This window comes from Cenococcum geophilum (genome assembly GCF_001692895.1).
Source record: "Cenococcum geophilum 1.58 unplaced genomic scaffold K441scaffold_7, whole genome shotgun sequence".
Taxonomy (NCBI): domain Eukaryota; kingdom Fungi; phylum Ascomycota; class Dothideomycetes; order Gloniales; family Gloniaceae; genus Cenococcum; species Cenococcum geophilum.
Genome location: NW_027137565.1, coordinates 3,190,835 through 3,325,881, shown reverse-complemented (window position 1 = coordinate 3,325,881; position 135,047 = coordinate 3,190,835). Strand labels below are relative to the sequence as shown.

Here is a 135,047-nt window from a genome sequence, read left to right as displayed (position 1 = left end):
AACTTCTTCTCTTTGTCTAAATATACCTTTATTAGATTCGTAACTTCTTATAGTAAAGGCTCGCCGGTTAGCTGGGATAGAGGAGTTAGAGGTAGTAGAGGAGGTAGAGGAAAAGCACCTCTAGGTAAAAGGGCACCTTTTAGTGGGAGAGCACCTCTAGGTAGGGGATTAGCGTTCTAAGGGTTTTAATATAAATTAAAGTTGCCTTTTAAAGAATATAGGTTAGTTTTAGGTTTCCGTAGTTAACGTATAATCTTAGCTTCTGTCTATACTGGTTCTTCTATACTAATAATAACGGCCTAAATATTACTAGCAATTAGGTTACTGTTCTTAGTAACGTATACCCTATTTCTATAGAGGAAGTCTTAAAAATTCTAAATAATATTAATGTTACTAAGTGCCTAGGTATCAGCAGTCCATCCTATAAAATCCTTCCTAAAATACTCCTATAGTTATAAATCGGCGTAGTATCTATTTCGGTAGAATATAATATAGTGTAGGAGAAAGCCGTTAACCCGTTTTGCGGTATAAGTTATTATATTAAAGGCGAATTTGTCCTAATCTTTATTAATAAGTTTTGCGTATTTAGCTACCTATAGTAATAAAGAGTCTTTTTGGTTATTTAGAGTAGCTATGTTTTTAGAGGAAGGGATATATTATCGGTATAGGGATTATTGTTTAGTACGCGTTTGTGACAAGAATCTATAATTATAGGGCTTAGGACTAGTTCTGGCCTTAAATTATAAGGACTTATAAAGCGTATTATTCTGCGTAATAGACGCAAGAATCTATAATCTGGGAAAGGCTTAGGACTAGTTCTAGCCTTTTAGATCCTTAGATTTGTAGAAGAGTTCTATTTAAGGTTTAGGACTAGTTCTAACCTTAAAAGACAGCTTCCTTTAGCACGAGTAGTACTGGTATAGTGGCTTGTCTCTTTTTAGTGGAATACCTAGCTATTCTGTGGTATAACAGTGAAGTTAACTACTAATTAGTGTTAGTTTCATAAGGTGATATTATATAGCTATGGTTCGTAGATAGTATAATAATTATTGTTCTTATCTCTTTATAAGGGAGGGCGAGGAGCTTAAGGCTCCTCGCCACGCTAGTGCCGCGGCGATACGTGACGGCAACTTGCCGCACGTAACGGCAACTTGCTATACGTGACGGCAATATGCCTTATATGGTGACTACTTACCTTTATTCCCAATAAGAACCCTCTCTAATATTATATAATCTCCTTAAAGAAATAGAGTTACTTTATAGAAAGACTAAAGGAAATTATAAATCATATAAAGATATATTTATTTACTTATTAAAAGGAGATTATCTTTTAAGAAATCGTCCTTATAGTACTTTATGTAGAGTAGCCTAGCCTTTACCTTATCCTCTAAAGCTATATATAGCATAAGAAACTAGCTATTCCACTTTATATAATTATTAAAAGGAATTATTTTACTAGCGTATTTAATAAACTATATTATATAGTTATAAAGCTTCTCCATTGGCCCTATAATATTTTTTTTAAAATATTTTTTACCTCTTTTATACTTTTTATCTAATACTAGCTCTAATTCTTTATCCTTCTTTTTTCTCTTATCTTTTATTTTAACTAGCTATAGTGCTTATTATATAACTTCTTCCTCTTCCTCTTCTTCTTTTTTATTCTATTCTTTATCCTCTTTATTATATAAGTTTATAACCCACTTATCCTTCTTTAAACTAAATAGAAAGGCCTAAATAATAAGATTAATAACATGTCCTTAATAGCGAATTCTTTAATATATTATAATCTAGTTAATTTTATACTTAAGGATAAGCTATTAGCTAATTATATAATAAAGAATATTGTTTAATCTAGCATTATTACTAATAATAGCTCTAATATTTGTTTTAATGCTATACTTAATAAGTACCAGACGAAGCGCCTCCTATTAATCTATACTATTTTAGCTAAATATTATATAAAGGGCGATTAAGGGATTCTAGTATTTATTTTAGATATTAATAAAGCTAGTACAGATTTTAAGAAGAAAGGTATAATATAGAGAGGTCTAGATGTCTACGGCAAGGTAAATATTTATCTTTATAGATTAAAGTACTCTTTATATAATATCTTAACTTTTAGTAAAGTGTTTAAAAATCTAGGCTATAATCGTTAAGTAGTATATAGGGATAATTAAGGGTGCTTCTTAATTTAATACTTTTATAAAAGCATAAAACTCTAGCCATTCTATATATAATAATTAGATCTAGAAGTACTTGCTTTATAGTATTTTAATATACTATACGCTTTAGAACCTTACCCTTAAGATCTTAAACTTCTTCTTTTATTAAAAGCTTTTAATATAGTTCTAAAAGAGATCTCTCTCCCTAATATTTTACTATTATGCGCTCCTAATTCTCTACTTAGCTCTATTTAATATTATATTTTTTAAGATAGTCTTATTGTCGGTATCACCCGGGGGGGTACTGCAATTGCAATATAAGGTAACAGGTTCTTTAATTCATTCGTGTCTATTGCAGAGGATCATAAGGATCGCGGTGCCTAAATAGGGGGCTGATAAGTCACCGTAAGGATAACTAATCAGAGACATAACCACGTAACCTCTACTTATACAGACACTAGCGACATTTATAAAAAGGAAAGAAGGTATAAAAGTATAAAGGAGAAGTATATAGGTCAACAGGTGCTCAGGGCAGTAATCGCGAATATCTCAGGTATTGCGAATATTACGGATATTGCAGACGTTGCGGATATTGTTACGGATATTGCGGATATCGCTACGGATATTGCGAATATCGCTACGGATATTGCGGATATTGCGGATATCGTAAACATTCGGATATTGCGGTAGAGACAGGTAGACGCGTATAAGGTGTTACCGGGGTGTCCATAGGGGAAAACAGGTGGAAGGGCTGATAACCAAGCATTGTATATCGTTGTTCCTCCTCCTCCTAGGTCTAGTTGCTGTTGTCGGGTAAATTACAATAGGGTATACTGCTATCGGCTAGGTTACCAAGGGTCGTACTACTACTGCTGGGCAGGCTGTTAGGATACAAATGCAACAGGTGTTTAAGGTATTACAGGGGTATTTATAGAGGGAGCTATAACATTTATGGAGGGAACCGTGACGTTTGCAGAGGGAGCCGTAACGTTTATAGAAGTAGCTGTAACATTCGTAGGCAAGTGGAGCTCGGTTATAGGAGGAAGGTCATTTAAGACAGCTGTAACGTTTATAGGCAGGGGGAGCTCGGCCGTAGGAGGAAGGTCATTTAAGACAGCTGGGGCTAAGTTATACTGTCGCTGGGCAGGTTACGGAGGTTCGTATAAGCTTGGCTGCTGTAGATCCTTAGCTTTAGTTAAGGGAGAGGGTAAAGCTAGCGGAGCTTGCACGGGCGGAGCTTGCGCGGATAGGGCTTATATAGATAGGGCTTGCGTAGGCGGAGCTTGCGTAGACAGAGATTACACGGACGAAGCTTGTTTGGACGGAGCTTGCGCGGGCGGAGCTTATGTGGACGGAGCTTGCGTGGACGGAGCTTGTGCGGGCAGAGCTTGTGCGGATAGAGCAGCTTGCTTGGACAGAGCTTGCGCGGACAAGGCTTATGTGGGCGGAGCTTACTGGGGTATAGATGCAACAGGTGGTTGAGGTATCCTAGGGGTGGTGGCAAGTGGGCGTAATTTGAGACGATAGTTGATAGCATACGAATTAAAGGGTCCTTCGTTGTCGATATATAGCTTAATTTCTGCATCTAACCATTCCGTACGGTCGTCCTCGTAAGCAACGTCATACAGTGCTTGTGGTACTGACTTGCTCTTTTTATTAAAGACCCATACTCCATTACATCGGAGCAGTTGTTTAAGTCTTTTGATTACAGACCTATCAGCTTCCTTAAATATTTATACCTCAAAATTATCAAAGTCCTCTTGGTATGAATCCCATAGGGTTTTATCCTTAAAGTTATAGCTAGTATACTTATTAATTTTGAAGTAAATGTAATTGGTAATATCCTCTGCAGTAGTCTCGCTGGTTAGGGTGATTCCGTTGGCCCAGTTCGGACGTTGGGTTCTTATGTCGAACATAATTGGCTAGCGTAGGTCGTAGTTTAGGTCGTAGTGTAGGTCGTGGTGTAGGTAGGGGTGTAGGTAGGGGTGCTGCTGACGCTGCTGGGTGTACTGGCGCTCAGTAAAGAGGTCGTACTGGGTATTGATTTGCGTGGTGGACGCGAACCGAACGAAGCCTTGGTAGGAGTCGGTTCTTCTTAGCAAACGCGACGTGATCGACGGGCCTTAGTAGGAGCGATCGCGTGTTGGTCTCTCGTGGTAGATTTTGCGTGATGGACCGCGAACCGAACGAAGCCTTGGAGGAGTCGGTTCTTTGAGTTCCTAGGGCCTATACAGGAAGGGTTCTCCTTAGCAAACACAACGTGGTCGACGGGCCTTGGTAGGAGCGATCGCGTGGTGCCTCTCTTCGTAATAACACCTGGCTGATCTGTGATATCAACTGATCAGTGTCGGTATCACCCGGGGGGGTACTGCAATTGCAATATAAGGTAATAGGTTCTTTGATTCATTCGTGTCTATTGCAGAGGATCGTAAGGATCGCGGTGCCTAAATAGGGGGCTGATGAGTCACCGTAAGGATGACTAATCAGAGACATGACCACGTAACCTCTACTCGTACAGACACTTATAATCTAATGGTTAAGAAATAGTATCCTTTTAGGTCTTAAGGAGGATAGTATTTATAAAAGTAGCGTTTCTTTATATAAGCTTTTTCTTCCTTTATTACCATATAAGTATATTTATAAATTAAGGAGACTTATCTTAAGGTCTATATTATATAAGTAGTTAGAATTTAACCAGTATTAGCTTCGGTTTTAACGCCGCTTAAAAAAGTAAAAAGTGTATTAACTTTAAAGGAATTATTATTATTAAAGTTTTTAGAGTAAATTTTACTAGTACTAACTATATTTATAGCGTTATATAATAGTAACAAAATATTTAGTTTTAGAGTTAAAATTCTGTGGATGCTAAGCCTTATTTAGATATTATCCAATATCCGGGCTATCCTTGGATAGGATTATTATCCGCCCGACTAGATAGGATAATTTATCCTCCGCAAGCCTATATAGTAGCTCCACGTCATATATAGGCCACCCCACTCAAATTTCACAATTTTAAATGCTAATACTACTTATAAAAAAATTATAACTTAACCAATATAGATCCAATCGAGCTCGCGTTTTGGGACGTAAAGCTTATAGATTCTCTAGATATTTCTACCGCCGCTAGGAACCGTAGGTGCAACGGAAGTACTTTATCTTACCGCTAGAATAAAAAACGGGTACTAAGGAAGATGCCGCGATTAATAAACGTCTACTTACTCCCGGGTAAAAGCGTATGCTTATTAACTATATAAATAAGCTAACCCTTTATGGGCTTCCTTTTACGAATATAATAGTGCGAAATTTGGCTTCTAGCTTGTTAAAAAGATACCTAGAAGAGTACTAGGTAAGGCGTTTTATTAAACTGTATAAGAATATAATTAAATTAAGTTATCTACTACTACTTAATAAGGCACGGAAACATGCTAATTGGGCCTTATATTACAGCCTTTACTTTAAGCTTTTTGGCTAGAAAATAAAGCATTATAATATTCTACTTAAGAATATATATAATATAGATAAAAAGGACTTCCTTATACGCAAACTTAATAAAGGCCGAAGAATCTATATATAACGTATATTTAAGTTAGGAAGAATACTATTTAATATAGAATATAAATAGAGAGTGGGTTACTATAGTAGTAACTATCTATATAGATAGAACGGCACTTCCTTCTAGACTTATTTATTAGGCTTATAATAAAGCCTTATAGAAAATACTACGGTAAACTTATTAATAGGCTGGGTATATATATATAACTAGCAGAGTAAGTTGCCTAATAGATTAACTCTAATTATATTCTAAGATTTACTATAAAGAAGAGAACTATTTAGGTAGGGACTATAGTCCTTTAAATATAGGGAAGCGGTAGAGGGACACCCCCTAATTAATATGCTGACACCCCCCAATTAATATACGGACACCCCCCATTAATTAAGTTTAGTTCCTTCCTAATTAAGTTAGAATATCACGTAAATTTAAGTTATTTGCATCTACATCAGTTGCGACCATCGCGCGCCTATACCTAAAACATTACCTCGCATTTGCCCTACCTCTACTGTAACCGACTATCGGACCTTGCATATTACCCTGTTTTACCTACGTCAGCACTACCCTTATATGTCTCGGATACGTTTAATATAAGTCATGGGCTCCGGAGTTAGGGGTCTACTTTTATGTATTTATACCACTTAATTTCTATAGATTTACAATTAAGTTACTTGTTTAATTCCTATATACTGCAAAGCTTATAGTTATAAGCCCGGCCTACCTACCATACTGCATCTAATCTGTATATTTAGCGCTTACTAAGCAATTAATTGCTACCTCATTTAAGAAGTTACTACTTCTTCCACCTTTATAAGTGTTTTAAGCTTCTTCTAGGTACCTCTCTTATACTTATAATTACCTTTATTTACTAAACGGACGGACGATCGAATATTAATTATATTAAATATCGATTAAACCAAACCGAATCTAACCGTACGAACCCGACCGTACGAGCCTAACCTCCTTTAACCCAGATATACAACTATTTAACAGAGTCAACCTATCTACTACAGTGTAATGACCTTATATGGCGTCCAAGTAAGAGCCTAGCTAGCGTAATAGCCCGAGTATAGAGCTAGAGCGAGATGCTAGAGTATAGAGCTAGAGTAAGATACCAGAGCACTATAACGGAGCCTTATAGCAAGAACTACGGTGGACTCGTTAATGGGCTAGGTATGTAGGTATTGCAAGTAAGTTAATAACATAATAATAACTGGTAGAGTAGTTGCCTAATAGATTAACTCTAATTGTATTCTAAGAATTACTATAAGGAAGAAACTATCTAGGTAGGGACTAAGGGTCCTTAAATATATAACCGTACTTCTATAAAATCCTCCTTATACGTAATATACGTGTTATACGTATTATATATAGGCGTATACCGCATATACTATATATACTGCGTATAACATTATATAACTCGCTTACTATTTCTTATTATATGGTTTTATGGGTTCTATCCTAAACCGTACCTATATTAACTAACTAGCTTCTTCTAACTCTTCTCTAAGTAGTTATAATATTGTACTTAAAGCGTCCGTAATACTATCTCCCTCCTCTCTATCTTTATCCTTAAAGATACCTAGTATCTCTAAGTTGTTTACTAGAGGTATAATATCTATCTAATTAATTTAGTTAATATCGTTACTTATAATGCCTAAAGCCTCTTCTTTCTTATAAGTGTAACGTCGTGCCCGTACTGTTGCTGTAATACTATTACTTAGTAAAATAATGCCATCTCTATATTCTCGTTGTTTAAAGGCGGGGTTGGTGTATATCGCGATGGCGAATCCTTTGTTTTAATAACCCTCTTTTTATTTAGAGTGCACTAAAGCAAACGTTTAATTGTCCTGCGATGTTTGTTCTACTTCTAACGCTAAATATACGCGTTCTATAACTCTTAATAGTCTCTAAGTTTCTTAAGTAATTTATTATAGGGTCTCGTGTTTAATTTGCTGCTATAAAACTTAATAGTAAACTGTCCATCGCCTTGGCGGAACTTCGTCGTTTATGTGATGCTAAGAAGGAGGCTGCTAACGCTTAGTAACGGGCTCTTAATTCTCGTCTTACTGCGTCTACTTAGTTAATTTATCTTAAGAAAGTTCGCGAGAAGGTTTATTCTAAGGAGTGGAAACTTATAAAATAAGGTTTATAGGAACTTAGTAATAAAAAAACGGATTCCCTTTTAATAGAGAAGGAAATAACTCTAAGTAGTTCAGCAGTCGCTCTTCCTAGGTTCCCCTTAGGTGACTTATTCTTTGGTGATTCCCCTTTATTAATATTGCCTAACCTTTTCTCTTTTAATACTCCTGTACCTTTTCTATAGCGTTCTTTAGGTTCTCTAGTAGCTCCTAGGTAGTCTTATTATAGCCTATCTACCTTACTTTATACTATATTTTATCGTCTATGTCCTTATAACTAATAATCTTTAAAACTTACTATTTGTTTTCCTCTTGTCCTCTATATATATCTACTTTATAAACCGGTAGCTTAATATTCCCGTATACTAGCTCTAGTATTATAATATACTATATAGGGTAGATCTTTATTCTAGCTAGTAGATTTAACTTAAATGTAATTAATAAAATTCTTTATATAATTTCGAAAGGTCCTAGTCTAATATAGTCTAACTTCTTGCTTAGTCGTTAACTCTTAAAATTTTTATATAGTAGCTATACTTTATCTCCCTCTTTAAGATCTGGTCCCTTAGATCTCTTAGTATTATAGTACCTTTTTATCCTTTACTATACCACCTTAGCTATTTCCGTAAGGTCTATATAAAGATTTATTAAACTCTTTATTCTTTACTTAGCTGTGCTACTTGTCTTTTTTACTTATTATAGCGATAATAAGGTCCTTAGCTTATATCTATAATTTGCCTTAAATAGTAACGTGCCCATTCCTTCTTATGGTGTTATATTATATATAAACTATATAACTAGTAATAGTAATACCCAATTGTTCTATATATAATTAATATAATACCTTAGATACTATTCTAGTGTCTAATTTAATCTTTCTGTTTAACCGTCTGTTTATAGATAATATACGGTAAAAGTTGCTACTTAAACTCCTTACTCTGCTAAAAACACTTTCTAAAATACTACTATAAATCTTGGATCTCTATCTAATATAATCTTACTTAGTGCTCTATATCTTATAAACACTTCCTTAATATAGATTCTAGCAATATCTTCCGCTAATATTTCCTCTAAATATGCTATAAAGTATCCCTACTTTATAAGCTTATTTACTATTACTAAGATTATGTTATAATCTTATCTAATAATAGGATCTCTTAACTTTGGTAACTTAATAATAAAGTCCTATAATATAACTTTCTATGGTCTTTCTGGTATTTTAATAGGTTGTAGCTCTCTATATAGCCTATACCTTATTAGTTTATTCCTTTAGTAATTTAGATATTCTTTTATAACTTGCCTAGCTAGTCCCTAGATTCTATTAATAATATACTCCTCTTAAAGTCTTAACACTAAGCCTGTAGCTCTGTTGTGTCCTTAAGTTGGTCCTCTATAAAATAACTTAATAAACTCCTTTATAATAGATCTTGGTATATACGTTGCTTTTTAATTTTTATACTGCTCTAAGTCTAGATTCTCTATTTATATATCTAGGATCTTTTATATCTAATTACTCTCTAGTAATTTATAGATCTCCTCTTCTTATATTACTATAATCTTTAGATAATTATACCTAATTAATCTATCTATATCCTTTTGCAATAAAGCCCCTAATAGCTTTTTATTATTTTATAGTTTAGCCTTTCTACTTAGAGTATCCACTTGTGTATTTTTTATACCCTTAGTATGCTAAATCTTAAAATAGTATTTTGTAAGTATCTCCGCCTATCTAACCTATCTATAATTAAGTTTTTTTGTTATTAGGAACCCTATAAGGTTTTTATAATCTGTCTTAACTATAAAGAGTTTCTTTATACCTTATAAGAACGATCTCTATTCCTTTAGTACTGTAACTATACCTAATAACTCTTTATTATAGATGTTATAGTTTAGTTCCGGTAGTATTATCTTTCGACTATAGTATGCTATTAGGTGCCATCTATCCTTATATTTCTATAGAAAGCACGCTTTTAGTGTATAGTTTGATGCATCTGTTTTAACCACTATCTCTAACTATAGCTAATAGATTTTAAGAACTGGCTCCTAGGTAAATAACTGTTTAATTTTTTTAAATAGTCCCTTTTATTTCTCTCCCTATGCCTATAGTTCTTCCTTCTTTATTAATCTTATAAATAGCTTAATGTCCTTTAACTATTAAGCTATAACCCTTTTGCAGTAGTTGCAGAACCCTAGAAATAACCTTAACTATATTATATTTTCCAGTTCTTGCCAATTCACTATAGCTTTAATCTTCTTTAGATCTATACTAAGTTAGCCTAGTTTAATAATAAATTTAATAAAATCTGTCTTCCTAGTGAAGAATTCGCATTTTTTAATTACTACTAGCATCTATTCTTCTTATAGTCTCTTTAAGACCTATTTAATATATTTTCTATATTCTTCCTTACTTATTAAGTAGATAATATTATTATTAAGGTATACTAACAAATTCATCTAAGTGCTCTCTTAATATATTATTAATACGCTTCTAAAATATTGCTAGTACGTTTATAAGCCCGAATTGTATAACTAGTAGTTTGTATAGTCCTTCCTTTAACCTAAAGGCTGCCTTCTATTTATTACTTTCCTTAATTCTGATTTAATGGTACGCCTATCTTAAATCTATCTTTATAAAGATTTGCGCGTTATTAATCCTATCTTAGATTTTGCTAATTAAGGGTAAAGGATACCTATCCTTCCTAATAATGCTGTTTAACTATTTGTAGTTAATATATAGCCTAAGTTTTCTATTCTTCTTTAGTACGAATAGTACTAGATATCCTGCTAATAACTATAATAGTCTAATATATCCCTTTTAAAGGTTTTCTTAGATAAACTCTTTAAGTGCCTATAACTCCTTTTCTATTAACTTATAGGTTAGGTAGAACCTTAAACTCATTCCTAGTTCTAACTCTATCTTATAGTCCCATACTATATAATCTAATAGCTTTTTACTTTCTAGTAACTATAGCCTCTTACTATACTTATGGTATCTCTTTAGTATATAACTTAATCCTTAATTAGTCTCCTTATATATTGCTCTAACTTAGTACTATACTAACTTGGTTTATTATTATATCTTACGTCATTATATATCTCTAATATTAACTTAACCTATAACCCAATTAATCCTTAAATTATATTCCTATAACTAAGGCATTTCTAATACTGCCTTATTATTCCCTAATAGTAATATATTAAAAGACATCTTAACTTATCTCCCCTTAATAGTTATCTAAATTAGTCCTATTTTAAGATTAATAATGCCTCCTCTATAGGCTATTAGATCTCCTAAAATTATTACTAATAAATAAGGGTGCTCCTTTTGCCTATATGGTAGCCCTATCCTTTTAACTACTATTAGTGAGATGTGGTTTTATATTACTTTACTATCTACTAATGCTTTAAACTGTTAATCTTGCCAATTAATTCTTAGATTTAGGTATCGCCCTTAAATTCCCTTAAGGGTCTAAGGCTCTACTACTAGCTCCCTCTGGTCCTATAGGCCTCTACTTTTCCCAACTATTAGCTATTTAATTCTTATATACTTAACTTACTCTTTAGCCAATACTTAGTCCGTTTTTTATCTTTAATATACTATAAACAGGTATTCTCTAGATATTCCTACTATCGTTATCTATTTAGGCATTCTTCTATAAGGAATCTTCCTGGTTAAAGTATTAAGTCCCCTAACTCCTAAACTTCTACTAGATGCCAGCTATATATATACTTAGCATTTTTATACTATCGCTTATCTGGCGCCCAATATATCCTTATAGGGTATTTCCAGTTTTTCTCTTTTAGATTTTTGTGCATTTTATATATATCGTCTATATATGCAATTTATAATAGCGCATAGTATACTACGTGCTTTGGGTCAACTCTTAACTTATCTTCGTCCTTAAGTTTAAACCTTTGTCGTATTAATCTGAACGTCGCAACTTTATTTATAGGTACTAAGACGCGCTTCTTACTTCTCTAGTCCTCTAATTGTTCCTCTAGATCCTTTAATATTATAATTAAGGCTCCCTTAATATAATTTATTACTTTTTCCGTAATTAGGTGGTCTTAGATAACTCTTTTATTTAACTATATATAGAAATCTTCCTACTTATTATTATGTCTTTGCCTATACTACTTTTAATATAGCTGCTAAAGTGTATACAGTTTGTCCGTAAGGAAGTATCTTCTTATTACTGCGTTATAACAGCCTTTTGTATATCATTCCTCGAACCTAGTTAGAATCCCTAGATCCTCTTTATTTTCCAGTTTAGTAAGCCACTTGGCTCTCAGTATGCCCGTTTTTAGCCTATTAGTAATTCTTTATATAGGTGCTCTGTCCCTTATATAACCTAGTATACTAGATCCTATATCTAGTTTCTTTTCTTGCTATATAAGGATTCTTACTCTAAACTCATCTATGGTTTCTTATTATTTACGTCTTATAATTAAATCCTTAAAGTTCTCTTACTTTTTAATCGCTATATTAACTTTTCAATCTTTAGGTTAAACACTATGTTTACCTAGTAAGTCTTCTAGGTCTATATATCTGTCTCCTAATCTAACTACTGTTTATACTGTAGATTCCCTAATCTATAGCGAAGTCCCTTACTTCTTTCTTATGGGTATCCTTATTTGTACTCCAAATCCTTAACCCCTTGGATTCTTTAACCCTAAGCTTACTTCTTTCTTAAGCTGCGCTCTAGCCTTAGTCTAACTAGGCTTTACTAGTGTCCTTATCTCGTCTTAAGAGTTCTAGATCTCACTTGTCTTGTTTTAAAAGTCTTATACTTTTAGGAAACTTTGTCCTAAGCTTATTTATATATTACTAAACTAAGCTATTACTCTATTCTATCGGTTTTTATCCGTTATAGGTCCTTAAGTATACCTCATCTTATCTTAAGAATCTTAGTTATCTCTTATCTCGTCTTAAGAGTCTTAAGCCTTTAGCCTTTTACCTTTATTAAGTAGTAAGCTAGTACTAGCAGTTATCTGCTTGCTTAATCGTCTCTAGATATTACTCCTTCCGTCTTATAAAGCAATAGATGCCGTATTTAACGGTATTATAATACCCGTTACTAAACCTTACTTTATAGCAATCTTAGTCTCTGCTTCTATTACATTATTAAGGTTTAGATACCCCCAGTTAGTTCCTTTACTGTCCTTATTGCTGTTAATTAATAAGTACTCCGACTCCATTATTATTATTACTAATCTTTATCTACACGTTGCTGTAATATCTTAATCTAGCTTATAGAGTCGATCTTATTCTTTATCTAACTCTTTAGTTCCTTTAAGTCCTTTTAACTCTAGCTCTTATAGCTAATAGCTTACACTATACTTAGCGTCTTTATAAATTTAGTATATGTTATTATAACAAAACGCAAAACTTCTAATTAAATATTCTTTTGTTCCTTGCAGTATACTATTATCCCTCTATATATATGTATTATATACTGCTAGTCTAATTCCCTTTACTATATGGTAACTCTAACTACTTCTACAGTCCCTAATAAAATAACCCTGTTTTCCGTAATTTATATAAGCTCTATCTTTAAACCATTACTTTTATTATAAAGTCCGCTTAAACATCTTCTACTACTAAGATCCTTGGTTTAGCCTATACTCCCTAGTCCTATAATTACTTAATCCTTAACCTCTAAGTTTCTATAGTTTCTTACTCTATCTCTTATAGGTTTCTTTAGTACTACTTAGGTCTATTAGCTCTACGCCATACTATATTTTTTAATTTAGCTTAGGTTGTTACGTACTCTATATTTTATACAACTATAAAACTCTATCCTAGCCCTTCTTAGCCTATTCCCTTTAGTAGATCCTATTATTAATCTTTATTGCTTAATCTATTAGTTCCCTTAAGGTATCCGCATCTTCTATTAGGATAATTACGTCCTAGACTTTAGCCTTAAGTCCCTATTTATACTATACTATAAGCGCCCTATTATTCCACTTAACTTATATTACTAGCGTTTAGAACTGCGTTATATACTTAATTACTAAAGTTTATTACGTAATATCTTAGAGTTTTCTTTCCGCTATAGTCGTTGCCTCTAGGTCTCTAAACATCTACGTAAGTCGCTCTACAAATCCGCCCTAGCTTAAGAATATAAACCGTACCTCTTAGTTTGTAGTCGTTATTCTATTTACTTATATCTCTATAAGGTAAGGCTTAAACTACTTAAGTACCCTTCCTAATAAGAACAATCCTATATACGCTACTTAATCCATAGGTGTTAGTAGCTTAGCTCCCTCTTATAAAACCTTAAAGTGCATTTACGTAAGAAATCCTTTAAACTTTAATCTTTTAATTAATAGTAGCTTAATCTTCGCTGCTCCTATCCCATTAATCCTATTTTTAAGTATCGCATTATTTTCCGTTAGTTAGTCAACTATCTCTTATAACTGTCCTACTATTACAGGTTATTATAAGTTAGTGTTTGCTATACTAGTATCGTTACCTAATTTTAAAGTAGTTGCCGCCGTTAATAGCGTTATAGTAGCTGCTTTTAGTGGCATGTTATTTAACTTATTAAAACTATAACCGTGGTAGTAATTATATAACGGAGCCTTATAGCAGGAACTATAGTAGACTTATTAATGGGCTAGGTATATAGGTATTATAAGTAAGTTAACAACGTAATAACAACTAGTGGAGTAGTTACCCAACAGATTAACTCTAATTATATTCTAAGAATCACTATAAGGAAGGAACTATCTAGGTAGGGACCAAGGGTCCTTAAATACACAACCGTACTCCTATAAAATCCTCCTTGTACGTAATATACGTATTATACATATTATACGTGGGCGTACACCGCGTACACTGCGTATACTGCGTATAACATTATATGACTCACTTACCATTCCTCGTCATATGGTTCCACGGGTTCCATCCTGGACCGTGCCTATATTAACTAACTAGCTTCTTCCAACTCTTCTCCAAGTAGTTATAACATTGTATTTAAAGCGTCCGTAATAAGCACGGAGCTAGAGTAGAAGCTAGCTTAGATATACTAATAGTAAGAGACAAAGATACTGGGTAGATATAAGGAAGGCACTAGACCAACGGCAGCTAGAGAACTGTCGCTAAAACTAGACAACCGTTTAAACGACCAGCTAGCGAACACCAGAGCCTTAATATAGGCCTATTACCAAATCAAATTAAGGCCTCCTATAGAGACACTAACACTATAACCAGTTGCAGCTATTACGCTATAGACGCCCTTCCGAAACGCTAGCCTATATTAGCACCAGCCTTATCGGCACCAGTTACGACGACCATAACGTTACCAAATTTAACGTCTTAACGTTACTAGAGTTACCAAGTAACTACCTTAAGATCTACCTTAATTACAGATTAAATGACTACCTCAAATGCAGATTAAATTACTATACCTCTTTAAATACAGTCTCCTAAGAGGCTAGGAAGGATACCTTTTTGAATATAGTCTCTTAAGAGGCTAGAGAGGACATATCTTTAAACATAGTCTCCTAAGAGGCTAAGGAGGATATCTCTTTAAATATAGCTCTATATCTAGAGATATAAAGCTAAGGAGATATATTCTAAAACGACCCTTCTTTTTTTACTCCTATTTAATACAGTTTCTACCTTTATTTTTCTTTCTATAGCTTTAACTACACCGTCAAATCTAGGGGGATGTGTAACCGACTACCGGACCTTATATATTACCCTATTTCACCTGCGTTAGTACTACCCTCATATGTCTTGGATACGTTTGATATAAGTCATAGGCTCCGGAGTTAGGGGTCTACTTTTATATATTTATACCACTTGATTTCCATAGATTTACAATCAAGTTGCTTGTTTAATTCCCATACACTGCAAAGCTTACATCTACCATAGCTTTTAACCCACCCCCCTAGAAGGTATACGACTTTCCGGAGCTTGTAATTAACGATATTAATAAGTTTATAAAAGGCCAAGGCTATACAGTTGCGACTTTCCGATCTAAAACTGACAAGTAGACACCACCGACTGTGCGAAAGATATGGCTTTGGTGTACCAAAGGCCGCACCTATGCCGACACCTCCAGAACGCGCTTTACTGGCTCTCGCATAACAGAATGTCCCTTTAAAGCTACACTAACGCGTACACCAATTGGCTGGGGCTTAGAAGTTAAAGATCCTGCTTATAATCACGCAGCAGCTGTTAATCCAATTGCTCTACCGCAACACCGTTAGCGTACTTATAATATAAACAAAACGATTGCTAATATATCGAGCAGTAGTATTAGGGCTGGTAAAATACTTACAAATCTGCTAAAGAAGGATATTACAATAAGCATTTAGGATATCTATAACGAACGGAAGGTGCACAAGAAAAGAGCTCTTAGAGGCCTTACCTCTATTCAAGCGTTAATTAAAGCTCTTAGTAACTATGGTGGCGATAACCCTAAATCAAAATACTACTTCGCGCATAAGGAGGACGATAGCAATCGCGTTAAGTACTTATTCTTTACTCATCTAAAATTAATTAAGTTCTTCTAAAAGAATCCTAACATTTTACTACTTAACTATACCTACAAAACGAACAAGTTTAAGATGCCCTTCCTACATATAGTAGGGGTTAGTAATACTAAGCAGACCTTTAAGCTTGCTTACTACTTTCTACTGGGCAAAACGGAGGTTAATTACGGCTTCGCAATTTAACAACTTTATCTCCTCTACCACCGTTATAGTTTAAAGCCCAAAGTCATAATTACGGATAAGGAACAGGCGCTCAAAAATACACTGCGTAAGTACTTCCCTAGGGTCCCTCAGCTCCTCTGCCTATAGCACATTGCTAAGAACGTCCTTACGCATATATAAAGTAACTGGGTAATATAAGGAGACTTATCTAATAAGGAGAAGGAAGGGATTCAAGAGCATCGCGATAACTTTATAAAGCGCTAGGTAGATTACTACAGCCAAAATATATTAGAGAAATTCACTATAGCCTAGGACCAGCTTATAGAGGACTATAATAATCAGAAATAACTCATTAACTACTTTAAAAATAAGTAGTGGCCATATAGGAGAGAGTTCGCCACCTGCTACACGGATCTGTTTATACATTTCGGAAATCGGTAAGTTAAAAAGTGGTACTATATAGGGTATCTAGACCACCGGCTAACTAAAAGCACTTAGTATTACATTATAACTTAAGGGCGCGCACGCCAAATTAAAGCTATTCCTTTAAGTTTCCACCGGCGATCTATTTAACATTATCTTAAATATTAGGAACTTTATTAAAAACGACGTAAACAAGCATAGAGTAACCCTAGCTTACTACTAAGACAGCCCACCGTATAACGTTCGCGAGCCGGAGTTTAATAATATCCTATCAAAGTAACGCCTTAGTGCCTCCGTTACCTTAAGGCCCAACTAAAGCTTACAAAGTCTCCTAATTACCAGCCAATTTGCAGCGGCGTATAGACTGCGGTATACGGCCTCCCCTACTGCCACATAATCTACCGGTAGCTGCACCGAAGCGCTACCTTAGTGCTAAAGATTCAGCTTACCAAAATTGATATACACTAGTGGTTTAATCGTCCTCAGTTAAATCTACCTCCCGGCCCACCTATTAATCCTCTACTTCTTATCCAACAGCCTCTAACTGTTAAGCGCCGCCGCGGTCACCCAGCTGGCTTTATTCGCGTTAATACATCGACCCGTTACGAGCCATTAGCATTTAAACAGAACAACGAGTATACTACGCGTGGGCGTAGGCGCGGGCGCGGGCGCGGGCGCGGGCGCGGGCGTGGGCGTGGGCGTGGGCGCGGGCGTGCTCGCAAAGGCAGTTCGTAGACATTAAGCAGAGGTAGCAGCACCCAAATAAGTTTGCGCGGCGCCTTATAGGAGACTACGTAATCCAATTAATTAACTCGGGGGTAGGTATGGGGGGTTACAGGTAGTGTAAATAATGGTAGAACTTAAGATACTATTGGAGGTGCCTCGCCCGATATTGGCGGTGATATTTAGCAGGCTTTTAGAGGCCTAGGAGCTCTGCCCTTTTATAAAAACTTTGCTAAGGGCTCCCTTAGTACATTCTAACTTTAATTTAAACTCTATTAGTTATACTATAGTTAAAATTAAGACTTAATTAAGGTACTACAGTCATAAAAGTTATATTTTAACAATTTAATTTTCGCAATACAGATGCAAACAACTTAAACCCACGTGATATTCTAACTTAATCAGGAAGGAACTAAACTTAATTAGTGGGGGGTGTCCGTATATCAATTAGGGGGTGTCCGCATATTAATTAGGGGGTGTCCCTTTACCATTTCCCTAAATATATAATACTGCGCCTAAGAAATATACTAAATACGTTAGTACGTTAGTATGTCAATACGTTATATTCCTATATTCCTATATTTCTACATTCTAAACTTATAACGTAACTAGCCTTATAACTTAGCTACCCCTTATCCTATAGCTTAATTAATTTTAGCGCCTCCTGTACTATCTTAACTAACCTATTTATATCTCTTCTTGTTGTACTACTATTAATATAAGGTCCGTAATAAGGCTCTTTTTAAAGGCATATAAGATAAATATATATTAACGACTATAACCTATAAGAACATACTAATTGCTTATTTGCTATATTACTAAACAACTAGATAAGTAACGAGCTAGCTTATTTACGGCTAATAAAGATATTTACTCGATATGTAAAGCTAAAGGTAAAGGATATTACCCCTAGAAAGGACCACTAACTTTTAATTATTAATGGGTACGGTTCTTATATTAATATAAAGTTTATTAACTACTACCACCATTCCCGTATACTACTATGTATTTTTCCACCTTATTTAACGCATAGATTATAGCCCCTTAATATATCTATCTTTTTACCACTCTTAATATACTATTTTTGTCACGATGACAATATATTATATACGAACGCTAGATAAACAGGCATTAGATTTGAAGAATTAATAGCTATATATAGCTGTCGTAAAGACTTAAGAGGATTGCTAAAGAGCTTAATAGGAATGTAGCCGCGGCTAAATCTATATAGGTATATCGGGGCAGATAAACTATCTGCTAAATAATACTAAATAAAGAAAGAAAACGAAGGAAGGAATCCTATAACGCTAGCTACGCGTACGGCGTAGCGCATAGAACGGTAGTCCCGTAATAATTTTTAAAAACTCGCCGACTTTCTTATAAAATTATAAGGTTTTATGCGCTTTATAAAGAGAGACTTCTTCCGTATATTCTAGGCTGCAAATAAGAAGGCTATATTACCTAAAAATATAACCAATAAATAGAGAAAAACCAACATTTACCCATAGGATCCCAGCGTAGTTTTAAAGCTATTTAGTACCCTAAAGACCAAGTAGCTATTATCTAGTAAATCTATAAGGTTAATTCTATCTACTGGATACTGGCGGCGTATAGAAAATTAGCTAAGGAAGGTAGTAATAGACTTCTATAATACTAAGGTAAAGGAATTAGTAGAAGATATATAGGAGCTCTATACCACGAAGGCCCTTCTTAAGAATAAGATTAAGGGGTTATAAGAGTCTCTTAAGATAGAGCAGAACAAGGAGAAGCGGCAGAAGCCTATATTTTAATAATTACAGTCTATAAGTAAAGGAAAAGCTTAGTTCTAGTCTCCTTTAAAGGTAGAAGCGGTAAGGGAGATACATAAAGAAAAAGAAGATGCTTTAGCATATAATATCGCCGCTAAAGCAAAGGAGAAGATCTAGAGGTAACTAGTAAAGGAAGAGAAGGAGAGACAGAGGGAAATAAATAAGAAAATTAGATAGGATAATAAGATTCTTAGGGAGAACGCGGAGTAGGAAAGAAAGCGTTAAGTTTAGGAGGCATATAAGGCTAAGCAAGAGGAAAAATAGCTCTAAATAGACTTAAAGGCTGCACGGCAGAGGAAGGGCAGTAACTATGTTATATTTGACGTTCCTAACGAGCCTTCTATTAAGGCTACTCGTACTATAGAAGAGGGAGTGGTAAAATTATTAAGTGGGCGCCCTGAGCGTTAAAGGAGGCCTCCTAAGAAGTTTGATAATTCTGAGATTTACATAGAATGAAAGCGCGAACTTTAAATATGGATCTACTGGCTCAACGTCTGTATAGAAATTCGTATACGTTGAGTAGCCTCATTTACCTCAGCGAGCTCAGACGTGAATTTGATTGGAGCGGATGTTCCTTCGGCCCGTTAATAAGTTGACTAACATCCACCAAAATCACGTAAGAGCGTTTGGCGAGTTTTGTTAAAAGCATAAGTAAAAATCTTAGTTTTAGCAATTTTATAAGGGGATTTCCTCCACAATATAATAAAATAAAGTCTCTAAAAGTTAATATATAAATTTTAGGGGGCTACTTTATATATTAAAGTGCTTTAAATTGTATTATCCCCTCCCAAATCTAAGATTAATTTCTTTAAAGTTGAAATTCCTGTTATTAAAAGTATAAGCACTTTTTATATAGGCCCGTACGGGCCTATATAAAAATATAAAAAGCCTAAAATCTTATAATCTATAGAGCTTAATCTCCTGAGTAATTTAATATAATTTTTACCTTAAAATATGTTGTGGGGATGTTGATTAATTTTGTTGGGGTTTGTGAGTATTCCTTACTAAAAAAGCTTCTGTTTCCATACAAATCTCGCCAAAGTGCCTCAGACCAAGAAATCGATCAAATATCCGAAGGAGATTAGCGCGCCAGCGCAATCGATTTCTTAGTCTGAGCTTCTGAGGTAATAGCCTCATTTGAAAATACACTGTTTAGTAAGGGAGATCCGTGCACGACGTAGCGGTGCGCACGGTCTGACGACAACTTCTATTTTCAACCTTCCAGATTGAGTATGACAAAATCTTCTGTGTAGTGACAGCATTTTTCTAGAACCTCGCTCAGCTTTTCAATTCAGCTTCAGCCTTGTCGTTTTGTGATACGATCGGTGGTATACCTTTTCGTGTTGCGTAAGCTTCCTACCACGTAAGGAGTTCCTATTTTCGGAACACGAAACTGAAAGACTCTCCTTCCACAGTGGCTTACGATTTACGGACCTTTGCTTACCAGATTTAAACTACCAAGGCGTGGAGCGCTCGTGACCTTTCGGCCTGAATAGATATATCATGTCAGAAATGGCGGTGGGGAAGTTCGGGGTGTGCAGCATGCTGATCCTTGATCCTTGTCCGTTGACCGCCGCACCTTCGTATCTTATGTAGGCCTAAGACTAGGCTGACACCACGCACGTTCATTCTTGCTAAACCTATTATCTAGAAGAAGTTTATACATTCTACGCTAGGAAAGTTAAGAGCGTGCATTACTGTGTGAGCCGGGACGGAGTTCGGATCCCCTTTTCCCTCTGCCGAGCATATACGTCGACCTAGAATGCTATGGCAAGTGGCGGAGCAAAACGTTATTTAAGGCCAGCAATGTGAGTCCTATTTGCATAGATTCATTGTAGGCCTTGAACTGAACAGTGTATTTCCCGACAAAGGGAGCGCCAGGTTTAATTCGATGGGGAACGATCCGTGAGCGGCCCTCGATGTATCCGATACTAAGCTCGCCAGTAGTCCAAGTATTAACATAATTCGCCAAGTAATGCGAGTACGGACTTGAGATTTAACCCGAATAGCCTTTATTATTTATTTGCGTGTTATATAAGCTAGACTAATAAGTCTATCTAAAGCTACATCATTTCAGGGTCAAACGTAGACGAAGGCGAAGACTGAGTAAGACTGAGTGGTACTTCTGCGCTCTCAAAAAACGTGGCCGCTCACCCTCCAAGAATAAGAACTCAAGAGAATAAGACAAGTATCAAGGAGGTGGTCTCTCTCCACGAACTTACAACTCACTCCGGGCAAGTATTGGTGCTGGTCATAGGCGGAGAAGATTAGCAATGGAGGCCTTTATCAAGTAATTTTGACGAAGCTTATCTCTGTGGCTACTCAGATGGTGCAGGACATCACTCCTTCAAGCTGCTGAAGCGCATCAATTAGATATCTAGATATTGTGCAACGATCAACCTCAAGGTCTGGAGAAGCGGAACCGGCTTCTTGTTCCGTATGGATTTTCTCTTCATGGGCCGCTGCTGTCCAGTGATACGCGTTGCTGTTTACACGCTTGTCCCCGCTGCGCGGCAAGCCTGAAGACTCGCAGTGCAATTGCAGCATTCATTTTCCAAGGTATATTCATCGTAGAAAGTGAAGAGCTTCTTGACTGTATTTGGTAGAGACGGTAGTGTGTGAAGGCTGAATGCGAATGCGGTGACGCCAATGAAAGATGGGGATCTACCCTGGGGCAGTCTTAAAATGCTCATGGAGCAGGGAGTCGCTGACAAAAGCAATTGTTGTGCCAGTCGTTAGGAATTCTTCACATAAAGGTACACATATTTCGGATAATGTGTCGTCCTTTAAGCAGCTCCTTGAACAGGAGCAAATAATGCAAAAATTAGGCAGAGATGAAGTAGCCGCAGCAATACTGTTCGGATTATTACGTGCCTTCCATAAAACAGTATTTGTCCTTTCCTATGGCCCAGGATGACCCAAGGATTTTAGCAGGTACCAGTCTAATGTGAAGAGAATGGATCGATGGGATCTGGGCTTGGATGGCCAAAGAGACGTACAGACACTTCGGAACTGTTTTTCTAAGCTCCTAGGAGCAAGACACCGAAGGAGCCTTTCCGACTCGAGCGTACTGCGTCCCATTGACACTGTTGTTTATTTGTACTAAGTATTATGCTGGTATAACGATAGATTGATGGTAATAGGCTACCGTTTCCCGGATATATGCTGAACGTCTCTCATGGCTATACTTATTTGTAAGTGTTTTATAGAGCTCTGCACCTCTGAAGAGTTTAGCTGTCAGAAACTAGTTAGGAATTAACGTCTGAATGGTAAGTTGCACGTAGTAGATTTGAGAAAAGAGAAAGTGACCAAAAGTTGTGCACGCTGCATATCTATACCCGAATGGACCATATGAACCATGAAGATATTACAATTGAGTAAACATGGCTTATGAACTCGAAAAAGCGGTCCGACAGTCACAATAATTATTAGCAGCAAACACCATCGACGCCTCATCAAACTCCACTCTGATGCTCACATGTATAGCCTATTATGTCAGCCGCAACCCGAAACCCTCTCCTAAACTTCTGGTGGTAATAGAACCAACGTTACCGCCCCTCTAGCCTCAGCCGATCCAGCGTCCTGCCCTCATCCCTTCGCGCAAGCAAGAACCACGCGCTCGAGACCCAGCACAGCGCAATCCCGACCCAGCTGTGCACAGGCATCTTGAAGTGGCTCAGCATGACAAGCTGGAATGCGCCACGGGGGATAGTCAAGAAGGTAGCCGTCAGCGGGCTCGTGGCCTTGATGAGTAGCAGGGCTGATGTGAAGACGGCCCAGCTGCCGATGCCGCCGCACCACGTCAGGAGCCAGAAGAACGGCACATCGAGGAAGTAGCAGTTGTGGAAGATATTGCCAACCTCGCCGGACGCGAGCAGGATCGGAGTCAAGATTAGGATAGATAGGAGCGAGGTGTAGTGCAGAGTTCGCCAGTAGGCACGCGTCTCTTCGCGGTTGCCGGCCGACTCATCGTTAGATGTAGATGGGTAACCAGTCAGGACATCGCCCTGTGGGACAAGGCCGGAGACCAAGGTGCGGTAGGTTCGAAGGAGGAGTATGGGGTATAGTGCTACGAAAACAGAGGAGAAAACGCCAGCGACAATGCTCTCCCAGGTGACACGGACACCTGGGCGAATGCTTGCAAGGAGAAGATTGAGGGTTGCGACAAGCGATGATGAAAGTGTAGAAACGGAGTGGTTTTCCCTCTGGAGATAGGACGATATGATCAGAGACAACGGAACGACGCCAATCCTCGCAAGTTGATACATAGGTAGTACAGCATATCTATGATCCTCAGTTTTAGCAAGATCCAACCCAGTTCAAGAATCCTAGAGACAGCCTTACGCGAATGAGAGATTGCTCAGCACAACTTTTCCGACATAAACTAATGCCAAGGGCAGAACTTGTCGAGCAACTTTGCTGTCGAATTCGAATATGCCTCCTCCCGCAATTCCACCAGTGCCGTTAGAGAGCCATTTCCCAAACTGCAGTATAGGTATTCGATTCTTGCCAGCTGCTCTGAATCCCCCAGGTGGGCTGGCTGGTAGGGACGGTGCGACCGCCGCTCCGAATCCAAGTCTGCGAAGAGGACGGGCAATGCCTCGCGTCAGACTAGCGGAGCCAAGAAGAAGTATGTGAGTGATTATAAGTTGTATGTATGTTGCGGCTAGTGGGTACAGAAATCTGTCATGGTCAACGCTGGAATCGAAGAGGGAAGGCGGTGCTCAGTGCGCACTTATACACTCCAGCTAAAAGCCCACGGTTAGCAGCGGCCTTAAACTAACTGAGAAGAGCGTGAAAGCCATACTCTGTAATATAAACCTGTTCATCAAGAGCAGACCAAACCCGCACCCACCCACCCAGAATACCAATAAGCCCACGTACATTTGCCAGCCCATCCAGGTCCCAAAGAAGAAGTTTCCAAGTCCTCCACTCCTAAAAACCCTCTTCCATGTGCTCCCTCCACCCCCAATATCCGAGGACACCAGTGGCCGTATTGAAGATGCCGGCTCAAAGTCATCATCCTCATCTTCCGATTGTGCTGCGCTTCGGGATCGAGGATAGGGGGAAGGAGTCCGCGAGATGTCGATTAATGGAACGCCGGGTTGTAGTTCCGAAAAACTGTTTTTCGAGCTATGGCTGGCTCTCGAGGTAGGACCCTCCATGTCTGCGGCGCGGTGTTCAACGTCGTCCAGATCGTCGAGCGGGCTCTCGCGGCGATGGAGGTTCACAGATGGATCAGGTCATAGGCTACGAGCTAACGTAAGGTATTGAAAAGCTGATTTAAAAGGATTGCCGGACTTTGTGAAAGGGCGCATGGGGTTCATTGGGGTTGATAAAACATCATGGTGGAATCAGAAAATATTGCGGACGGAGATTTGGACAGCCACGCGGCTGATGTGGCTTGGCGCGGGCAGAGTATACTGTATGCAAGTGCCTACGGAGGTCGCTGTCATAAGTTCTTGCACCTTCCTAATTAGGAAATTAAGCGACTGCGCACGCGCAATCACGGGTGCGCAGCTATCAGCCTACCCCACGTAAATTTAGGCACGATCCCGCTACAAATGCGTAATTTTTAGCACTGCTACATAAGCTGTAATACCGGCTGCGTAAATTACAGCACTAATAAATTTTAATAAATTTTAAGTTATAATAACTACCTTAATACTATTAATCATACTATAGATTTAACTTAGAATTTATATAAAAATATAAAAATACTTTTTTAATAACATACTAAGAGAGTTAGTAACTTAACTTCCTAATTAGGAAGGTGCAAAACTTATGACAGAGACCTCCGTAATACAAACACAAATGTACAAACTCATATTAATCACAAAATGAGACAAATCGATTCAAGCAATTAAGAAACAAATTGCAATATTCATTGCAGCCGTCTAACGCAGCATTTCCTATACCGAAAAAAAAAACAATTAACACCAAAAATATTATACAACTAAGGCTGGGAGTGCATCCACCTGCACAATGACATAGCTAACCGCAGTAATGCTCGCCGTCGTTCCCATACCATCCCGCCCATGAAACCATGATTATAACATTAACAATAGAGATCGAAATGTCAGGGTATACATTAAACCAAGCTTCCGCATCTAGATAGTACTCTACACACCAGAGTCATGGACCTCGATGCCGTTGGCTGTGGCATAGTCGTCCCAGGTAGAGCATGTGTTCTGAAGGGCACACGAATCGGCGACGGTACCAAGGATCTTGGACTTCTGCTCCACGATTTGCAGAGCGAAACCCATGGACGTATGCCAACCGACGTGGCAATGCATCAACCAGACACCCGGGTTGTCCGTCAGGAAAGCAAGCACAATGAAACCGGCTGCGGGAAGGAGTGCTGTATCACGGCGAGCAGGATTCTGCAGATTCAACGCAACGGTAGAATCGTAGGAACCAGCACCCGCAGCGAGGATATTGAAATCGTGACCGTGAAGATGGATGGGATGTGGGACAGGAATGCCACTTTCGACAATGATGTAGACCCATTGTTTAGCTTCAGGTATATCAAGTATGAGGTTACCACTGTACGTTGGGGCAGTACCATTCTCAACGAGATGGAACAAAGTTGGATCACCATATTGAGACTCGAATGTAGTTCCCGACAGATACCACTTGAAGAGATTGGCGCTGTTTGGCGCAACAGTAACACCATAAGTGAACTCAGTGTCATCGTCGGCAGCATTGAGAGCAACAATAGGAACCAAGCTCTCAATGGGCTCATCGACACATCCACCAGTGTAGTTGTATCCAGTAGTTGTTGGGGTAGCTCCTGGACTACCAACGTAGCGAACAATACCCTTGATATCAAGAGCCTGGATGGTAGCAGCACAGGCATTCTGGTTATCAGAACGCATCCAGTAGTCTCCAATTGGCTGATCAGCTTTGACAATGACATTATAACGTTGACCTGAGCTCGTTAATAAAGATTAATTTACTTTCATTAAATGATGCTTACCAATGTTAATGTTAAGAATCTTAGTCTCATAAGGAGTGATCGGGACAAAATCATTAGAAATGACAGTCATACTGTGTCCATCGATGTAGAACTTGTAAGTAGATTGGATAGCGGTGTTAACAATACGCAACAGATATGATTGGCCAGATATGAACTGAGTGTCGAGCACGAAGCGAGAACCAGTCGAGCTGGTACCATTGCCCCATGTATTTTGACCGTTAATAAGACCGTTGTCCATCTTACGAGGGCCACCGGCGACGGCATCTTGCGCGGCATCGTACATAGAGTCAACCGTAGCATGAGACCAATCCTGAAGTACGATCATACCAGCGTCAACATCATACGATTGACTGGTAGGACCGTGAATGATCATGGGTCCCTGAACACCCATCCAAGCTTGAATGGCGAAATGGGAATGGTACCAGGAAGTTCCGTAGTTGGTGGCAACCCACGTATAGGTCATAGACTCTCCAGGCGCTATAGGGCACTGAGTGATTGACGGAACACCATCATATTCACTGGTAAGATTCTGGCGAATACCGTGGAAATGGATGCTGGTACCGTTATTTGTAAGCTTGTTGTTGACAGTCACAACAATAGTGTCACCCCAGTTAGCTTCGATGGCCGGACCAGGCATTTGGCCGTTGACAAGAAGTGCCACCCTCTCAATACCATCAGGCGAAATCGTAGTATTCGTGATATCGAAGGTATAGGTAACAGTTTTGCAAGTCTTGGGGACATTTTCATAGTAATCGGTATTGATATCAAAACCACAGAAATTGTTGGGATCAACTCCAGGTTGGCCTTCACAAGGGATGCACAGGGCAGTAGATGTTGGCTTAGTTGTGCAAGAGAATACGCTTGTCGAGTTGGACGATGTAGTTGTGGTTGCGTTAACGGATGTAGTGCTCACAGAAGTAAAATTCGCACTGGATGTAATTGTTGACGACGAGGCGGATGTGGTCAAATTCGCACTGGATGTGATTGAGACGGAAGATGTACTTTCAGCACTTGAGCTAGCAGTGGAAGAGGCCGACGTAATGGTAGCAGACACGCTGGCAGATGAGCTGACCGAGGTGCTGGTTAAAGATACTGAAGAACTCGAAACGCTGGCAGATGAGCTAACCGAGATGCTAGTTAGAGATACTGAGGAACTCGAAGCACTAGCAGAGCCGGAAACCTTGGTCGTCGTGCTGGAGACGGTACTCGAGGCTGTCGTGCAATTTGCGATGAGTATTGCGCCATGCACATTAGATACGGAGACAGCCTTTCCAACTGATTTCTTCAAGTAGCAGGGACCCTGTGGAGTACCTGCGACCCAAGAGACATCAACGCATCCAGGAGTCGCCGCACAGGAAGCCGCGCAAGCTTCAACGTTTGGAACGTAGAAGCCTCCACCGGGGAGATCACCACCAGCGTGGTCAGTAGAGCACTCAATGAGAAATGCTGCACCACACGAACTAGTATAGACGGTGTTGTTGATTGAAGGACAAGTGGTTGATGTTGGGGTTGGTTGCGCATATGATGTGGCTGTGCCAGTCGTGACTGGGTAAACCCTGATAGCACCCCAAACATTACCGGCGGACACTGGTGAACCGACTTTCGATTTCAAATAACACGGGCCTTGGGGACTTCCTGGTACCCAGGAAACATCAACACATCCAGTTCTCGCTTCGCAGGCGGCAATACAGCCAGCTAAACCAGAGGTATAGACTGGATTACCGGACATATCTCCATTAACATGATCGAGAAAACACTCGACTTGGTAGGCATCTCCGCTTGTCGCCGTGAAAATTGTTCCGTTTGAAGATGGACATGAGAGAGCAGTTGCGGTAGCCGTTGGCGAGGCAGTAGAGCTGGATACGCCACGCTTTTGTTTGCTATCGCACCATCCGTTATCTTCCTGACAACCTGAACCGCAGTGCGCTTTCGTAGAACCGCAGGCGCCGCTGGAGCTGCAGCAGTCGCCAAATATCGAACCCCAGCACGACACTCCGTTGCCGCACTTTCCATCTTTGCTTGTGTCTTTTCCGGCAATTGCTGGCAGAGCGCCAGCAAGGCACAATGCGAGAGACCAGTTGACGACCCTCATAATTAAGTTTCCCCTGATTTGCTTAGGGGCAGGAATAAATGACGAAAAGAGAATTAGATAGATCGGTATCTATAAATGAGGAACAATAATATAAAAAGTCGAACGAACGATGCTGAACGAATGAAGCTTCGTCGAACGAAAAGGAAAGCTATCCAAACCCGTCCAACTTGCACACTGATGGAGGACTAGCAGATGTGGGAGCAGTTACGAGGTATATAAAGATCTCGGGCTCTAGCCCAGGAGCCGCTTGCTCGTGTGCTCTTGGCTTGATAGGGTTTAGGGCCCCCAATGCCAGGCCATCATCACATTGGGATGACATGTTGGAAGCTCGTGGCCCGAGGCGCTGCTTGGTCCTGAGCGGGTGGAGAATACAGCAGATGCAGTAGGCAGAACGGCCAGACTTGCATGAGGCGTTTTCTTTTGGGTGTGCTGCCTTGAGGAGCAGAGCCAGGATTCGTCGATTCGACCAGTGGCATGGTTCCTGGGTGGAGGCGAAGCTCGGGTACGAATCTGGAAATTGGAAGGGATGAGGGTTGGAGTTGAGGTCAAGACGGCGATGTGCGCCATGCGCGTATCCAACGCTTGGCGTGCATCTAGCCTGTGCGCTTGGCTTTTGCTGAGGGGTGTGCTGAGGCTAAGGTTTCCGCCGGGTCCCCGCCGGCATACTAATAAAGATTTATGAAAAGAGGCGTCTTAGGCGCGCATCAGCCCTGAACAAATGACCGTCCTATTCCTTTAGAAGCTAACGCAGGAACTAGTTTGTTGTCAAGCCTCAACTTTGTCTTGACAATACTTTTCGTCGCCAAAGAATGTACACTCTGAGGGCAGATTTATGAGCGACAAGCTGTATGTAGTCAACTGGACGGCCATATAGCCATATCGTTTGTTTTCAGACTCTGCCAGACTGGCAGACTTGCTCAGATAATAGCGGCGAACTCCATCGGTCAATCAATAGCGTCACTACGCATTTGGCGTCATCGCTCGAAATTTGACAGTTCTGATAGGCAATGAGGCTGAGACTCATCTTTCGCGATGTAATAACGATCTGCTCAAACATGCAGATGATCAGTTGCTGATTCAGTCAACGCCTCGTGGGCTGACTATAGGGGTAAGAAGTCGCAGTAAGGCGGGCTGGCGTGAACGAAGGATTGGGCGCCGTGGCGGTGATGCTGTATGGGGGTCGTGCTTTGACCGCTGAGATGAGCAAGCGTGGGTCCGCGATTTAGAGCCCGTTAGCCTGCTATCTTGATGACCATCAGGCCCACCGCCGTGCCGAACTGGCCGCAGAAGGTTTTTTTTATATCAAATTCTCCCGAGTTCCGAGTCTCTTTGTTACGTGCTTTGTTTTCTTAGGAAACATCGGTGGTCATCATTTGATTCACGCGGGTTCATCGGAAGTGCTTGTCCTATCTTTCACTTCTAGGAACGCCCAGCGGCCGCGAGAATGCCTCTGGCACCCATCCCGCGTCTTTTTATAGATATCGTCTTCTGCCTTCATAAGCTTGGCGGGACACGGAATCCGAGCAGAGCCCACGCTGGTGTTCTTGGCCAAGCTACCAGTCTTGTATATACATCACCCAAGTCTTGAGAAACCGGATTGAGCAGAACAGTGTTCTTGGACACTTAGCATTTTTTTCTTGGAGGATAGATTTACGAGGTGATGAACCAAACAGCAGTTGTGCGGTGGAAACGTGTTCAGCCCGCCCTAATGCCATTGCGCATGCCATATCCGTATCTTTATCCCCTTAGCCTCGACTTTGCAATGAATTGCGAAAGGTCTTCAAGTGAACAACCAAGCGCTCCTCTACTCACGACTCTGTGCTTGGCCCAGTTCACTCCGACCCGCGTCGAAGGTTATCAGCTGAGCGCGAAAACGCAATGCGGCCACCCAGGCAACGCAGCCACCCACCTGCATAAATGTATAGAGGCATGGCTTGGACCTTTCGAGCTCTGCACCTATCACTTAGTCCGTTCCCCTCGAGCACTGTGCCCGCCAACTATGTGCAGTTCGTTCCTATTGCAGGGTTTCTCTGCCATCGTGCATCTCGGTAGAACTGGCACCCTTGCGGCCTGGCTGAGAGCCACGCCCCTGCTCCGCTCCCACCTGGCGGAAATTTACAGTTTTTGTGTTCAACGGTCTATCAGCTGTGCATGACAACGGAAGCCATTTTCATCCACAATAGATAACCAAGTCTCACACTGCCAACGCCATAACGTCTTCTGCTCCGCCAACTGTATCACCCAGTATAAGGCTGCGAGCCGCGAAGTGTGAGCTACGGGATGTGAGCTGCGGGATGTGAACTGGGCATATACCCTTGTTTCTTGGTCGCATGGAAACTCTCACCGCCGTAGATACCTTTCAGCGCACCCTCGCCGGCCGGGATAGACGTAATTCCCTTGACACAAGATTCCTTTCGTAGACAGCCTTGCTCTGTGTGGTCTAGGTGACTTCTCCACAAGGGGTGAGTTTTTGATCTGGTTGAGTTTAATTATCGATTTATTGATTTTCTCCAACGCGGCCAAATCGCGCGAGTGCGAGCTCATCCCGATATTCGGAGGACTTTTTCGACTTAGGTGGGCCTGGCGGGGAGAACCCTTGGTGCGCTCGCCTATTCGACCCGCAAAGGGGGGGCCAATCAGCCGCTGTGGCTCGATTTGGTTGCGCGCACTTGTTGTGCACTTTGTGAACTGACACGACGTCAAGAGAAGCATAAAAATGTGGTTGTGACGCTCTGCCATCCAACCATGTGGTTCTTAATGAAATCCCGTTTTCGTGCGACCGTGGATAAACTGAGATAAACTAGGTCCATGCAGGCATACCATCATCAAAATCCGACACCATCTACTACTACTACTACTACTACTACTACTACTACTATCACTAACATATCCACAAAACGAAGGGTTTTCCGGCAGCTTCACCATTGCATGCTCGACTGTCCACATGCTGATGTGGTTGGTGTCGAATACCAGAGGACGGCGCCCCAATAGAAGCTGAGCTTGGGCCATATCCAATCTTATTTCCCAAGACCATTTCAACAAAATTTCCGCGCCCCAACTCTTTCCCGTTAAGCCTAGATTCAGGGGCAAGAGAAGCTCAAAACGCGAGCGACCCGACCGCATCGAGGCCTCGAAGTCAAGCTTTGAACAAGACGGATAATCTGCCACGACGCCAATCAGGGGCACTAATCATTCAATTCAGGGGTTGCGATCTACTGGAAATTACTGCGAGTTTGGTAGAAGATGTGCTAGCCGTATTTACTGCTGGAACCTGTCCATTTCAAGCCTCGACTCTCCACAACTTTCCTCTTTTGACGTCTATTCCAGGGAGAGGTAAATACCCGAAAACTAATCATCAGATCATCTCCACCCATCTCTCCTGCGTTTACCTCGTGGATGTGATAAGGTGACTGAGCCCGCCACGTTTTCGACACTGCAGCAGTTGTACACCAATCCACGTAAGCTCAAGCGCCTTTGCGATAGCCCCGAGCTCTGCGGAAATTGGGCCTCACAACCGATCAAAACTGGTGTCATTTGATGCTTCCAGTGTAAGCCATCAAACTTCCACAATATAACGTTAACGTAGATTCTGTGCCAGGTTCCGACACTCCGATTCTCCTATTATGTCTTTGTCGCCCCGATCACGATGAGTATGCTATTCATTTCTAAATCCATTTCCCGACTCTCAGTTTTCATCTTTGCCATGCCATTCTTGGGCAGGCAAGGAAATTGCTTGTTGTGCGATCTGTCAGAGCTCCATTGTCCCCCCTGTGTGCGTGCGCAACACAGCAATTTCGCTAATCATCCAGCGTAGATACTGTGCGCTTGCCAAAAGAGATGTGCACCAGCAAGAAAGGTAAAGCCTTCAATTTTTTAAACCTTAATTACAAGAGTTAAACTCGAAATCCCCTAGTGCGTACAAAGCGAAATTGCTGTGTGCGTTGCGCGCGTACCCAAGGAGGGACACCTGTCAGTACTTTTGCAAGCAGGTCGTTGTCCAAAGTTTTTGCACCTTCCTAATTAAGATATTTAGCCTACCACCCGGTAGAATATTCGCATTTAAAAGCTTTAAATAAGAGGCGATTATTTAAGGTTGCGAGATCTGCGCGACCGCAGGTTCCTGCCACTAACTCTATGACGTCCTCTAGTTGAGCTGTAACATCTCGTAGCTGCCTTCTTCCTACTTTTTTAGTAATTGTTTATATAGACCCTAAATGCGAGTTCTAGGCCTTTAGTAATAAATTCTTAATATTCTACCGGTAAGCTAAACTTCCTAATTAGGAAGGTGCAAAAACTTTAGACAGCGGCCTGCATAGACGAATGGCAGGTACAGTAGACCCCATGTGAATTGCTATGATCATTTCACCGATACTCATGAGCTTCTGTTATCTCTTAACCCGCCGACGTCCATCGAGTAAAGTGGAACACCAGAACGAGAAGTACGCGTATTGCCTATATTAATTTAATCAATACAATACCATCAACCATGCATTCTAATCGTACTTCCAATGATATAGACCATAAATCAGGTCGCTAAAACCCCACCACCAGAGCCGTGGCCGCTGCTCGATTTTACACCTCTTTAAGTTTCCGATTTTGACGACCATGGTGCACTAAATCTACCCCCGATCTTGATGGACAGTATTTGGCTATATTGTATGCCATATACCGTTCTACAGAGAGGACGATTGCCAGTCATCTTATATTAAGCGACTCAACTCTAAGAAATAGTCTATATAGACTGTTTTATATATGTCGATCTGAAGACCAAAAGATAAAAAGAATGATGACTCTGTCTCATTGCAAGAGGCCCTAGAGCCTCACTATATACACTAGATAGGTGGCAAATTACTGACGTCGACACTGACGCCGATTTGAAACTGTTACCTCATAGTCTCTTGATCGATATTGGGTAATAGGTAATAGAAAGGTAATAGAAATAGTATGAAGTCATAAGGTGGTAGGCAACTAGAACAGGAACAGGGTGATCATCAAACTCCGACCTGGATCGACAATATAATATGTAGTGGATCACCAGTCTCATATCCCTAAGCACAGCGATTTGATCCTATTAATCTAATTAGCTAAATCCTTATCGATAACAGATAGACGCAACTCGGTGGGTTAAGGGATAGTCCTTGCAGTCTACAGCAAGTCTACAGCACGAGGCCTTTGAATAGAGTAAATGCATCTCATGTGGCTGGCTTTTGAACCCTGGCATCAAACAGGGCGAAATTCGTTCATGTGATTGGACACAAAGATCTGAGTGATCTTTTCAAGTAATCAGGGTTCCCGTTGTTTGGGGATTGCTGCACAGCCGGAGCTTTTCGTGTACGCTAGCCCCCAGACAGGGTTCACAGCGTGATAAGCCGTTTCAAAAGCATCTGCATGCGAGTTGGTGGCACACGTTAATTGTATTCGTATATGCTGTTGGGGAGGCGTCCCCGCATCACAAAAACCGTGCCGCCGAGACGGTGCCGAATGCTTCGCAGGGCAAATTAATCAACGAGGTTTCATATTGAATTGAATTGATTGCCAAGACTCAATCAATTCAACCAACTGAGAGTTCGCTGGCTTGGCAACTCAACCAATCTAAAGGCAGTAGGACGTTTGATATACCGATCCGATTGTATATTGGCAGGCCAGGGTAAAAGGGACTCTATATCCATGGCTCGCTCGCATGATTCTTAATTTAATAACTGTCGAACTGAATCGGACTTACTTATTACCGTCTTACTACTGTCTCAGTTACTTTAGCCTTACGGGCCTACTTCTTACTGCTAATCGCACATAACTATAATCTAATATAATTAGAGCTTTGATGGCAGTAGGGTTATAGATAAGGAAGGCGTAATTAATATAGTAGATGGGCAGCTAAAGCGCCACAGAAGGAAGGAAAGGTATAAATGTGGCAGGAAGGTAAGTTAACACCATACCAAGACTCGCGATAATTGCTGACTCCATACTAGTTAAATTCAGTTGAAATAGTTGCGAAGATCTTAATATTAAGTCAACTAATTCATGCCATATGTACCAGTTAGACTACATAAGAGATATCATTAAATAGCTCTGATTTCAGCTTTGGTCCCTTTTCATTAATTCGATCACAATTCTGTATAGAAGCGGTATGCTATTGATATGGCCCTACACTGTAAACTTTTTACATACCGCATGTCTTCTAGTGTCCAAAGTTTTATTAATTATCTTAGATTCATTGCTTCATATCGTAGGTGTAGGTACACAAAACACGCAGTCTGACCCGAAAGAAGGTTTTGGATCCGCGGACATCGCGTCCTGGCATGTTGTCCAAGCCCTCAATTTCTGGCCTGCGGCTCGAATTCTCTCCCGGACTGCCAGACAACGGAGTAAATATCCCCTTCCAGCCGTGGCAACTGCAGGCTTCATCCTTGAGTGACATTAAAACACTATATGAATACTTCTATATTATAGCGTCAGTTAAGCAAACTATGGGTACAATGGTATGTATGCATGTTTTTACGAGAAAAGCCGTGGAGGCCTTTGGCATAGAGGTTCAACGGTATATTTCTATGAATTTGTATCATTCTACGAGACTCCTGTGCCCTTCGACTGCAAGCGACATCCCCTCATATCCTTCATGAGACTACCTAAGTCATTCGTGCCTTCTTGTTTCGGGGTCTTTAACGTCTACCATATTCCGGCAATGAAGGATCCGAACTTTTTGCTAGGTGTGGCTGGGCGGAACATTTCTACTATGGCGTATTGCTTAATCCAGTCCGTGCAGACAATACTCAATTGTGAATAATAAAACTATTCAATTCGCTATTATTTGAGCCCACCATCTTAAACTCCCTATCTTACTATCCAACTATTTTCAAACCGGCGGACCTATGTGCTTAACATTACAATGGCAAGGGATACTGGATTCACCTTTACACTATGCACATGGGGTGCTACGAAAGCTAATTTAAGGTGCTAGACAGATGTGTAATTTTCAACTATTAATTAAGTTTTTTAAGAGCTTTTTAAAGCTCCTTTTTAGAGCCTCAATAGTAGTATATACGTTCTTTTATATGTAAATATACAAGTATATAATAAACAAAAAGCTAAAATAATCTACTATTTACTATCTACTCCTTATCTTAAGGTCTCCTTTATATTACCTCTAATACCATCGACCTAAGTCGGGTTTGCTTACCACCATCTTACTACTGTCTTTAATGCCTACCAACCTATGTCTCATCACCCTGCTTATGTCTTACCACCCTGTTTCTATTGCCTACCACCCTCCTTTGCCGTCTGCGCCTACCTTATATATATAGAGCTTCTAGAGCTAGCTTGAATTGACAGAGTTCTTACCCTAAATTGCACGGTCAGCAAATACCTCTAACACTTCCAACACCTCCAACAAAAAGAGAAGTAGATTTTTATTCTTACGTATATCTAAGTACTTTTAGTCTAATTAGGCGTAAAGGGTTAACTTTGTTTGTTAAAAAGCGGGAAAAAAGAGCTATTGTAGCACTGAATTGGAGTTAAGGTAGCTAATCTTGTGCCCGTAGGGTTTACCCACAAGCGTGATTATCTGGGGATTAATCTGGGCCACGAGCAGACTATCGTGGCGCCCTTCGATATAGTCCGCAACCATAATGTTCCAAGTAACTGGATGAGAAGTTAATTGATATATTGGCTATATTTAATGCACCTCGTGTATCAACCACACGCGGCTGTCATATACAGTTCCTTCATTACATATTTTGGAAATTGTTCCGATATGCATAGCTTTAATATCCTACAAAGCTTATTTTTGACTCTCGGTTCACACTTTAGCTAAAAATATGTAATAGAAGATATGTAACTAATGTTCGGTTGAGATAGACCCGCCCATGATGCCCAACATAAAATACAATCGACAAAAGCTCTATGCCTTCCGAGCTCTATTGAAACATGTTGGAGTTATTACAAACATTGACACATAATGGAACTGCGCAAGCAAGTTAGAAGAATACGACTCTCTCCGTACACTAGTCGAGAATTTGGGTCGAGAGAGTGGTCTGAATATTTTCAGTATACATCTATTCCCCACTATGTTTCTTACTCGATAGATTCGTTTAGCCTAATTTCAATGTCCTCTTGACTCTCATTTCCCGTATCGGCAATCTCGAACGGGGAGAGATTAGGATGGGATCACAAGCAGAGAATCCAATATTCCCTATGTGCCAAAGCACAGGACCTCACTATTTAGGTTACCTGGGGCACAGAAGTCCGTCACTGAAGAAGACTATAGTTGAAGCCGACCCCTGAGGCATAGATATGGCTAATGAATGGCATATAGCATGTAATTCTACCGAGAAGGAAGTGCAGGAAACATCCTGTATAATATTCCTCCTCTCCCTCCATGAGGGCCTATCTGGTATCCGGTACACCCAGGTGACTCAGAAGAGGGTCTTAATAGGCGTGGTGCGCGCGACCTGGACGACGGCGACGCGCCGGCGACGCGACGGCAACGCGACGGCGACCGGACGGCGACCAGACGGCTCAACGAGGTGGAAACACGGGCAAAGCTCTAGGCAGCGGAAACACAGGCCAGCTTCGACGGCCCCATGGCGTTCGACTTACAGTCGACTCACGGTCGACTCACGGTCGACTTACAGGCGACTCACAGGAGGGTCTTAATAGGCGTGGTGCACGCAACCTGATGCGCATATGCACAAGGCGACTCACAGAAGGGTCTCAATAGGCGTGGTGCACGCAACCTGATGCATACATATGGGGGAGGCTGCAGGGGAAACACAGGCCAGTCGGACGAGGACTCGACAGTTAGAGACACAGGCCAGCTTATAAAAAGGGGGGACACAAGCTTGGTTAGTAGGAGGGGGGAGAGTAGGTCGCCCGGTGCGGGACCTAGTCTCTACGGCCCCCCTCCTATAAGACACGGTCGGCCTATTATAAGGAGACTCTTATAGGCAACGCGAAACGGGAACTAGTAGTATATAGGGTGTTGCGCCCCTATATTACTACTGGCTTCCTATAGGGCGTAGTACGTAGTAGCCACTACTGGCTCTAAGGACCTTATCCCTTAATTAGGCTCTGACCTTTGGTATACCTAGTAGGCAAGCAGGATTATACCCTAGCCGGAGAAACTACTATATAGCTTAAGAGAACGGATACGCGTGTTAGTATATTAATAGACGGAACCGTTCGCCTCTAGGGCGGCTTGCCGGTGAGATATACTTAAGAAGTAAATAGGAGTTACTTAGGCGGGAGAGGTAGTGGCTCGGCCTTATCCGTAGAAGGTATACCTAACTATATTATAGGATATAGCTACAACGCCTCCGTAGGATTACGTCAGTAGGCGCAAAAATGGGAGTTGCAACCCCTAGAAACGGTAGCTTATACCTACGCCAGCGGAAACAATAAAGAAGGCGTAAAACTAGAGGCTATAGAAGGCTCCTAAGCTATATAAAAGCGTACTAACTCTAGGAGGAAACTCTTATATAGACTACTGGGGGGTAGACTAGTACTTAGGTAATACCGTTATAAGATATCTAAAAGAACTAGTGAAATTCCCCGTAAATTAGTGGTGGCAGCTAACTACTTATAGTTTAGGACCAAAGCACTAGAAAACTAGGTAGAGGCCTAAATAAGTAAGTATATTAAACTTTACTATATTACTAGCTATATATAACTACCACTTAGAAAGGGTAATAGCGGAACGTATAGCAGATATGGTAGAGAAATACGCCCTACTACTACAAAGCTAAATAGGGGCAAGAAAGGAACCGCTTAACACTATTAGCACTTACGCTACTCCGCTGCCACCATTAAATCTACATAGGCGATGCGAAAGGACTTCGTAGTATTAATACTTAGCCTAGACATTAGTGGTGCCTATAATAATATACCCCACGAGCGTCTCCTATATATCCTTAGGGTAAAAGGCTTTTTAGAATAGATTATATAATTTATCTAAAGGGTTTATAGGCTAGAAAGAAAACATTATTAGTCTTTAGCGGATACTAGAGCCCCCTATTACAGTTGCAACAGATACTATAAAAAATTACCCCTCTCGCCTATACTCTTCCTTTTCTTTATAAGCAACCTACTTAACTCCTTTAAGAAAGGGGCGACCTAGGGGATAGGCTTTATTAATAATATAAAACCTATTATATACGGGCTAATAGCCGCAGAGAATTGCAGAATATTAGAGAAAGCTTATAATACTTATATAGAATAGGCAAACATTATAGAGTTTAATTCTTACTAGGAGAAATCCAGCTAATCTATTTTATAAGAAACGTAACTAATTTATAGATCTCTAGTATATAATTTATATTTAAGGCTTTGGGGTTAACTAGTTTAGGGCCTAAGGGTATTAAAGAGGTATAGAAGCAGTAGAATATATGACAGAAAACGGCCCAACCATAAGCCAAGTAGACGTTTATCGGCTTTTTCTATTACATAATACTAAGTAACTAATTAATATCTAAGGTTACGCTACTATTATAATAATGTACGGTCATAAATAATAACGATAACATCTAGTTAGCCATTAGGAAACTAAAAAAGGGCCCCCTAAATTACTCCTTAAACTACTTTAAAAGGTCTAAAATAGCCATACCTCGTAGAGTATAGTGATAGGTGGGTATAAGTAAACGGCCACAGCCACTGCTTAAGAAGGAATCTAATATTCCCCCCTCTATATTAGTATATTTTAAGAGCCACTATAATATAAAGAACGTAAAAAATAAACCCAACTCTAAATTATAAAGTATATTAAGACACGCCTAAGTAAACATATATAAGAGGGACCTTAGGGAGCCCCGTAGGAGAATAAACCAATAACCCTAAAGTAGGGAAGAAATATTAGAGAAATAAGGTAAAGAAAAGTAGAAGAAGAATAGTGCCGCTTAGGGCTTAGCCTATATAGACGGGAGAAAGGGAGACGCGTAAGAGGTTAGTTAAAGATAATATAAGATAGGAAAAAGGAGTAAAGTAAAATATATAAGAAACGCTAGGAAACTATCACCGTAATATAATAACTAGTTAGACTAACACTAAAAGAGGTAAATAGGAGTTAAAGGTATAGAGGCTAACTTAGGTAAGATAAACGTAAGCTATAGCATAGTTAATGCTATAGGGGGTAAATACCTAAGAGCTCTAAGAAGGCTAATAAAGGCAAGAAAATATAATAGCAATACTCTTAAAGAATAGGAATAATAGGACTAAAAGATTGGCTTTACTGGGTAGGTATCCTAGTAAGGTAGCCTAAGATAAATAGATATAGCGTAGCTAAGACAGACACTAAAATAACGTAATACTACTATACCCCCTACGCCACTAATTAAGAAATAATACTCTTAGCAGCTAGCATAGAGAACTATAATATACTGCTCTTAATATAAAAAGGCCTTAAGGCGGTTACCTAGTAGCTTATTAGTTAAAATATGCTAAATTAGTTCTAGGTTATAAGGGAAATGGTAATAAAAGGTAAGGGGGTAAGTAGTAGGTGCCCTTTAGTAACTCTATAGTAGTAGAGTAATAGTTTATAATACTAGCGCGTCCGTAGGCTTGTTACGGCAGTAGTAGTTCCTAAGGAGGTTAAACAGTAAGGTAGTAAAGCACTATAGGCGACTTGCAGGCGCTAAGTAGGCGAGTCCTAAAAGGCGGGGAGATGGATTACGGGGTTTTCTCATTTTTCTTAAATAGAGTTTTCTCCCCATATGTAAATAAGGAGTAGTCCGCGTGGGCCTAATAGGGATCTGAATCGGACGTTAAGCAATGAATTATTATTATTATTAATATTCCTCCTCCTATCTTTGGATCTGGGATATACTAATACAGATAAATCTTTAGTTACTGATAATATTCCTCTGATATGTGAGGGAGTATGGATTTCTTTTTGTATATCTGGATCGGCTATAGAGTCTATCTTGGTAATTGGTTTAGACAGGCGTCTAAATTGGGAAGGTGTTAATTAGAGGTCCGTGCGTAGGTTAAGAATGAGAAGTCTATCTATTGAAGGTGGCCCTAGGGCCTCTATATATACACGAGGGTGACTGAGTCGGTGACCGAGTCAAGGGGTCGGTGACTGAGTCAAGGGGTCAGTGACCGAGTTAAGGTGGCAAAATCCGATTCAGGTCGACAGAAGGGCAATGGAAGGCACCACAAGAAGTATGACAATTGGGACAGGAGTTTGAAAATAAAGCCCTAGAGCCATGACTACGGCAGTGGCATGCAAAGCTGAAACCGCGAAAAGCCAACCTCCAACTCACAGGAAATATCCTCCTGACCCATTCCTAACCCCAGTATGTCTATAAGTCCCCCAAACTTCTACCAACCCTCAAGCCAGAAACGCCAAGATCCCACAGAGAAGTTTTTTTCAGTGCATCCAACTCGCTAATGCGAAAACATCGGCAGCCGCTTCGCCGCAAACCACGCCCAATACAGCACCTGATCATCCTGGCTCGGGAACCCGGACCAGTTCTGCGCAATAGCTCCAAGGACGAGATCGCTGTAGAGGGCGCTGAAGAAGCCGAACGCGGCCAGCAGCGCCGTGAAGAAGCCGCCGAAAGTTTGGATGTACGCGGCCTTCAGCGCCTTACGCCCGCCCGCGCTCACCTCTATGTGCCGCTTGTACCAGTACGTGCCCGTGGTCAGCGCGAGCACGGTGATGGCGACCAGGAAGCCGTAGGTCAGCGAGCGCACGTCTGAGTTGTGTCGGAAGTCAACGATGATGAGCCCAAAGAGCCCGACCATGCCGACGATGGTGCCCAGGAAGTAGAGGATCAGCCACCAGAGGGGCTCGTAGTTGAGCTGCTTTAGCTTGGCGGGGGCTTGCAGGGGGTTTTGGTCGTCTGGGTGGAAGAAGGAGAGTTGGGTTGTGTTGGTGTGCCTGTACATGCCTGGGCCCTGCTGTTGCGGGTTGGGGGAGCCAACGGGGTGATAGCCGGTTTGTTGGAGGTAGGGTGTTGTGTTTGCTAGGAGAGCGGCATTGTCCGAAGCTGGGGTATGGGCTTTAGGTGTGATGAGAGCGCGGTGAACTGCAATACAGCCCTGAGTTACGGATGTTATGAGTTTCCAGGTACCGATCAGGACGAAGTGCCAGCTTAGCCGGCATCGGTGGATGGAGATCGTCGCTACCGGGATGCAGGTTAAAAGACTGATGGCTGACAGTGCAATATCAAACTTGCTGTGATCTGTTCTATGAAAAGGCCACATGGGAGTCCTGCCTACCCCCATCCAGGCTATTGTCCAGTATGTGAAAAGGTGAGAGATCATGCCGATGGCTCCGTAAGGCAAAGCGTAGCATTGTATCTCGCCGATAGGACCACCGGTAACATTCTTGGTGGGGAACATGTTGTTGAAGTGCTCGGACATATCCGGCAACGGATTTGCGGAAGCCGATTTTGCATTAAATACCAGCAACGCAATAAATACCCCCTTCCACGATGTCAAAAAAATGTTCGAGCATGGCCGTAACCCCGCTATCCTACCTCCCGCAGCACACATTTTCATTTATGATGCTCTTTCAAGGATGATCAGAACTTCTTGCTACGCCAAAGTAGACGTTAGTTCGAATTTGATGAGGGCGACATATCAACGGAAAAGCTGGGTGCATACAGTGTTATTATTTTAGAAGTGACTCGAGGAAGTACTACAAGAAAGCTCGTTCAGTTTTCAGTAAGCTTAGTGAATTTAAAGATACAAAGAATGTGTTGCACGGTGCGGGGCAGGCTTCTATCCAATTATGGCAGCTCTCTGTAGGGGCTGACTATGTCAAAGTAGGTATTAATGGGAATAGAGGATCCTCGCGCTGGAAAGAAAGAGTCGAGGAGTAAAAGAAGGACAGAATATGTGGGGAAGGAAAACTCAGGTGAGGGAGGGGTTCTGACGGTACATATTGAGATTGAGGGACGAGGCTGAGGCTGAATATTGTACAATCGCAGGGAAGGCCGCAGCACGCAGTGAAGCGGAAAATAAAAGCCTATAAAAGGTCACGATAACCGACTGATAAGCCTTTGGCGTGACCTACTAACCGCGTGGAATCCAGTTCGTCTTAGGTTTGCCCCGATTAGGCTATAAAAAAGCCATGTTTGCAGCCTTGTGGCCATGTAAGCCACCTGGGTTACGGGAACCACCTTGTAAAGTTGCTGAAGTCCAATTGAACCCGGCATTTGATGCGGACTCTAGGAGGTGTGGCTGATCTATGCAGTCTCGTGCTGGACGACACTTGCATTACCCCTGGCAAAACCCCTGGCAAATGTGGTGGTGGCTAAGCCTCGGCTGTGGAATCTAGAATCTCAGCTCCTGCATGCTATTGATTCTCATGAGAATCATGAGAAACTGCTGCACTTGCGCGACCGAAGCAATTTAACCAGCACTTCTTCATCGTGCGTTGCTCTAGATTTCGATGCGGTGAAATATGTATGAGAGGCTAGGAGGGCATATGACGATTTTTTGGTGTTTTCGGTGTTTTTTGTGTTTCTCATCCAAGACTTCGGAATAATTAAGCAAAATAGGGAGGTCTAAAGATACCAACCATGGGCTTGCCCTGTCGATTTGTAACCTCGTGCGCCCTGTGAGCCAACACCACACATACATATTCGGTTTGATTTTAGGGGTCTTCTCTTTCTCTTACTGTACTTCTGCAATGGCTTCTCGAGATTGGTATCGTAGTTTTGCGGACAAGAAATATTTAATTTCAACCTCTCGAACCCTCCTTTCGCACGATTTCATACAGACAGCTTTTGAAGATGCAGCAATGTATTGGGCAAAGGCGATGTCCCCATCGAGCCTGCGGTTGATGCTGGACAACTCTTGCACACTTGGTCTTTATATCCAGGACAAACGGGAAGATTCTGAAAGTGGGCCAGCATTTACGCAAATCGGTATAGCTCGCATTATCACCGACTATGTGACATTCGCATACCTTACAGATGTTTACATTCAAGCGGATTGTAGAGATCTTGGGCTGGGCAAATGGTTGATCGCATGCTGTAAGGAAATGGTGGAAGATATGCCAGAACTGAGACGAGTTCTCTTATTGACTGGCTCGGAGCAAGCGAAACGGTTCTACAAGGAGCAATTGGGCATGAATGTTGTCGAGCAATGCGCCGACGGGCTGGTGGTCATGAGCGGACGCAAGGCGGACCTGCAAGCGGTTGGGCGCAAAGAAAAGACGTCTGATCCGGTTTAAGCCGACATAAGCTAGAGTGGCTGATTTGGGCCACTCGCCGACACACGGGGGGTTCAAGGAATTATGGTCTTTCAGGTTTAGCGCGGATCACGTATATCTTAATCAAAGCCAAGGTCTTCGCCGACGGTACCACCATGATATTATATTTTAATATAAAACTACTGTCTTTCTCACCACTACAGATGCCCGACTCACTATTATCAATACGCCCTACTGAGCGAGTCTCTCGCTCAGCCTTTCGTTCAACCTCTCTTCGGCCTTTTCCACCTCACTAGACCACGTCTTGGCCACCCTTTGGAAGCCATCCTACCCACCAATTGCCGATTCCCAGAAGACTCCCCTGGCGTGCGTGGTATATTCTTGCCGTGAGATGGTTTTGAAAGAGTCCTCTCCACCTACCATTTCAGACGATATGGGCCGAAGAGATGTGCTGGAAATGCCTGTGACTTTAAAGCGGAAACACTCGTCTTCTCTCCCTCTTACGCCTCCTCTGTCGATGGATGATCGAGATGCCGTCCAGACCCTCGATCGAGCTGTACATGTCCTGTCTACCGAGGCGACTGCGCTTTCCCATGTGACAATGTTATACCAGACTGATTCTATGGCCAGAGACGGCCTTCTACGAGCAGTCGATTGTATAACCAAGGTCAATGAGATAGGTGGGAGGTTTATTATATGTGGGGTAGGTAAGAGTGGCTTGGTTGGGATGAAGATAGTCGCCACAATGAAGAGTTTGGGGTTAGGTAGCTCTTTCCTGCACGCCTCTGAGGCAATGCATGGCGATCTCGGGGATGTGAGCGAGGTATGCAAAGGCCGCTGGTCCCCCGATCTATAGATCCATTATTGATTTTTCTTAGCATGACGCTCTCATGTTCATTACTTACTCCGGTCGGACCCCTGAGCTACTTCATCTCCTGCCGCACATTCCGGAAAGTGTTCCTATATTGGCCCTTACCTCTCATACAGTTGCTTCGGACTGCCTTCTCCTTGCAGAACGACCCGATGCTATCCTTTTACCTGCGCCGATCCACCAACCTGAAGAGGAGTCTTTCGGTGTATGCGCGCCTACCACATCTACAACTGTAGCGATGGCTGTTGGTGACATGCTAGCCATTACTGCAGCGGGTAGTGTGCATCAGGAGCGGGTAAGGCAGGTATTCCGGAAAAATCACCCAGGGGGTGCAATAGGCGCAAGAAAGGATGATCAGGAATGTGAGGCGGAGAAGGAGAAGAAGCTTTTCAGGAAGAGGCACAAGAGCATCGTCGTACCGTAAGCTTGAGGAATCAGGCTAGACGGAGATTCTTCGAATTCCACGAACTCTACGACGTTCTTGAAGTTATGACTGCACACTAGATGGTGAAAATTTATGGTATTTGTATGGGGCAGATTTCCATCGCCGCCTAGGGTAACCAAAGCAGTTTTGCGCCGCGCATCTTGCTGCGGGTCAGCGGAATCGCCAGAGTTGTATCATGCTGCCCTGACGATTAAAGAAGAGCATAAATCGTTCTCGTGAGCACAGGTGCGACGTGGTGGGTTCTTTGCCTTCGAATTGTTGAGTAAGAAGGAATCTTATGCAAAAGCTGAATGACAAGACCACTTCAAGGTTTTCCCTCTATCATGCTCTAGATGAGGGGGCTTCCGCTCATTTAACTACTGTGGTATCAGGAAAGTCACAAGTTTTATCCCGGGTTGTTGGTTTTGTACTTTGCCCTGTTCATTGTACGGCATCGTTATGCTCACCTTCAAAATAGGACCGGTCTGCCAGGAGCAATATTTACCACTTTCACATCACTACTTCTAGCCCTAGTGATATGTCATTTCCATTTTCCCGACCCCTTGAAGTTGGATTCAAGTATTCTTTTAACGGTTTTAGAGACCTTTGGGTTAAAATGACAAGTTGCTATGCGCAATTGATGCTTCAATTCTGAACGCTTCGAAACGCAATGATCGTCTGTCATCGATTGCGGATTTAGGATAGCAAAGATGGGAATGCAGTCACACCCATACACCCACACCTCGTACTTTCCAAACCATGGCTGGTCAGAAATTTTGTCTCTTTCCAACGTGTTCTCTTTTTTCCCTAGCCTTCACGATCTCTAGCAGACAACAGTGTCAATTTGTATCGCCTTTCAAAGCACTTTATCCGCAGATTCGTTCTTGGAAAATTCTTGACCATGTCTTCATACGGGTGGCCATGCATTCATGCGATTATTTCCAGCCGGCCTAGACTGGCTTGTAAAACTTACGTTTCTCAAAAATTCGATGCATGCGACAATTGCTTGGTAATCGCTTTCTCAACTTTCTAAATTTGTCATATACGCCTCCGATATTCCAATATGTGGTAGTAGTGATCAAATCAAATTCAAATCCAAACGGGACTGTTCTTTACGATCATATCTTCATCGCCAATACTCCTGAGCAGGAAGTACCAATCACGCTGCTCTATAATCACTATGAGTCACTCATAAATGCTGCTGTTCTGATTGAGAAGATACACAAAGTGCGCGAAAATAAGTGGACATGGCTGGTTCGGACGTTGGAGATCCAGGTGTCATGGGCCATGCGGCAAGGCTTGTGCAGGCCATCGACAGGCAACAAAGCATGGAATCCGAAATGCTCCGAGAAATTCATTCTGTTTCCGGGGCTAAGATTCAGATGCAAATTCACCGGCTGCTTCCAATGCTACATCGGATTCGGCCCAGCAATCTCAGCAATCTCGGCAACCAAATTCTTATGACCAGGGACCCGCCCTAGACGAAGCCGTTTACCAAAGCATCGAACGGGACCACCCGACAAACTATGGCCCGCCGACCGATCCAGCGCTTCAGCGCACATCAACGCGCCCGTTTATCCAGACCCGCAAGCCCCATGCACTCCCGCAAACCCATACTACCAGCCAAACACACGGTCTAGTCAACCCCAACCCCCTCCCAGCTCACAAGACAGCCCAACCTACTTCCAACAACGCCCCCTAGCCCACAAGCCAGCTTGGTCTTCTTCCCACAAGGCGGCTCGGCCTTCTTCCCGCAACACAACCCCCCCCGGGGATCCGAGGCTACTAGGCCTTGCACTGGCCCATCCTAGACCCGAACGACGGTCCGGCGTCAAACCTGCTTCTTTGCTAGCCTCTTGCACAGCTACCCATAGCTGGCATTACGCTGCGGCCTGGGGCTTTTGGCGCGCCGAAAAATCTGTAGCTGATGCGGCCGCGGCCGCGGCCGCGCCCTTCTGCTCCTCGGCCGGACGATCAGGAATATGGTATACTGGATCCGGACTCGTTTGCGCGGAGGTATCATTAGAGGATTGTACGGGTGGAGGTGTTGGAGCTGGAGAGGGAGAGGGAGGGGCTGGGTAGAGAGATTTTTAAGTAGGGTTCTATTCGTCACGTTGTCTATTCTCCAAATGGACTGTGCTGTTTGCGTGATAACCCTTCGACTAGCTGATGTGTGAGAGTGCTGACTAAACCAGGTAGAGTGCGTTGCTGTTTTATTTGGGTGCTGGTTCAGGTCTGAAATCCCTGAATCAGCTGAGGAATGGGCTGGGTGAGCAAGTCGCCATTGATCATGAGTGTAAGGCCCATGACGATTGACGGCTTCTGGAGGAGCTTAGCTGGGAGAGTTGATTTTGTATGGGACTTGAGTGAATCCCTTAGTGTGCTCTGGCAGGCGCTTTCCAACGGACGTGGAATTTGTGTGGCAGTCTATATCTAGGGTAGGTTCATGCAAACCATTCTTGAGTGGGGCTCTCCAGCAAACGCGTAAGGAGAAGCATAAACCGTGTATCTGGTTGAGGTATGGCCATGGCCCAGCAGCGTAAAACAACGTAGGATGGATCCGATGAAAAATTGAAAAACCCCCGCCAAGACAAAAATGGGGAGAGGGATGGAACGCGTAACGATGGTGTGAAAGAGCCCTAAAGCCATCCAGCCATGCTGGAAAGGAGAAAGTAAAAAGGAGTATTATCTAATGGACAACCAGGGAAATTAAAATTCTCAGGAGCTCCTATGAAGATATTTGCGCACCTTACTCATCCATACACGCGATGAGTCTTCTTTTGTTAAACTTCACTCAGACTTCATCACATTTTCCGATCTTAGCAACTACACAGGCGTCTCTCTAAATGGCCGTCATTTGGTGATGGCAAACCATTACGATTTATCTTAAAAAAAGTTTGATTTGGGTTGGTGGGAAGGGACTCGGATTTTCCGAAAACTTCCCGCCGCACAGTTCAGATCGTTGGAGCTATTTGCCATCACAACCTTCAATTCTTCTCTTCCAGGAACTTTATTCTAAAGTATTTCCTAATACCGCCTTTGCGTAGGCCCTGGGAGTCCCAAAACGCGTTGTGGTCTTATGAGGTTGACTCCGAACCGTGATCTGAGGTGGTCGGATTGGGGATGAATCTAAGCATGAAATCACCCGATCACTTGGAGCCTGGAGGCTTTCGGGGTTTGACAGTAGTCCAGGACCTGGGGCTAATTGTCTTCATATCCTTGCAGGGGTTCGGAAGCCTTTGTAAGCTACACAACCAGTCCTTTGTAGCTTGGTTGTATGTCCTCCGGCGCTTGCTAAGATCACGAGTGGTATTGTATTAGGAAACAACTTCTAAAAGCATTTTTTCATCTCCCTATGAGGGGGATACTCATATTCATCTTACTCTACAGATATTGATTCGACTTATTCTAATAACGCATACCATTGTTAAAAAACATCTCTCGGTCTTGCTTTGGCTGTTCTGTTATTCCAATATCTGCTCAACCTTTCTTGCCGAGTGAAAATCCCTCTGGACCGCTGTACAAAGTCACCTGGGTGCAGTACCGCTGCGTAATGGGTGGGCTGGGCAAATACAACTAACGCATTCTTATCCGGCCGAAACCATGTGTCCCAATTCCTGAGATCGCGTTGTGGTCTACCCAAGAACTGCTCCATTGGCTATAGTACCTGGCAGGGTGAGAAGATGCGGGCACCAACATACGACAACATCAACAACGGGGTCATTATAGCTGCGGGAGACGGTTCTCCAACAAAACTCGGTCCCGAGACGGATTGGAATGATCGGCACTGGTACCTTTATCCGGTGACCAATCATCTCAATCCGAGGAAACGCTTGAAAATTCCCCAAATCCTGAAGAAATACGTAATCCCCTCTTATAAGTCCGAGCTCTTCATAAGTATAGTCGAAGGGCGCTTGTAATGAAATGCTATATCAAGACTTGACTTGAAGTTACTTATAATTTTATGCTAACATCACCAAACGTTCCAGCCATGTAGGCAGCATAGCGGAGATGACACAGCCCAAACCTGGAGATGTGGGCCTTGAGAGTGAACTGGAGGCAACAGCTAAGGATTCCGATTGTCAATCTGAGATCAAATCGGATGATTCCAATCCACTCTAGTCCACAAATAGTGATTCGGAGATGCCCCACCAACTCTCATCCTCATGTAGTGGAACAGAGCCAGAGTCGCCCGATCAGGTTGCCTTGCATCGACCATTTCATTCTGTGTTAAAGGTGCTAATGCTTCGACTCAATAGAGTTCCAGATAGCAATCTAAAGACGTCCCTTCCGGTTTGCAGATCGGAGGGAACTCCATAGAGTACTTCTAGATGTCACATATAGTTCAATTGACTTATTTTTAGTCTTCAAGCTTTTCTGTGCTGCCTATGATATGCCCTTGAAAATGCTGCAATGTGGTATATAACGCCTTCCCATGCAAAACCCTTTAAAGATGCTGCTCAACTATAAGGCCCCATTAATTAATCGGAGTCGTACTCGACCAACGGCAGAGGTGGTTTCACTGAAGGAGGAGGAGGAGGCTTATCTTCAAGGCCCGTAGCCTTAACAGTACCTCCCTCCTCCGCCTTCGTCTCATCTGTACGCTTCCTTTTCAGACCAGCAATGACTCTCCTGACTGTCCCCTTTGAACCATCACGCGTGGCTTCTGTTAAAAATGGATCCATCGCGGCGCGCGTATTCCCCCTAATCTCCTGCTGCAGTGCCTCCTTTCTCCTCTCCGCTTCTCTCTGGGCTCTCGTCTTCTTCTCCCCATTATTCCCACTCTTTCCTTCTGTCTTGCCCACCTCGGACTCAAGCGCAAACAGCGGCTTCCGAGCCGCTCTCTCGACCTCCTGGTCCCCAATCCCCACACTCCCAAACTCGACCAAGCCAGCGCGGACGCGGTCCCCCTCAACCTCATCCACAATATCAAATCCCAACCCGAACCGCTCCTTCATCCCCTCTTTGTGCACCTCCTCCTTCTCCAACACCTTCCGCCGGACCCGAAACCCCTGTCTCAACCGCCTATTAACCGCATACGGATCCGCCCACGCGCGCTCCCGCTCCTCCAACAGCTCCTCCACCCTCTCCCTATTCCTTTTCTCCTCCCCCTTCTCCGCGACCTTCCCCTCCAACGCGGCAAACGCGTCCCGCCTCCTCCTCTCCCTCTCCTCCGGCCCCAACACCGCCGCCTCGCCCTCTCCCCGCTCCTCGACCCCGTAATCCCGCCGCCGCCCCCCGCTCTCGACCACGTACTCCGCCTTCCCCGGATCCGTCCGTATCTCGATCCACCCGCCGCACGCCCCGTGCTGGATGCGGAACGCCCACACCGGCGTGCTGTGGTACATCCCGACCTTCTTCTTCTCCGCATTGAACCGCACGCCCTGCCCGATCAGTGCTTCCGGGCTGCAGGCAGTGCACCAGACGGCGAAGGGCAGCTCGAAGCGCACTTTGAGGATCCCCTGCCGTAGTTTGCTGGCGCGTGCGCCGAGGGGGTGGGATTTGTTGAACGTGGGGGGGCTGTCTGAGGGAGGGTAGTAGCGGCCCATGTTGAAGCCTTGCATTTTGGGGGTTGGGGCGCTGGGGGGCGCTGGTGGTTTTGTAGGGTGGTAGTTTATAGGTGGATTGTAGGTAGGGTGTGGTGAGTGGTTTCGATGCTTGAGTGTATGTGATGTTGAAGGTGGAGGGCGAGGCGGTGGAGAGGCTTGGGTGCGGTCGGCACGTGACTGCCTATGGAAGCCTCCGGATTTGAGTGATAAGGATCGATGGAGAACTGAGATATAGTGAGTGCGATAGTGTAAAATGGTGAGGGGTTTCTCAATTCAATAGTTGATTTCGTATTGCTGAGTTTTGCTATTTTGGACTGTCTATGGCTCGTGCACGGAACCGGCCAGTGCATGCTTTTTCTCACGAAAAAAACACCAAAACTAAGTTCATTACATTTACTGATTAGGGTTTCGTTTCGTTTCGCAAAGCTCTCGTTCGTCCTATTTCGTTTAAGTTTAGCTGCTTTCTGATTGTTAAGAGCCATTTTCGAGACTTCGAAACTTATGTATCTCGATGCTCGTTTGATCTAGTGGTTCCCAGTTCCGGGTACCTAAACGCCAAAGACTGCCAAGATTGCCACGGCGCATCTCCGCAAGTGGATCAGGGCAGTACTCACCACGAAAAGGTGCAGATCCATCGTCCCAGCGTGTCTTCATGGCCGAAAACACGCTGCCCATCGTATAGCTTCCCTCCCACACAAAATTTCTTCTGGTTATACCGATTTTGGTAGTAGGAACTTAACGATATCATTAGAAGTATAGATCGTAATACAGAGTGTATCGTTGTAATTAAATATCGTACTAAAGAGTTTTTACTGTATATCTTCCGAGCACTTCCACCACCTCGACGAAGAAAGCCTTCAAGATTAGATAATCACGAGCCTCTAAGTCCCCTCTTAAACACTTTAGCGTCGCTTCGCGTACTCGACGCCCATAAAATGAGGCAGCTTCCCTGATGCCGTGGCTATGAGTTCGTTCTTGAAAGCATCAGCAGATACTCCTTCTCTCCAGAACTTCCAAACCGACCTCCACATTCCTATCTCGAGCAACATTACGCCAAAACTGTAGTAATCGAATAGCTTCCTGTATGTCTCGTTCGGACTTCCTTGGCTTAGCGGATGGCGGTAGAGATTGAACCGCGCACTTTGCTCTAGCTTCTCTGAGGACTCATCTGGTTTGTCCGGCCTGGAATACTCAAAGCCAACAAGATATGGACGTGACCACACGATGCGCTGGTTCTGCGACATGAAAAGCACGTTGTGGCTCCGAATGCTCTTGTGCAGCCACTCGGCAGTATGCAATATCGCAATGGAGAGGCTGAGGGAGTAAGCCAATTGATATCGATCTTCGAGCGTCGGCAATCTCCCTAAGGCTGGTTCGTCAATCATGGATCTCAATGAGTATGGATTCCCATCTGAAGGCTGTGGAAGCAGGAACACGAATCCATATCGACTTTCGCCAGGACTGTCGAAGTACCCTTCACAGTGAAGTATCAACAATTCCTGTGGCTTCTTGTCCGTATTCAATAGCCGAGCTAGATTGTCTACGCGGCCTCTGAGTTCGATACCCTTTCGGCCCTGCCAGCTTGGATCGTACTTCTTCCATTCGAATACCGCGGGTTTGCCGTCCAGGGTACCAAAGCTGCGGAACCCTGCGGAGATGGAGTCGGGCTGCAGGACTTTATACCGAGCGGTTGCTACCAGCACATTGGGAGTTGGCGGTTGATTCTTCATTCTATCGACTCGGCTTTGCAGGTCCTCTTGTAAAGACTTTTCTGCTCTCCGCAGGCTCAATGTTCCAGAAACGACTGCGGACGTGGATTCGGCCTGGAGAAGAGCCTCGACAGCGTCGGACGACTCTTGCTGAGAGCTCATTGAGATGATTATCTGTGCAGCTTCGATGTTCGGGCTTCTTGGTGGCAGAAGTCTGTACAGGCCTGCAAGGAGCGACTCAATTTCGTTCAATGTCTTCTTGCTTGACTCTATCTCATTTGCAACCCACTTTAGTCTGTCGACACCCGTTGGCGTCTGACCTGTGGCTGCATAGTCTCGGAGAGCCTTCATCCCGTCGATGAGGTTGCGTACTGAATCTAACGCGGGCTCTACCGTCCGACTGTGCTCTTTTAACAGCCGTAGCTTTTCGACAGAGACTTTGTTCGTCACTGCAAAATTGTACCAGTCCCGTTGCCATTGCTCGAAAAGACCTTGCTGGAGGACCAGCTTCGCTCTCAGCACGGCGAGGTCTTGGTCGAGTCCGCTCAAGCCTCCCCAAGCTTCATATCCTCGTCTGCATGCGTGTAACAAGTCGACCGTTCCACCGAAAGCTCCTAGGCCAAGGCTAACAGCGCCCATTTCGAAGCCGACGTTTACAAGTTTGTCGTTCATGGCTAACTACAACCTGCTGGAGGATCGGAGGATATCAACATTAGATATGTGATACTCTGGGAGCAATATCTCTTCGTGTAAAGACCATTGAACGAATCGGCGAGAGTTGTCGCTGATTTGCTTGATGGCGGGCTGAAAAGCAACCAGCGGTGTGGCGCGAAGAGCATCCCTGGGCTTCTCACGGGACCTGCAGGTAACCGGATAACGTGTTCAGGTTCCTATTCATTGCCTTTTATCGGCAGACACGAATGCCCCCTCCTCTATAGTCACCAATCTCGAAATCTCGTACATGCTCCGGCGGTTGAACAATTGTCTAGGTTCACCGGTTAATTTATCCTACGATGTCGTCCTTCTTCGCTCGCCCTCTTACAATAAACGAGCCTGTGGTGCCAGAAATCCAGAGCCAAGTGAAGTCACGGTGTCCAGACTTCCTTGCGTTCCTGGCTATCTATTTCGAGGATGAGACCAGCAATCGGATCGGATTGCACCCAGCGCTTACAAATAGCTCCCCTAAATTCGCAGATGTGAGCATGGGCGGAGCGTCTTTCGACGTCAGAAAAGTCCAGTCATCGTCATTCCCACACGGCTTAAATGATGAGCTCTTTAAAGACCGAGAATTTGTAGTAGTCAAGCACCCGAGAGTGGACTCTAATGACCTGCACGATGCGGATGTTCTTTCAGAGCTGGCTACGGAGCTGCAGATTCTCCGCCATCCACCCCTCCGCCAACATGCTAACATTATCGACTTCCTCGGAGTCATGTACCACGATGCTGGTGATGCTTTTACACCAAATGTCCTGCCTGCGCTCGTCTTGGAGTATGCGGAGCTTGGAAGCGTCAAAGACTATCAATGGAACGGATATGGCTCATCTTACGCGGACAAGCTTGACATTCTTATCGATACCGCGAAAGGCCTCGAAGCACTTCATTCTTGCGGGATCATCCACGGGGATATCAAAACATCAAATCTTTTGGTTTGCAAGCATTCTGAGCGAAAGTTCATCGTCAAGCTCATCGACTTCGGCTTCTCACTTTCCGAGAATGATGAGCGTTTTGTTGGCTTCACAAAGAAGCTAGAGGCACCAGAAGCCAGCACTGTCATTGATCGGCGCTATCTATGTCAATTGGACATATACTCATATGGACTTCTTTTGCATACTGTGTTCAAAGATGGTGTGTCGTTCTTCGAGTCAATACCAGAAGAAGACCGCGAGGAGAACGTCAACAAGCTGAAGAACTCGAGCATACTAGCGGCAACCACGCAGCTCAATCTTCTGCGCTATCTGCAGGACGAGAAATGCGCGGCATTTCTCCTCTGCAAAATACTCGCATACTCACTTCAAAAGTACCCTAGCCACCGATTCAAAGACATGTCCAGAATCCTTACGCTCCTAGAGTTTGCTAAGCCGTTTGAGCTTTCCGTTCCGACCGATCGGGGGGAGCACCGCCCTCTGACTATTGATGAGCACCGCAAATTAAAAGAATTGCAATTGGAAATTCTACGCAACCTCATCGAGTCATATTGTGCCTCATTTTCCGATGAAAAGATGCCTTTGATGCCGATACTTCGGTCGGAATACGAGCAACGAGCCCAGAGGGAGGCGGAGCTTTTCTACAAGTCGCATGGTGACTGGGATTCGATGCAGTCGTTCCTTGCAGTAACGATCGGGTTGACAAGAGATACCCTTGGACTTGTACCCGAGGTCAATACTCTGGCTGACTCCGAATCCATTCTTGCACTGGAACAGTATGTCGCCCGTTATTCAGAGATCGACTTGGTCTTATGCTAACTATTTTGGTATTTGTAGTTTGGGGACTAGATCTGCATCACATCTTTATTTCTCATCTAACGATATGTTAGACGTACGTTCAACATCTATGTTTACATGAGTGTAGCTAATTTGAGATCGGTCAAGCTTCCTAGCGTATACGGAGTCGTCCGGAAGTCTCCGACAGGTGTACAGCAGAGGATTGCGTCCGATTTGCAGAGCATATCATCCTCAAACACCGATATCTCGCGTAAATCTGCAGCTATGTTAAACCTCGCGTGGGCTTACGTTGACGAAGTCGGCGTGGGATACGACATCCAAAAGGCTGGCGAGTTGGTACGCCAAAGTGCTATACTGGGGAATGCCCGTGCCCAAGAACTTCTTCTCGACGTGTTTTATACTCCACAGCAAACATCTGTGGATCCTTCTATCTGGCAAGGGTGGCTCGTTAACATAGCTGAGCAGGGGATCGCCCGACCACTGTGCGCGGTGAAGTCGGCTTCGCGAGAGAATGAATCAAATACACAGCAGATAAGGCGGAGGAAAGAAACGTTCGCCGACTTCACTTCCAGCCTCACCTATGACCAGAATACCGTTGATGGAGAGGCCTCGGATGGCTGCTATTCAAAGAATTGGCGGAAACTATTCCTCAGGTTCGCCATCATCAATGACCAGCTTGAATTAGTCCAGATGCTCTTAGATCATGAGCCGAGCATTATTGATCAGATTGTGTGCGATCAAGAGACATCACTTCTTCTTTCCTGTCGACATGGTAACGCCCGTGTAACGAAGTGCCTACTGGAAAAGGGAGCTATGACGGATTGCGGGGTACCAAACGGAGTCCAGCCGCTTCACTGGCTTGTCACATTCACCGAAGAGGAACAAAGAGACGTAGCCAGGATGCTGAAAATTCGAGGAGCTAATATCGATGCCTGGGCCAATGTCATCAAGGACAAGCGAGATATCCCCAGTGCTTTCTCAGACCTACCTGTTGGTGGTACTGCTTTGCATTGGTCTATCATTGCCAAAGATATCTCTGCATTGCACACTCTTATGGACCTCGGTGCAGATCCTCTATATCGGTTTGGCGAAGGCAAATCGGCTTTCGAATTCGCATGCAGTCTCCGCAACTCCGCAGCCGTGGAGTTTTTCTTGCAATATGAACGCGTAAAGCTTGCAGTACCAGTGTTCCGGCCTTTGGGAGAAGGTGTACCTGTGCTTGTCCAGCCATTGTTCTTTGTCGTTGGAAATGAGTCGCGGTGGACGCGCTTGGTACGACATGGACTGCAGTTCGAGGAAGAACAGAGAAAGGTCATTGATCTGCTTGTGACGCACGGTGCGCCAACAGATTCTGTGCTAGAAGTCCAAGACCAAAAGATGACGGCTACGTTCGCAGTAGCATGGCATGATTGCAATGCGGATGTTTTACGCTCTGGACTCCGATACGGATTTCAGGATCACCTCGAGAACAAATGGGGATCTGCATCCTCTGGCGGCACCCCCCTATTCCTCGCCATCACTCATCGCAATCGCGAAATGTTCTTGCTGTTGCTAGAGCATGGCGCAAATGTCGAAGCGCTTGATATGTATGGTCTCGACCCTGTACTGAGAGCCTGCAAAGAAACCGACGATCTTTTCTACATTCAGAAGCTAGTTGAAGTAGGTGCTCGACTGAAGAAGACAGGTAGAAGCAACTGGTCCGCTTTCTACATTGCAGTCCACAATGGTAATCTCAAGACTGCACAGTACCTCTACGATCAGGGCTTCGATAAGGACGAGATGTTGACCGAGTCTGAGAGTGAGTTGAAGGATCCCAATGATCGACTCTACAGAAGCATCCTCGGAACGCTACTGTTCTCGCATACCCGGAATGCCGAAAGACGCATTCAGTTCTTACTGACCCTTCCGGATCGCGACGGCGACGGCTTCATCGTCTTTCGACATGGGGAAGATAAATTCTCCGCTCTACATGTGGCTGTGCCTATGATCGGCGAGGATCCTGAAGAGGCTGAAACTACGCGATTGATCGTGTTCACACTGCTCCAGAAGTACAAAGAGAAGCATCACATTAACAGTACCGATGGCCCTCATCACAGCACTGTGCTGGGTATGGCGACTGAGATCGGCAATTACAAGGTCGTGAAAGCTTTGCTTGAGGCTGGAGCGGATCCGAACATTCCGGATGAGTACGGACGTTTGCCGCTCGACCTATTGTACTGGCGATACTGCTATCCTGATACAACCGAAGCACTTAAATCCGTCAATATCGAGGACAAACCCCTAGTGAAACGCACGCTCGGCTTTGTAAATCGCAACACATCGGAGATACTCTCACTTCTGACAAGCTATGACGCGAAACCGAGCGTGTTTCGGTTCCCTACTTGGTTCGAGGATGATTCTGGATATCGGAGCTTCGAATGGGTTATGGAAAGACTTCAAGAGAATAGATCAAAACCTCAGACTGGACCTAGCACAGAACCGGTATGGGGCAGTCTTCCAATTACGATACCTGAGCGCCCTATGCAGTTCAAACGAACGCAATGAGTGCTTACGACGCGGAAACCCCACAATGAACCTCAAAGCGACAAAAATGCATCACGAGAGCGACAATATCGGAAGCAGTGACATCGCCTTCCAGTACTCAAACGAACACATCCTGACCCTTAGCCAGCTCACTTCTGTGAGGCTATTGCAGCTATGTTGTATCTCACTACACAACGAGTGAAAAAATTTCCTCACCACCACCACGACACAACGCGTGTGCAGCGCAGCCGTATAGACTTCTCTGCGTTAGCTCTAAGGGGCCAATTGACACGGTACAGATGGAACATCAATTATACGAGGGTGCGATTCTGGACTTGAAACTACGAGCCGGGTGTGCCGAATTTAGTGCCAACCAATCTTTCAGAGCGACCAAGTAGAACGTTGCTGAAGAACACTAATTAGTCTTCGACGCACCCAGCTAAGTCCTGAGACCCCGCTGCTGCTAATCAGAAAAACGGGCTATCCTCCATGTAAATATTCTCTTTCAGCCGCCGAAGCAGACTCCGTAGCTTCGCCTTTGATCCCTAACCACGCTATCTAGCTCGTGCCAATGGCTTGTTCTTGAATCTCGAGATCTTCATCGAGGCCTAGAACAAAAGAGCTTGCATGATGCTCATCCCCAAACCTCGCGCCATTACTCAGCCCTCGTTAGGAGAACTGAAAACTTCACGCGTCTGAGAGTTCACGCTCGCCACGTAAAGGTTATGGTGAGCAATCAATCGACAAATTCCCAAATTCTTTGCGCAACAGGTGTAACAGGAAGAAATTCAGCTGGTCTTTCGGAATCAGGCCACTTGACAGTAGATTAGTCACGAGACCACCCGAGACACCCGCAAGTTGATAGGCTGCTTGCTCTACACTCTACAGATTCATTAATTTAAAGGGAAGCTACTGCATCTTCCGTCCTTCCGATCCAGGCTCTCCTCTCTACATGCCCGACTTTGAGGAGATCCCCTCCCACGTAAGCGACTCCCATCTTTTAAAGCAATGGCGAACCTCCGCTTGATCGAAGGAAGCAACCCAGATTACACTAAGGGGGAAAAATTGGGCAAAGGAGGCTCCGGCGATGTCTTCTTGGTGAAACGGAAGTTTACCAGCAAAGTTAGTAGAAAGAGTGTTGGCTTTCACTTCACAAGCACTAATTATGGAGCGGCTGTTAGCTTGCAAGGAAGCGAACTTGCTGAAGAAACCGCGTAATTCCTACGGCGATCCTTCTGCCACCTTGTCTATTTAGGATGTGCAAAAGATGAGGAAAATGGTCGTGAGAGATTCAAGCAATGTGGGAATCGAGAGGCCATGAAAATATTTTGTCGTTCACTGCGGGCGTTTCGCTCGACACTAGTTCCGGAATCGTCCGAATCTATCTGGGATACTATCCTAGAGGAGCTCTGGATGATCTTATTTCGCCACATAGCCTCAGGTGAGTTCTTCGACATTAATAATCTGGAGAGTCCGGCAAGTGACGACCTGCCCCAAGGAAGCCAATCTTTACTTTGACAATCCTTAACTGGACCGTAGAAAATAAGGCGAACGCAAGTTGAGGACTCAAAACCGCCTGACATCTATGCATTCGGTGTCACTCTTTGGTGCCTCTGCACGCAGAAATCGAAGCTGACCATACCTGACTATCTTGAGTCGATTCCTACTCATTATCCACGAGAGCTCCAAAACCTAATCACTCGATGTGTCAGCCAACGCCCACACTTACGACCTTCGACCGCAGAGGCAGTCGAAACACTTCTGCCACTTGTCACACTCTATCAAAGATTTCCAGTCTAAGGCACCTGCCGAACTGGTGGGAAGTGGAGGCCGGACTCAGGATAACGCCGCTTCCATGTATACAGCCAATCCAAAGGCGACGTACCTGGTAGGAGGTGGAAACGGACCTGGGAGCACAGCCAGCATTATATCAAGCCAGGCGGAGGCGGTACTAGAGACACTACTAGCGCATTAGGAGCGCTCCTAGCGTGTTGCTGCGCTTATTGTGTTGCTTGTTATAGAGGTGAATAGTCTTTCTTGGGTGTGCCGAGTCGAGCTCGGTGCAATGACCCGGAGTTCTCTACACACATTTCACACCAATTGGCTGCAATTTCGGCTCCTCGGCTGCTTACCCGCTGTTGTTCCACACCGTTGATGTTCTACTTCGGCCGTTCTGGTGTAATTGCCCTCTGAAAGTTTCAATGACCCAAAATCCGGCTTGGGGTTGGGTGGCTCGGCGCGGTTAAAGATGTCGAGTTCGTTCTGAGAATATTATACGAACGAATAGACTGGATTCGTTTGAATTGGCCACACAAAGGCGCACGGACAGTCGAGTCGATTCGTGTCATGCCGTCAGTTCCGGGGGCGCTGCCGGGCTTGAGGTTAGGATGTTTTCGGCGCGAAATAAAAATTTCTCGGGGGCCGAACGAATGCATTGATGGCAAACGTCGCGGTGTGGGCGCGGTCAGCGCGCGAAGTAGGTGAGTTCGCTGCACCTCATGTGCGCCTCACGTATGTATATATTCATACATACATACCCAACGAATCCTCCCTTTCCCCTTAAGGATTCGTCTGTATAAAGAATCGAGCCCTTTTCTATCATATATTCGAGCTCCCTACCGTTTGCCCTCACAGCGGCCGAGTTTAGGGGTCAGAGCCTAGTTATTTAATTTATATATTAAAAAACTAAAAGTATTAATATTTTATATTAGGGCCGTCGAAATCGGATTCTGCACCTGTACGAGGTGGCTTGGCCTACGAACCTACCGGTCTTCGGATTCAGCAGAGCCAACGCAGAGACGTCGCACAGCGTGCGGGTGGGAGTTAGTGGTCGTTGAGGCGTTGCGGGCAGTGAGAAGTTTTCACATGGGATAGTAAGATCTCGAAAGCTACCACTAACGGTACCCCCTCCTACTATGCTCCTATCTTGAGCCCACCTATGTAATCCTCATAGATACGAGTCGGATTTAACGTCCCCTGACCCCCTAATTAAAGACATCGACGACCCTCACGGTTGACGAGCGAACGAGCAAACACGCCCCTTCCCAACCCTTAGGGCAATACGCGCCCGCGGAGAACAATAGGTCTCGTCTCGTTAATCGCACTATACTGCCTGGCAGCCTGGATAACGACCACATGGTTTTTACCCCTCCTCTACGGACTGGCCCCCCTAGAGAGGGCCTGGCAACTGGGGCCTAGGCGGAAAAGATACCCAGGGTATACACATCCCGCTCGCCTTTCAGTATTACGGTGCCGGTTACGGATGAATCTCCCTTGCGCCTTCAATGAGCTCTAGGTATCCCTTCCCCTGGTAAAATGGGTCCTACGGTTATCGATAAGAGCTAGCCAATAGAATCAGTAGGATCAAGGTTCCGTGATCATACGCGTACTTTTGATTCTGGTGTTCGCGCACGGTCCGACTCTCGTAGAACCCTACCAGGGGAAAGGATATATAATGGCAAAAAGTCTACAAGAGTGCAAGGGGGGACGGTCAAGACATAGGAGACCACTGGTATATGGCAATCAATTAATCAACAGCAAGTCCTAGCTAGGACGTAGTGAACCTAGCTATGGATAAGCTAAGAGAAGGATGTAGTGGTACCAATGGAGATCTAAGATCCAGCAGAGGTCTAGACGCAGCTGCTGGGCCCTAGGGGCCGCTAGCTGCGTGCAGAGGTGGTTAAACGGGGTCTTTTTACCCTACTAAGATGGCTTATAGGGGTTTTCCCCCAATATGCCAGGGGTTTTTTCCTGCACAATATTAATTTTCCCCTAGGTGCGGAGTAGTCTGCGTGGGCCGAGATAGGATCCGTATCAGACATTAATCAAAGAGTCAATAATAGTAACAATATTTTGTATTATAAAACTTGTCACATGGGGACGCAGGTGTATGGTAGCGTGAGAAGACGAAGAACGAATCTATATACAAGCGAAATCGCAGGAAGCTCCTGTGGATGCCTGCCTACTCCCCCAACTAATAAAACTATAAGTGTTAATATTTTATACAGTTATAAACATAAAATTTATATTATCTCATAAAGATATTAAAGAAATATTTAATCTTTATTAGGGTAGAAAACCGTGCACAAGGTGTGGCCGAGACGTCTTCCCGAACAGCACCCGAGGAATGCTATAGTACAAAGTATAAAACCAAATAAACAGGAGTGAGCTACCTGGTCTTGAGATGCGCTCATCCGAGCTAGTCAATAACTGATCCTAATCATCCCTTCATCTCTAATATATTACAGCACGAGTGTCCGGTCGGCTAGATCCCAGCTTAGGGCCAGCCCCTTGGTACCCTTGAAATCCTTGACGTCCCTCATATGCCTGCTGCCCTTGGTATGCTTGTTGTCCCTGCTGTGCTCGGTAGGTCTGGAACGCAGTTCCACTGTCTGGGCTTGACCCTCTGCTCGCCTGCTGAATGCCGGTGCGCGCCACGTCGCCCGAAAACTTAGGAACCGTAAGACCAACGATGGTGAACATGATGACGACGACAAACTCCTCGATGACGGCCATCAGAATTCTTGCCCAGATCTGGGGGTTCATCATGCTGAACGTCTTGCTATTGCTGAATTGGCTCAGGATACTGTACAGGATGCGCACGGCCAGGAAGGGCAGCGAGAGTACGATGGCGACGAACATCCGGCGTTCGCCACCGGGGATCTTGTTGAAGTCGCGCGCCGTGATCATGGTGAGGAGGAAGAGCCCGACGTAGATGAAGACGAACATGATGATACCGACTCGAATTTCGGTTTTGCCAGATTTCTGATCGGACGGGTTGGTGGAAGTCTCATCACTGCCGCCGGAAATACAGAGAATGAGTGCGATGGTGGCGGGAAGGTAGATGATTTGGATAACGCGGCTGCGGCGAGCGACTGCAGTAGCAGGTTTGGTGAAGCGGTAGGCTCTAGTAGAATGTAAGCGGCGGTGAGTAGGGGCCGGGAGTGAGTGGATGTGGTGCTTACAATTTCCCTAAGATACCAAATGACATGAGTGGCATCTGATAATCCGAATTAGAGGGAATGCGTGTTGACGTTTCGTCAATTCTGTTAGATCGGGTCCAGTTAGCATTTTCAATAATTTAAAATCCTCATCCGTTTCTAGGAAAAGGAATTGCTTACAGCCGTTTCAATAATCCCAAGGCCGTTAGCAGCAGTGGAGATATGCCCACAGACTGCAAGATGGCCGACCATTTCACATCGGTTTTGTTGTCCGGATGGTGTATTGCAGCAATCTCAAAGCAGGATCCGACAATTCGGACTAAACACAGGATTCCGAGAAATCTCCAGCCGACCTGTTTATTGAAGCCGTGTCGGAAGATGATGAAGATTGCGCAGATGAGTACAGGAATGTAGACGGCAAGCTGGGCTATCGCAAGGGCTTCTTTGGAGTCAACCATGGTGAAAACTTGCCAAATAGAGGTTGATTTGGCTTGGATAGAAGTAGAAAAGGAAGATGCTGAATAATATGAAGACGGGTGTAGATGTAGTTGTAGATGAGATGGTTGTTGGATGCTGAACGATTACATTGCTGGCACGAGGTGTATCCATTATATAGATTCGAAGAGGCTGAGTAGAACGGAAAGACCGACATGATCTTCTAGGGCAAGTTGGAATATAGAAACGGAACTACTCCATACTATCCCGGTTAGGTGAGTGCTTGCGATCATCCAGGGCAGAGCTTGTCTATGCACAAGGAGCATGGATTCCCGGGCTTGTAGCCTTACGAGTCCCATTGCAGCGATAGTAGAGTAGTGCTTCACTCTGATCAAGCCACCGACACAAAGCCTATGGCAGCCAAGCGTTACACGCGCTGCTGGTAAGACTTTCAGCCCTATATATTGTGGCTAACGGCCTCCATTTTGGGTAATACTAGAGTAGCACTCCCGCTCTGGTGGGGCTGCCGACACCGGCAAATAGGCTTTGGCGTGATCAGTCATGCAAGCTGCAAGGCAGAGGTCGGTGAGGTGGCGGACATAGAGGGGAGAGGGGAGTCTGTTGCGTAGTCAGCGGGCTAGTTGGCGAGCTGCTTGCCCGATTCGGCATGCGAGGTGTTTGGCTGTGGGAATTTACGTATCTGAGTGTTCATCTCTGCAACCACTTCAGCAGCGTATTTGAAGGCTTAGACATATCCTTGGAAATACTGCAGGAAATTTTTACAACGCCGTCATCCAACAAGTCGACCGGTCTACCTGACTGCAAGACATGAGCCGAACGCGGAGACTCCAAAAATCATGGCTCTATCCGTTAATAACTGAAGTCCGGAAGGTATCATTTCATCTATGAGGTTTTCCAGCTGGAGCTTCGGCTGGAGCAGAAGCAGTTCAGGCATTTGCACGAACTTGTGGAAAGGGGCCATAAAGAATGTTGATGCGGCGCTGAGACTCACCAGGTCGTGATTTCGGCTTCTCCCGTTAAACCCTAATAGGGGATAGTCTGTCGCTTCAGCATTCAATTCTCAATCGCCTCTTCCTCAATACATGCAGATATTTTTTACTCTAGTTACTGTACGTATCGTGTTCAAGAGCTGAGAAATGTGCGAATTGGATACTCTACGATAAGCGTCGACTTGGGGCTGAGAGAATTCCTGCTTGTCTAAAATAAATGCTTCTCTTAGCACAGGATGCAAGTGTTCTAGCCCATGGCTACCTTCGAATATACTCCGCTGCAAGATATTGGAGACTATGAATCCGTTCAAAGCGGAAGGAGCATTCGGGAAAGTGAAAATATTGTCGATGGATCCTGGGAGATCAGATTGATTCGGCTGTTACCTAGCAAATCTCGAGCTGCACCTATCGAGTGCGAACTACTCTACCGGACGTTCAAATCGGTCAAGGGGGACTATGAAGCATTATCCTATGTGTGGGTGGACTCCAATGGAATCGAGGGTGTGCACCAGCTGTCCTCTCACATCACATTGAACGGCCACGCCTTCCATATAACGCCGAACCTGCATGCAGCTCTGCGCCGCCTAAGAGACTTATCTCATGATCGCACACTATGGATTGATCAGATTTGCATAAATCAAGCAGACATTCAGGAACGAAACCGCCAGGTCGACCGAATGACCCTGATATACGGCTACGCCAAGCGGACCGTCATCTGGCTAGGCGAGGAAGCATGCGAAAGCTTCCGTGCCATGCTTTTGTTAAGAGGTCTCGCGCGAGTAGCAAAGGAAAAAGACTATGAGGCAATGCTCGCCGCAGCCACCCGAGAATTCTCAGATACCTCCAGATGGAAGGCGCTGGGCCTACTCTTCGAGCGAGCTTGGTGGCACCGCACTTGGGTCGTCCAAGAATGCGCCGTTACAAAGGATCTAGTTGTTATCTGTGGATACCGAGATATCTCGTGGAAGGACCTCATGAGCGCTGTAATGGTTATCGGACTGTTAAGAGAGAAGAATTTAATGCCATTGTGTGTTTACAGAGTCGACAACTCTTCCGTGAGTGCACTACACAAGAGTAGGCTGCTGGTAGCGGCACGAGGAGATTCTACTATGAAATCGGCATCCGAGCGCTCACACTTTGATAGTCTTTTAGATGTTCTAACTCGCTATAGATCAAGACAAGCAAGCAATGCAAGAGACAAAGTCTACGCTCTACTGCGCCTCGCCCAAGATTTCCGAGACATAGTCTCTGCAACCTCTATGAACCTCATCCCCATCGACTATGCAAAATCTGTAGAAGAAGTCTATCATGACGTAGCCAGGTTCCTCCTCACTTCAACCCAACGTCTCGACTTCCTCTCCCACTGTCGCCTAAAGCGAAATCTAGCAAGCCTACCATCTTGGATCCCAGACTGGTCCGACACAGCCCAAGCCCCTCATCCCCTCATAGGACCCTACTCCACCACCGGCACGTCCAGCGCAATCGCCCACATCACCGCGCACCGCCTCACCGCCCAAGCCCTCCTCTTCGGCCGCGTCCAAACCACCAGCGACATCTGCAACGCCACCAACTTCTCCCACCCTTCCCTCTCGCCCACATTCCGCCGTTGGAAAGCCCTCGCGCTAGGTCACCATCCCCAGACCGCACGCGCAGACGAGGGCCTCCAGCCCCAACACCAACAGGAGCACGAGCAAGAGCACGAGCAAGAGCACGAGCAAGAGCACGAGCAAGAGCACGAGCAAGAGCACGAGCAAGAGCGAGAGCAAGCATTCCTCCGCACCCTCCTCGCCGACCGCGTCCGCAACGCCCGCCTCGACCGCATAACCCTCTTGTCCGCCATCGCCGCCTACCGCATCTGGGCCGCGCGCGCCCCCCCTACCGACAGCGGGTCCACGACGTGCTGGAGACGCTCGACTTCAGCCACGCGCTGCAGCGTGCGTGTCTCGGGCGGCGGTTCTTCGTCTCGGGGCAAGGCGCGCTGGGGCTGGGGCCTGCGGAGACGGAGGCAGGGGATGTGCTGGTGGCGGTGAGGGGTGTGCGGGTGCCGGTTGTTGTGAGGATGGGGGAGAGGCTGGGAGAGGAGGGCGTGTTGGTTGGAGAGTGGTGGGTTGCTTGCCTGTTTGATTCTTGTGGATGTTTCGCTGATTGATTGTGTAGCTATGTGCATGGTTGTATGGACGGAGAATTGGATAGTGAGTTGGGTGCTGAGAGTGGGAAGTATCAGACTGTTGTCTTCAGTTGATGGGGGCTGGCATCCATTTGTAATGTGTGGATCAGATGGGTTTACGAGACCTAAAGAGCTTACGCACGTAGATGTGGACTACTAAGTGCCGCGATATTTCACAACTAATCTCAAGCGTCAATTGTCGGGGGCTAGAATGATAGTACCGACGTAAATGCATGTGCTTTTGTCTCTATATTCGCAGCACTACTTGACCCATTCCATCCTACCCCGCTGTCCGAGGATCAACCTTCCGTACCCTAACCCATAATGCTAAATACGCCTCCAGATTCTGCCACCGGAGGATGTAATGAAATAGTTTTACCAACTGGCTTAAGCGGCTGATGCTGCCGGGTCTGTGAGCAACTTGGTGATTTTGCCGATAGCGATGGTTTGACCCTAGGCGTATTTAGTACCACATTGTCTATTTTATGATGCGAAGACGGATAGTGACAAACCTGATCTCTTAATGTGAACCGCCCAAGTTGAGGATAATCCTCGAATCGCTCCACGCAAATCGAGCCTGCGCCTCCTGTGACTTCGAGCCTTGCAATAATACTCATACCCTTTGTCGCGAAACCTGGCGGCTTCTTGCTCTTACGGCCTGTGCCTTTCTCGAGCTTGTGAAGTAGTGCCGAAAATGTGACTTCTTCCGTAGCGGAGTGGACGTGCAGCACGCAGTTGAAGCCGGCGCTCAAGATGGATTTGAGCTCGAGTAAGACGATCTGTGCTTCGAATGCCAACACGCAATGCACTGGTCGTTTGGGCGAGCAGAGCACGAAGCCGGGCATGATATCTTCTTCTTCAACGCCTCGAATACGAATACGGACTTGGTCACCACATGTCGCTGCTTGAATTTCATCTTCAGTCTCGCCGTATAGAGCAGCGATGCCAATGGTTTCTCGATTGGGCATCATTACGTAGCTTGCACCCTTCTTAATTACTCCAGACTCGATCTTGCCTTCTATCATGGTACCCATGTCTCGGTATTTCGCGGCGATAGGCATCATGAATGGGGCGTTGACTTTCCGTTCTAACGTCTGCATACTATCAAGATATTCTAGGAGTGAGGGGCCATCGAACCAGGGCGCAATGCTTTTTGGTACTCGATCCTTGATGCCGACTGTTGTCTGGGCGGATATAGGCATGAAGGTGAGATCTGTTGGGGTTAATAATAAAAATATTTTTTTGGAATAATTGATGCTCACCAGTCTTGGGGTTGTATCCCACGCCTTTCAAGAACATCGCTAGTTTTGATGTGCACTCTTTGTATCGTTCTTCGCTCCATTCTACTGTAGGATCATCCATCTTGTTCACGACGACGACTAGTTTGTTGACTCCCTGTGTTTTTGCAAGCATGGCGTGCTCTCGGGTTTGGCCGCCTTTCTCAAATCCTGTCTCGTACTCTCCCTTTCTCGCAGAAATGACAAGCACGCCAACGTCGGCTTGCGAGGCTCCGCCAATCATGTTGGGAACGAAAGTTTTATGCCCTAAGGGCGTTAGAATATCAATTCTTGACGAGGATGAGTATTAACATACCTGGTGCATCGAGGATAGTGTATCGGCGTTTCTCTGTCTCGAAGAACCCTTTCCCTACTTCTACCGTCTTGCCCTTAGACCGCTCTTCCTTTGTCAAATCGAGAGCCCATGACAGATACCATGTCGGTCGACCTGCGTCCTTTGCCTCACGCTTGTATTTGTCCATTGTCCGCTCGTCAACCATGCCCGTGGCATAGAGTATGCTTCCACCTAGGGTTGACTTCCCAGCGTCGACGTGACCCAAGAAGATAACGTTGACATGCTCCTTTCCATACATCTCGGCTAGAGTTTCCTCATCAATATTTGCAGCCTGTTCTTTGGCAACCGCATCTGCTCCTCGAGCGGCTGCTTTTGATTCCGCACGCGACGGGCTGCTTCTCCCAGATGAAGGAGATGTTCTCCCTGACGACGCTGCGGCACCGGTAGGCTTTCCTGTCTTTTCAATCGCCTTTGCCGCAGTAACCTTCGCGCTCGCCGCGGGTGCTTCTTTGTCGACATTTTCCTTCGCTGCCGATGCGGGACCAGACGGTGTGGATGCTGCGCCAACGCTGAGGACTTTTGTCTTTCCGGCGCTTTCGATTTTGGGAGTTGTATCCCCGCCAATTGACAGAACTTTTGCCTTCGGTGCAGTGTCTCCCCCAATGCTCAGAACCTTGGCCTTTGGCGCCGCATTCCTGTTACTAGCATCTGCGGCTGGCGCGGGCGCAGGTGAGGATGCCGGAGCGGGTGATGGTGCGCTGGGTGTTTGTGACGAACTGTTATCGCCGGCGGTGGGTCGTTTGGCAATAACAGGGACCTGCCTCTGCTGGTTTTGTTGCTGGAATGCTCCCGGTTGCTGATTGTAGGCGCCAAACTGCTGCCCATAACCTTGTTGTCCGCCGTGAGCATATTGGGGATACTGTCCATAGCCTTGCTGACCGTATTGCTGGTATCCGCCATATGCTTGTTGCTGGTTATAGTATTGGCCATATTGGTTATATCCGCCGTACTGTTGAAATTGTCCGCTTGGCTGAAAGGATTGTGCGCCCGGCTGAGTTGAAAAGTTAGTGTGAATTCAAGGATTTGTGCTTGATATGGGAGGGGCTTACCTGGAAGGAGGTGGCGCCTGGCCTGAAGGTATTTGCTTGAAGGTTGTTGAGATTCAAGTTCTGTTGGGTTTGCTGCGAGAGCTTTTCCTCCTCGTCTTCCCAGGAATTGAGATCGGACATTTTGAGAGATGAGCGAGTGGGGTAGCGAAAGCGTCGATGGAGAGCCTGAGGGGAAGCCTTCGAGGCCGGGGAAATAGTGGGATGGAAAGCGGTAGTAGTGGTGTTGGTTGATTCCGTCCAGGCGACAGAGGTCGAGATTATCTCTTTCTCCCCCAGTAGGTAGTGACGTGGGGCAGGACGAAGGATGGTTGGCTGTGTTGGCTGTGTTGTGCATAAATCTCTGACTCAGCGGAAGAGTCAGTGCCACACCGTGCACGGTGCCACCTGCACGAGGTGGCACCTAATTTCTATGCGACCAAACTTACCAAACATTTACCACATGCTCACACCACACCGACAACAGAAACATAAGAAGGGACGCGTCGAAGCCGCTTGAAATTCACTAGAACATTTCAGAAATATGCCGAAGCTTTATTCTTGTTTATTCTTCTCCTTTTTTCCTACTAAATTTACTTACAGAACGTGAATAAATATTCAAACTTGAAAAAACAACATTCTTCCATATACTGTCCCTCTAACCCTTGATCTTCCTTTCCGCCTTTTTCTTTTCTCGCCCTTTCTATTCCAATTCCAACATGGATATACTACTATCAAAGGTATGCTTACTAGGACTATTGCATGGAATACTCCTACAATGTAGGGCGATTAATTTATGAAAGAAAATCTCCCGCTTCCTTCATATAAAAATTCTACTTTCTGTCTCTCCACATGGCCAGCATCCTGACTCATAGCTCCTTTAGGTGACCCAGCAGGCTATGAACTATGCCATCCGCTCAGGCATAACGATTACAAGTGGCTATGCCATTCGGCATTGCGCCCGTCTATTGAAGGTACTGACATCCTGGCTCAAAATATCCCGTTGGCACCTACACTAAACGAATTCAGACGGTCAAAGGAAATGAGAGAGAAGAACTTGCCGCTCTACAACTCCGACTTGAGAGCAAGATCAGAGTCTGTCATCTTAATTGGCTCATGGAAAACTGTTTCTAATTCCCAGCAGATTATATCGCCCGCGATTGATATGATAGAGCTTATAGCTGCACGTGGTAATACTTCCTTGGAATCCGCTGTTACTCTTACAAAAGCTCTGCGATGGGATATTCAATCTCTTGGAGTCCGGCTTGCAAAAGCTGTGGGTGAAGAAGAGCTGGCTCGACGAGGTAGTTCAAAGGCAAAATCACGCGCACAAAATGAACTCGAGCTGAAGCTCATAATCTCCGATATTAAGAAGTTGCTCGACCGTATAGAGGATGCTGTTCCGTTGATCAGTTTAGCAATCACTACCTCCGGTGTTAGCTTGTCAACCACACTTCCAGCCACGGTTTCTCCTTCACGGCTCCTTCAGGCGAGCACTCTCCTCACAGCAGGGGATACTCAATATTCTATGACACCAGCTCGTTTCCAACAAATTGGTCCGATATTCACTCTCTCGATGTACATGCTATTCTCTGGGCACGCGTATAGACCGCATGACGAGGAAGGTATCCGAGAGACTACATGGAAAGAAGTGATGCACAAAACGCGACTAAAACTTCTGCGAGTACCTCTGGAGAGGGTTTATGAGTATCCCTCCCCGGATGGTGGTCCTACTGGACATAGAGACGGTGTTCAGGTAAATGGAGTTAGAAATGACTTCCATCCAACTCAAATTCCCTCGGAGAGCAAAGCACATGAGTTTGCCTACCAGCTTCTTATTGTCGAAGATCTGGATGATGATCGGGTCCACACCTTCGATGATGATGAAGTACAGCCAGGACCGTACGAAGGGGTTCCATTGGCCGGAATCCGGGAAATTGTGCCCATTCATGAGATCTCGAAAATCTTCTACGCTGATACGGGGAAAATCCTAAACATCGGCGTTGATGGCGAAACAAATAACCCAATTCTGTTACTGAAGAGGGATGTAAATGCCGTTCCCCCACGCCGGATGATGGAACAATACACATCAGAGCCAGACTGGTACCAGGAGGAGTCACCAACGCATGCACACCCTCCCGAGATACCTTCCGAATGCGATGAACAGTCGGAGCTGGATGAGCAAATTCGTCGTGAATCATCAGTTTCCCTTCCAGAAGAACCCGTTGAGGAGCAAGGACAGCCACAGCACCATCCCTGGCGCCTACCGCCAAACCTCGACTCTGAATGGCTCGCATTCGAAATCTACACAGAAGAACCGTCTTGCGAATCCGATATCGACGACAGCGAGGTAGAAGTGGGCACCTCTGCGACCAATACCCCCTCTAAACCCCCACAAGCGCCCCGCTCTGATTCATTAGACCCGTTACTTACATCGGGAATCTCTCAACTCAACATTCGCACTCCCTCTCCTAGTTCCACACCCCCACCACCTAACACCCAACTAATCCCCTCGCCACAAAAGCCTATGAACCTACTACCCCAATACACCCCCAAACCATCCGCACTTCCAGCCATCCGGACGTCTCTCTCGCTCCTCGAAATGCTCATCCGCCTTACCGCTCTCCAACAGTTTCAGCAATCTTCTCACCTCGCCATACCCGACGAACTACTCACTTTCTTTCTCTCGGAATCCTCAACTGTCGGCGCAGGCGGCGACGCCGAGCTTCGTCGACGGGTGCGGCGCGAAGCAAGACAAAGAGTAGGCTTCGACCCCTATGATGAGAGCCCGATCAAGCGGCGCGGCGAAGAGTATCTCGAGCACGCCCACGACCAAGACAGAGACAGAGACAGAGACAGGGAATTAGCGCGGTACCGCAACCACGACCATGACCACGACCAATACGACCACTACGACGGGCACGAAGACTACGACACCGACGTCGGCTTCGACTACACCGGCTACCCCCACGGCCCGCAGCCCCGCTACTCGCGCAGCAGGAGCGGCACGCCCTCGCGCTCGTCGCCCTACCCCGCGCCGCCATCCTCGCCGCTCGGCGCGCCACCGAGCCCGCAAAGCCCCGGCATCCCTAGCGCGGATGTCCCGCTGCCGTCGCGCGAGATACGGGCCCAGCCGCGCGCTAGCTTGTCGTCGCCGAGCCCGCTGCTGCGGCGAGCGACGACGATGCCGCCGTTTCGCGGGCCGCCGACCGCGCCGAACACGTCCAGTAGCCCGCAGATGGGTCAGCCGAATGCGTATGTAGGGCTCGGGAAAGCGGAGGCGCCAGGGCCTGCGGTGCTGGAGACGCCGCCTTCGAGTGGGAAAAGGGGGAGATTGTGAGAGAAAGGGGATTTCGTTGTGGCGCCAAAGGACTTAGTCGGGAGGGAAATGTGGTTTTTGGTGAGGCGTGAGGAGGAGGTTGGAACGTCCATGCTGTAAATACCACCTAGTATAGCATTGCATTACAAGCAACATAAATTCACATCCGAACGCCTCCCCATCTATCCGCAATATTAGTAACTCAACAATACCCCCCCGCAAGGTAGGTTGCCTCAAGCACGAATATTACATGACTAGCAATACCTAGGTTGCTCCATTCCACACTCGGCTACAAAAGCAAATGCCGATGCACAAAGCTCCTCACACAACGCGATGTGCGGGTTCAAACTAAAGACCCTCCCAAAAACACCACTAAAAACGCCGCAAAGGCCGCCCTCCTAACTAAAGCGGAAAAAGAAAAATATTCGAAAACAGTTGTGTGCGCTCCCGCGCTCTCTCCCTTATTCCCAATCCTCCTCGTCGCTCTCCTCAGCCACAGCCCCCTTCTTCACATCGCGCGGGCTCCCCGGCGCCCGGCTCGTCGCGCCGCTTACAAGATCGTAGCTCGCGTCGCTGTCGGCCTGGGACTGTTGGTCGTTCGAGCGGCGTGGGGACGCGGCGGGTTTGAGGGGATCTGAATGCGGGTTCTCGCCCGGCTTCAGCGTTTCTTTGGAAGCGGCGAGCGGGTTTGTGGGATACGGGTTTGGAGTGGACGACTCGTCATCGTCGGACTCATCTTCGTCCTCGTCCTCGTCTTCTTCGTCTTCGGATTCTTCGTCTTCGGATTCTTCGTCCTCAGAGTCTTCGTCCCAACCGATTTCTTCGTCCAGCGGGGCGGCTGCGGAGGCTGCGGGGTAGAGCTGTGTCAGCGGTTTCCAACAATGGTAGAAGGATTTAGGGAAAAGGGGTTTGGATACCTTTTAGCATTTCTCGCCGCCTTTGCTCTTCGCTTTCGATGACGTGGCGGAGGAAGTAGTACCGTTTCCAGAACTGCGCGTATTCGACTTTCTCTGGGACAAGCTTTTCCATGGCCCGGCGTAGCTCCTCGTGCTTCTCTAGATCCCGCCCGACTGCCTCTGTTTTAGCGTCGATGTCGAAGTTTTTCGACCACGCAGCCCACTCTGGACTCACAGGGTCTTTCATGAAGCTGTCGAGGGAGGAGTGGATGACGTGTAGCTGCGCATCGAAGCGGGTCGTGTGGATCACGCGCTTGCCCTCGGAGTCCTTGCTCTCGAACAACACTTTGCTGGGGTCGGAAGACGATGTGGGCGAGGTTGGAGGCGCGATAGTGACGGCCTCGCGGAGGAAATTGCGGATGTTGCTGCCGAACTTGAGGAGAGCCTCGTCCGCTGCGTCCTCGGCGCGCTCGATATCTTTTAGACGCTTCGCTGCTTCGCTGCGGAAGCGCGAGAGCATGCCCTCGGCTTCCTTGACGATGTCGGCGGGGAGATATTCGGGGCGGTCGGGATGCGCGGGTGAGCTGGGCTCTTCTGGTATTGGAGCGTCTTTTTCTATTGGAACCGATGAGGCTTCTGTTGTGGGGTGAGTGATGGAGAGGGAACGGGTTCTGTTTATGATAGAAGAGATCCCCTTGCTGGCCTGTTCGCTCGCGATGGTGTATTCCTTTCGGGCACCGTCATAGTATTGTTCGCCCTATCGACACCGAACATTAGAATGATCTTGAAATCATTTACTGTTGCAGTTGCGTGCCTGTTTCTTCACATTCCCTAGAAAACCTCCCAGTCGTGCAGCCCATGGGCTACTAGAAATAGCTTTATAGGCCTCCTGAAACTCCGAGTTGAAGTCGTTGCTGCGGCGTTGCGAGCTATCCTTGTCCTGCTGCGGGGCTTCGTTGTCGGGGAAGCTCTCCTCTTGGATATGATCGTATGCGGCGTCCATTGTTACTTGTAGCGGGGAACAGCAGAGGGCCAAAAGGGTGGTGGTATGACTATAGTCGGTGATGTGGGCGGGTGTTGTGAAGCTAAGAGCTTAATGTTGAGGCTGGATGCGGAGGTGGGACAGCCTCGCAAGCAACGGAATCAGCCGCAAGCAGAACAGTGAACTTCGAAAAATGACTCAATACATTGAACTGGATTGGCATTTATGCACAATCATTTATACACAGTCTTGGCGCAATTGCTTCGTCATAAATATACGACTGTATTAAATCTCGATGGCCTTTCTTTAGGGCTGTTTTCATAAAGTGTCTTGGAGAAGCCTCGGCTTTCGTTGGTATTGGTGTCAGTCAAAGTTACCATTGCCCACCAAGACTGTCCTCTCTTGCTCGATTAAGAGACTCAGTTTCAGCTCTAGTTCTACCGCCCTCCCTTAACAAGTAGACTGTAAGCCAGCGATGCTCCAGAATTTAGTACCGGAGAGTAAGACTCCTATGGGGGTATCCCAAACCATCATACCGTGTAAAGATTTTTCTTTCGCAGTAACTCCTAACCCATACCATCACAAACTCCGCGAATCCAGATAGCAATGCGATGCAGCAGGAATTGGAGGTTTGTAGTAGGTATCACTTTCTTCGTTTTCCAACAACCTTTGTAAACCCTTCTTCATCCATCTCGGGAGCCGGCTTCTCCTTTGGTGCAACGAGAGCAGGAGCATCTGACATCTCCACATCGTCATCTTCGTCAGATTCCCCATCCACACTATCCCATTCACCCTCCTGGTTCCGCTCGACTACTTGGATAGGGCCTGTCTGAATAGCCTTGCCCTTCCGTTCTAACCACCTTGCTTGCAGAGCATCCACAGTGGAAAAGTTGCCTTCCGCAGTCTCTTTTCTTATGTTCATAATTTCTCGCGCAACAGCCACTTCGGTTTCATCCTCCAGCCGGACGCCGAACTCATCTTCTAGAGCCTGTAGTAGCACAACCTCCAGATCGAGCGCATCGGTTTCTGGCTGGTTTTGGAAGACCTCCGATATCGCCCCGGCAAGCCAGTCACGCTTGTCTTCACTGTCTGGTCCTCCCCATTGGTTTTGAACGGCGACGGTGAGAACTGACCAGTTGAAGAGGGCATACCAAATCCCCAATTCGAATTTTTCTTGGATTAGTTCTATGAATAAGTCAGATTCTATGTCAATATCAGGAATCTAAAGCGTATACCCAGCGAGACTGCGGCGGATCCTGCTCCCTGCGCCTCTGTGGGCTGTGAGGCCGGCGCGGACATTTTTCTGGTGGCAGTGTTGGAAAAGTATTGGAAGGTTTCTGTTGATCGCCAATTTCGATTAGTGACCTCACTGGTAGCAAATCTGCGTATATTTGAGCACAGGTGGGGTCGTTCCAGCACTGCCGCACGCTTATCCCTCTGTTGAGCTAAATCACGCTTGTTACTTCGCCAACTCCCCGTATTCCTGGGATAATGATCCTCATCTGCTCCTTCGGGGCCTTCGGAAAATCATTGCCAATCAATGCATGCTTAGAAGTCCGTATTTGTGCATGGTACGTTTCAGCCAAGACTGTTCATGGTGCTCCGCCACTGGAAAACCGCGTCTCCAGTTCCCCCTCCAACCTGTGTATCAGGCAACAACATCCCCTTTCGTATATCTTCTTAAGTTTCTCATCAACATACTTCAAGTTGATATTCAATTTCATCTGTTAACTACGTGTTTGGTCTTCTCCAATAAGTACTCTTAATCAAGTCTGACCATATCATCCAATATGGGAGGGCCATTCACTTCGAATTACACTCCTGTCCCCGTCAATGAGCCTATTGATGACGGAGTCGAGGCTCCGCAGGAAGATGCCGAAGTCAGTGAAGATGAGGGTCTCTACAACACAAGTGCTCCTCTTCTTTCCAATAGATCCCGAGGGAATGGGAACCCAAGCTCGCCGCGTGGGAACGGCTTCTTCAGAAAAATCGGTCGCTGGAACCCCTTCCGTCGCAGCGGCACCACACCCGTCTGGCTCACATCGAACACCAAAGGGCGAAACAAGCGGAGCATGTTCATCGCCGGATTCATCGTGTTTCTTTTCCTTGCTGTAGTGGCCCTTACCACGTCGACTGCAATCCTTGCTAAACGACCAGAGAGATGTCCAACCTATTACAACTACAGGAGGAAATCTTCCCGTGTTCCATTCAGCGAAACTTATTACTCGCGGAACTACCGCCTAAACTTCCCGAAGCTATACCCACCGCTCACCCCTGGTCCTGCATCTGCGTGTCAAACGGCTTGGAACACCCTTACATATGTCGGATGTCACGAAAAGATCTGGAATCGTTCTTGGGACGACGGCAAGCATGAGTCCCTCTTCGAGCCTGATATCAGCCTCTACGCTGGTCTAATATGCCAGAACAGCTGTCAGCAGGACATCAAACAAGCCTATCAACTTATCATGTCCCAATGCACTAGCGAGGACAAATTTATAATGGAAGGTTATGTGGGAGCTTTCAGTGCAGACCCTGGACTCGAAGACGGCCCAGTAAGCACCATTGCGACTCTTAAGCGTCGTCTCCAGCATACTTGCCGGCAATCTCCTGTCGGCAGAAGGTTGCAGTACTTCGGGGAATATTGCCCTGCGGAACTCTACAATAGCTGGTTCATCAATGATGGCATGAACTCAGGCAATCTGGAAGGGTTGGATCTTTTCGAGGCAGTCACCCGTATATCGAGGAGAGTGCCCACGCACTGGTCCTCGCAGAGCAAGACTGACGAATGCGACGACGTTTACAGCGTGTATGGAGGCAGGCGGATAGAAGAACGTCGCTTCGGGCCAGGTGAAAACGAGACGACGTGCAGTTGGTGCACGATCGACTGGTTTGATCGGAAATTGCAGTCGTGGGCGGAAGGCAAGGTACTCGACCCAAAGAACGGGACGGAAGTCGGCCTGCCAGATTATCTTCGCAGGATCAGCCATGCCGGGCGTCGCTGCGGGGCGGATGACTGGAACAGGATTTATGGAAAAGCCATCCGGAGGTATAAAAATGAAGGACTCCTGCCTCCGGATTGGGAAGATGATGGCCACAACGGTGATGGGGTGAAAAGGCCTTGTGGTAAGAAGCCCGAGACGAATCCTACCATCACTGCGTTGATCCAGTCTGCGACCGCGATGTAGGCGTGGTCTCAGCTAAATAGAAGGCTATCTTATCCCAAGGCTATCTTATCCCTAAGGTCAGACTGAATTTCAGATACTGGTAGTTAGTACCGTGGTGATAAATGGGTAGAGAGCATTCCTCATGGGAGCCATCCCTGAACACGTTTAGGCACCTAGTGGAGAAGGCCCGTGCGCGAACACTAGAACGTATATCTATGTAGAATTCAATCATCAAATACACCACCACTATGCCTTCCAATCGTGCCACAATTAATACCGATCTTGTTCAGAAGGCTCAGTACAAAGTTCCCCTAAATAAGACCGCGAAAACATATCTTCCTAAACCTTGGCGGCACGAGTTAATTAAGCTATTTGATTAACAACGTCTACTGTTCAGCTTACACAGAGGCTAGTAAACATATACCCAGGTAGAGCGTATAGGCAATAGGAAGGCTCTATCAGAGCTATTGCTAAATACTGCAAGGAAACATCGCGATAGTAAGGAGTGGCAGAGGCGGCAGTGTCCTTCAAAAACTCAATTTGGCCGCAAAAATACCGTTCCGCAGGAAGGACGACTGCCAGAGACCTCATATCGAGCGACTCAACTCCAAGAATAAGCTTATATATCAATTTGCTATGAAATCAAAAGCTTTGTATTCTTTAGCACAAGTATTGAATTCTATTGATCTGATTGGTAGGCACTTATCAAAAACACGGGTGCCCAAGTTGACGTGTTAAGGATGGCTGTATTTGATAGGGAATACGAACTCACGATCCTTTACTTCTTGAAGTTCCGGGTTAGCCTATCGCGGTGCGTGTAATTACTCTTTCAGTAAGGGTTAGCTGCAGATCGGTTTGGAGAGTTCTATTGGCTCGTGCACAATGACGCCAGCCGAGCCCGCCCAGCCCGCCATCTGCCGCCAGACTGCCCTGAGCACACTTGACACCCTGACCTGTGTTATCTTGTCCGTTTCCTCGGCCGTATCACTCTCCGCCCTCAGCTACCTAAGCCATGATTCCATACTGTCTTAGATTTTGTACTTGTTTCTGCAATGCCTTTATATAATATTTAACTGCTTCAACGCGTCTGAGCACATGGTCCTGCAGAGTTGGAGGAGTTGCGAGCTTCAATGTCCCCGACGTCCTTGATCACTTCTCGCACTCGAACTACTCGCAGTACAATGGTTATTAATACGGTTACTGTCGGTGCGGCCGTTACGCCCACCGTTATTCAAACCTGGTTCTCTCATGTAAGCTGCTCGAGCTCTACAACAGACCCGTGCTTACCCCTGTGCCAGTATCTGAATCGGAAACCCTTAAGTCAAAAGCCTACCGCGCACATATCCTACCATGAGGGGCTACAGCTTATCCGGCAATTCCTACATTATGCGTCCTTCCACACAGTCGATGACATACAGGCATTTACAAGTCAATGGGTCCCTGTTCCGCGATGGGTCAAGGTAGACGAGGTCGAGATACCCAAAGAGAAACTCTCTAAAGCTGCGGAATACATACAGGCCCAGCTTGGCCCCGGTGGTATTCAGCAGGTTGGTGGGAAAACTTGGTGGCAATGGCGACGTGATAATAGCGCCTTGAAGGCAGAATGGATTGAAATGCGGAAAGACTACCATGAGAGGAAGAGGGTTGGCGGAGGCGAGGGACAGCGGATAATGCTCTACGTCCATGGTGGTGCATATTATTTTGGTAGTGTAGACGAGCACCGCTATCAAATGCAGCGGCACGCCCGGAAGTTGAAGGCTCGAGTGCTAGCTCCTCGATACCGGCTTGCGCCACAATTTCCATTCCCCTGTGGACTCCACGACTGCTTGGCCGCGTACCTCTACTTGTTAGAGAAACACGACCCTTCCACTATCATACTTGCTGGAGACTCTGCGGGTGGAGGAATGGTTATGAGCATGCTAGTTACTTTGCGTGATCAAGAGGTTTCTCTACCTGCGGGAGCCATACTAATATCGCCTTGGGTGGACCTTACACACTCTTTCCCTAGCCTTGGAGGGAAAGACGAACTTGACTATATTCCAGCACATGGTTTCGTTCATAAACCATGCATGAGTTGGCGTAAGTAAAATTAAACACCAATATCATCAGTCACACTAATAAGTCAAGCGCCACCAAATGCGGATGACTTGCTAGAGCTCGAAACCCATTTTTGCAACCCCCAATCTAAAGACAAGAAGGGGTCTCATAATCCGCTTTCCCGCTCAAGTAAGGAACAGAGGGCTGCAGAGAAACGAGTCAAGCAGGAAAGGGTTCGTGGCTTCTCCGTTCGTTCTGATGCAGAAAGACAGGACCTGACCACTTTAATACCTCCCGACGACGATAAAATCTCTCTCACACAATTTGACAATCCTGCGATCGGACTTAACTCCCTCCTGTCTGTTACTATTAATGGAAACGTCGTTGAGATCAAAGACCAAATTCAAATTTATGCCGCCAACCACCTCATAACACACCCTCTTGTATCCCCTGTGCTTCAGCCTACACTCGGCGGCCTACCTCCTCTATTTATTCAAATCGGGGGTGGCGAACTCCTTCGGGACGAGCAAATCTACCTTGCCCACAAAGCTGCAGCACCTCTTTCCTACTTGCCCGCTCCTTCAGCCCACCTCTCTACCGAATTCATTAGTTCCCAAGCTGCAAGATACCGACCCACCAACGTCCAACTTCAAGTGTGGGATGATCTTTGCCATGTCGCACCAACGCTTAGTTTCACGCGTCCAGCGAAATACATGTACCGTAGCATCGCACAGTTCGGTGCTTGGGCACTCGCCCGAGCTCAGAAAACAGCCATCGACATTCTTGACGATGATGACGTCTCAGTAATTAGCACCACATCCTCGTCAGGCAACGAATCTGACAGCAACCTATCTCCGGACGATATCAAATTATCAATGCCTAGAAGCGCCCAGAGTGTTGGTTTCGAGCATGTCTCTAGGGAAGCCTCTAAAGGACGCACAGTAGGGAAGGCAGGTGATCCCTTGCCACCCTTCGAGAAGCATATGATCCGCCAAAGGATAGATCGTAATGGTAACATAAATCCTCTGCCACCACCCACCGAGCTTGAAGCACTTAAACTCTCTGCGTCTGAGATCGGAGTTATCAAGCCAGGTCCGGTGCAGAAATGGATGACAGCACAGCGCCAATGGAACGAAAAATTCGCCCGGCAGAAATGCGCTGTGCAAAAGAAGCGCATTCAAGACATGGAGCGGGGCTTTGAGGGCTTCGATGGTGAAACGCCGCCACCAACAGCGCTAGCGGGTAGAAGGGTCAAGGGCATGGAGAAAGAGAAGGCAAAGAAGAGGAGTTGGGGAATGAGTCTGTGGAGTCTGTGGGGAAGCAAGCATGATATGATTACGGTAAGTATCTATGGCTTCATTCTGCTGACGAATCTTCGAGGCAGTAATGCTTATAACATGGTAAACATTCGAGCGGCGGGACTGACAAGGCATTCCACTAGATTGAGCGAGAAGAGAAGGCAGATACGAACTCAGGCCAACCAATCAACACAGCCGCAACCAATACAGAAGGTGCTGCAAATTCCCAACCCAAGCCAAAGCCTATCCCAAAATCCGGCTACCGTTCCTCCTCTACTCGCTCCGCCCGCCTTGGCCTTCTCGCCGCTAACGAATCCTGCTCACGCTCTCGCTCACGGCATAGCACCGTCACAGACCGCGGCCAAGCCGGTGCCGAGATAGAGGATCTCGAGCATCTAGCTCCACCGACACCAGGGTACACTGAAGTAACGCCAGGCACAGCCCCGTTAGAGAAGGAGGAGCGGACGGTCCTAGCATCTTCAGCGTCTAGACCGAGCTCTCCACCGACCATCATACCGCAGAGCGACACTCTCTCGACGAGACCAACGCGTGATGGGATTGCATATCCTTTCAAGCTAGTGGTTGAAGGCGAAGGGAGAGATGTCAATGCCAGCACGGTTACGCTAACTAGTTTGCAAGCCGATGGGGTGGCCGAAGAGGAAGAACCTCGCCCTAGAGAGAGAGAGAACGCGGAGAGGCCAGCTATAGAGAGGTTTGTCACCGCCCAGGAGGATCTGAGCTGAATTGAACAAACTGGGTGTGACCAATAAGCGTGAAATTTCTTGGCAGAGCTAAGGTGTTTTTATCGCCAAAAGCGCATTCTCTCGTCTCAAACTAAAATAAATCGCAACGATGGACCTAGTAATACGGCTACTGGCGGTCCGTTAGTACCAACATCCTTTAGGAACAGCAGTGGCTAAGAGCTGAGCGCACGGACCTCTCGCTCTACTTAGCCCCCAGGATTATCACCCTAGTGCTTAGTCGCATGCACTTAATGTGCTCCATAGCTTCTACCTCTATGTCACTCGTCCCTACAGAACCTTTTTGTGTTTTGTCCCTGTGAGCAGTCAAGCCACATGCGCTGACGCTTATATTGCCGTTCAGGACACTGTTGTGGCTTAGGCTGTGGTCTTAGGTGACTTGAACAGGCTAGCCCAAGACACAATCGCCTGGTTTGCTTAGGTGAGATCTGTTGACCGGACAGAGTGGTAGGCAACAGGTCGACAGGATCAGACAATTGGATAGGAACGCCGAGGCCTCAGCGATTGATCTGAAAGTGGTACAAGAACGCCCTAATATACAGTAATACGGGTATACAAGCTTTTCTATATAAACACAGCTTAAATTCTCTCGGCTTCTCATTATCCAAATAGCCTTCTCATCATCCATTAAATACTCGCCTTAAATATTCCCATCTTCCTATCTTCCCATCCTCCCCAAGAAACCATGACCTACACCGTTGTTGAAGGCGACAGCTTGTCCGCCATTGCCCATAAGTTCAACATCACACTCCAAGAGCTCGAGGCTGCAAACCCCAAAATCACCAACCCTAATGACATCAAAGTTGGCGAGGTTCTGAACATCCCCAAGCAGCCGGGGGAGCAACCCCAACAGCAACCCAAAGCAGCCTCCTTGAACGATGACCAGAGACACGCTCTCCAGCTGCACAATGCCGGTATTTTACCTGTCCTTATCGTATCCCGTCCTACCTACCCTTTCCCTTTAATCTCCTATCCTCACCACGATCTCAATCCCATTACATCTCCCATACCGAGAAAAACTAACCTCTAACCCCTCCAGCCCGCCAACGCATCTCCACCAGCACTCACGTCAACCGGCCGGCGCTGACGTGGGACGCGTCGCTCGCAGCCGACGCTCAAAAGTACGCGCAGCACCTGATCGACACGAACGGGTTCAAGCACTCAGGCGCACCTGGCGTCGGCGAGAACCTGGCCAAGAGCTGGCCAGCAGATTCGGGCTCGTTCGCCAAGGGAACGCAGATGTGGCTCGATGAGGAGAAGAACTACCACGGGGAGCCGATTGGCAAGGGGAATTTCGGCAGCTACGGCCACTGGACGCAGTGTATTTGGCCGACTACGACCAAGGTCGGCTTGGGCATAGCTAAGGGCAATGGCGCGTGTGTGGTTGTTGGGAGGTATGCGCCGCCCGGGAATTGGACTGGGAAGAGTGCGTGGACTGGCAAATAAGTGCGGTGGACGGGATGAAGGGTTTTGAGGGAATTGGAGCTGTGGAGTTGCTTGATGGGTCTGCAATACAGTAGTCTGTTATAATCGCCTAGTTTGCTTAGGTGAGATCTGTTAACCAGACAGAGTGATAGGCAATAGGTCGACAGGATCAAACAATTAGATAGGAACACGATTGAAGATCGCCGCCTAGAAGGCTCCGAGACAGGATTAACACTACCCTTATGTCTCGGATATTGTCAAAGATAAGGTTATAGACTTTGGAGTTAGGGGTCTACTTTTATATAAAGTCGCTCGTTCAATTCCTACACTGCAAAGCTTATATCCCATCTTCCTATCCTCCCCAAGAAACCATGACCTACACCGTTGTTGAAGGCGACAGCTTATCCGCCATTGCCTATAAATTTAACATTACACTCCAAGAGCTCGAAGCTGCAAACCCCGAAATCACCAACCCTGATGACATCGAAGTTGGCCAGGTTCTGAACATTCCCCAACAGCAACCCGAAGTAGCCTCCTTGAACGATGACCAGAAACACGCTCTCCAGCTGCATAATGCCGGTATTTTACCCGTCCTTACCATATCCCGTCCTACCTACCCTTTCCCTTCTATCTCCTATCCTTACCACGATCTTAATCCCATTATATCTTCTATACTGAGAAAAACTAACCTCTAACCCCTCCAGCCCGCCAACGCATCTCCACTAGCACTCATGTCAGCCGGCCGGCGCTGATATGGGACGCGTCGCTCGCAGCCGACGCTCAAAAGTACGCGCAGTACCTGGTCGACACGAACGAATTCAAGCACTCGGGCACATCGGGCGAGAACCTGGCCAAGAACTGGCCGGAAGATTCGGGCTCGTCCGCTAAGGCAACGCAGATGTGGCTCGACGAGGAGAAGAACTACCACGGGGAGCCGATTGGCCAGGGGAATTTTGGTAGCTACGGCCATTGGACGCAGTGTATTTGGCCGACCACAACCAAGGTCGGTTTGGGCATGGCTAAGGGAAATGGCGCGTGTGTGGTTGTTGGGAGGTATGCGCCGCCCGGGAATTGGAATGGGAAGAGTGCGTGGACTGGTGAATAATGAGTGCGGTGGACGGGATAAAGGGTTTTGAGGGAATTAGAGCTTGTGGAGTTGCCTGGTAGTTCTGCAATACAGTGGTTTAACGTAAGAGTAGTCTATTATAATCGACTGTAACTATTGGAACTTGTGAAACGTGATGTGGAAGTGTTTTGCAAATAAGTAGATGCAGAGATAGGGAACCCCGCAAGACCCCAGCATCCCAATAAAACTTGCGAGTCCGCGCAAGTCGGCAATCTCTCATGGCAAACAGATTGTGCCCCTGGTGTCAGGTGCCTCCTTTTCTTAACTGAGAAATTCTTCGTGTCCTGGTTTTACCTCTCGGTTGCTTCGGTCTTTCCAACCCGAATCAGAAGTAGCTATGCCGTGTCGGGACCTGTTCCCATGCAATTGGTCGAGCCTAGCGAATAACCTCTATCCATGCAATATCCTAGGTATGCTTATTTCCAAAAAAAATGTAAATTGGTATATTGTATCCTTTATTCAATCCTATCACCATGCCTTCATCACCTTGGAAAGAAGAAGCCAAATGGATCTACGTGTCACCATATGACGACTCTACGGATCCCGTAAAGTTTGTTCTATTCCGTAAAGTCTTCCATATCCGAAATACGGATTTCTGTGAATACATTGTACGAGTACCTGCTGATACCCGTTATCGACTCTTTGTCAATGGAAATAGCGTCAGTTTCGGGCCCTGCAAGAGCTATCCGAGCCGCTGGTGCTACGAGACTGTTGATATTGCTGCTCAATTAGTCCCAGGTAAAAATACCATCAGTGCAACAGTTTTGAGATATTCTAGCGCGCACGCGGGAAACTCATCTATGATGAGGCCAAACCGGCCAGGTTTTTTTCTCCATGGCACCGTTAGTGAAAGTAGACTTATAAGCCATAGTTTTAAATACTTAAATACTAATTTCATCTCAGAAAAAATACACTCCAAACTGATCCAACATGGAAGGCAAAAGAAGATAGTTCAATTCAGATTATCCCTCGGCCGGATTGGAATTACGAACTTGGTCCTCCTCTCATGCGCGTTAATGAGCGAGTTGATGCCCAAGTTGTCTTTAAAGGATGGGAAGATGCCAACTTCAACGACGATGACTGAAACCGCAAGACTCAAGATGATGCCGATTTTGGAGCGCGTATGGCTGGGGTTGTAGAGACAAAGGCGTTTGGGCCATTGGGTAGAATAATTATTGTGATTTCAGCGTTTATCGTCCAAGAGGTATTTCCACGGAAGTTGTTTGAACGGCCGATTCCAGCATTACCAGAAATCGAGAAACGATTTGCTAAAGCTCTAATCTCTAGTGGTCCGATTTCTGTAAGTCAATGGGATGACTTTCTTCAGTCAGACAAGTCCATCGAAATCCCTTCCAATACAGAAGCTACCGCGGAATTTTACTTTATTAGATTCTAATGATTCACAATCATATAAGCTACTTCAATGACATTACGTTGGTCAGGCAGTACATCGGGACTATCGACGCATCCTAGATCACTTCTACTGCCAGCTGAACCCTCGAGGTCCGCTTCGACGACGAAGCTTGGCCTTTCGTCAACTGGGTCAAGGAATGGCATGATCCGTCCAAAGGGTTGCATGGAATGGGCATACCACTGAGTCACCGTCAAGGAGAGTGTGAAACAACCTATAATAGTCTCATTTACTCTATTACGCTTTCACATGCCGTAGGCCTCTGCGACTTCCTGCACCGTCCGGATACCGCCAGAGAGTACCGGAACCGTGCCGCCGCGGTTAACGCGGCGGTCGACCAATACTGCTTCTCTGCATCACTAAACCTATACCTCGACGGCCCCGTTACCTCATTCACGGATACGGATATGTGCCAGCACACCCAACGCTATAAGCGGCCCCCCGGCTTCGGAGTTCATCCGGCTCAGCTTTACCCGACCGAAGTGCTCATACAGCATGTCCTTCTATCTCCTGCGCGCCGCCTCCAAAGCCGGCGCGTACGCCGAACTGTTCCCCAGCCTGGTCCGGTCCTGGCATAACATGGTCGAGAACAACTTAACCACATGGGCCGAAGACGACGTCATGTTCCGCAGCGACCACCACAGCTGGAGCGCGTCGCCTATCCACGATACCGTGCAGGAGCTATTGAGCGTCAGAGCTCGATTCGTGAGGCCCGGCTCGCGCGGCTAAGCCTCCGAGGGCGCTGCGAGGGTTCGGCCGCGCGTGGGCATCTTTGTTGAAAGGCTGTGCTCGTGCAAGCGGAATATTCGCCACGCCATTTGGAAGGACATTTGTTTCCGTGCCGATGCTGAAAGTCATTCCTAGCTGGACCGGCGCGAAGGACGTAGGGCTGGAGGTCCAAGCGAGCGGGGATATCATCGTTGAGGTCGTTGTGCAGGGACAGTGGAACAGGCAGTGATGGCTGTTAACGAACGAATACTCAACGGCAGGGGAGTAGGCGTACCCGGTTCGTACCCCTATAGGGATCTTGCATATCCCTTCCGCTGGTGTATTTCGTCCTACTCTTATCGACAACAGTAGGACGAAATACACCAGCGGAAGGGATAGATCGAGCGTCCAGCTTCCAGGAACAGAATAGGCTGCTTAGAGCTTTTTTAATTGAATTATCTGTATCACGCAACCTACTAGAGTAAAAGTAGCGAGGATTTTCATACAGCTAAGAGCGGCAATGAGATGGATTTCAACATAACCGACCTGATAGCCGGAGGCGGAAGAGATTGGAGGCCAGATATTAAATAAGATCAGGATGTCAAAGCCGGCCCGGAAAGGCTTTGAAATCAAGATTTTAAACTTGAAACTAAGCTGGGAAATTCGGTGATGGCTCCTGAGTACTGATTGATGAAGTTTGCCAACTGGCACTGCCTTGCACTGTAAGATATAAACAGGAAACTGGCGATAGTCTTCACAAAGAACATGAGATTTTAAGTTGAGGATGTGAAAACTGAAAAACTGGTGGTTGATATTCACGTCCAACTCCCTCAAACCTCCCCCAACCTCCCCTGAACATATTTTTTCTCTCCCATTAGGGTATCAAAGGTCATTGTAAACGAAAGGAAAATGAAGCGAATGCTAATGGGTAGCCACACCTCCTCCCCCAACCCTTTAAAAATTCGTACATCCAGCGCAGCAGTGGTATATAACAAGTCCTTTTATCCAACCTTGAAGGACACAAAAAAAGAGGATATGACCAAAGAACCTAAACACCGATCCCACTATAAATACCAGGTAAGTTGGTCCCTAGAATGCAGCCCGCTCCACACGAGACCAAACAGAAAATAGAAATTACTGTCAGGGAAGCGAATATAGAAGGTCAAATTTTCCGACGAGAACCGATAGATTCTGTGTTGGTTGCGCTTCCAGCAACCCAAAACCCCAAATGTGCACCTTTCTTCGTCCGTTAAAGCTCGACCATGTCGTCGAGTAGTCGTAATTACACCCCCTCACCGTCTCTTCCTCCGTTCCCATTAAGTCCAACGAAACTGTCCGTTGTTAGCCCCATCCCGAGCGGTAGCCTACCGCCCAGGAAGCTGTCAGCAGGTCCCTCGATGCCTTCCATTGGTATCATACCGCCAGCACTGACAGCATGCGAATCCATTTTCTGGTCCATCATGCCGAGTGCTTGTGATGTCCGTCTACCGTTAGGGTTCATATGTTGTGCGTGCGCATTTTGATTCATGTGTTGCTGATGATGGTGCTGATGATGCTGATTGCGGCTTTGATTCATGCTGTGTCTGGCCCATGCCTGAGCTTGGGCTTGAGCCTGAGCCTGAGCCTGAGCTTGAGCCTGGGCCTGGGCCTGGGCCTGGGCCTGGGCCTGGGCCTGTGCTTGTGCCTGTGCTTGAGCTTGTTGTTGGTGTTGTTGGTGTTGTTGATGCTGCTGGTGCTGTTGGTGTTGTTGGTGTTGTTGGTGCTGTGGGTGCTGCATTGGCATGGATATCTCTTCAGGAGCCTCCTCCGCATCGACATCAGCATCAGCATCCTCATCTTCACCCTCGCCGTCAGCTTGATCCCCGCCGTCTTCATCCATGTTATCATTTGTAGTTGGTGGCGCTGAGTATACGTTTGTTGGCGTTGAAGCTGTCTGGCTCATAGAACTACCACCGTTTCCCGTCCCGTTCATGTTGAGTTGGTGAGCAGGTATATTGACCATTGAGCAACTCCTATTCCCAACAGGATTAAGTTGTTGTGTAGAAGACCCAGATAGAGATCTCTGAGCAGCCATTCCGTTTACGGCTTTTCGATTCTCTCGCACAACCAATTTCCATTTTTCAATCAACCGGTCATAATCCCAGCTCCTAAAATCCATTCCTTGCCGGCCCAACTCCTTCATAGTATCACTGCCGATATGCAGAGTAGCTGAAGAGCTGCTAGGGAATTGAGGATACTGTAGCTGGATACTTGGCCAACGACTTGACTTCAGTTGTTCAACTTCCTTACGTGTTGTTTCCAGGCTGCTTTCGGCATCTTTGCGTGCCTCACTAGTGCGAGCATAGGACCGTAGAATCTCAAGCTGCCATGCATCTTGTCTTTGTTTCTCAGAAAGACTTTTCCAATGTGCATATGCATCTGCAAGATGCGAGAACAACTTTTGAGGGTCCGGATCGAAAAGAGGTGGAGTAGGCAAAGGCGACGCAGATGAAGGAGACGAGGCAGGTGCAGGAGGGTAGAGTTGGTCCCGTTGCCGTTGCCGTTGCCGTTGTTGTGATATCAATCGTTCCCGTACTTGGCGGTTTAGGGCATCAAATTGCTTCTGGCCGGGCGGATTGATGGACCATGATTCACTCGTGGGAAACGGAGTTGGAGAAAAAAGAGTGGAAGGCGCTGGTAGTATGTGGAGGCACAAGCTAGGGAAGTTCAGAGTGTATGGATCAAAGTCGAAGAGACCAAGGCCTGTTGAGCGCACACTAGAACCGCGTTAGACAATTACCGGTAGCCGTCAATGCTGTATCCACAGCAAGTGGGGGATACGGCATACCTAGCTTCCCTTACGCTCCCGAGGACCTCCTTCAATGCCAACTCAGCTGCCTTGCCATTCTCCCACTCTTCGGACATTTTCTGCCTCTGTTCAAGGTCAGTCTTTTGTTGCATATGCCTCGAGACTTCTCTTCGCATTTCCGGGACAGTAGATCCAACCGGGCGAGGTGGAAGGTTGTTGATGACACCGGTCGCCTGCCAATGCATCTCGTTGAAGACGGTACGGATTTTGCCATCCCCTAGGGGAGTCGGGTTCATAGTAGGAGAATGGACAAGGATAGGCGACTCGTCTCCAGTCAGAGAAGGTTTAGAGGTAGACACGGGTGTTGACAGCTCTTTCTTGACCGAGGATGTCCGCGCCTGTCTGCGCGTGATGCCACCACGCATCCTCCGAATCTCTTCAACATTGTGGACACCATCGGGCGGCTTGGGGTTCTTGGCTTTTATGTACAAATCGAGATGGCGACCGAGGGAGGAAGAGGTGAAGGCTTGGTGGCAGAAGGGGCAATTCTTGTCCTTTGGAGCGGATAGCTTTGGAGCATTGGATTCGGAGGTGGATCGAGGGGTAGCTATTGAGGAGCCGGCCATGGTGGACGGGGCGAAAGGGAGCAGCTGGGAATCTGAAACGAGCGACGAGGGTGGTAGATTCCAGTAGCCTTCAGGACTGGGTAGAGCAGAGAGTCAAGGCATTATTACAAGAGGGTTGTGCCGCGAAAGGGGAGCGACTTTGATATTCCTGCACTGGCGGCTGTCAAAATATCCCTAGTCACTTTCTGGGCTTGTCCCCTGACGGGAACTGGGAGGTGTCCCTGCCCAAGATTTTTCGCGCGAGGCGGAAGCTCCCGCCTGCTACGTGTAAGCGGCAAACACTTCGACCAACAACATCAACAACTCCCCCCAGGATCAACAAACCACCGCGACCGCTATTTGTATTCACGAATCCCCTCAACCCCCAGCTCTACCTATTGATACCTACTATTGTAACCCGCACTACTCTGCCCGCTTGCTGAGCCTTGCTGCTGCCCGGCCTGCAATCTCCTCGTACTGTTCCATGCCGCCGTCCAGCTTTTTCAATTGACCTTTAACGAGCCGATAAACGACCCCTACGCGAGCCCCTGTTTCCTCCTCGTCCTCTGATTCATCGTCTTCGGGCTTGTCCTCCGCATTGGCTCGAGAAACCAGCTTGTAAGGGCTGTGTCCCTCAACTACGCACCGCATGAAGAAGCGGTCGTGCGTGATGACCAATAGTGCTCCCTCGTAATTGCCGAGAGCAATGACGAGTGCGAGGATCGTGTCGCCATCCAAATGTGTTGTGACTTCGTCCAGAATGAGCAGGTGAGGCGGTGACCACAGGAGTTTTGCCAGAGCTAGGCGGACCTTCTGCCCTCCCGACAACAACGCCAATGGTACATCTGATGCCGTTTGGCCTTGCAAACCTAGTGATCCTAACAGCGGACGCGCGTCTTTCTCTGTCATTCCGCTCCCTCCACTCTCCATGAGATGTGATAACGCGGTCATACCAGGATTTTGCATTGCCCATGAATCTAGTTCTTCTACCGCTTGCTGAGAGAAGCGTCCAAATTTCGCGCGAGCATGCCGAGTAATTGTGCCCTTTGTCGGGGCCAAGGCTCCAGCTGTTTCCTCTCCACTCCCCATTATGAGAGAGACCAGCGTCGTCTTCCCGGAACCATTGAGACCAGCAATGCCAAACCTCTCCCCAGGATGAATCGTCAGGTCAACATCAGTCAAGATCGAAACTCGTTTCCTACTAGGATATGAGAATGATACCTTTTCGAGAGAAACCAGCGCCCCAGGAAATCTTAAGTCAGGTGGCGATGCCGGAAACGATATTCGAACGGGGGGGTCAAAATCTGGGACTTCAATCTCCGCCCGGCTCGAATTATTATATCCAGGTCGGTCGCGGTTGAGCTTAAAACGAGTGCCTTTGGCACTGACTTCTAGACCCATCCTCTCGTCAACCTTTTTCCGTCGTGATGCTGCCTGCTTCAATTTTTTGTCGTCTCCTGTCTTCTTCGCAGCCTTTATGTTTTGAGCTATAGTTTGTTCCATATGTTTCTTTTGCCGATCCTGGGCTTCCTTCATCCCCGTCATGTATTTGGCCTTCTTATGGCGCTCTCTTTCATAATTTGAAAGGTTGCCACGGAATCGTTCCAGCGCGAGGTTCCTCAGAACCAAAAGCTCTTCCGCAACTGCATCAGCAAAATCCCGATCATGGGTAACAACTACAACCGTTGCTGACACTAGGCTTTGAACATAGTTCTGCAACCAGATTATAGACGGCAAATCTAAGAAATTCGTCGGCTCGTCGAGCAGAAGAACATCAGCATATTGACAGAGAGCGCACGCAAGGTCGCAACGTGTCCTCCATCCGCCTGACAGCTGGGACAAAGGGTTCTCTATCTTCTCTGCTGAAAATCCTAAACCCAGTAGAATCTTTCTGGCCTTATCTTCGGCTTCTGAGGCGTCCATCTGTTGTATATCTAAGTTAGGGACTAGAGCGACAGCGGTCGAATTGGGCGCCGTGCTGCTTGGAGGCGTGGGAACTTACGAGCTCTAATGCTGACTGGATGCCGGCAAGCATGTCCGCAGCGGCCTGTGTCTCCTCACTCAGTCTGGCATGGCCAATATCTCCTTCTCCCTCCTCGAGGCTATACATCTCAGCATGTTAGGATGAATAGGGTGAATATCTAGCTCCTACCTTAACTGGGACGCAACCAAGTTCTCCTCAGCCTCTATGAGTTGCTTCCTTGCTTTGAGACCACGGGCGCCACTTCTTCTAGCAGCAATTTGTCTTGCTTCCTCGACAGTGCGAGAAAGTCGCTCGTGACCAACTTGTCGGTAGGCTTTAACCGGGGCCATAGGATCACTTGCATGGTTCACTGCAGCGGAAAGGACTGTAACCCAATCATTAGCTGGAAATGCTCACTGCACGCACGAAAAGGGAACTAACTTTGTGCTTCTCTGAGGTATCTTTCACGAACTCTATCGCTTCTTACAACATGCTGCAGCACAGTCTCCTCCTTAAGCTTGAGGCGATCAACTTCGTCTTCAAGACTTGAACGGGTTTGGCCGAGCAGCAATACGCGAAGACTCCATGGTATGCCTGGGACTTGCCCATCCGCAATTGCTTTCAAGAGGGCTTCAGAGTGGTCAGTCGAGTATGGAATGCCAAAAGAGCATGATAGTTGACATACTTGATTTTCCTGTGCCATTCCGCCCTACTAGTACATAGTGCTTGCCCTGCTGAAGGTGTAGTTCCGCATGTGAGAGTAATTCTCGGTTCGCTACGCTAATGCTAAGATCTTTGACCAGAATCTATCTCAATTAAATCAATAATGATATTCCCTAAGCAACCTCTACAGGACGACGCAATCATACTTCCTTTGATACCGGTTCATTCACAACATCGTTATGGAAGCGACTCTGCTGGGCCGTGACGGTCAGAATCTGCTCCGCTGATGCCGGATCCGCACTGGCTGGCTCTTTCCCTTTTCTGACCATTATGGACCTCAAAACTGTCACATTGATATTGAAGGGCTGTGTTGGTAGCTTAATTGAGTGAGATAACTGAGGTTGTATAAGAGCTTATCCAAACAGCGGTTATCCCAAGATAGCTAGCTTCCAATCAATGGGCTGTGAGTCATAGCAGAAAGCGCAATAGCAGGAGTGCATTGACGGCAGGATAAATGGCAAGGCTCTTTGACTCCGTTTCCTATTTTGGAGACGGCCACTTACGCACTCGGCGGCTGCGCAAAGCTGCAAAAGCAAGGTGTGAGTTCGTGACTCATGTGCCACAAACACGGCTACCACAGCCGAGGGAATACGATGAAACGAGTCATCAAGAATGACACGCAAACGCTACCTCTAATTTACCTTTTTAAATGTTTTTTTCTGCAACCTTTCGGGGGGCGAAGTATGCATAGAACTCAGCTCCTACGGGAAATGACTCTTTCGTACGTAATATCACCACCGGATTCGAAGTCAATCAACAAGAGTTCAACAGAAATGCCAAGGCTAGTTACATGACATTTTCATTTACTAATATACCTAAACAGCTGCACAGGTACAAACCAACTAAGTAAAGAAATTTCGAAATCCATTTTAATTCTGTAGCTCTATTACATGCCATTGGACGGCTTTGGTTAAGTAGTCAATCGATACCTCACAAANCATGTCCACACTCTCTACGACATCTACTTCTGGAGAACGGAATCGACATAATTAGCTATCGCAAGCACCTTTTCTTCCTGCAGCCTTCGACCGACGAGCTGTATCGAAACGTGAGCGCCTTCATATATCTCTGGATCATCTGCAGGGCTATCAGAAACAGATTAAACGAGTCGGATCTGACCCAACTCACAGCTCTCATAAACAGCCTTATCGATATCATCGAGAGGCTTGTAGCCAATGTCCACTTTATCGAGTTCCTTATCCACCGTAGTAACCGGCACAACCACTGATGTGTAGTCGAGCAGGTTCACAAACATAGAGTAGCCGTAATACGGATACTTCTCAGGTCTAGCGGCTGGAAATGGCGCAAGAGGTGATATTATCGCATCAACAGGTCGTCCTATGCTTGTAAGGCCCTTGGTGCTGTTCCAATACTCCATATACTCCTTTCGGATCTCGCGAATGGTGACATTTAGGGCGGCGATATCGCTGCCTTTAGCCTGCTCGGCTGGTTCGTCACCGTATAACGCAATCTGTGGAATCAAAGGCTCTCCAGATAGTTCGAGTGCTGAATGAATGTCTTCTCCGCCGTCATACGTCCAGGTTTTGAGCTAATGTTGATAGTGAGCCGCGCGTTTTCAATTTAATAGGAAGGAATCTTACGCCCGCATCAAGTATTTGCTCGTGAGATGGCGGCTTCCATTCAATCACCTAAAATTCCATAAGTTACCGCTTGTAGCTAAGCTTTGTGGGTGTGGAACAAACCTCATGTCCAAGCCCCTCAAGTTTTTCTACTACCATATCGATAGCTCTTCGGACCGGCGGGGTAGGACTGACTAGTCCATCATGCTTCAATACACCAAAAACCAGCTTTCCAACTTTACTTGCATCTCTCATAGACCCGGTGCGCTCGTAAATTTCCTTCTCTTGTTCGTATCGCCATGGTATCTCGTTGACCATAGGGTCGTGAAGCCACGGTTCCTGGCTCAATAATGCCATTATAACAAGCCGTAACGATGATACGCTCGTTGCCAATGGCCCTACTACCGAGGGGATCGAGTTTTGCCCGTCCATAGAGTTTGCCATACCTTCATACGGTAGCCTTCCCGTTGACGGACGGATCCCGTAAAGACCATTGAAGGCAGCCGGTATCCGAATGGAGCCACCAAGATCGGTACCAAAACCAACTGGAGACCCTCGAAAGCCTATAAGAGCGCCCTCGCCGCCTGAGCTTCCACCAGAGCTCAAGTTCCGGTTTTTGGGGTTCCAAGTGTAGCCAACAATGTTATTTCTAGTCTCTCCAGACATTAACGTATGGGGTACACTGGTCTTACAATACAACACAGCACCCAAATTACGCAGTTCTCGCACCATTTCGCTCTCAAAGACCTTCTCCTTTCCAGTGTTCTTCTTGCCTTGGAATGTTCCTATCCAGCCTACATACCCCATTGTGGTTTCGACGCCCTTAACATGGAACTGGTCTTTGAGGCTAACCGGCAGGCCATGTAGTGGACCAATAGGCTTTTTGTGCTCGGCGAAGTAATCATCCAGCTTTTTAGCATCCTGGATTGCTGCCTCGAAGAAGACTTCATGAAGACAATTGACCTTCAATCTTCAGCTGCTGCGGACTTCCAATGGTTAGGGGTAGAGTAGTAATACCAATTGATGTGCAAGTGCCGCCCGATGGCAAAACGCTTTTGTTACCTCGACAGCACTCCAAGACCCACTTACGGTGTGCTTGGTAATTTCATCCGCGCTTGTCTCGGTGATCTCAATCTCTCGCTCAGTAAGGAATTGGTGGATGTATTTGCCGGTGACATCGCGTTGCTCTTTAGCGCTAGGAACCTTATCAATGAGGTACTCCTTCGGGAGGAGCGCATTGATGGAGGAGCGCTTTTCCTGGGCGCGTTGCTGCCAGTCTATGACCATAACGAGGCTGTGAGTGTATGGACTTGTGGGCGTCTAGAAACTATCCTGATGAAGGGAGGGGTTTGCATCATATGAATATACTTACCAGCTAGCAACCCTATCAACGGCCCGAGTGCATCGGCAATAGCGCTGGAACTCGGCGGTTCTTTACGATATCATGCAGGCATCACCCAGGCAGGATACGATGGGGTGTCAAAGCCCTTATCGATACGAACTGCCTAAAGAAGTTACCTGTTGACACACCAACCTCAGCTCCAAGCTTAGCTGACCACATTAAATTCACATCAGGACCTCATATGTACACAAATAAGTTTTTACGCTAGTAGTGATAGAGTGCCCGATTTCATGAAACAAAAGGCAAGTGGGCTTGCGGCAGGCTATGAATCATCTTTTAGACAAGGCTATTTTGTTCTAACCCCTCCTCTGCACTAGCGTTCAAACAGTCAAGGATATCAGGCGTTAGACAATAAAACGTTCTTAAATAGTTCCCACAGAACGGACAGTACGTATTACAAGGGCCATATTTGTTTAAAGATGCTAAAGATATCACGAAATAGCACAGCAATGCAATCCCAGTCTCCTCTTTTAGACTTGTCCGCAGAGCTTCGAAACCAAATATACGAACTCGTCCTTGGAGGGGAACTGTTACACGTGTATCGATCCTCGTATCAGGATACTAGCTTTCATATCACTATTTGCCAGAGCCAATCTGCCGAGATGAATGCATACAAGCGCTTCCTTGATCCCTCGATCGATGAACGAGCTAAAATCACTTCGAAATATACTCGCAAGGTTTCATTGCAAAACTATTTCACAGTTGGGGATGAGTACTACGTTGACCCTTGCTCAATCCGACATACCCGAGGAGAGTGCTACAATGCCGGAAATCCTTCTCTTCATTTGAGCCTCCTTCGTGTGTGTAAGCAGATATACGACGAAGCAAGATTAGTGCCTTATTTTGCAAACACTTTCGGGTTCCAAAGTGCAGATACATTCAATCTTTTCATCTCGACCCTCACGCCTTCAAAGCGCAGTGCTCTTGAGAGGCTTCATTTTACAAGGAATATTCCAAACATAGGATTGAACCAAATCAAATTACCGGATCCGCCCCTAATGGGCCTCAAATCTTTGCACCTCTCTCTTGAGAATAAACCAAATTATTCATCTAAAGCCTCTCTTATTGAGCCTAACAATACAGACATTTGGATCCGGGACATTCTTCTCCTGGATCGACGGTTACTAAAAACAGTGACTGTCATCTTCAGCGATCATCCATCTGTCGTTCGCGATTTCAAGAAAAGATTCCAGCTCATAGAATCACCATCATCTGGGCAGAATCTTGACGATTGGCTAGAAGAACGAGAGCATCGATTCCTGACAGCGAATCAGAAACGAGACATAGCGGAGCGAATAAGGACCCGGCTTCTGAAGCCATGAAACGGCTGCATAATTGATGAGCCTGCTTGGGAATTTCTAGAGACGAAGCGCTGGACGATCGGACATTATGTAAGTTAGAGTTGAGTGGATATATATCACCAGTATTCCGTAGTTAGATCTTTCTTATTGTATATTTTGGGTCAGCGTACCACACAAAAGTATATTGTTTAATCACTGTCCCTTGCGTTGCATCACATCCATTCCTAACACACCACCAAACCCATTTTGAGTGATATAATTACAGCCGTATCGCGCACTTCATCGCCAGTGTGATGTTTAAGGAACTCTAGGCCTGAAGTATATCAAAGCATTTGATGATGAGGTAGCATCGGAGTAAGAAAGCAATAGGAGAAGAACAGTTTCTTCATTGCGACAAATTAATGTATCACACAGAATGCGGAAGTACCGTCGTTAGTAACAGTTGTTGCCCGAAGAAAGATCAGGACGTCCAAGGTAGGTATAACCTAGCCTTCAAACGTGAAGGCTATAATGCAGCTTCCTCTTCCATACACTGACTTGCACCTACGTCACGCGCAAGTGACTGACCTGATAAGCATTCATTCACATACCTGCAGACCTTTTCTGCTTCTGAAACACGTCCGTTACCTAAGATTCACCTGGCTTCGTGGTAACTTACTGAACCATTCACTGATCAGATTAGCTTCGTTCGGTTCTTAACCAACCACCTCATCTCCCAGAGACCAAGCCCTGAAATCCCTAGATCTCTAGTTTTCCCATATCTCTCGCAACTTGCTGGTTTAGCCAATTCAGCCATGGCCTCTAGCATGGGCTCGCTAGGTCGGCACAATAATTACGAGAGGACTTCGGCTGAGAAGAATAAAGATTGCCAAGGAGGGCCTGCTAAGAGATGGTATGCAATCGGATTCTTCAAACCAGCATCGCATCAAGCAAAGAGAGTCACCCTCAGAAAAGCCGAGCAGCAGAAGAAGCTCTCAAATATACTTGCCCCTTCTGCACAGGAGAGTGTCGGCCCTGCTGGAATACCTTCACCTACATCGGTAACGTCGCTCACTCAGACTAATGGAAGTGCTCCACCTAGGCCAGTTAGGCCTTCTTCAACTATCATACGGGACGTACATACATGGCTTGATTCGACCGTAATTAGACCATCTCCTGGGGTTATGGGAGGCATACCATACTGGCAAGACCCGTCCACCTTTTCTTCCAACCCTTCACCCTCCGACGTCCAATATGCAGTTCCAATCGTGAACCACTCGCGCATCGAATCGGATGGTTCGGAAACTTTCTCAGAGAGCCATCGGCGTCATCGGATCAGATTCATCGCTCGTAGTCCTCCGAAAGTGCACGTGAGGATGCGTTCAATGCCGCTTCTTCCTTCTCAGCATCACGAGCGTGACACTTCCTCATCGGCACCAAAACACCGCTCTAAATCGCTCATGGCCCTCCTGTCACGCTCAACTATACAAGAGTTGCCAACGGCTGATGCATTAGAAGTAGTGGCTGTTCAGGCGAATCGTCGGAATATTCTGAGGGGTACACGTCGTTGGGGTTGGATGAAAAACCTATGGGTTTCACATGGAGATGAGTTAGTATTGGTTGCTCAGACTGGCGTCTCCCGTGAGCGGCTTCCAGGAGCGGATGAGTCTTTGGGGGCGCTTATTTCCAGCATGATTCATGAGGATTCAATGGGAAATCTGTCAGAAGTTCCGACATATCACTCTGGTGCGCCTCCACCGTCCTACCGAACCTATGCTACCTCTATCCGTTCAATGTCGTCGTTTGGATGTATCGATGGTCTTCGAAGTCCGGATGGGACCCGGCGCCAGGGCAGCAGTCGGAAGCGCGGCATGAAACGCAAGCTCGAAAATCTGGCAAACCGGCTGCACCACATGAAAGACTCTAGAAATTGAGATGGGGCGGCAAGTTTCAAGAATCGACGGTTACGAGTTGTGTAGACAGGGGAGAGATAGTTGTGGAAATCGATAAATCCTAAAAGGGATTGTGTGTATGTGAACGGGTACGTACATGCAAGGGTTCATGCATCTACATGCTGACTGCCGCTGCATAGAATCTTCTATGAGGCATGCATGAACGCTGTCAATGCAGTTCTATCCTGTAAGGCAGGATGGGGCCAATATTTCTTGTTTCTTTACACTTTAAGACTGTTGTCTTTCCATGTGGTCTTTCGCTACTGATGGCTGTCAATACGGAGCGAGCCAATATTTCCTGATTAAGGACTACTCGGGACGGGTACTTGCAGATGGAAAATTGAGAAAGTTCGGCTTGTCCCTAGTATTTGCAGTTTCGCTCCGAAAAATGTCTTACAAGTCATAATCAGAGTGGATGGGTTTCATGAATCTGGCTTTGTAAAGCCCAGGTGCAGGAAAAGCACTTTGTGCTTACTTGTTAATTGTACATAGAGTTCACGAATTGATCAATCAGACGATGCCACAAAGGCGTTGAGCAAGCACGGTAGACAATTGAGTAACAGCGGTGAAGGCAATTCACGCATTCACGTATGGAAAGCATGGAAAGTATGGAAGTGTTGTGTGCGACTGTCTTTTCATAAGGTGGCAGAGTGCCATGTGCTTTTTTCGCGCGGAGGCCCTTCTGCACGACCTCACCGCCTTCCCTCTCAATTGGCGCAAGACCTCAACCAACATTGGGCTCCTGCTAGGACACGCTGTACTACTCCCTTACTTGTCCCGCAATTGATCCCATGGCTGGCCGCTGATGCAGCGGCCTTCTTAATCAGTCATTGACCCGCCGAATCAAGCTTGAGCTGCGCGCTGACCCGCGAGCGCCTCTTTTGTTCTTCGTCCCTCAGGAAGACCCTAAGCCTGCGAAAGCCACAAAAGACCTGCAGAAAAGTAAGCATGGCACCTCCCTCTCAGGATGCTCAGTCGCAGCCGAGACGGCCAGCCGTCCTCGCAAGGCATCCTTCTACCTCCTCCTACATATCGCAATCTCCCTCCGATGGGCATTCCTCTTCGCACAGAGCAGGTCCTCACAAGCCTCAGAGACATATCGTTGGCCAGAGTCGCATGGGCCCAAGGAACGCTTCCGTTGGCAAGAATCTCAACAAGTTAAACAAACTCACTCAGACGCACGGGGGCGATGGCACCGCCGGTGCCAAACATCACCGTCGTTCTCATTCCGGCAACTCGACTTCGACACCAACTAGCCCCCGCCTAGGTGTGAAACGCAATGCTTCGACAGTCGGGATCGTGAAGAACTCATCCCACACAGTCATAAGAAAGAACCATTCTAGCGGACATCTCCCACGACAGGGATCTACGAAGAACATGTTGAAGACAACTAAGAGCGAGATAGCACCCCCCAAGCGCTCACTTGCGCAACCAGGAAAGGCGCGTCACCAGTCACCAGACGCCCCTCACCCCACAGTGCATTTTGATATAGGGAATGAAGAGGGCCATGAAGAGGGCCATGACGATGCCTGGACGGAGGAGAGTGCGTCGCAGTCACCTACCACCACCCGCTCGAACACCCGCTCGAACTCAGTCATATTCGAACCCGGCAAAGACGTGCAGACTTCTGAGACCGACAATGAAGCTTCCGAATCAACGGAGACGGAAATCCAGAATCTAAAATATCACACACCTCCCTCGCCGCTAACTCGCCACCAGCCTGAGCGCTCACACAGTAGCCGCCAGACAAACGGAGGCAGTTCGTATCATCAGTCACGACCGCCTGACGCGGATATGATTACTTCTCGGCTATTACAGCGCAGTGCCTCCCAAAACCTCCCCCCGCAAATGTCGTCAATCTCAGCAACGGTAGTATCAGACTCTCACGATGCTCGGTCGCTGAGCCACAGTCAAGGATCAACCCTGGCAGATACGCCCGGTAAAGACCTAGTCTCACGCTTCATGGACGGCGATGGATCGGCAGGCACACCAAAGGATAGCAACTTCCTCCCATCGCGAAGTTCACCAAAGGCGCAAAGCGGCGACCTTGATGCGCAGAAATGGAACAGGTTAGCGCCAAACATGACGGAACCGCTGCACGCGTCGCATTCTAGGTCACAGTCTCGCCGCTCAGGAACGAGTACGCCTACAGATTTACCACCATCTAGGACCCAGCAAAAGTTGCTGCTGCAGCGCGCGTCGTCGAACATTGAGCCGCAGAAGCTTATCCCGGTCATCCTACCCCGAACCGGAGGGCCAACATTGCTGCAATCAGGAATGACATACGCAGCGACTAGCGAAGGGCGCATAGATCCCCGGCTCCAGCAGCAATTCAATCAAGTATCACTCGAGTATAAAGTTGTCCGACGGTTCCGTAACCCGCTAGCTGATGCCATCGCACGTATCGATCAGATTCCAGGCTCCCCTCGCAAAACAAAAGTGCCAAGATCACCAATGACGAACGGTTTCGTAAACGTTAATAGTGGGGAGGGACTCGCCTCGAGTTTTCGCGAGTCCAGCAGCGCGGGAGAAGGGGCGGATCGGCGAAGATCAAGAGCAAGCCTTGAGGTGGCACGCGGGGTCGGGGATGACGGAGATGTTGAGGGTAGGCAGAGTTTCGGAAGCGACAGTGGCAGGGTTCGTAATGAAGCGGAAGAAATCTGTCGCCGGCTATGGGAGAGCACGGAGGTTGCTGAGGGCGACTGAAGCGATCACTATCACGGGCATCTGGAGAAGTTGACCGCAGGACTCGCGATGCATCGCTTTCTGTTCATGCCTTCTTTCATTCTTACAGGTACATACAGCAAACTGTACAGTAATGTAATGTGGGTGGCCATGAGCGTTACAGTACTAGCGGTGAGACTTTGGGAATTTGGATATGGGATGGCTGGGCTATTTTCTCGAGCGAGCCATTTAAGGTGCCTTCTGCCATCACAGCTTCATTTGCATTATCTTGTAAACTAGTCTACCTACCAACCGGCATGGCCAACAGGACAGGACAGTAGGACATCATAATCTCATGTACAGGAGAGAAGGGTTGCTGGAGGGAATTACGGTTTATGACCTCGACCAATGATAGGGGCGGCTAATGATGTTACTCGAAATCGCATCACGGCGAATTGCCGTTTACACTTTTTAATTCCCACGGGCACGTGAGATTGCAATAATGACAGCGGTGACGTGACACAGTAAAAGGCCGCGAGAGACGGAGAGAGGGTAGCTGGGTGCGACGCCAGTGGTTTCCCGACTGCCACGTACTATTTTGGTGAGGGTTTTTGCATGCATAGCCCTGGCACGGGTCACGAAAATAGAGGCGGGATTTGCTGGGCTCGTTTCATCATCCGAAAAAGTGGCAGTGAACTGTCGTGTCAGGAAGATAGTTTGGAGGACGACTGGTGATGAGGAACTGAATGGTTAGAAATGAAGATGTTCGCGCTCGGGTTAGACCGTCAGAAGACTTCACGGGGCAGGATGATGATAGAGGCGTGGAGCGGGCTGGGAAATGGGAAGGGGGTTGAAAATTGGGATAATTTGTGGGTGACGATCTCCTCCGCGTGCATGGCTGGCGTGCTTCTGCAAGTTTACCGTCCCGACATTGGGTGCAAAACCCCCGAATTACAAGTTAGCGCCGGTTGGGCTTGATTGGCACAAAGGGATGCGTGAATGTGAAATTGCTCATGGGTATCTTACCTAAATCCACTTCCCACCCCAGTTTTCTTCCCTCTGCCTCTCTTACAAGCGCCGCATCGTCACCACCAGTTGCAAAGCTCTTGCTCTGCTACAGTCACTCGTTTGATCAATTCTCAGGCAGCGCCTTGCACACACGTTCTTTCTGTGAAAGTCTCACTCCCGTTAACACCACTGTCGCTGTCGCAAACCGTCGCATCTCAAGCTCAAGCACAAGCACAAGCACATACCGCGCGCATCGCACACGACTCTGTATAGCCCTATCGCAGCTTCACTAGACGTACAGTTCAGCTTCGGGGACCCCTTCTCCATCATTGTCGAACATTAGCCAGCTTCAAAGCTCGAATAAACAAGCATCGTCAACAATCAGCTCTGCACCAGTCGCATTCATTCCAGAGCCGCTCCATCGGAAGCCCATACCATCATCGCGCATACATTCCAGAAACCACGTGAACACCATTTAGCCAAATTACGCTGTCATTACGGTCGAAATGCGCTATCCGGCTTCACAGTCCCTTCTTTTCTTCCTGGCTCTTCCGGTCGCCTTTGCCCAAGACACAAGTGTATCGACCTACTTCACAACACGTACTGTCTACCGTGTCATCACTGAGACACAGACTGGTACGCCTCCCTCGAGCGTTGTGAACACGACTTCTACGGTCCTCGTATCCTACGGCCCTATTCTTCCCGTCACCTCCGCCGCAAACTATACCGTGAGTAGCACCGGCGTAGGTCCCACCGTTGTCGGCCCAACTTCAACAGCAACCTTCACTGGCGCGGCGTCGCACATGAACGTGAACGGCGTCGTCGCAGGGATAGCCGTCGGCCTGGGCTACGCATTGCTATGACCCTCTTGGCTCCCATGCGGGGATCCATGCTAGTGAATCTCTTCTTCTTTCCAATGCGACTTGTCGCAGCACCTTGATTTCAGTTACCATATATCTAGGGGGAAGATAACGATGCTCGGAGCGTTCTTGCGGGGAAGAGGAAAGGTTTGATGATATGTGTTATGCAGTCTCCGTTCAATGTCCCAATTCAATTTCAACCCCTCAACATTACCGTACCGCTTTGTATTCCCCGAAACCACCACTCTTGACGCTTGCTGGCCCTTTGGAATCATTGCGCTTTTCATTTCTTGCACCGACCTTTTTGCATATGGATGCGACTCAAGAAAAGGGGTTTGCTCGCGCATCCTCTGTAATTTTTTTTCACTTCTTCAAGTAACGGAGGATCCTCTTACGAAGATGTTTTTATCCCAAGGAGCGCGCGAAACGGACGCTTGCATACTTTTTTTGCTTGCATTTGCTTTCAATTCGTGTCCTAGCGACGAACGACACTTCCAAATAGTGGAGCTAGTTTGGTGATACCCCCAGTTTTGTTTTTGATTTGCTTCTGTACTTTTTTGATTGCTTTTGGACGAGTGTCTGTGGTTAGTGAAGGCTTGGATGATGGGCATAGCAATGATTAGGTTCGCTGATGTGCTAATGGTGAACTAATGTATCCGGCTGTACTTGTAGGATGAACTCTTTAGCTGCATTTGTTCGTAAGGTTACCAGCTGTGCGCTCGCCTTCTTTCATGATACTGTGCTACCCGCCCACGCTATTGACAGGCGTTCAGCCACCCTTGCTGTCGCGCCTAGAGCTCAGTCCGCTCTCAGTCTCAACCTCACTCAGTTTCCGTGGCGATACTAATTGCACTAAATGCAAGCTCCAACCATGGCCACATGGTGTTGCTCCGTATGACTCGCTGTTAGACTAGAGCGCGATCTCATTTCATACCATGGATTGCCTCGTAACCCGTGCTACGATCGGGGTTACCTCGTTTCAAGTACAGTACAATCCGCACGGAGATGAATACTCCGCAGGGCTGACCCCAATCTCCGTAAGCGAATCTATATGACGCGATATCCTCCGACCGGGTCTTTGGGTGAGACAGTGATTAAGATGTCGATGGGCGGATGAGGCGCCGGGGCTAGAGACATCGCGTGCGTGGAATATCTGACGGCGCAAGCAAACCAGGACATTGGTGAAGCACTGTCTATTTTTTGCACGTGGGAATGTCTGATGAAACCCATGGAGACTCGATGCTTATTCGGGAGAATTCAACCTTGGCCACGTGGATTTTTGCTCAGACGCTCTTGAAGCTACGGTATGTGCTTCCTAACAGGCCCTTCTAATCGGCCAATGTAGAGAAACCGCACGAATATGTAGAGGGATAATTCGAAGGGATGTTCATGGTGTGTTGATATTCAGTTGTCCGCATGCGCTCGAAAAGGGTTGCTATCAAATCCAGTAACTTCTTGAGTAGATAGATTATTTACACCACATAATCACCACCTATTTCCCTTAAGATCCTCAACTTCTAAACAACAGGAGGCTTTGCTCTGCTAGATCCTCCTCGTCGCTCATATCTTCGTCGTCCTTTTCCATCTCCTCACCCAGCCCCATCCTCCTCCCAAACAAACTTCCAAACAACTCATCGGCTTGCCTCTCACCCCACGCTCCTCGGTCCTCAGGCGCCATAAAATTCTGCAATTTCTCATGTACGGTGTACCGTAGCTTTCTCCCCTTACTCGCCCTCGTGTCCACAACCCGCTTCGTTTTCGCCTCGCGAGCTGCCTGCCATGGTGCCTGAGCAATGAATTCGACGCCGTTGTTACTGCCAGTAGATACATCCTGCGAGCGCTGCTCGAGTAACTCTTTAAGAAGGAGACCATAAAAGTCCGCGTCGTCGTATATGTCAGTTGCTTCAGCAAGGCCAGCAGCGGACTGGACGGGGGCGCAGGAGCGCGGGGTTCGTGTCCGTTTGATAAGGCGAGCATAGTCGGAAAGATGAGTGTTGAGGACATCGGTGATGGTTTGCTGCGCAGCTGCAGAGTTGTTTAGGCGCCGAGAATGGGGAATTATCGCTGCCGGGCGTGACTTGGCGGACCACTTTTCAAGAACGGTGCGCCGGTTGGGTATGTTCTGCGTCTCCGAGGTTTGGATTGAGGCCCAAATCGCAGACGACAGGGTGGAAGTGGTAAATGCAATTGGCCGCTTGCGTTTAGTGCCGGTACGGGTTGCGTCAAGGGTTGAACGGAGGTTGGATAGTGTCGTGAGGAGGTTCAGAGCAGCTGTTTCAGCAGCATGTATAGCTTCACCTCCGAGTTTAAAAGCACCAGTAGTGTCTTCGGAAGCGGGAGGAAAGGAGTTCGTGGATATTAAAGCCTTTTGTAGCCGTATTCGGGAGTTCAGGAGAGAATCGAATGTGCTACGCTGAGCTTTCACTGCCCTCCCTTTTTCTGCGTCTGCCTTCGCTGCTTGTGATATAGTGGTAGCTACATTTTTCTGCTCTTCGTTCATAATCTTCCGTAGGTTGGCGCGATTCGTGATAATATCATTTTGATCCTCTTCGCTGACACTCGCGTCGTCCTTATCTTCATTCTCATCTTCTGTATCTTCAGATTCGGTCGCCCCACCGTCCTCTTCCATGCCATCCTCTTGGTCTCCGTCCGAAATCAATGAATCCTCACCATTCTCGTCGCTTTCCACGTCGCTCTCCTCTATGCGATCAAGTCTTACACCATTGACTCTCTTAGAAACACTGTCTGATTCTCCTTCGCTGCTCTCCGCATCAAAGCCCTTGGCAAAAGGATCATCGCTGTCGTCATTCAAAGCGATATCTCGACTAACCCGAGAGCCTTCATACTGAGGTCCCAGTGGGACAACGTCACGTTTCCGAAATTTACTCTTCCTGTCTTCTGTTAAAAGTTAAGAACCAATCAGCGATTATACCGGTCAGTACCCAACATTCATGTAGTGTTCCCTCCCATCATGTGCATCTTCTACGCTCTGTTCGTCTGAGGTTCCATCACTGTCACTAGGCGCAGGATCAAGCAGTTCCTCGGGGTCAAAATCTGTTCTCAGCTGTCAGAAAGTATATAAAATGTTGAGAAATCAAGGCAGAGTTTGTATATCACCTTGTGACCTGGGCTTTTTCATTTTGTAGAAGGTTGGTTAATTTCGTATTCGACCTTCAAGAAATTTCGTCGGCCTATCGGCGGTTCGCTCGGACGATTTTCCAAACCGACGTCTAGCGATGAACGCCGACTAGCAACAACACCAAGATGAGAAAATGAAACGACGTCTATTTTCCACTTTACACCGCCTGCAACATGGAAATCCATTGGTAGTGCTGCCAATTTTAATATCCAAACCTGACTAATTCTGGAAGGGACTCCCGCGTTCTGGCACTCCTCAATTTCCACGGATGCAACGGGGACTCCCGCAGCAGCGAAGCATACGCGATGTGAAGAAAGTCGTTGCTGTTTCCTCTGCCAAGGGTGGAGTGGGGAAATCTACAATAGCTGGTGGGTCTGTCTTAAAAAACAGAAAAATGGGCATTTAGCTACAGCCATTCTTTCTAACGACCTGATCGCAGTTAACCTTGCCCTCTCCTTCGCTCGCAATGGCTATCGAACAGGTATTCTTGACACCGACATATTCGGACCCTCAATACCCACCCTCTTGAACCTTTCCGGTGAACCTAGGTTATCCTCGAGTCAGTTCGTGCCTCGATCTTCTAGCCTAACCCTCTAGAGTAACTAAACTCACATTGCTGTCTCCAAACTAGACAACCAACTCATTCCTTTATCCAATTATGGCGTCAAGTCCATGTCTATGGGGTACTTAATCCCTGAGGCCTCACCCGTAGCGTGGCGTGGCTTGATGGTTATGAAAGCTCTACAGCAACTTCTGCACGAAGTCGACTGGGGGGGACTGGACATTCTGGTGCTGGATCTTCCTCCAGGGACGGGAGATGTACAATTGACAATAACACAGCAGGTCAAATTAGATGGTTCGTGTACATCCATTACTTCAATTGCTGATTTCTAGGCTTCTTCGGAAAGGACAATTAGCCTAACCTCGGATAGGAGCCATCATAATTTCGACTCCGCAAGACCTTGCTTTGAAAGACGCTATTAGGGGCGTAACCCTTTTCCAAAAGGTCTCCGTCCCACTGCTCGGCCTCATCTCGAACATGTCATCCTTCGTGTGCCCCACCTGCTCTTCCTCACATCCAATTTTCGGCTCCTCAACACACATTGTCAAAATGTGCAGAGAACATAACCTGCGCTTACTAGGCGAAATCCCGCTTCATCCAAGCATATGCGAAGATGCAGATCGTGGAAGGCCGACAGTTGTTGCTGAACCCGAGAGCCAGCACGCGAGGGTATTTGAAGAGATCTCCAAAACTGTGAGAGAGTCATTGGGGTTGTAATGAATTTGTGTTATATGGACTGTATTACATAAAGTGTAGTCATTTCAATAAATAATCTTTAAAACTGGTGCTAGAGGTTTGTATACTTTGGGGTGGTTTTATGTTTCATGGACCTAAATTATCCAGCACTCGTACTAACCTTGAATCCCTGACTAATTCCGTGAAGGCTTACACTTTATACTAAACTTGCGATTATAAGTGGCCGACAATTATGGTAGGTGTAGACTTTTAATACATAGGTTAAACCACATGCAAGGCATTCCTTCAGGCTCGCATGGATCAAGCCAGGTATCCCCACAAAAACCTATTTGCACATATACGCAAAACTAAGATGGAGCCAATTTGGATGCTTTAATGTACTTTCTTCAATACTGTTGTCTTGGCTTCTCTGATGTTTATCATTCCCGTTAAAATCTTCCAACATGCTAGTCTACTCGTACAAATCATTGAATCCTCAGATTGAGACTCGTCTGTTCACTATCGTAACCGGGGAGTACGAAGACGACATCATATGCAGCATCTCACATGTTCGTCTAGAGAGCCCTCCGGAGTGTGAGGCCCTTTCTTACGTATGCGCCAATTCGCTCTGTAACCAAAACGACGACGACGATGACAGCCTTGACCAAGAAAATCAAAGCTTAGACTTATATAAACGGAGAATTGAATGGATTTATTGAGACGCTTTGATTACGGGATATCATGAACCATCTCATCTACCAATACTTGTACCACGCCACAGGCTGCCTCAGATCCCCTGGGCGCATCCTCTCCGATGGGGTTGAAGTTATTGGAGGTGAACTGTTCACCGCGCTGAGGCGATTACGTTGATGCAAGCGGACTTACAGCAAGGACGAACCGCTAACGCTTTGGGTGGATGCTCTATGCATCAGTTAAAATGACATGAGCGAGCGCAGAAAGTATGTTAAACGGATGGGACAAATATATGCAAAGACAAGACAGGTCATAATATGGCTTGGTGAGGAGATTTCGAACGCGGAAAGGTCTGCTTTCGATGTTTTGGAAGCTATCAATCGGAAGTTTGCAGAAATGTGACAGACGGGTTGGGACGAGAAAACTGCGCGGGCAAGATTTATGGGAGATGAAAAGATTCTAAACCTGCCCTGAGATTTACCAAGTTTCTTCTTAAATCGAGCTTGGGTGAGCCCCTTTAGCAGCTATTCTTTCTTGGCTGAAATCTATCATCTAATCGATGAGCTTATATTGTTATGCACAGTCCAAAAGAGTCTGGGTGGTTCAGGAAGCTGCAAATGCAGCAAAGTCCGTGTTTCATCTTGGCATAATTTCCTGCAGCTAGGTGTATCTTGCCTCAATTATAGAAATGCTTCGATCTTTAGACGCAGACCTGCTCCTTTGGGCGCATGGAGAATACACTGTCGGTTGAATAATCGAGTTGATCATTTGCGGGAAACTAACTCAGCGCGTGGTCCAAGAGACGGCCAAACAGGCCTTCAGTTGCTCGACATACCCCGAGAATCTTAAAACCTGAAATGTACACTTACAAGCGACAAGATCTATGGGGTGCTTGATCTTTCTACAGACAAGGATACTTTTGAGGAGCGGACTACAATCTAGACCTGCAGAGGTCTTTACTACGGCCTACCTTACAACTCGGAGGAGTTGTGACCCACTATATTGTTGTGCCAAGAGCAATGAAAAGTCGGATGTAAGCTTACCCTCTTGAGTTCCTGACTGGAAACAACTATGCCATCACGAGCCATTGATCTTCAAGCACTATGGCTCTCACGCAGCAGGGGACTCGGAAGTTGACTTTAGGTTTAAGCAAGACAATGCTCATCACGTCGTTCGCGGAAAACATGTCGACACAATAAAAGTTGTAGAGACACTTCGGAGAAGCCAACGGAACGCCATTATAGACTAGCCTTTAGTCGTTCAAGGCCAAGTAGCCTTTGAAGGAAAAGAGTCTGAACCTGTCCGCATGACACCGGACATTGTGGGAAGCGGTCATGAGGCGTGGTAGAAGGCTAACGGTGAGAACGCCCGGCTGTAGATTTTGAATGTTTTGGATATTGCTTTTCCGGACAGGCATATCAGTGCCGAGAGTTTCGAGGCGCTGAGGTGTACCTTTATCTGCAATAGGACGAAACATCGAACTGTTCCAGGGCCAGAATATGGGGCACACTTCGCAGAATTCATCTGGAGGATGACGACGCGTGCGGAGGAGCACAGAGCTAGTTCGGACGATGCTAACAGCCATCCGCATAGTACCTATGATATTAGCCAAGTGACTACAGAACTTGCTCTGGAGGAGCTGCAGGTCTAAGAGTATAATGGGTCATATGGGTTATGGTGCTACAATCGCCAATTTTTCGGAACCGAAGCGGGAAGATTTGGTTGGGGCACGGATGTGATAAAATCAGGAGACGAAGTTTGTATCTTTTATGGCAGGGGTGTCCCTTTCGTTCTCAGGCCGGTCGGCTAAGGGTAATATGAGGTTGTTGGGGACGGGTATTTGCATGGTTTTATGGAAGGTGACGCTATGGTGGATGAGATTGAGGAACAAGAATTTGAGCTGGTATAAACGTCTTGTTTGAATTCCTGTTTTATGGAAATAATATCGGCCTTCCCGGACTGATTACTTAATCTAAAAACATTAGATGCTATAAGCCTTCTTGCCTAAAATGAGAGTATGGACATAATCACTATCTATATTACTACACGTTAGATGGTGTTCATACCAATAGTTACTCACAGTATCCGTTTTCGCAATAGCGTCACTCATAGCCCGTGTCATAAGAGCAACAGAATTTAGAAGCCATCATATCCTATCACGTGTCCGACTAAATTAGGCGGCAGATTGAGTATTGAAGTGTTTCTGTCTCGATGCAATTAGCAAGAAGTCAGGTTAGGGACGAATCTTATCAGTTATGAGTGTACGATAATCTACTGTTACACCTACTAACCGGTCTGCCGTTGCAGGTACTATGAATATAATGCCGGGAAAGGTTCAAATGCCCTCTTTACCCATTACATACTACGTAAATAGACCCAGCTCAAGAACCTCAACGCCCCCTCCCAAAGCTCTAATATCCGGGTATAATGCTCAGAAAACATCGTCCATGTTGACGTCAGACCTTTCGCTTCCTGCAACTGCTGCTGCCGCTGCCGTGGCAATGGACTGTGCAGAACCTACGTTTCTTCCTGCAACTTCATCTTCAATAAAGACACCAAAGCCAGAAAATGCTTCACACAGTGCTCTAGCGCAGTAGTCGTTGACATCGTAACCGCCGGCGGTATGTCGTATATCAGTCCGTGCTTGACTAAGCCAGTCCCAGTCGTATTGGCCCTGCAGCACAAAGTATTCATTTTCTACTGACCATCCATCAAATGGATCATACGGTTTCTCTGGTGTGGGGGCAACGCGTTTCTTAAGACCTTTGAATATTATTCCACTAGATGCATCGCCGTTCTCCGTTCCAGCTGCGAAGGGGTCATTATCCCGCTGTTTATCGATTGCTGCTCGCCGAGCCAGGCTCTTTTTCAGAACCACTCTTTGTCCTTCTCTTGCAATACTCGTAGCATCGCCATCCGTTGTGGCCAGTTTATTGATTATGCCCCTCCTCATATCTGCCTTTTCTCGCCGTTCCAACTCATCTTCTCGTCGCGCATCTTCTCTCCTTAGCCGAGTTAATTCTTGTTCTTCAGCAGCGCGGGCTTTACGGGACTGGGCTTCTTGAGCTGCTACGGATTCATTACGAGAGATTTCTCTCCGGTTTTCTTCCGCGTAGGCGGAGATTGTCTTTTCTGTCTCTTCAACGTCTACCCCATTTATAAGGTTCCAAGTAAAATTTTCGACCTTTTCGAGGTAATCATTATAGGCGAGTAATGAAACGAAATCATCCTCACGGCGGTTGAAACTATTAGAGTCAGTTTTCACCTAGGACCTAACAGGACTGTTTCTAAAACATGTGGCGTACGTTTTTGACATTCTCCGTCTTATATCCACCTCCCTCTCAACCTGAATATCCTCAAATGTCTGCTTCCTAAACTTTGGCTTTCGCAGTGTTCTTCGGCACCCAGCAATTGGGCATGGCGCAGGACCGTGTGAAAAGATCCGATCTACACATGATTCGCACATCTTATGGTAGCACTCAGGGTTTACGAGAAATCGCATGTTTGGGTTCAGGTACCGCGACGATTTGCAAACGGGGCAAATGTCTGAGGATTTGTCAGTAGATGTTGGAGTTTGTAGGTTGAGGCTGGAGAGATGGGCATGCAGCTCACCGCCATCCTCTGCGAGGCGCTTGGAAGGCGTTGCACCGCCGCGCTGCGCTGCCCGGGACATGTTTGCAGTGGAAGTAGGCAGTTGTAGGGCTTGAGGTTCAAGCAACTTGGGGTGTTTGATGTCAATCTTGAAGGGTGTACCAGAGCCGAAGTTTCGCCGTGTTATCGCTCACAATCTTTCTCTGGGATTGTCTAAAGTGCAGAGCTTGGCAATGCACGCGCGGGCCAGCGCGGGCCAGCGTCGGTGCCGCCGAAACGCCGTTCCCCAGTGTTTACATATAAATTTACTATGTACGCGATAGGGAACACGTCCCCCTTACTATCTCCCTATATATACAAAAATATAAGGTTTTTTAAATATATAAGAAGTTAAATGTATGTATATTTTATAGTGTTTTAGAGGTTCCCTGCGTTTACTTACTTATTTATTAATATAGGAAGACTAGTTTCCTTAATAAACTCCTTAATTTTCTAATGCTATACCTTACTAGAGGCTTAATTAAGCTTTAATAGCTACTAATCTATTAACTTCTCCCGTATTTAAGGTTCTAAAGCGGCAGCTTTCTCCTTAATTTAATAGAAGCGATCCTTAATATTATTAAGGGCCTCCCTTATTATAAGCCTTATACGCTAAGGAGCAAAAGGATTATTATTAATATCCTTTATAATATACTCTTTATTCTTACCTTAATAGGTTTTAAAGCTACAGTCCTCCTATATATACTTATATCGTTTAAAGTCTTTCTAGCGGAGGTAGCTAAATACCTTATTATTGCTCTAGATATGGCGGTAGGGGAGTTAATAGGTTTAATAAAAGGTATAGGAGCAGCTAACCTTATCTAGGAGCTCTCTACTATTATTATTGTTATACTCCGTATCCTTCTTTTCTATAATTTTAAGCTTATTTATAATTAACAACTATACTAAATAAGAAAGGCTTTTTATCTAGGGGTGCTTAAGCACTATAGGGTGTCTTTTAGTTTAAAAGTTAAGCTTTATAGTATAGGCGCGTATATTATAGTCCTTTATAGTAACTATAACATACTTAGTACAGCTAGTAAGGGAGGTTTTATAAAGCTCTCCCTTACTAAATAAGTATTTAAGGACTTTATGCTAAGACTCCACCGTATTTATTATTTTAATTTAAAGCAGTATTATTAAATATTTATGTTTATACTAGGCCTAGAGAGGTATCTTCTTAATTAATTCCTTTTAAATATATTTAAAGCCTTTTTTATAGTCTAGTATAGGTAGAGCTTTAATAGCTATACGTAAGGAGTCTATACAACCCCTTTTAGTTTGCTTATATTTAAGCGCCATAAGGCAGTATTACAGCGTTACCTTATATTGGTTGCCGCTAAACTTCCATTTAAGGGTTTTACTAAAGTGCCTTTAGTAGAGAAGGTGTTAAACTACTTTAGTTAATATAGGAGGGCCTAGAAAAGCCTCTTAAACAGCCTTTTATTTAGCGGTAGAATTGTTAGTAATAAAGTATCTAGGGTTCCACCCCCCTTAACCCCTATACCTATGCCTAATTAGCCTAAATTTCCTTAGAAATATAAGAAAAAAATAGGGAAAATAGGGGCTAAAATATTAGTAGAGGTATTAGGGGGGGGGAGTGACTAAGCCTTATATATATAACTTACTACCTAATTATCTTATTTAAATAGGCTAATATTATACTGGCGTTTTAGTAGCTTAATAGGAAATATATATAGGGCTGATATTTACTATAAGAGTTACGGACTATAAGGGTAAAGAGGAACTAATTAACTAAATTAGTGTTATAAGTAGCATCTATTATTATAAGCTAAGCACTGTAGTAGGTAAGAGTTTTAAGCCGAAAGGTGTCTACCTATATAGTTACCTTGCTTATAACACTATCTAGGCAAAAATAGCTAATATTTAAATAATTATAGCCCTTTAATTAATTGGCAAAATTAGTATAAATTTTTTAAAGTTGCTTAGAGTTACTGGAAATAGCCTATTTAGGAAAGTTATATAGCGACCTACCACCCTTAAGATACTCCGCTAGCTTTAACTATTACTTATTAGCCTTTAAACCCACTCTAAAATATATAGAATTAGAATTCTTTGCTTTCTACTCTATACTAGCGTTAATTATATCTTTTAACTAAAAGAAAGTACCCCTAGTAGCCTTAAATTTGGCGTGCGCTATAGGGTTATTATTTAACCTAATTGCGTCCTTAATATCCTTTAGTCTATATCTTTTCCGCATCTTATTACCGGCTAACTCCTTTAGCTTCTTATTACGCTTAAATTTATTAGCCTTTTTTATTATTTTTATATATTTAATACAGTCCCTATAGGGGATAATTTTAATATAGTTAGGTATTGCGTAATTAGGTTAGTAGAGCTTAATAACATAAATTCTTTTACTATACTCCTTTATAATAATAATAGACCTATTCTAGATATTATTTCCTTTACTTTTAGCCTATAGGCGCTAGTATTAATAGTAGTAAAGGTCCTTATGTAATAAAGTCTCTTTATTAAAGTCGCCTTTCTTTTAACGCAACTAGAAGTTTATAATATATAGCTAGCGATCCTTAAAGTCCTCCTATAACATTTTAATCTCCTTTTTTATTGCCTAAAGGGTCTAGCGCTATTTTTTAATATTAGGGGGGTTATAGAGGAGTAGGTGGGCGGCAGTTAAGGCAAAAAGGTTAGTAGAAAGATTAGTAGGAAGTTTCCTTGGCTTGCGTGTGTGGACGGGAGGTATATTAATTAAGCTAAAAACACTAAGATTTTAATTAGTATAGACGTTTAGCAGAGGACATTGGCTTTAAAAGTAATAGCGATGATGAGGTATGCATGGAGGCGGCGGAGGATGGTAAGGAAGGCGTGTTCCCCGTCGCGTACATAGTAAATTTGTATGTAAACACCGGGGAACGGCGTTTCGGCGGCACCGACGCTGGCCCGCGCTGGCCCGCGCGTGCATTGCCAAGCTCTGCACTTTAGACAATCCCTCTTTCTCTCACTGGAACTTTCGACGTCCTTTGTCACCAGAACACGAAAGCCTCTCCAACTATATTTAGACGACATTCCGCTCGCCATAACTAAGATGGAGAGCGCTACACGAGATCCGCTGGTTGATCTGGAGAGACACCGACTACGGCTAGAGGAGAATGTGGCAAAGCTGCGGAAATCGTTGCAGCACTGGCAGACGTGGGAGCTAGAGTACGAAGGGCTAAAGGAAGAAATCCAACGATTCAAGGGCCAGCCAACCACAGAAGATATAGTAATGGCCCTCGTTTTTGCCATTGGGCCAACAGTCTTGCTAACCTGAGCAGGTTAACATTGGTAAATACTTCGGAGGCGACCTAGTGAACGAAAAGGGTATGGAGTCTCAATTAAACCTCTCTGGTAGTGCGCTAAGGCTCTCCAGAGATCAAAGAGCTTCTTGGATTTGGCAAAGGTATCCAGCGAAATGCGTCACAAGTTATTGATTTGATTTCCAGACGACTGGATTGTGAGTGCCTCTAATGCGCTCGCTTTAGACATGACTAAGTTTTTATAGACGTTCAGCAAAACACACAAACCGTACAGAAGCAGCTTGATGCCGCTGAAAAGAAGTTGCGAGCTGCGCTGACCCTACTGGAGCCGGATCTTGACGACGAAGAAGGACTCCCTTTGACTGACATACAAGAGGAACTGGACGAGGAAGGCAACGTTATTTGTAAGATTTCAGTATTTACCTATTTGGTACCCAGTCGCTAATAATCTTATCTAGCAAGTACCCTGTCACATCCAAGTAAAAGCGCACCTGGCATCATAAACACGTTACGGAAAACAGGTGTAGCCGAGTTTGAAGAAACACAAGCTACAGACAGGAAGCCCTCGCGCCAACCAGGATTACAAGAAGCTAAGGGTATCATCTCAGTCACCGAAAGTAACAAAACAGTAAAGCTAGACGGTAAACACTCAGCTCATCTGAAGGCGTCTTCTAGTTCATCATCCTCCACGAAGACTAGATCGTTACTATTTCCACAGGAAACGGAAGCCCTCTCTTCGGGAACTGAACAGGGCGCTGCGAAATCTACTAAACCGGATGGATTAGCGTCTAGTGGTTTTAACAACGACCTAGCGGCCTTTACCTTCAATCGTGGCAACAGAGTTATTGAAATAGACAAGAATGACAATGAAGTTGCCTCGTACCCTGTAATACCTGCCGATGAGTCACCAGAAGATGCTGCTCTCCGTAGAGAGATGCTGCAGTATGGGCTTTCCGAGGTTGGTTCTGTGGTAGCCGAGATTGACCTTGATGCCGGCGGCGAATTCTCGGGTTCCGATGAAGATTATGAGAGTGAATATGTTGCGACTGATGATGAAGAGGAGGATGAATATGGCCGCATCACCCGTAGAGTTCTCACCGATGATTACAAAAATGAAATGCTTGAACTTGAGAAGAGGCTGAACGCCCGCATGTTGGAGAACCTTGGACCACGACCTGAGAGCAATCCTCTTACCGAATACGCTGAAGATGTTCGCAGGCTTGTAGTTCAAAAACAGCCGGCCGGACTTGATAATAAAAGTGTCCCAAAGCTGGATGACAAGAAGACTGTCAGATTTGCCGAAGAACTCGACATATCGCCGGCCCCCACTGCCCACAACACAAATACTCAACACACCAAAGTTACGCCAGTGCCAACCCCGCCATTAAATGAAGTAATCGTGGAACGGAGTGCTCCCTCTGATGAATATCATAGTGCACCCTCAGTGCAATCGAAGACTACCAGAGTTTCTCGCTTTAAGAGTTCCCGTGAAGCTCCAGCTTCAAGCCGAGCCACACACTCAAGCCCTGCTGCTGGAACTACCCATGAACTGCGTTCGGCTTTTTCTGATCCTAATCACCATGGTCGAGGCAGTAAAGTGCCTCGATATACTCCCGAGGGCCCTCCCGGAAAGACTTTGGCCTCAAGTATTGTTGAGCGGCCAGTCACTGAAGACCGTGTTTCTCCACCGGATGATACTGGTCTGGATCCCATGATATTCAACCAAGAGGTCGCAGTAGAATACCACAGGATACGGAATCGTTTAATCCAGAAACAAGGCGGCTTCATGCCATCGGAAGCAGAGTCTGAAGAACCTCTTGTGGAGGAAATAAATGGTAAGACTAAAAAGGTTAGTAGGTTCAGAGCGGCAAGACTGAAGCATTTGGACTCATAGAACTGCCATTTTGCGCAGTTACCAACCAATCCAAAGTCCCTCATTTAACCTTTTCAGAGGATTGGAAATTGTTGCGATATTTTACATTCGATGACACCCTGCAATGTTGGAACGGTCTTATGCCCATGAGAAGTATCTATTCATATACTATTCTCACATTAGACCAGTTCCTAGATTGATACTTGGGCCCTCTGACGCGGCGACTTGGCAATCTGTGTTTGTCGCGATTCGTTTCACCCTTAACATATCTCTCCCAACACCTTTGCTATACAGGTGAAGATTATCATCGGTATGGTCACCAACTTTCCACAATCTGCGGGCTCCTTCCAATTTTCATTTTAGGAGTTGGAATACTCTGGGTTCGAAAATTCAACCGAGATTAACATACATTCTTTAAGCTACCTGTCGTTTCCTAGGCTTTCATCCTAGTCAGTTCCGCACAAGCTTGAGTGTAATGCATGCTCATACGCAGGCCCCCTAGATATTTAGATTTAATAATATCCTTCAAAGTTCCTCTCAGTAAGCCTTTAACTTCCCAAAGTCTTCAATCCGAAAAAAAATCATCTTGAAGTTTGTAAAGAAGACTATTTGTCCGGCTTTCACAAGCGGAAAAGGTCTTATTGAACGCTGAGCGCTCAAATCCCTTATGAAAACAGCGTTCGCCGTTTGATTCAAGTTATTTGATTAATTTCAATTTTCTCAAGAGAGTACCAGGCAGTACCAAGAGATCACAATAAGCCAGCATTTCAGATCTTCGCAATACCCAAGTTGTGATTGGGTCTAAGAATGAGTGTCGAATATCCTAGCTATCCCCTTTTTTTTGGTTCACGATGCGTTTCGTCTTATAGTTAATAATCGGTAGGTCTGCTTCCCTCCTATCCCTACATCATCTCCGCAAGTATGGAAGCGAAACCATCTTAAACACTCCCAGCAATCTCAACTCGATTAATGCCACGAATTGCGGCCAACAGTTTAAGACAGAATTGCAATTGGATGATATCTGGAAAAGTCTTCTCGAAAGGCTTAAACTCTTGGGCCCACAATATCCGATACCCGCAAGTCCTAATCTGGTTAGTGATAAACAAGCTATCTTCAAATTAGATCCGCAGGTTGCGGAGGTAGTACCAGAACCCAACCGTGCTACTATCTCTTTGAGCTTCGCTTGCACATGCCCGTAGTTCGCACTTTGTAATAGGCTTGACGAGCTTAGAGACACCTTAGACGTGTTGATGCGAATTCCGTGAGTGAATGGTGTAAGGCCTGAACGGGTTATCTGGAACACAAAGCGTAAGGGTGCGTTTGGTTGCATCTCCAGATTGAATATGGAGGCTTCAGAACTGAGTTGATCTGGAGTTTTAATCTGATCTGGAGGTGTCTGTTCGGTCAATCTAGCGACTTTCTAATCTGGAGCTCCTCTAGATCGGCATCCGCGTTAAATTCGCACCCTTTACCGTATATAGTAGTTGAATTGAGGCTCTTGGCGTCAGATTAATCTGGAGCTCTACTCGTGCACTCGTCCAATTGCCTACTATGACTCTACCGCCCTTACCGAGGTCGCTAATTTTGAGCCTCATCTGAGGTCTTTTAGAACGATCAACCGAACAGTCGGCTTTATTTCAGATTGAGCACGACTACCAGATTAAGTGCCACTAATTATCTTCTAATTGACGCCGGTGAAACCACGGATCAACGCCAAATTGAAAAAGCTCCGGATTGCAGTCGAACACGCCTTAAAGCACGTTGGCTACCTTATCGTAGAGCTACTTGTTGATAAGGGGGGAGAGATAGAGAAGGAAATAGAAGGATCATAGGCATTCAAAGGCTTGCATTTAGAGGGCCCAAATGCTGTTCTGCACATGATACGATGTGGTATTGTTATAGAGGAGCCGGAGTGCTTGGAGACGAAGTTCAGTTGAAAGTGACAGAAAATAGGAGAATATTGCAGAGATATAATTAATTTTGGTTAAATGCATGCGGCCTCACTGGCATTGTTGACGTTCCTAATACTGAAGAGGATGGCGGGGTGGTGGGGTCGATGCAGGATTGGCACTCGTTCGGCTTGCCAAATTGGGTTAAGCGGAAGATTTCAACGTTGGAATTACGACCTTTCAAGGGTTCATGTTGCATGATTATCTAGCCTGGAGCTAGTAAGCAGAAGATATAATTTAGGGCTCCCTTAGTCAAGTGGGCTTAACAAGCAGCCTTAGAAGGCTGGGTGACATTAGTGAAATACAGAGTTTTAACAAGCGAGCAGTGAAAATAGGTAAGCGGCAATATTTCGACGAACCTGAACTTTTGAAACTCCGAAGTCTTCACCTCCCACTCTCTCCTATCCCTGTATTTCTTAACGCCTACAGTTGCTGTCGATCCCTAAACTACGAAATATTGACCGGTTGCCCTGCAGAGCGTAAGACGCCGGCATGCCGGCAGTGCCAGAACCACCAACGGATCAGCAAAGCAAGGCGAAACCATTTGCAGCCCGCCTCCGACTGGCTCTTGCACCATGGACTGTTCATTTCAAGTCCCCTGGATATATTCGGGATGATACGATGCATATGCTGGAGGTGACAGTATGCAAGAATACACTTGAAGAAACGAGGAAGAACCCAGAGGTTCGGTAAGTAGCTTCTATCTTAGAGCTAAATATTACTGGTTAGTCTCTATATAGACGGTTTCTAAATATAGGCAGAGAAGAGATAGGTACAGATTCTCTGGTCTGGAAAGAGCTTGGTGAGCTCCTCGAAGCTGCCGTTCCTTCGCTCGAAAGGCGATGCTTTGCAGTCCCCGAACCTGCTACACCAGAATACGAAGGCCTCTCTGGCCCGCTAATTGCATCACATTCCTCAAGCCTCCTCAAGGATCTTGAGCGGCTGAATAAAATGGGTTCAATAGCTCGAAACGTGCTCACAACAGGAGACAAGACACAAAACCTTGCTGCTAAGTCACAATTTGATCAAGAAGTGTTCAAGCTTATAAGCGTTTGTGTTAAGGTTACCGCTCGTGGTTATGATGGGGAAGCTGGGACAGCAGATGAGGACAAATGGCAGGCAGTGATAAATTCTTGTAGGTTTATTTTGTCTCCACAATTGATGTGTGCTTTACTGAACACGATCGACTGTATAGTCAAGAAGCTCTTGATCACTTGTCTTCAATTCTTGAACAATCTTGTGGCGCGGAACGAACGGCGAAAATTGATGCTTTGGGTTGAACTTTTTGATAGCTCAACTGACAGCGTTCTCCCCCACAATCCTAGCGACCTGACCAGCAGACCTGAATTTTGGCCCCGACTTAACGAAGACTCGGGAATTCCTCTAACAAAGTCGTCGGGGCAGCAGGATAAGAATGATCCTGCCTGGCCAGATATACCGCCCAAGCCAGCCCAGCAACCAGTTTCATCTCCGTTCCTTCTATATATCAGTAAAATGGGAATAGAAGTAAAACGTGATCTTGTCGAGAAAGGCGAGAAAGGCGGGGCAACTGAAATTGCAGCTGAATGCAAGAAACGGTGGCAATCTATGGCAGAAGAAGAAAAAAATGTAAGTTGTAGTTCCGGAGATTGAATACATACCAATTTGGGGGGAAATACAGATTCTAACAGTTTTAGAAATGGAACATATTATACGCTGATATCATCGCCAAGTATCGCGATGAATTGACCGCCTCTAGCGCGTATAGAACTGTTGTCGACCAGCATGCGAAGAATGAGGAGAATGTCCAAGCTCTTGCGCGAAGCATTAACCAACTTCAGATCGAGGTAGATCGGATGCGCAAGTCCGTCATTGCTTCCTCTAAAGCCGCTGCAGAGGCCGAGAGCAAGTCCCAAAGCGCTTTAGAGGAGAAGAATAAAGGGCTTTCCTTGTCGCCTCTCAAAGAGGTTCACCCTTACATTCCGATAACTGCGGAGATACCGGATGCCCCGCCTGCCGGCGAAGCAGATTTTCGAATGACGTACCCTGCTTCATATGGTGCCGAAATACTTCAGCAAGGAAAAGATGACCTCATGAAACGTCTTGAGACATATTCGGAAAGACCATCTGTTGCCCAAGTTAGCCATGTCGCCTCGCCATCGTCACCCGTTATATCACCAGCATCTCCTACAGCAGTCAATACAGCTGATGAAGGGCCTGAAGATGGGAGTGAAGGCGAAGACAGTGAAGACAACGACTACGTTGTTCCAGGAGACGATGGCCGCGGCTTGCTCACCGATGTTCCACTGATTCTAGGTCCAACTGAAATTGAAGTTCTCCCAATGATCATTATGTCCGGCATCGTCCCACCCGGAGAAGGGTCTGTCGGTTATGGTTCTACTCCTGATGAGGTTATTGCCATTAGGAATATGCATACTGTACGATGTCACCTACTTCTAGCACAAGACAACGGAAGGAACCTGTTACGAGAGCTCCTCATATTCGTCGCTGCTTGGGATCTTCGGGAAGAGGAGCTGTACTTCAAGTTCATGGTTAAGATTATGGAAGCCATTCTTACTAACGGCCTAATGCCATTCTCTTATCACGCATTTAGGGAGTAATGCAACCCAACCCAAGCAAGTGACTCCAGGTTGCCATTTACTAACCGCTTTGCAGATCCAAGGACATTATCTCACCTGCTCAGGCAGTCATTATGAAACTTCTTACCAACATCTTCCGCGCACGGCAGTCCTCACAAATTTTGCAAAACTTCTCCAAAGACGTAATCAAAGAGTTAGGGAAAGATAGCACAGAAAATTATCCTATGCGCGTGGACGTTCATATGGTCAATTTCTTATTGACTGAGTTCAGACGTCATATAATCCCTCAAACATGCGCCTTAATATTCTTACAAGGCCAAATTCGAGCCGGCCATGCACATCCAGAGGACTTCCCACTTAATCTCTGGGACATGGAAAGGATGTACGAAGGTGTTTATCAATACCTCGAATTCTTTGCCATCTTGACGGAACATGATGTATGGAAGAAGATGATGGCCGATTGGGAAATCACCAGTGAACTGGTTACTCTCTTAAAGGAGCTGGACGCCGCCATACCGAAGGGTCAAATACCAGCTGCTCCGCTAACTCCTGCGCCCAATCTTAATGATACTCGGAATACCAATCCCGAGGGCAGTCCAAGCACACACGATACAGACAAAACAAACCAACCTTCCACCGACACTCTTCCTGTTGCCGTCGAGCGGCCATACGACATTGTAAGGCCGGAAGGTTCAAATGCAATAAATTCAATGCCTCCGGAGACATTTATGCCAGAACCGAGACCTTTTATCGACGAATCCCAAGATGAACCTTCTGATTTCGAGTGGCGCAATTTAAAGAAGCTTGCTGTACTTGTTCTCTCATCCTTGGTGTGGAAATCTCGCAAAGTACAAGATCAGGTGCGGCCACTTGGTGGCATCGAAGCCATCCTGAACTGCTGTGCTTATGACGAGCACAATCCATACATTCGCGAACATGCTATCATGTGCTTGCGATTCCTGATGGAAGGTAACCGCGAGAACCAGGATGTCATTCGGGAGCTAGAACCTAAGGGCGCGGTACCCAACGAGGTGCTCGATCAACATGGATACGAGACATATATGGACTCTAAGGGGCAGGTACTGCTTAGGAGAAAAGAGGTTGTAAAGTCTGCTACAGGGGCCGGGACAGCATTATCAAAGCAACATGCCGTCAAACCCAAGGATCCGAGAGACCTGGAAGTTCTTGTTCAGCAGGTGATGAGAGAACTCCCAACAAGAGTCCATGGCGCCAAATTTGATGCTGAGAAGGCGGCTGCACTGGCAAAGCTGGATAAAACCTTTGATGGCCGTGGATGAAGACGTTACATCTGTCAATTACATTGGCGGTTTAATGATATTTGTCATAGTTTAGTTTCGAATGATATGTCGTCAAAGCTTATGACACAGCCGGTTTCATCCTAATATTTTCGGTAACGGAAGACTACCGTCCATGTATCCACTGAACACTGCATTATCCTCTCTACAAGGGCATGTCCAAGGTGTATTCGTTTGGAAACGGGCCTGAAACCCTTACTGTTGTGGATCTAGCAGGCTCAATCATTGACCCTGCTGGTAGATGCATACTTTTAGTACATGACCAACGGCACTTCGGTCGAGAACTTCACGCATGGTCTGGAATATACCGTTCGTTTGCAGCGTCTATCACATCACCAACACTCAACTTATGCTCCATGCGCTTAATCCACGACTTCAACGGTCCGGTTATTCGGCATTGCAACAACACATCAGGAATCTCAAATCATGGAGAGGATATTTAGGCAGGGATAAATCAGCTGAAGGTCAGCGAAGCAATTTTGTTCGCCCATACACCCATGATCCATGTCGAAGAGAATGAGACCCGCGATATCAATATGCTTCAAATGGATTACCTCGAATATGGGGATCGGCCACGGTTGACCAGGGATGGGGAGAAAAGTTTTCAGGCCAATCGACAACCAGTTCCCTATCCATAGTGTTGAGTTGATGTACTTGCGGCTCAAAGCTAGCGCTATCTTATGCTGGGAAATTTCTGGATACATGGGACAACGCAATACTACATATTAGTAGTTTACAACCCCCAAAAAACCAGCTAGCCCCCGAATTGAGAAGGATTTTGAGTTAGCAAGCCTTATGACCCATAGCAAATCGAACCAAGTATATACGCGATACTCCAGACCCTTAAGTAGTATTCAATGCAGGGCTACCCAATACAATCAACATTCACAACATCTGAGGCTATCATCAAAGCTTCTTAACCGAGCTAAAGACTCCCTAGTAAATCATCTAAATATTCAGGTTGTTGCCTCTTCAGCCTACAACCCTCTTGTTTCATGAGTGCCTTGATATCCCGTATCGTAGTTGAACTGTTCTTCTGGGACTGTATATCCCGTCGCCCCTAATGTATGTGCTGGCTGAGAGCTAAAAGGTTTTTGCGTCTCATACGGTAATGGATCAAGGCCAGGAACAGAGTTGGGGGCATCAAAAGCCGTTTTTTCATCAATGTTTTGCATTTGGTTGTATTTTCCGCGGGTGGTAGCACGACGGAAAACGAATACGTCTAGGAGCGCAGCTGCAAAAGTGGAGACGCTGTTTTTTGCGAGTGGTCAATTAGTAAGAGTTCTATATGCATTGTATGTCCTGCTGCATAGCCGAGGGAATAGATATGAAGGCATAAAATAGACTGAACTTAAAGGGGTAGAGTGAACATACAATCCAAGCAGGGTGAAGGCAAATAAAGCCTTGTAAATCCTGCAAACCATGATGCCAGTCTCATCCTCCCAATTTGACTTATTACACACATGCGACAACGTACCACTGCTCCACCAGCTCAACAGCGCAAAGCCGACAGACCAGAGTACAAGGAGGCATCCGTTGAGGCAAACGTTCAGGCGGGGATTAAGTCCACAGCAGCAGTGGAGCACAATAGTTGTCGACAGAGATAGAATAGTTAGGAGAGATACAGCAAGTAACTGTTACGAGGAATCAGTCAGTGATATCTGCTCTTCGCTGGCTAATACCTCATGTCTCAGACACATTGCCCATCCGAGGCTCCCAGATATGATCGATACTTACAAGAATGAATGTCCAAGGCAGATGATAGTGATCATGCGTGAGGTGCCAGAGGAAGTACAACATTATCGATGCGACGATGAGGGCAGAGACCAGCTGTGCACTACGGAGAAGATGGAATGGTACGAAGGGGTAATGAGTTGGCTTGACCTTATCTCGCGCCATGATGTCGGCGATGTATCAGGGTCTAATGTACGCAGGATATAGGTAGACTACTTAATGGAAATGGATATCAGTAGCTGGGTGTAATGAGCGACGATGTTGAATTTTATCGTGGGTGTCAGGGGATGTTGCGACCGCTGCATCCCATTCAGCTGAACTTGGCACCCTTTTTGGGGTCGTTTTGAAACGCCTTTTAATACAAACGCGGAGTTTCGCGACCGTAATAGGCTGCACCTTCTTAAGACCGTAACAGGAGCGGCAGGCTGGCAGTTATTCGCACGCTATCCTACGGCTATTAATCCTCCCGTCTCTAGTAGTAGATCTGACACTGGCGATAGAACCATGTCAATGCCAAGTTCTCTGGTGCTCACTCAGCAACTCCCAATTATTGGGTTGATTACAAAAATCGCGATATTTAGTCCTCGACGCATCACCACCTGTATTTTATAGCTTCGACGTCCTAGAATACACGGATACGCATTGCACTTCAACGATATAGGTTTAAGGAGACACCACAAGTATTGGAAAAACCACTGTTTATCATTATTATCATGGCCTTTTCAATCGCTCTACCATGGTCCTCGGGGGAAGAAAAGATGCATCAACTAATGAGCGTGCCAGAACATGACAATCCGACCTCTTCCATGTTGACACCTCAAGCAAGTTTCATGCTACAAAGAGCGCCTCTCCTAGCCATCGGAACGGTCGATGACCAAGGGCAACCCTGGACAACCATATGGGGTGGAGAATCCGGATTTTCTCAACCCTTAGGGTCTTCTATTATTGGCATCCGAACATTGGTCGATAGGAAGTATGACCCTGTGGTCCAAAGTCTGATAGAAGGCCGAGACGATGGCGAAGTTGTAAAGGGAGAAGGGCTCGGAAAGATGGTGAGCGGGCTGGCCATCGACCTAATGACTAGGAAAAGGGTCAAAATTTACGGGCGGATGATTGCAGCGGCTCTATCACAGATTTCAGAAGATGAAGATAAAGAAGAGATGCACCAAGAATCAGATACATCTGCTCAGGGCCAGGTGCAGCTCGTTGTTAGGATTGAGCAAAGTCTAGGTAAGAGCAGTCCATGGCAATTAAGGCAAATGTTGACAGAAAGGAGGCAACTGCCCTAAATATCTTAATAAAAAAGACATTCGTCCTGCCGCGATATCATCCATACTCTTATCCAAGTCACCAAAACTCTCCCCGGAGGCTTTGAAGCTCTTGGAAAAGGCAGATATGTTCTTTATATCCAGCTGTAACTCTGAGTACGATATGGACACAAATCACCGAGGCGGCCCCCAGGGCTTCGTGAGAGTCTTTTCAAACGATGAAGCTGGTTCCGAACTAGTATATCCAGAGTATAGCGGTAATCGTCTATACCAAACATTAGGTAATCTACAAACAAATCCAGTGGCAGGGCTTGTATTTCCAGACTTCGAAACTGGCGACGTGCTCTATGTCACAGGAACTGTGAAGATTCTTATTGGACTCGAAGCCGCTGCAATTTTACCTCATTCTAACTTGGCTCTTAAAATTAAATTGGCGGAGGCACGCTATGTGCAAAAAGGGCTGCCTTTCCGAGGAATTGCAGGCGAGCCTTCCCCATACAATCCAAATATTCGTCTCCTTGCGGAGGAAGGTAGTCTTGGAGCAGCTTTGAGCCAAACTCTGCCAAACACAGCAAGACTAATTCAGAAAACCCAGATTACCCCTTCAATATGCCGGTTTCGGTTCAGAGTGACTAACCCACTTCCGTATAAGGCTGGACAATGGGTAGCGATGGATTTTTCTTGGAAACTTGACATTGGATACGGTCATATGCGCGACGAAGACCCGCGAAGTCTAAATGATGATTTTATTCGGACCTTTACAATCTCATCGTCGCCGACATCTCTATCACATGATGAGTTTGAAATAACCATCAGGAGAGTAGGGCCAGTCACATCTTTTCTCTTTCAGCAGAGTGAGCGGTCCGGTCTCGAGGTGCCCCTACGAGGTGTAGGAGGTGATTTCATCATCCAGCAAGATAATGGCTCCGAAGTCACCATTCCTTATATTGCCGGTGGCGTCGGTATTACTCCGCTCCTCGGACAACTACCGAACCTACGTCTGGAACGCTTACACTTGCTCTGGACAATTCGAGCTGACGATCTGGAATTGGTTGTTGACACGCTAAAAAATCATTCCGGATTAGAATCTTCAGCAACAATATTTGTCACAGGCTGCGACCCTGAGCATATTACTGAGAATGTATTGGAAGGCTTAGGACGCCTGGGAACGAAGTACAAGATTAGAAGGATGCTGAAGGAAGATTTGAATGTTTTGGAAGCCAAGACTTGGTATTTGTGTGCGGGAAAAGGATTACGAGAGGCTCTCCTAAAGTGGTTTAATAATCGCAATGTCGTGTATGAGGACTTTGATTTTTGAATACTAGAAGTAGTACTATTGTCCCCTTTATTCATCGTCAGGTAAACCAAATTTCAAGGTCAACTCTTTAAATAGCCCATAGTCCTTGCTTCTGCTAAAATGCGAAGCGATTAGTAGACTCCGCGACCACTCCCACAGCAAAAGAACAATAATTACCTAAGGTTTGCCCCACGAACAATCCTCGCACACCTTCGTTTGCCTTTACAAGCCATATACGCCTCTCCCTATACACCTCCTTTTATGACCATAGTAGATGCCTTACGAAAGCATGGACAAGCCGGATAAGGCCACATACAAATGTGCTTCAGGAATAGACTGTAATAAGGCAGAGAAAATGGGGATAACGCTGAGCCGGTATGATTATTCACGGTTAGGAATTGAGGAATCCTTAGGTATCGGAGGTCGGGGTTAGGCTTGGCATAACCTCGGGTTACGCACGACCCCCCAAGGTCCGCGACATATCGTCCACATATCACCCCCCCCCTTTGGTGGTAGCCCCTACTTTTCGGACGCGTTTTTGAGGCCTAGGTTAGTACTAGGTTAGTATAGAGGTGGTTACAGGTCGGCCAGACCACGCTAAAAGGTCGGCCTACTATAAGCGCTAATGAACAATCCCTATATAGGGTAGCCTTAACTTAAAATATAAAGTTATATAGTTAACTAAGCCTAAATCGCTTATTCTACCATATAACTTACCTTTTAATTAAAATTATATTTTAAAGTTAAATATAGCTATAAAATTAAATTAAGTTTCTAATATATTTTAATTTAATTTTAAATATATATAATCTAAAGTTCTTTTTATTATATTTATAATTAAGAATTATTTAAAAATCTTTAGGTATTAAATAAGGCCGCCACTAATCATACACCCCCTAAATGATACACGTACACCCCCTACCTCATATGGTTTGGACGCTTCCTCATTAAGTTAGAACATCACGTGCGTTTGACTTATTTGCGCCTGCATCGCGAAAATCAAAAGTGCGACCGCGACACCACGATTAAGTCTTAATTTTAGTTATAGTACAAGTAGCAGAGTCTAAATTAGATTACGCAGTGCTATGTGAGGCGTTACGCGAATTAATTTAGGTGCTGCTACCTCTGTTTAATGTCTGTAAGCTGCCTCCGCGCCCACACCCGCGCCCCCGCCCGCGCTCGCGCGTGCGCCCGGTAGGAGTCTAGCCAGTATTTCACTCAAATACTAAGGGCTCTCTACGAGTAAATCCGTTGACGCGATTAATAATTATAGAGCTAGTTATAGAGCCAATTGGCCGACCGCGGCGACGCTCTACAATTATAGGCTCTTAGGTGTGAAGTTAAGGTATTAATTTGGATGGGCGCGTACTTTGATTTTCGTGATGCAGGCGCGCACAAGTCAAACGCACGTGATATTCTAACTTAATGAGGAAGCGTCCAAACCAAATGAGGTATGGGGTGTATGCGTATCAATTGGGGGGTGTACGTATATCATTTAGGGGGTGTATAATTAGTGGCGGCCTTAAATAAAAGTTATATTTATTATATTAATTTAAAAAGTATAAATATTTTAAAAAAAATTATATAAATAAGTTAATAATATTTATAATTAGTTTATAATATATTTAAATATAATATAAACTAAATAGGTATAGAACTAGTTTTAAATATATTTAGTACTAAATTAGTATATATTAGCTTATTTTTAATAACTTAAAAATAATTAATAAAAATAGGTTATTAATATTAGGTATAATAAAGCTATTATTTAAATATATATTAATTATTATAAATAACTAGTTATAATATGTTTAGAATATATTTAATATATATAAATAATAATTAAAAAAAAAAAAAAAAAACCTATAAAAATTAATTAAGTTTCTAATATACTTTAATATCAGACGTTCTGCCAAAGGTGAAGACCAAAATAGCTTAGTGCGCGGTTGAACCTCGGAAGAAGTTTTGGGTTCAAGATAAGTCAGGTTGGAGTCGTATGACAGGCTTGAAGCCTCTGTATCGTGCGTAGCTTCGTTTCATCATTCGCGCTGCTTGCGAGAATGCGTCCCGGCCTGTGCACGGAAGATGTGTTTTACGGGGACCACCAGGGAAATACCTCTTTCTTCTATTGGCTATAGGCTCTGAGGGCCACCTGATATGGCGTAATAGAGCTGCGGCTTGTGACAGCAAAGGTCAAGCAGGCTCTGCTGAATGCGAGATTGCATGCTGGGGCATCAAAGGTCCTCTAGGCATCAAAAGTCCGACTTTTGGCTTCGAACCACAGGAACCCTGCGAAAAATTCAGAGCCCAAAAGTTCCTTTGGGTCCCGTGTATGGCGCTTCCGTTGATTGGTTCAACAAAAGCCCCCATATGTTCCGTCGCCATTATCCTCATGACGTCTGTTAATTATCGGTTTTCATTGAGATATAAAGAGCGAATGGTAGCCTTGTGGGCGTCCCAATTAAGTTTCGTAACGGCGGCCGTGGGAAAAGATTCCGCTGGTAATTTTATGGATTGCGATGAGAATGCAGCATTTGCGGTCTCGGGAGGAGAGGAGTATAAATATGTTGTCCTGACCTTAACGGGAGGTTAATTGGGTTGCGCCCGTATCCTAGCCGAATGTCATTGGTTCTTGCTAGAGTCTTTTGAAAGCCGAGCAGGGGTCTCCCGGCCCCTTCGTTATTGGCTGTTCGATAACACAGTGCTGATACTCGCCACCGCGGTTCTTCTTGGCGAGAGACTTGCGGCCGTGTCACGGTGACCCTCTCATCTTCTCCTTCCTGAGGCATCTTCCTCTTCACTCCTTGCTTCACAGCTTGCATCACTCTTGCTTCACTTCTTGCACCGCTTCCTTAAGGCGAGGCATATAATTCATTACGATACTAAACGACCACGCAACAATTCATGAGCGCCTTCATCCTTCGCTCCCCTTCAACTTTGGAAAACTACGTTGCGATGCTTCTCAAACGTCGCTCTCAGCCTTCGTCCAGCGGCCCAACACTTTCCACGCAATCCGTTCTCTGGATATCATACCTATTTTCCAAACACACACACGTGCTCGCAAATGTTCCCAGACGTTGGAGCGAGGACTAGTTGATGGACTTAGTGACTGTCCTCGTTTTGAGGCGTTTTGGGCCCGTCGAAAGACACAGCAGCATCAGTCGCTCTGTTGCGGATCCACATCAGCTCTTCGGCCCACTCCTCCTGTTCCAGTGACATTTGAATGTTCGTCTTTTCATATTCCTCTTGGAACCATGCTGCGAGGTCTCTCATCTCTCTGACTTTAATGGCATCCGAGGATTCTAACTGCATTTTCTCGACTCCGGAAGCGATCGAGCGAGCAGCTACAGGCTGAGATGGTCCATGTCGATGACATCCATCACCCTTTTTAAAGCCATCGGACAGCTCCCTGTCCACAAAAGCCAAAGTGCATGAACCGCATAGGTCACTGCGCTCGAACGGACACTTGATGCCCTCCCGCTGCTTGGCCAAATCCTGGTGCTGGCCTCTGAATGCTTCTGCTCCACCTCCGACTTGTACACTCCCGGTATCAATACCGGATTCAACTGTCTCTGCATCGCCGATACCAGCAAAGGCGCCTGATTCGACGTCACAGCTCTCGTGTACTATAGGGTAGTCAGCTACGTTTGCACGCTTATCCAGTAGTTGGAGCTTTCCGACTGTTGAACGACCCTACAAGGCTTTATCCTGCGTAGGTCTTCCGTCAACTCATCGTGTCCAGGTTCCTTCCAAATCCGAAGAGTCGTGGCATGACCCGTTCAAGACAGTGTTGTCTAACCGGACCACGAAATTGAATGCACAAGCTCATCTCCACTAACTCTACGCTTAGTCACTTACAAATTTTACCACTGTAACGTCTCATAAGTGCAGTTGCAAGAACAATTACAGCGACGACGGTTGCCGGAATAGCCAGCAGTAACGCGACAAGCTCAGTAACATCACTTCTGGACCAGCTTGAGGCGTTGTTCGTATGGATGTTGTCGCCCGTAATTGCTGCATTGATCAGCACTAAGTCAACACTAATTAACTGGAAAGCAGGAAGGCCCCCATCTAGTGCCATCATGGACGACGTAGCTATCAGCCTCCTAACAAACACTCACGCTGAACCAGCAAGATCATTCCGAGCCAGAATTGTATCCATTTACCGTGCGGGTCACCCAAAACATCGAGCTGGGACATTTTGTGTACACTTGAAGGCCCTTCTGCATATGAATGGATCTAGGGGGGCTTCGACTGCAAATATTGAATCACACCAGGGTCAGCGAAGTCTTCGACAAGGACCCTGCGACGTCGCCGAGGGCAACCTCAATTCTTGGACTTACGCCTCCTTGAAACGGTTCCTCGATTGGAATATTTTATAGTATAATTTGCTATCCGTGGATATACTGGCGGTGATCATTACCGGCCCTAGGTTGGCGAACCTGGAGCTGGCGAAAGGAGCACGGTATCCGGAGGTCTTGGCATAAATCGCCCAAGCCACTCTGTTGTATCCCACAGAATTTTCATGCCACGCACAAAGCAGCTTTTCCAACCTTTTAGCCCTAATACTTTGGTATTTTCCGGCTCATCACACTCTGACTCGGGCACAGATTGAAAAACTTCCTATCATTCCACTACGTTTTGGCAGAGCTCAACAACGTTTTACCAGCCGTCCCGAGTCCACCACGTTTGCCCCCCGGCCCAAGCATTAATTCCGGTTGAACACTGGGAATAAGAACACTTCAATGACGTAAAGGGACCGAATAAAACTCAAACCTTCCTGGGATGAGATTTGGACTACATACTGCGTATACTGAGCGAGGAGAGGGCAAGCCAGCAAGGCTGCGGAGGGCAATTGGCCAGCTGTTGCTGCTGTTGATCGCAAAATCTCATAGCACAGAGGGCCAGTTTCGATGCGGATGCGTCAGCTTCCTGGCTCAATGTCACGTTTGGAGCGTTAATCCTGTATTATTGTAATTATGGATGCACTGAAAATACTAATTTATTGTTTAATTGATTATAACCTTGAGAACTATGTACCAGTTCCGATTGCTGCACTCTGCTTGCGCTTCTCGTCAACATCAATTGATGAGCAGTCTGCTTCGCCTCCCCGAGCTCACAAGCATCTTTCGCGCATTGAGGGATTGTGTTTTTCATTTGTCGTTTGCAAAATGAATTACTGCCATTTCGGAAATATCGGGAACTCGCTTAGAGCGACGACGTCGCGCATCCACCCCACCATCAAAATAATATACCCCCTATAGCCCTACCAATATAGCTCTAATATATATAAATAAGGGCTTATTTTATAACTCTATTTTAAGGCTATAAAATAAGGTTATATTTATATAATTTAAAGCCAAATTGGTAGAGCTATAGGGGGTGCTCGTTTTTGGGGGCAGAGGGGCTAGATTAGTCAGCGCAGAGCCTCAATTTAAGTTTTACGGCCACCCCCTATAGCCCCACTAATATAGCTCTATATTTAATAAATAAAGACCTGTTTTATAGCCCTAGAATAGAGCTATAAAATGGGCCTCTATTTATAAAATATAGAGCTATATTGGTGGGGCTATAGGGGGTATACTGCCGTTTTGGAAATATTAGTAAAAATCGCCAAGCCGCAGCAACACATTACCCTCTTACTAAAACAATCCACCCTATATATTTCCACCAATATTAATCCAATTTTTATATATAGAGGCCCATTTTATAGCTCTATTCTAGGGCTATAAAACAGGTCTTTATTTATTAAATATAGAGCTATATTAGTGGGGCTATAGGGGGTGGCCGTAAAACTTAAATTGAGGCTCTGCGCTGACTAATCCAGCCCCTCTCCCCCCAAAAACGAGCACCCCCTATAGCTCTACCAATTTGGCTCCAATTTATATAAATAAGGGCTTATTTTATAACTCTACTTTAAGGCTATAAAATAAGGTTTTATTTATATAAATTGGAGCCATATTGGTAGGGCTATAGGGGGTATATTGTTTTGATGGTGGGGTGGATGCGCGACGTCGTCGCTCTAAGCGAGTTCCCGATATTTCCGAAATGGCAGTAGAATCCTTGGCATGCNGATCCCCGATTTTTGCGCCCAACCCAACGTGTAAAACCGTGAGATAACTAACCCATTTCCACGTTAAACGCCCCTTATTGTATAACGTCCCTGTCGTCAGTTAGTAAGTTCAAGAAGACGTCGCCCTGCTATCTTAGCGCGTTTCCTGGTATTATAGTACCTCCCGCGAACCCTACGGTCTCTACGCTCTATAATATGCATCTAAAATTAATGCATTTTGGATTAAGTTTGTGTATATATTAGGTAGATTTTTAGTATATATAGAACTAAATTTAAATATAAAATGGGCTGTCTTATCCGTAGACTTTATACATAAAATACAGTGGTTTTTAATACATAGTGCACGTAGATTTCACGCATATTAGGTATAAATCTTGTGCATATAATTAAGGCTGCAGAGAGGCTTAATATTCAGCTTAATTTAACTAATTTATATATATTAAATATTCTTTAGGTGATTTCTAAATCGACTACAAAGCCCACCTACATGCGGCTCTGTCACTAGAACTTTATTAAGCCTCCTATACGCGCCGTAGCTAGACGATCAGATCTACGCAATAAGAACGCAAAGCCGGTTGCCAGGTCATAAGAGGTGGAATATTAAGGCCCTACGGGGGGCAGGATGTGTAGGGCACTAAGACGGTCTATATCCGCGCGACAAGTAGGGTTAATCCTAACGATAGTACTAGAGGAGTCCTCCACATGCGTCTCCTGCTTACATAAGCAGAGTCCCTTCTTATTCAGTCTCCGCAGCAACTACTTCGGTATCCGTAGTAGTCACCCTGGACCCCATAGATATAGGCCTATATTAAGGCCTATATTCCTTATAGACAGATTCTATAGCTTCATTCATTCATTTAATATTATTCAGTTTATCAGGTTATAAGCACTCGTTGCTACCAAGCTGCAACGTCAGAAGATTGACACCTTACCATAGGTTGCATTAAGGGTTACTACACCCGTGCTAGGTTATTCCTTACTGCTCTGTATCATTTCTTATTATCAAATCTACGCGTTAAGTTCGTGTATTTACGCGTCAAATTCATTTATTTACGCGTCGCTATGGGTAAAGACTACCCAGGCATTTAACGCCTTAAGAAAGACGGTTTAAATTAGACCCAATATTAGACGCAGCTCAGCACGTACCTACGTGGTGAGGGCCTTCTGTATATTATTTAGGAAGATATAGGCCCACCCCTCTACCTAAAGCTCTAGGAAGAAAAACCTACGATATCTATTAATTAAGTACTAAAGGACGCTAATAAGGAGGAGCGAGACGAGATCCTTAAGAGGTCTTAAATTATTATAGATACTAATAATTTAATTCGCTTAGCCAATAAGGCACTCTCCTATAAGTATAATAAGGAGTTTAAACAGTACAGTAAGAAAGACGGCAAAGTCTATTTAGTTATCCTTAGTACAATCAATAATAAGATCCTTACTGCCTTAGAATACAAGCAGACGGCAAAGGACTACATTAATTACCTTAAGTAGACGTTTAAGGCCTATGGCTTAATCTATAAGGCTAATATATAGGAGACTTTTATTAAGCTCCGTTTTTAATTAGACTAAGCGGTTACTACTTTCTTAAGCCGTTACTAAGAAGCGGTTTAAGGAGTTAAGCAGGTAAAGCTTGCCCTAGATAATAAGATTATTAACTATTAATTTATTAACGCTGTTAACGAATACTTCCCTATATGGGCTTAAATCTAATGTAATAAGATTCGCAACGGCTACACGATTATACTAGTCTAATTAATCGCTAACCTTACCAATAAGGCTTGGCGAAAGGACTTACTTAAAAGCTTCGCCTTAGTTAATAAGCCACTAGGTAACTCTGGTTAAGGACGTAGTAATAGCTATAGTTACGGCAATAGTTAAGGTAGAGGTAGTAGGGGAGCCAGCTATAGTGCCTTATTAGGCAATTAAGGCCCTACTAAGGATGCTTTAAATAAGTACGGATAGTATAAGCTAGGTTATCTAGGTGGTAAGGAAAATTATTAAATAAAGTACGCCTATTTAAGGCCCGAATAGTAGAGACTGTTACGGACGCTTTAAGTACAATGTTACGACTACTCGGAGAGGAGTTAAAAGAAGCTAGTTGGTTAATATAGGCACGGTCTAGGATGGAACTGGTAGAACCATATAATAAAGAATGGTAAGCGAGTTATATAATGTTGTACGCAGTGTACGCAGTGTACGAAGGGAACGTACGTATAATATGTATAATATATATATTACATATAAGGAGGATTTTATAGGAGCACGGTTATATATTTAAGGACCCTTAGTCCCTACCTAGATAGTTCCTTCCTTATAGTAATTCTTAGAATACAATTAGAGTTAATCTATTGGGCAACTACTCCACCAGTTATTATTACGTTATTAACTTAACTTTGCTTTATCTATATACCTAGCCTAATAATAAACCTACTGTAGTACTTACTACAAGGTTCCGTTATATAATTACTACCTAGTTATAGTAATAAATATAGAAGTTAAATAACATGCCACTAAAAGTAGCCACCACGACGCCGTTAACGGCAGCAACCACTTTAAGGTTAAGTGGAAATACAAGTATGCAAGATACTAACTTACAAC

At 45.7% G+C, this 135,047-nt stretch overlaps 33 protein-coding genes across 33 annotated transcripts; 17 read left to right on the top strand and 16 right to left on the bottom strand.

Annotated features, from left to right (window-relative positions):
• Positions 1-22,657: 22,657 nt before the first annotated feature.
• Positions 22,658-24,845, bottom strand: K441DRAFT_654595 (uncharacterized protein). Its single transcript, XM_067647704.1, has 4 exons — positions 24,285-24,845; positions 24,213-24,225; positions 23,822-24,160; positions 22,658-23,761 (listed from the first exon to the last, which is right to left on the bottom strand). The coding sequence occupies exons 1-4, from the start codon at positions 24,640-24,642 to the stop codon at positions 23,026-23,028; spliced, it is 1,446 nt and encodes a 481-aa protein (XP_067507931.1). The 5' UTR covers positions 24,643-24,845; the 3' UTR covers positions 22,658-23,025.
• Positions 24,846-25,599: 754 nt separating this feature from the next.
• On the bottom strand, positions 25,600-28,548 carry K441DRAFT_674520 (laccase-like multicopper oxidase; the record flags this gene model as incomplete). Its single annotated transcript, XM_067650763.1, has 2 exons — positions 25,600-26,408; positions 26,457-28,548. The coding sequence occupies 2 exons, from the start codon at positions 28,546-28,548 to the stop codon at positions 25,600-25,602; spliced, it is 2,901 nt and encodes a 966-aa protein (XP_067507930.1).
• A 12,166-nt stretch (positions 28,549-40,714) lies between these two features.
• K441DRAFT_322022 (uncharacterized protein) lies at positions 40,715-42,206 on the bottom strand. The gene is made up of 2 exons (XM_067641172.1): positions 42,148-42,206; positions 40,715-42,074 (listed from the first exon to the last, which is right to left on the bottom strand). Exon 2 carries the CDS (start codon positions 42,040-42,042, stop codon positions 40,924-40,926), a length of 1,119 nt encoding a protein of 372 aa, XP_067507929.1. The 5' UTR covers positions 42,043-42,074; positions 42,148-42,206; the 3' UTR covers positions 40,715-40,923.
• Positions 42,207-43,067: 861 nt separating this feature from the next.
• K441DRAFT_321982 (uncharacterized protein) lies at positions 43,068-43,867 on the top strand. The gene has a single exon (XM_067641171.1). It carries the CDS (start codon positions 43,178-43,180, stop codon positions 43,721-43,723), a length of 546 nt encoding a protein of 181 aa, XP_067507928.1. The 5' UTR covers positions 43,068-43,177; the 3' UTR covers positions 43,724-43,867.
• Positions 43,868-44,159: 292 nt separating this feature from the next.
• Positions 44,160-44,997, top strand: K441DRAFT_544372 (SIS domain-containing protein; the record flags this gene model as incomplete). The annotated part of the gene is made up of 2 exons (XM_067642763.1): positions 44,160-44,525; positions 44,581-44,997. 2 exons carry the CDS (start codon positions 44,160-44,162, stop codon positions 44,995-44,997), a joined length of 783 nt encoding a protein of 260 aa, XP_067507927.1.
• A 4,335-nt stretch (positions 44,998-49,332) lies between these two features.
• Positions 49,333-50,932, bottom strand: K441DRAFT_604394 (uncharacterized protein). Its single transcript, XM_067645340.1, has one exon. It carries the CDS (start codon positions 50,559-50,561, stop codon positions 49,479-49,481), a length of 1,083 nt encoding a protein of 360 aa, XP_067507926.1. The 5' UTR covers positions 50,562-50,932; the 3' UTR covers positions 49,333-49,478.
• A 383-nt stretch (positions 50,933-51,315) lies between these two features.
• Positions 51,316-53,036, bottom strand: K441DRAFT_654583 (uncharacterized protein). Its single transcript, XM_067647703.1, has one exon. It carries the CDS (start codon positions 52,925-52,927, stop codon positions 51,449-51,451), a length of 1,479 nt encoding a protein of 492 aa, XP_067507925.1. The 5' UTR covers positions 52,928-53,036; the 3' UTR covers positions 51,316-51,448.
• A 421-nt stretch (positions 53,037-53,457) lies between these two features.
• Positions 53,458-57,240, top strand: K441DRAFT_674514 (ankyrin; the record flags this gene model as incomplete). The annotated part of the gene is made up of 2 exons (XM_067650762.1): positions 53,458-54,674; positions 54,789-57,240. The coding sequence occupies 2 exons, from the start codon at positions 53,458-53,460 to the stop codon at positions 57,238-57,240; spliced, it is 3,669 nt and encodes a 1,222-aa protein (XP_067507924.1).
• Positions 57,241-61,452: 4,212 nt separating this feature from the next.
• Positions 61,453-62,617, bottom strand: K441DRAFT_674513 (uncharacterized protein; the record flags this gene model as incomplete). The annotated part of the gene is made up of 3 exons (XM_067650761.1): positions 61,453-62,125; positions 62,184-62,264; positions 62,340-62,617. The coding sequence occupies 3 exons, from the start codon at positions 62,615-62,617 to the stop codon at positions 61,453-61,455; spliced, it is 1,032 nt and encodes a 343-aa protein (XP_067507923.1).
• Positions 62,618-63,691: 1,074 nt separating this feature from the next.
• On the top strand, positions 63,692-65,887 carry K441DRAFT_321864 (uncharacterized protein). The gene is made up of 2 exons (XM_067641170.1): positions 63,692-65,707; positions 65,762-65,887. Exon 1 carries the CDS (start codon positions 63,859-63,861, stop codon positions 65,632-65,634), a length of 1,776 nt encoding a protein of 591 aa, XP_067507922.1. The 5' UTR covers positions 63,692-63,858; the 3' UTR covers positions 65,635-65,707; positions 65,762-65,887.
• A 271-nt stretch (positions 65,888-66,158) lies between these two features.
• On the bottom strand, positions 66,159-68,572 carry K441DRAFT_543795 (uncharacterized protein; the record flags this gene model as incomplete). The annotated part of the gene is made up of 5 exons (XM_067642748.1): positions 66,159-66,224; positions 66,284-66,984; positions 67,034-67,315; positions 67,365-68,394; positions 68,453-68,572. The coding sequence occupies 5 exons, from the start codon at positions 68,570-68,572 to the stop codon at positions 66,159-66,161; spliced, it is 2,199 nt and encodes a 732-aa protein (XP_067507921.1).
• A 607-nt stretch (positions 68,573-69,179) lies between these two features.
• On the top strand, positions 69,180-72,205 carry K441DRAFT_321839 (Ran-binding-domain-containing protein). The gene is made up of 3 exons (XM_067641169.1): positions 69,180-69,402; positions 69,458-69,523; positions 69,573-72,205. Exons 1-3 carry the CDS (start codon positions 69,328-69,330, stop codon positions 71,766-71,768), a joined length of 2,337 nt encoding a protein of 778 aa, XP_067507920.1. The 5' UTR covers positions 69,180-69,327; the 3' UTR covers positions 71,769-72,205.
• A 3-nt stretch (positions 72,206-72,208) lies between these two features.
• K441DRAFT_604378 (BSD-domain-containing protein) lies at positions 72,209-73,765 on the bottom strand (the record flags this gene model as incomplete). The annotated part of the gene is made up of 4 exons (XM_067645339.1): positions 73,458-73,765; positions 72,665-73,400; positions 72,562-72,594; positions 72,209-72,501 (listed from the first exon to the last, which is right to left on the bottom strand). Exons 1-4 carry the CDS (start codon positions 73,644-73,646, stop codon positions 72,209-72,211), a joined length of 1,251 nt encoding a protein of 416 aa, XP_067507919.1. The 5' UTR covers positions 73,647-73,765.
• A 39-nt stretch (positions 73,766-73,804) lies between these two features.
• K441DRAFT_629487 (pre-rRNA-processing protein-like protein TSR2) lies at positions 73,805-74,949 on the bottom strand. The gene is made up of 2 exons (XM_067646234.1): positions 74,861-74,949; positions 73,805-74,810 (listed from the first exon to the last, which is right to left on the bottom strand). Exons 1-2 carry the CDS (start codon positions 74,922-74,924, stop codon positions 74,269-74,271), a joined length of 606 nt encoding a protein of 201 aa, XP_067507918.1. The 5' UTR covers positions 74,925-74,949; the 3' UTR covers positions 73,805-74,268.
• A 127-nt stretch (positions 74,950-75,076) lies between these two features.
• Positions 75,077-77,043, top strand: K441DRAFT_654573 (uncharacterized protein). Its single transcript, XM_067647702.1, has one exon. It carries the CDS (start codon positions 75,416-75,418, stop codon positions 76,808-76,810), a length of 1,395 nt encoding a protein of 464 aa, XP_067507917.1. The 5' UTR covers positions 75,077-75,415; the 3' UTR covers positions 76,811-77,043.
• Positions 77,044-77,919: 876 nt separating this feature from the next.
• Positions 77,920-80,867, top strand: K441DRAFT_674506 (alpha/beta-hydrolase; the record flags this gene model as incomplete). Its single annotated transcript, XM_067650760.1, has 4 exons — positions 77,920-78,039; positions 78,088-78,868; positions 78,899-80,166; positions 80,268-80,867. 4 exons carry the CDS (start codon positions 77,920-77,922, stop codon positions 80,865-80,867), a joined length of 2,769 nt encoding a protein of 922 aa, XP_067507916.1.
• A 1,101-nt stretch (positions 80,868-81,968) lies between these two features.
• On the top strand, positions 81,969-82,331 carry K441DRAFT_544566 (PR-1-like protein; the record flags this gene model as incomplete). The annotated part of the gene is made up of 1 exon (XM_067642770.1): positions 81,969-82,331. A coding segment is annotated over one exon (363 nt), but the record flags the coding sequence as incomplete, so codon positions are not given.
• Positions 82,332-86,837: 4,506 nt separating this feature from the next.
• On the bottom strand, positions 86,838-88,969 carry K441DRAFT_544776 (uncharacterized protein; the record flags this gene model as incomplete). The annotated part of the gene is made up of 2 exons (XM_067642780.1): positions 86,838-88,311; positions 88,383-88,969. The coding sequence occupies 2 exons, from the start codon at positions 88,967-88,969 to the stop codon at positions 86,838-86,840; spliced, it is 2,061 nt and encodes a 686-aa protein (XP_067507914.1).
• Positions 88,970-89,371: 402 nt separating this feature from the next.
• On the bottom strand, positions 89,372-91,903 carry K441DRAFT_544348 (ABC transporter ATP-binding protein uup-1; the record flags this gene model as incomplete). Its single annotated transcript, XM_067642762.1, has 6 exons — positions 89,372-90,871; positions 90,951-91,050; positions 91,101-91,296; positions 91,353-91,541; positions 91,597-91,717; positions 91,781-91,903. 6 exons carry the CDS (start codon positions 91,901-91,903, stop codon positions 89,372-89,374), a joined length of 2,229 nt encoding a protein of 742 aa, XP_067507913.1.
• A 692-nt stretch (positions 91,904-92,595) lies between these two features.
• Positions 92,596-94,501, bottom strand: K441DRAFT_544664 (amidase; the record flags this gene model as incomplete). Its single annotated transcript, XM_067642776.1, has 5 exons — positions 92,596-92,711; positions 92,763-93,183; positions 93,236-93,283; positions 93,338-94,177; positions 94,232-94,501. 5 exons carry the CDS (start codon positions 94,499-94,501, stop codon positions 92,596-92,598), a joined length of 1,695 nt encoding a protein of 564 aa, XP_067507912.1.
• A 131-nt stretch (positions 94,502-94,632) lies between these two features.
• On the top strand, positions 94,633-96,087 carry K441DRAFT_693689 (uncharacterized protein). Its single transcript, XM_067652667.1, has 3 exons — positions 94,633-94,858; positions 94,934-95,003; positions 95,059-96,087. The coding sequence occupies exon 3, from the start codon at positions 95,066-95,068 to the stop codon at positions 95,936-95,938; it is 873 nt and encodes a 290-aa protein (XP_067507911.1). The 5' UTR covers positions 94,633-94,858; positions 94,934-95,003; positions 95,059-95,065; the 3' UTR covers positions 95,939-96,087.
• A 1,431-nt stretch (positions 96,088-97,518) lies between these two features.
• On the top strand, positions 97,519-97,848 carry K441DRAFT_654565 (uncharacterized protein). Its single transcript, XM_067647701.1, has one exon. The coding sequence runs from the start codon at positions 97,588-97,590 to the stop codon at positions 97,828-97,830; it is 243 nt and encodes an 80-aa protein (XP_067507910.1). The 5' UTR covers positions 97,519-97,587; the 3' UTR covers positions 97,831-97,848.
• Positions 97,849-98,744: 896 nt separating this feature from the next.
• K441DRAFT_654563 (uncharacterized protein) lies at positions 98,745-100,994 on the top strand. Its single transcript, XM_067647700.1, has one exon. It carries the CDS (start codon positions 98,797-98,799, stop codon positions 100,552-100,554), a length of 1,758 nt encoding a protein of 585 aa, XP_067507909.1. The 5' UTR covers positions 98,745-98,796; the 3' UTR covers positions 100,555-100,994.
• Positions 100,995-101,920: 926 nt separating this feature from the next.
• Positions 101,921-102,487, top strand: K441DRAFT_321474 (uncharacterized protein). The gene has a single exon (XM_067641167.1). It carries the CDS (start codon positions 102,027-102,029, stop codon positions 102,381-102,383), a length of 357 nt encoding a protein of 118 aa, XP_067507908.1. The 5' UTR covers positions 101,921-102,026; the 3' UTR covers positions 102,384-102,487.
• A 1,074-nt stretch (positions 102,488-103,561) lies between these two features.
• Positions 103,562-105,542, bottom strand: K441DRAFT_654561 (TRAUB-domain-containing protein). Its single transcript, XM_067647699.1, has 3 exons — positions 105,498-105,542; positions 105,323-105,434; positions 103,562-105,271 (listed from the first exon to the last, which is right to left on the bottom strand). Exons 1-3 carry the CDS (start codon positions 105,517-105,519, stop codon positions 103,891-103,893), a joined length of 1,515 nt encoding a protein of 504 aa, XP_067507907.1. The 5' UTR covers positions 105,520-105,542; the 3' UTR covers positions 103,562-103,890.
• A 106-nt stretch (positions 105,543-105,648) lies between these two features.
• Positions 105,649-106,924, top strand: K441DRAFT_629464 (cytosolic Fe-S cluster assembling factor NBP35). The gene is made up of 5 exons (XM_067646233.1): positions 105,649-105,706; positions 105,752-105,887; positions 105,959-106,078; positions 106,151-106,375; positions 106,452-106,924. The coding sequence occupies exons 1-5, from the start codon at positions 105,653-105,655 to the stop codon at positions 106,796-106,798; spliced, it is 882 nt and encodes a 293-aa protein (XP_067507906.1). The 5' UTR covers positions 105,649-105,652; the 3' UTR covers positions 106,799-106,924.
• Positions 106,925-107,156: 232 nt separating this feature from the next.
• K441DRAFT_321454 (uncharacterized protein) lies at positions 107,157-107,479 on the top strand. Its single transcript, XM_067641166.1, has one exon. It carries the CDS (start codon positions 107,221-107,223, stop codon positions 107,473-107,475), a length of 255 nt encoding a protein of 84 aa, XP_067507905.1. The 5' UTR covers positions 107,157-107,220; the 3' UTR covers positions 107,476-107,479.
• A 2,175-nt stretch (positions 107,480-109,654) lies between these two features.
• Positions 109,655-111,179, bottom strand: K441DRAFT_604351 (CDK-activating kinase assembly factor). The gene is made up of 3 exons (XM_067645338.1): positions 111,062-111,179; positions 110,755-110,995; positions 109,655-110,694 (listed from the first exon to the last, which is right to left on the bottom strand). Exons 1-3 carry the CDS (start codon positions 111,120-111,122, stop codon positions 109,881-109,883), a joined length of 1,116 nt encoding a protein of 371 aa, XP_067507904.1. The 5' UTR covers positions 111,123-111,179; the 3' UTR covers positions 109,655-109,880.
• Positions 111,180-114,146: 2,967 nt separating this feature from the next.
• Positions 114,147-116,457, top strand: K441DRAFT_739184 (uncharacterized protein; the record flags this gene model as incomplete). Its single annotated transcript, XM_067654350.1, has 5 exons — positions 114,147-114,323; positions 114,376-114,421; positions 114,471-114,554; positions 114,603-114,761; positions 114,816-116,457. 5 exons carry the CDS (start codon positions 114,147-114,149, stop codon positions 116,249-116,251), a joined length of 1,902 nt encoding a protein of 633 aa, XP_067507903.1. The 3' UTR covers positions 116,252-116,457.
• A 2,214-nt stretch (positions 116,458-118,671) lies between these two features.
• Positions 118,672-122,056, top strand: K441DRAFT_544463 (uncharacterized protein; the record flags this gene model as incomplete). The annotated part of the gene is made up of 5 exons (XM_067642767.1): positions 118,672-118,868; positions 118,941-119,314; positions 119,375-119,787; positions 119,856-120,775; positions 120,835-122,056. The coding sequence occupies 5 exons, from the start codon at positions 118,672-118,674 to the stop codon at positions 122,054-122,056; spliced, it is 3,126 nt and encodes a 1,041-aa protein (XP_067507902.1).
• A 576-nt stretch (positions 122,057-122,632) lies between these two features.
• Positions 122,633-124,108, bottom strand: K441DRAFT_654554 (uncharacterized protein). Its single transcript, XM_067647698.1, has 3 exons — positions 123,812-124,108; positions 123,449-123,708; positions 122,633-123,325 (listed from the first exon to the last, which is right to left on the bottom strand). The coding sequence occupies exons 1-3, from the start codon at positions 123,971-123,973 to the stop codon at positions 123,052-123,054; spliced, it is 696 nt and encodes a 231-aa protein (XP_067507901.1). The 5' UTR covers positions 123,974-124,108; the 3' UTR covers positions 122,633-123,051.
• A 163-nt stretch (positions 124,109-124,271) lies between these two features.
• K441DRAFT_693679 (uncharacterized protein) lies at positions 124,272-126,575 on the top strand. Its single transcript, XM_067652666.1, has 2 exons — positions 124,272-125,038; positions 125,085-126,575. The coding sequence occupies exons 1-2, from the start codon at positions 124,522-124,524 to the stop codon at positions 126,392-126,394; spliced, it is 1,827 nt and encodes a 608-aa protein (XP_067507900.1). The 5' UTR covers positions 124,272-124,521; the 3' UTR covers positions 126,395-126,575.
• A 2,900-nt stretch (positions 126,576-129,475) lies between these two features.
• Positions 129,476-130,573, bottom strand: K441DRAFT_674490 (uncharacterized protein; the record flags this gene model as incomplete). The annotated part of the gene is made up of 3 exons (XM_067650759.1): positions 129,476-129,999; positions 130,232-130,387; positions 130,495-130,573. The coding sequence occupies 3 exons, from the start codon at positions 130,571-130,573 to the stop codon at positions 129,476-129,478; spliced, it is 759 nt and encodes a 252-aa protein (XP_067507899.1).
• Positions 130,574-135,047: the final 4,474 nt, after the last annotated feature.

Excerpts from the sequence above, each read along its gene's own strand:
- K441DRAFT_654563 (XM_067647700.1), top strand. The coding sequence starts at position 98,797 with ATGGCACCTCCCTCTCAGGATGCTCAGTCGCAGCCGAGACGGCCAGCC.
- K441DRAFT_322022 (XM_067641172.1), bottom strand. The coding sequence starts at position 42,042 with ATGAAAATGTGTGCTGCGGGAGGTAGGATAGCGGGGTTACGGCCATGC.
- K441DRAFT_629487 (XM_067646234.1), bottom strand. The coding sequence starts at position 74,924 with ATGTCCGCGCCGGCCTCACAGCCCACAGAGGCGCAGGGAGCAGGATCC. Across the intron at positions 74,811-74,860 it reads ATCCGCCGCAGTCTCGCTGG|AACTAATCCAAGAAAAATTC; the intron begins GTATACGCTTTA and ends ACTTATTCATAG.
- K441DRAFT_654554 (XM_067647698.1), bottom strand. The coding sequence starts at position 123,973 with ATGGCGCGAGATAAGGTCAAGCCAACTCATTACCCCTTCGTACCATTC. Across the intron at positions 123,709-123,811 it reads TGCCTTGGACATTCATTCTT|TTACTTGCTGTATCTCTCCT; the intron begins GTAAGTATCGAT and ends TCCTCGTAACAG. Across the intron at positions 123,326-123,448 it reads GCCTTCACCCTGCTTGGATT|CGTCTCCACTTTTGCAGCTG; the intron begins GTATGTTCACTC and ends CGCAAAAAACAG.
- K441DRAFT_693689 (XM_067652667.1), top strand. The coding sequence starts at position 95,066 with ATGCAATCCCAGTCTCCTCTTTTAGACTTGTCCGCAGAGCTTCGAAAC.
- K441DRAFT_321839 (XM_067641169.1), top strand. The coding sequence starts at position 69,328 with ATGAACTATGCCATCCGCTCAGGCATAACGATTACAAGTGGCTATGCC. Across the intron at positions 69,403-69,457 it reads ATTGCGCCCGTCTATTGAAG|ACGGTCAAAGGAAATGAGAG; the intron begins GTACTGACATCC and ends AAACGAATTCAG. Across the intron at positions 69,524-69,572 it reads GACTTGAGAGCAAGATCAGA|ATTATATCGCCCGCGATTGA; the intron begins GTCTGTCATCTT and ends AATTCCCAGCAG.
- K441DRAFT_654573 (XM_067647702.1), top strand. The coding sequence starts at position 75,416 with ATGGGAGGGCCATTCACTTCGAATTACACTCCTGTCCCCGTCAATGAG.
- K441DRAFT_321982 (XM_067641171.1), top strand. The coding sequence starts at position 43,178 with ATGGCTTCTCGAGATTGGTATCGTAGTTTTGCGGACAAGAAATATTTA.
- K441DRAFT_321454 (XM_067641166.1), top strand. The coding sequence starts at position 107,221 with ATGCTAGTCTACTCGTACAAATCATTGAATCCTCAGATTGAGACTCGT.
- K441DRAFT_654583 (XM_067647703.1), bottom strand. The coding sequence starts at position 52,927 with ATGAACGACAAACTTGTAAACGTCGGCTTCGAAATGGGCGCTGTTAGC.
- K441DRAFT_321474 (XM_067641167.1), top strand. The coding sequence starts at position 102,027 with ATGCGCTATCCGGCTTCACAGTCCCTTCTTTTCTTCCTGGCTCTTCCG.
- K441DRAFT_693679 (XM_067652666.1), top strand. The coding sequence starts at position 124,522 with ATGGCCTTTTCAATCGCTCTACCATGGTCCTCGGGGGAAGAAAAGATG. Across the intron at positions 125,039-125,084 it reads TAGGATTGAGCAAAGTCTAG|GCAACTGCCCTAAATATCTT; the intron begins GTAAGAGCAGTC and ends GACAGAAAGGAG.
- K441DRAFT_604394 (XM_067645340.1), bottom strand. The coding sequence starts at position 50,561 with ATGCAAGGCTTCAACATGGGCCGCTACTACCCTCCCTCAGACAGCCCC.
- K441DRAFT_604351 (XM_067645338.1), bottom strand. The coding sequence starts at position 111,122 with ATGTCCCGGGCAGCGCAGCGCGGCGGTGCAACGCCTTCCAAGCGCCTC. Across the intron at positions 110,996-111,061 it reads GCGCCTCGCAGAGGATGGCG|ACATTTGCCCCGTTTGCAAA; the intron begins GTGAGCTGCATG and ends ACAAATCCTCAG. Across the intron at positions 110,695-110,754 it reads AGACGGAGAATGTCAAAAAC|TTTCAACCGCCGTGAGGATG; the intron begins GTACGCCACATG and ends TGACTCTAATAG.
- K441DRAFT_654561 (XM_067647699.1), bottom strand. The coding sequence starts at position 105,519 with ATGAAAAAGCCCAGGTCACAAG. Across the intron at positions 105,435-105,497 it reads GAAAAAGCCCAGGTCACAAG|ATTTTGACCCCGAGGAACTG; the intron begins GTGATATACAAA and ends AGCTGAGAACAG. Across the intron at positions 105,272-105,322 it reads GAACACTACATGAATGTTGG|GAAGAGTAAATTTCGGAAAC; the intron begins GTACTGACCGGT and ends AACAGAAGACAG.
- K441DRAFT_629464 (XM_067646233.1), top strand. The coding sequence starts at position 105,653 with ATGAAACGACGTCTATTTTCCACTTTACACCGCCTGCAACATGGAAAT. Across the intron at positions 105,707-105,751 it reads TGCAACATGGAAATCCATTG|GGACTCCCGCGTTCTGGCAC; the intron begins GTAGTGCTGCCA and ends TAATTCTGGAAG. Across the intron at positions 106,376-106,451 it reads ACAGCAGGTCAAATTAGATG|GAGCCATCATAATTTCGACT; the intron begins GTTCGTGTACAT and ends AACCTCGGATAG.
- K441DRAFT_321864 (XM_067641170.1), top strand. The coding sequence starts at position 63,859 with ATGGCTACCTTCGAATATACTCCGCTGCAAGATATTGGAGACTATGAA.
- K441DRAFT_654595 (XM_067647704.1), bottom strand. The coding sequence starts at position 24,642 with ATGGAGGGTCCTACCTCGAGAGCCAGCCATAGCTCGAAAAACAGTTTT. Across the intron at positions 23,762-23,821 it reads CTGAGCAATCTCTCATTCGC|ATATGCTGTACTACCTATGT; the intron begins GTAAGGCTGTCT and ends TGAGGATCATAG.
- K441DRAFT_654565 (XM_067647701.1), top strand. The coding sequence starts at position 97,588 with ATGATTCATGAGGATTCAATGGGAAATCTGTCAGAAGTTCCGACATAT.